The sequence below is a fragment of the Eretmochelys imbricata genome, chromosome 25 (assembly GCF_965152235.1).
Source record: "Eretmochelys imbricata isolate rEreImb1 chromosome 25, rEreImb1.hap1, whole genome shotgun sequence".
Lineage (NCBI taxonomy): Eukaryota > Metazoa > Chordata > Testudines > Cheloniidae > Eretmochelys > Eretmochelys imbricata.
The window spans coordinates 12,219,351-12,322,541 of NC_135596.1; the positions used below are offsets into that span (position 1 = coordinate 12,219,351).

The window sequence follows — 103,191 nt, forward strand, 5'->3', positions numbered from 1 at the left end:
ACCTGAGGGCTGGAGGGGAAGTGGGCTCTTGTTTTCACAGGAACTTCTCTTTTTCAAGAAAAGGGCAGACAGACTTTTCAAGCGTTTATTTTCCTTAAGTGTGTAAATGTGCTGGCAAACTACGTGTAGCCCTTGTGTGCCTGGCAATTTGTCAACGTGGCGTCCGGGGCCACCCAAGTCTGGGAACCCCTGCGTCATAGCGTACTGACACCCCTATGAGTGGGAGTATTGGGATCTGCGGGAGGGACCCTTCTTCAGGACCTGTTGACAGTGGATCTCAAACCAAGTCTAAGGAACTGTGTGTAAACTCTGTGCCAGGTAAACTAATTCCATCCGCCAGCAGGACGGGGGTATGGAGGGGTAGAGCCCTACGCGGACACAAAATTTATATCTGCCTCTGATCCGCAAACATGGTTTGCGGATATAAAGCGGATAGCCGCAGATTTGCAGGGCTCCACGGACATGTTCTAGCCTAGATCTGCCCCCTGTCTGGGCCGCATCCATGCTGGCCCCCTCACCTTGTTAGAAACTGGTTTTTGCTGGTCCAGTCTAAACAGGTGGCCTACCTGCTAATGAGAGGTAAATGGCTCAACCCCCCTCCCCCTTTTTTTTTTTTTTTTTTTAACGCCACTGGACAAGCCATTTTCAACCCCAGACAAGCTGGGGGCTGGCTGATATTCAGCATGTGAGGGTCTGAGACGCTTCGCAAAGGTGGGTCAGTATCGCTGTGCGATACGTTTGACGTTACAGGGAAACAGAGGCACAGAAGTACCATGCAGCAAACTAGTGGCTGAGGTGGGGCCAGAACCGTGCTTACCTGGGTCCCAGGCCAGGGCCTGACTTGCTGCACCCCAGGAAGGACTCGGTCCCGCTCCCAGTGTGGATTCTATGGGCTCGTCCGTGCTGTAACCACTGTACTGGGAGGCTGAGTTACACAGTTGTCCCCCAGCTCTGAGCTGCGGTGTGGTACAGACTGGACCTAACTGTGTCCTTGATTTCCCCCCCTTCCCCCCCTGCAGCTTTGGACTAGGGTGACCAGATGTCCCGATTTTATAGGGACAGTCCCGATATTCAGGGTTTTGTCTTTATATAGGCGCCTATTACCTCCCCACCCCGTCCCGACTTTTCACGCTTGCTATCTGGTCACCCGACTTCGGACCGAGCAGGTCGGGGCACATGAGTACGCCGTAGGGGAGGATGGGGAGAGGTACTCCTAGTGCAGGCCGTGGGGGCCTTCCTCCATGCAATTGCCACTAGCCAGTTTCCCTGACTCTGTCTCCAAGGTCAGGGCAGTCTCAGCTCTGCGTCCTCGGGGCAGGGCTTGGGTGGAGGAGGAGGGTCTGTGTATGGTTCTTTCAGTAGCCCCTCTCCTCCCACGGCCTTGGAGGAACAGCAGAGGCCTGGGGTGAGGGATCACCTGGTAGGTGTTGGATGTGGGGGGAGGGGAGCCCGTTAGCTGTGGATCAGTGACACCAGGGCTGCTTGGAGGCGGATGTCTAATGACCAGGCGGCCCTGCTCGGGAGCTCTCAGATTGCAAAGCAGCCGCAACAGGCTTCTAGAACAAGCTGAAGGACGGTCCCTCCCCACGCCCAACTTCATTCCCCATGTCTTCCTCTCCCCTGTCATCTTCTTCCCCTACACTCCTCCCTCTTCTTCCTCCCTCCTGGCCAGGCAGGGCCCAGCCTCCCTCCCCTCTTGCATTAATTCTGGATTAATGAGGCTCCTGGTTAACTCTCTCCTCCCTGCAGTCACCCACAAGAAGACAACCCCAACCCAGTCCGCACTTAACCCTGCTTTCTCTTTTTTCCCTCCCCCCCGTCCCCAGGTTTGCGCAGACACCTGGATGAAGCAGAATTGGCCAAGGACTAGTGGGACCCAGCCCTACCACTGCGGCAGAGCCAGAGGAAGGAAGGAAGTTGCAGTCCAGCCTGGGGAGTGCCCGTCGAGCTAAGGGGCGTGCAATGTACAGGACTGCGCTGGCTGCCTGCTGAGCCAGAGGGGCATTGGCCCTGAGGTGTCTTGTTTGCAGAGACTAACAGCCCGGGTGCTTGCAACCAGCTGGTTGCTCCGAGGGTCCTGTCCCCAGGGAAACGTACTGGTGTCATCGGGGTGTCGGCCCCTCGATGCAAAGCAGCCCCTAGTGTACCGCCTTGGTGCCCATTTCCCCCAGGGCGTTGCAACCTCCCTCCTCCCAGGGTACCAGTCCAGGGCTTTATTCCCTCTTAGGAACTTGCCGGCCAGCTCCCGTGGGGCACTGCACCCCACAGGGCGTTGTCCTGCAGATACCCCTCCCCTCCAGGACATTGCATCCTCCGCTCCAGGGCATTGCACCCCGGGTGCATTGCCCGCCAACCCCCCCAGGGAGCTGCCCTCGGCCGGCAGAGCCATGAAGCTGCAGGCGGTGATGGAGAACCTGCAGCGGCAGCAGCGGGCGCGGCTGCAGCAGGAGCTCGAGGCGCGGCAGCAGGAGCAGCAGCGCTCCACGCCTCCCCCGCCAGCCCTGCCCCCTCCGCCGCCCTCCGGACAGAACGCTGCCCTCCCCGCTGGGGCCTCGCTGTCGGCCCGTGGCCGCAGCCAGGACCCCGTCCCATCTGAGGAGGGGGTGGAGCTTGAGAGCGCCCGCATCCAGCGCGCCCAGATGGCTGCCCTGGCCGCTATGCGGGCAGCAGCTGCTGGACTCAGCCACTCACCCAGTCCAGGAATGTCAGATGAGAGCCAAGCCTCAGAGGAGGAAGAAGAGGAAGAGCAGGGAGAAGAGGAGGAGGATGGCGGGTACCAGCAGGAGATGGGCTCGGAGGAAGAGGAGGAGCTGTGAGTATGGATGTATAAATTTGCATAAATTAACACCTCCCGTGGCATAGGCAGTGCATGCTGACTTGAATTAATGCAGCAGCGTGTAAATTAATGCACTTCTATCCCCACCGTGTGTTGTGAGCAAGGTTTGAACTTGGGACCTTCACTGCTGAAAGTACAGGCCTTTTCTCCTTGAGCTACGCGAGTACATCCCTTAGTGTTCAACAGGAATGGGCTTTTATCTTCTGGCCCAGCCACTGAACGGGGATACTAGAACGCTTGGACGGTATGTTACCTTGACGCGCGCACGTGTGTGTGTATAACATCCTAATTAGATAACGTAGCTTTGGTTTTATACAAATTAACATAGGATCGTTCTTAGGTTGCACGGAGACTTATCCTGATTTAAGAAAAGTGCCATAAACGGATTTTGAATGTTTGAAAACCATCACACTTATATGTAACTGAATTTTAGCATACCAGTCTCATGTTAACTAAAATCACATGGTGCGCTGAGGGATTCACACTGATGTCTCCCTTCTGCAGTATAAATACGGGTGCCACTTTTCTCAAGCGGGTGTCGGATGGTTTAGCCTCCACCACTGGTCGGATTCTTGGCGGCATGATGCCCTATGGCGACAGGCCGAAGCGTTGCCAAACGCCCCTTTGGGTGTGTGTTGTGTTGGAAGTCATTGTGGGGGCTGAGAGCCGTCTCTTCCAGGGCCTGCCCGCGTACAGTCCGAATGTTGCAATGGCATCGCTTTTCGCTGAGTCTACGATAGCACTTCAATTCTGTGCAAGAGGCAGGGTTGACCTTTGGCAGCTGGTGGGAAGAGCCTTGTTTGGGGGCAGCCCTGGAACTGCTTTTTGGGGGAGAGAATCCCATGGACTCAGCCTGGGGGAAGGGGGTGGGAGAGTTTTCTGTTTACATCTCTATACCATGCCCATTGTGGTCCTTCCGGAGCATGCTGGGACACAAATGCCGTACTCAGGTATAACTTTCATTTAGAATTGTAGGAATTGCAGGGTAATTTGGTCCTCATCTTCTCTGTCAGTCGGTGCAGTGTCCTTAAAGCAGCCCTGTCTAGTCTTAAATTACCCAGGCAATCGGTTGTTCTGTTGCCTCTGGCCGGTGCCAGGCCACCTGTCCACTGCCACCCCATATAGGACAGCCGCGGGAGCTGTCTGTCAACAGTTGTCTGCATTTTTCACTGGGATAGCAATAGGGCCCTTTCCCCCTTCAGTTAAAGGGTTGCTGTCAAATTGAATCCATATTTCTGATGGACAAAATTCCCTGTGTCACTAATAAGTTAGATCATTTAAAATTGAAAATTAAATATTTCAAAATAATGGTGTTTTTTTTTTTTTATGTCACTTCTGCTGGGTTCCCCCCGCCACACTTGGTTTGGGCCATTTAAACAGAAGTTGGGTGTGTCTTCTGCCTATCTCTCTGCCTAACTTGTGGAGTTGGGAGTAGAGAGGGAATCGCCGTACTGTAATAAACTGGTTAAGTGTGTGTCCACCACTGCTCTCCACAGGATGGAATTGGAACTTTTCAGATGTGTGTCACATGCCCTATAGTACAAACAGGTTATGAAGATTCTTGTTTAGCTCAAGTATAGTGTGTGTGGTGGCGGGGAGGGAGGGACAGGACTGTGACTTTTTGGGGGAGAGGGATAGAAGTTTGGTCTCTGCTGTTGCTGTGAAGTTACAAGTGCCATAAAGTACGGTAATGATGACGCATCTGGGACAATTATACTATTGGCTGGGGAGGGAGAAAGGGACTGGAAACCTGATGTGAAAATCTGCCTTTTTTTTTTTTTTTTTTTTTTTAAAAGCTGAACTGGTGACACACCTTCGTCTGTGCGAGCCTGTTTGCTTAAGGCAAGTTCACACCCATAGCACGACTAGCTACCTTTCAAATTAAATGGATGCACTGGATTTTGTTCCCCCTTTTGTCTTTTCCTCTCTATTTGCAAGTGGCAGGAGCCAAGTAGCAGTGCTGGGGGCTCTCCAGGGGCCCGGCTCAGTGCATGGGCCCCCCTTTCTCTTTAATATCTGTCTAATCTGAGAGAAAAATACACAGTTGCATTCTGGCAGCATGTTCACCCGGAGCAAACATTTGGCAGGGTGTGTCTGTCTCTCCAAGCAGAGAGGTGGGGCCCGTCCACACCTCCTTGGGGAAGGTGTCAGGGCTGTGTGCGCCCAAAAACTCTGACTCTGATGGAGTGAGGAGCAACCGTATCTAATTGCTCTTTGCCTAGCAGATACCCATTGTGCATGATGAGAAATCAGCCATAGGGCACCTGTAAACTACCAGTTCAGGGTGTGTCCTGTTCTAGTGGCGGGACCATATAAGAAGACAAGTGCCTACTACTGCTGCCAGCTAATTGTTACTCTTCTAGATCAGTTGGTGGAGGCTCCTGCCTTTAGAGCTGAATATGTCAGTTTTATGCCTCGTTGGCAATCTGTGCCCAGCTCTGTTGCAAGCCCCTCTTTAATGGGGGATAACTGTTGATGTAAAACAGATGGCACTTTTTTGGATGCAACCAGGTCTGGCACCAGCCTTCCAGTGGGGCATGTGGCATAGAAAGTAACAATTGGACCATTTTGATCAGAGCAGACTTGCAAACCTCTCAGGAAACTCACCTGTGTAGACCCAGAACAGTGACACTCCTTACTAAAGGTCAGTGTATAAATGATTGATTAACTGTTTATTAAAACAACCTAATAGGTGGCTTATAACCATAGCTGACAGCCACTTATAAACACCTGGTACTGATGTGCTCACGTAAACCACTGGCGAGTGTGCTGGAGATTCTCGGTGCCCGATCTGCAGCAGATGAGCCTGTTACCCGGCCAGCTAGGGGAATCTTCGCTCTTCAGCACGTGCTATAGCAGCTCACGCTTTTGGCTCTGGAGGTCCCAGCCAGTCTGCGGAATGGCGGTGTTCACACTTACAGCCCCCGATGGCCCTTGCAAGCGATCTGCTTGCAGGCCTGTATCATGTGCTCTGTTGTGGTTCCTTTATAAACCATCTCTACATGGAATCCGTTAATGTAAAGTGTGCCCCGTGGTGTCAACTTGCCAGCCACTCCCCTTGAGAATCCCAAGTGAGATTTCAACACTGCCCACCAAAAGAAACACTTCTCTGCACAGAGGAACAGGACAGTGCAGGGCTACGTTAGTGCCAGGCAAAGCTTCCCACTCGCGCTTGGGAGAATGGAGATTAAGCAGGACCTAGAGCTAATAAACCCTTTGTCCTCACCACTGTCCCATATACATTTTTGGTTGAAGGGGGAGCTTAAGGATTCTCCTTCCCACAGAATGACACTCTGATCTCCTTTTCAGGCAGCCGTGCAGGCCCAGTGATGGCTCTTGCTCCCTCGCTTCTCAGGGGCCAGCACCATCTCTTGTTCTGAGTCCCCACTCTCACCTGGCACCGGGAGAGCTGAGATCCCTGTTCCCCACCCACCCCCCTGCATGCACACGCTCACTCGTCTCCATCCCAGTCTGCACTCAGATGTGATGAGAAACCCGGTTACAGTGGGGTGGGGAGGGTGGGAGCTGAAATGCTGGCAAGGAAGAGAGCTGGGTTACACAGAGGGCTTCTCCCCTTTGCCCCTTGAAGGAGCAGGAAGGAAACTTCCCTAACCAAGACTAAACGCAGTTTAGGGCCTTCTTCAGGAGGTGCTAATCCTGTCCGCCCCTAAAGCTGGGTCTGCACTAAAAAAAATTAGGTCACCCCTTCTACCTCCCTCAGAGTTGTGAAAAATCCACACTCCTGAGCCATGTAGTCAAGCTGACAGAAGTTCCTGCATAGACAGCGCTAGGCTGACGGAAAAATTCTTCTGTCGATTTAGCTGCCGCCTCTCAGGGAAGTGGATTAACTACAGCAACGGGAGAACCCCTCTGGCGCTGGCCTCTGCAATGAAGGGCTATGGCTGTGCCTCCCCATCCCTGTCTGTTTCACGCATTCCCGAGGTGTCTCCACCCCGACGTTGTCAATAACCAGCCTAACTGGTTGGTTTGTTTTCCTATTCCAGGAGAGGAGAGCTTCCTCGCCAGTGCTAAGATGGGCTCGGATCCAGGGCTGTCGCCGCTAAGGGGAAAAATTTCGAATCGGTTCTAAAACTGGTTCAGCTAAGCTGGCCGGAGTCCTAGTGGAGACTTGTTTTTGTTTCTAAGATGGTCTGACCTGTTTGTGGGGGAGAGCCAGGGTGCCTTAGATCACCTCAGACTGGGTCAGTGCTACAGCTCTGACTGGCTTATCTGAGCCACTTTTGAAACCGGTTAGAAAATTTCTCCAGTAGAAACGGGTCCCTCAGAGATGTGGCAGCAAATCTAAATCCCTGGTGTCTTGGGCGCAGCTCCCAGTTGAAGGGTGTGCTGCTCCTTCCAGGGAGGATGGGTCACCATGATGGAAGAGAGAGTGGACTTTGACTCAGTCTGGATGGGTACATTCGGGGGACGTGGGATGATCTGATGTAGCAGAGGAATCTATGCAGTTACTGTGAATTCACACCACTGTAAACGGGAGCAGAAGCTGGCTTAAGGAGACTGTCTTCCGAGTGTGTATGTAGAATATTGTGACTCTTCTTTTTTTTTTTTTTATTATGAGAAGGAAAAGGGTTTGAAGCTGCACCGTGCTTTGTGCTAAGGCTGCCCATCACGCCTTGGCCAGGAAGTGAACTGGGCTGGGGTGGAGAGAGGACAGAACTGCCCCAGTTATTCAGGGAAACTGGAAAATGTGAAAATGTTCGGTGCTTCTATTGCCTAGTGTGTGGAACAGATTATTTATTTCTGCTAGCGTGCAAACTCTTACTAATTGTTTGCAATGCAAACCGCCTGGAGTTTGGTACGAATTGTTTGCAGTGCACACAGCACAGGGGCCCCAGCTGTGATCTGGGCACAAACACCTAGTGAGACACAGCCCTTGCCCCAAAAAGCTTACAAGGGAGAATGAATGGTTCAAAAGGCAACCTGGGCAGCTCTGGAGGACTTGCAAACGTGCATGATTGCGCTGTGGAGTTTGGAACAGTGAGCTGGCTTGCTGGATCAGTGAGATTTAGATTAGACTGCTAAGGGCTGTGTAATGAGACTCCTTGGTTTTATCCTGCCCTGATGTTCCTCTCAATATATAGCCTGTCTCAGGCTTTCCTGACTGTTGCTCCAGGGTAGTAAGCTAGTAGGAGATAAAATAAGACTCTCCTGCAGATGGGCTTTCTTGTTTACGGCCAAGAACACCCAAGTCTTCTGTAGCCAAAAGTGGGCACTGGGTAGTTGTTAAATTGGGAGGCAACGGTTCCTACTGGTTAGAGCACTGGACTGGGACTCGGGAGGACTGGGTTCTATTCTTGCCACTGGCCTGCTGTATGCTCCTAGGGCAAGTCTCTTCCTATCTGTAAAATGGAGCACAGTACTGAGTGGCTTTTTGGAGTGCTCTGAGCTTTGCTGATGAAAAGTGTTTATATGAGACCAAGGGATCAACCCTTGGCTTCTCCTACTAGCCTGTGCAAAGGCACCATTGACCATGTAGCACTGGAAGGGGGTGGGGAGCTGCCTTGTCCAGTGACCTCTTAACCCCGCAGTATGTTGCTGGCCAGATGTAAGATGCTAATGCTCCAGATGGTGCAAAGGAAAGGTGGTGCCCTGACATGGGAATGGGTAATGCCCATGTTCCTGTGCACTCAAACAACATGTGACCTATGGTAGTCGTGTTGCTTAATGCTCAGATTTAGGCACCCAACTTCCACTGAAATCAGTGGAAATTAGGAGCCTAAATCCCTTTGGGGATCTGGGCCTCAGATGCTGTGGTAATGGCATGGTATAATAAGCTATGTAGAACAGAGCCAGTCTGGATCAGACCAAGAGTCCAGTCTTTACCCACAGCCAGGAGAGCCCTGCAATAGGTGGTTATGGGATAACCTGCCCCAGGACAAGTTTCCTGCTGAAGCCTTGGGGTAGGAGGATTTATATGCCATCCTAAACTTTCTCATATCTTGTGGGAAGGAGTTCCACAGGTGTGAAAAAAGCATTTCCTTTACCGGTTCTGGATTTGCTCCTTTTTTGGTTTCATCGAGTGTCCCTCTAATAATCCAGATTGCATTGAATCTGGTGCCTTCTCCACTGCGGGGAGGGCAGTTCTTGGCGTGGAGGTGGGGCACAGGTAGCGTCTCTGTTTGTGTGTTGATTTTTAGTGAGCTCTCTCCAAATGCTACATCATGAACCTTCTCTTCTCTCCCCAACCTCACCCTTTTTTTTTTATTTATAACTCCCAGGAAGCGCAAATGGGATGAAGATGACTTTGAAGAGGACATGGGGGAGGAGGAGGAGGAGGAGGAAGAGGAAGAAGAGGAGGAGGAAGATTATGAAGAGGATGAAGAAATGGGAGAGGATGAAGGGCTGGGCTCAGCAGAAGTGGTGAGATCTGGTCCGGGATCTCTGCTTCTTCGCAAGCCGCAGGCCCCCCAGCAGTACCGAGGCGAGCCCCAGAGGCTGCCGGGGGGCCAGGAGCGGCTGTCGTCTGGATTGAGCCATCAGGGGCACTTGCAGCTACAGCAGCAGGCTCCAGACCACGGAGACTGGACTTACGAGGAGCAGTTCAAGCAAGTAGGTACCCGTAAAGGCATATGTCCCTTTAAATGACTTGCTGGCATTGAGTTTATAAGCCGGTTACTTTTAATACTGCATCTCCAGTATTTAATCCCTTGGGGACCTTGAGCCGGGTCAAGGAGTTCTTCCCCATTGATGCAGGGGGAAATCGCCTCCTCCTCGTTGCCAGAATTAAGATGTCCTTTAAGATGTCAAGAGGTGTGTTGCATTCCTGGCTAAGCTGGGAATGCTGGTGTATTGAGAGCTGCTCGTGCCAAGAGACTGAGACATCCTTGGACATGTTTGGAATGGCTGGAGTAGCTTGGAAGGGATTTTGAAGGGTGGCAGGCGGGTCTGACGCTGTGTGTGAATGAAGTCTCTAGGGTAGAGACTGGAGAGCCCAAACCTCTGTTAATTTGTGCTTCAGGGACTTAGATGGATTTTGTAGTTTGGAAATTTTGCTGCTCCTTGCGGGGAAGCACTCTTTTGACTGGTTCCTTGTTTTGTCCTTTTAGTTCACATGCTGCCAACCTCAGGTTAAGATCTTGGCCCTGAGCCACCGGGAACAGTTTGGTACCACTTCAGAGGAAGGTGGCCAAGTCAGAGAACCAGGGAACTCTGATACCTTGGTCAGTCATTCACACCGGTGCTAATGCAGGTGTTTTGCGCTGGTGTGAATGACGGCACTGTGTGCCATCTAAATGGAATATTTGGATGCATGTGTCTTCAAACCACACGTTTTTACTTGTGTCAATAATGCTTCTGCTTTTTTCCGTCTTCAATCACCTGATTTTTAAACTCCGCTCTTCATGCGTCTGCCTGCCTGGCTGTGGGGTGTGCATCTCAAGGGGAGCATTCGGGTCGGGTTCTCACACACTAGCACCACTCCGCAGCGTTTGGTTTGCAAAGGCAATAGGGAATCCGCCTAGGCGTCTACACGGCACTCCAAGCTCGCCGTTGGGATTCCCTTGTGTTGGCCTTAGCTTTTTCGAAAAGCTAGCCCGTGTGGTGTGCCCCATCCCCGGAACCATTGGTTTCTGAGGCAGATCTGACCTCCTGGCGTCCTTCTGCAGAGATCTGTGAAGGCAGGGGCACTGGGTATTTGAATGGTGGTCATTTCAGCCCTGATTAAGTATGTGATTTAAACATGGGCCTGACTCTAAGGGCAGGCCCATCCAAGTCACATGTACCTGATTGGTGATCATAAACTAGCTTTCTCCTGGGTTTCACTCTTTAACTGTGCCCCCCCCCGCCCCCATCTTTCCTTCCCTTCTGGGTCCCCTGCTCCTTGTTTGCCAAGCCTCGCTCTGGGGAAGCAAAGATTCTCTCTCCTCTCATTCATTTCCCCCCCCCCCCCCCTTGGTGATTGGCTAGAGCTGGGTATTGAATCCGTAAGCCTTTGGCTAATAGAAGGAAATGTGCTTAAAGCAGGGCTCCCCAGACACACAGAGGCTCCTTTGATGTATGTGTTTAAGTACCATCTGAGTTTAGGGCTGGGGGGAGGGGATGCTACGCAGACAGTAGCAGCAGATGGAATCCAGATGGAGTGGGGAAAAAGGGGGGAGCAAAAGGAGGTTTATGTGCTGCTTTTGGGGTGACTTTTTTTTTTATTGGCTGTGCCCTTTTATTTTGGGGTCCCTGGCCAACCAAGGGAAGAGAAACCGCTCCAGGGGAACAGCTGGCAAGGGTGCCCAGCATTTGAGATTGCTCCAGGGTGCTGCGTGTGAGCACGCCTGGGTCAGTCAGAGCAATACTTGCAGAGAAAGTGTTTGCTAGAAGGATCAGGAGCCCTGGTGTGTCTATTTCCGTAACGGTACAATGCCTCTTTCCGACTCAGAAAAATAACAGGGCTGCTGATTGAAACAGTGTGTCTGTTCAGTTTTGTCTATTATATAGCATTTTCATCCTCCCATCGCTTAACATTTTGGTGGAACTAGCCCTTTTTTCCAGGATCTGATCAATTTTAAATAGTTGGAGCCTAAAAAGAAACTCCTTGAGACTGGCTTAAATGGAGTCTTCCTCTCTTTCCACTTCCTCTGACCTAGATGGTCTCGTACTATGTTTGTGTCACAGTAGCACCTAGAGGCCCCCGCTGAGGTTTGGGTCCCCCCATGCTTGGCACTGTACATGCACGCAAGACATTTTTTGGCCCCAATGAGTCTGCAGATTAAGAAGAGAAGATGGTCAGAGTGGGGAGGGGAAACTCCTGAGGCACAGAGAGAGGGAAGTGACTTGTCTTAAGGGTCACACAACAGGTCAGGGACAGTGCTGGGATTTAAAAACCCTCTCTATTCTCGGAGTCTGTCTAGTGCTCTATCTGCTCGTGCGCGCTGCCTCCTTGAAGTATTACTATGAGCATGGTTACAGTCGGTCTACACACTCACTTTCCAAAACTCTGCTGACCCTTTCATATCTCTAACGTACATGTGGTTTTGTTTTTTTTTAAATATATTAATTCTTCTTGTGTTGTCTTCTTGAGCTCTTATTTACACCTTCCTCTGGCTGATATGTATCTTCTTAATGTGGCTTCTTTTGTACTTCCTGTAAATAGAGAGTGGGGGGACGGAATCTTTTTATCTGTGGAAAAAGCTTTTAAATACAGCAGCTGTGATCTTCCTGTTTTGTCACACGGTTACTGCCAAAACCCTGCTCTTGGGACAGCAAGATCACAAAGTCTGGTGTGCCTCTCACAGCTTTTGGAAGCTAATGTTAGACTGAAAGTGACCAACATGGCAGCTTGTTACCTGGGGTATTTGTTTGATGGTTAACAGGTTGATTTGTTAACAGGTTGAAAGTTTGCGGTTCTTAATTTAACACTATGCTGGGCCAGAAAATCTGTGACTGTTTAGGTTGACGGAGCTTGCCAACGCTTGTGGCTTTTTTAACCCAAGTCTTGTGATATTTGGCGTTTCTCTTCGAGATGCAGCTCCTGGAGTCATGTGATTAGAGTGAGACTGTTTTTGTTTTACAGTAAAGTATGTTTCTAGCCTTTGTGGTTGCAGACGAAAGTCTGGAAAACGTGACTCTGAAAGACTCACAAATAGAAGACAAATTGCCCCCCCCCTTTTTTTTTTTTTTTTAAATCTTCCCTCAGGCTGTGTTGATGCTTTTTGTTTGTTTGTTTTTTTTGTTTTCTTTTGGGGAAGCGGGAACCTTGGGGGTCTACTCAGTTGCGGGCAATGCCACCATTGTTGTAGCAATGTCCAGTTCTACCAGTGGTGGCAGGTGTGGGAACACAAGTGTAGACAGGCTGCTGGCCGCTTTAGCACTGTGTTGTGTAACCCCGCTTAGAGGAAGCCAAGGTAGCACCAAGACTTTAAAATGCCAGGGAGCATTCCAAATTAAATCTGCTCCCCTGGGTACAGCTCCAGTGGTGGACCATACGGGGCATGAGTTGGTGCAGATGCCACCTCACTGTGCATGAGAACAGGGCTGCCGGCCATGCAAGGGCACTGGTCTGGCCAGCGGTGGCAAAACCAGATCCAGGGAGCAGAGGTTAAGATTTTTTTCAAGAGCCCTCAAGGGACTTAAGTGCTTAATTCCCTTGGGCTCATTTGACCATCCCAGCCAGAAGCTCTCTGCTGCTGCCCTGTTTTCCTGTCTGGGCTGGGCATGGCGAGCTCTGTCCTTCAAAGCAGTGTACAATTCCAAGAGCTCCCCGGCATCCCTGTTCTGAAGCTTTTGGCCCTGGCATGCCTGCTCTGTGGGCGGAGGAGAGTGCTACAGACCCGCCTGGTTTGGGGAAAGCCCTTTTCCCCCACAGCTGAGCATGTCAGAAAGCAAATGTGTCGGCCTCTGGACCTCCGCCAGAGGTTTCTCAGCGAAGCCTTTGGCCGGGAGCTCCGTTTGGCCTCCCTCCAGCGCCAGCTTTTGACTGGGCTCCAGCCCCAGCTGATGGGGAGCAGCCCTGCTCGCTGGGAAGGAGCAGAAGGAATGTAAACAGTGATTGTTAGCAGGATGTGCGGTACAGTTTCTGCTGCACTGCTGGGGGTGCCGTCCCCGGAGGAGTTACTGACAGCGAGTACTTTATGACTTCCTTCGCCCCTGCTCTCCAGTTCTCCACGCCAGCTTGAGTTTGTTTATTTTTCCCCCTTGAGAGTTAAGATACAGAGTTTTTTAAAAAATGTAACGTAAATCCTTTTTTGAAGATTCCTTCATGGCCGGGAGACCTACCAGCATCACAGAGGCTAATTAATCACTGCAGCACCTAGGAGCCCTTGGTGTGGACCAGGTCCCCACTGCGCTAGGTGCTGTACAGACAAAGAACAAAAAGCTGGTCCCTGCCCCGTAGAGAACAAAGCCTCAAACTCCTGATTGGTTGCTGTCCCTCCCCCAAGAGGATCGGCGGCTCACGGTCTGAAACCAGCTTTTCATAGGCACCGCTCCCGAGCTGTAGCATTTCCTAAAACCGGGTCAGCCGTGACTTCCACTGAGTCATTGCCAGAGCTGGGGACGCAGCCCCAGCCTCCTGACTTGAGGTCGCTGCGAGAGCATCCCTCCCTGTTACACTCCTGGAGCCCTGCATGCTTCTGTGCGCAGACCAAATACCAGGAATAATCTGGACCATTTATCACGCAAGACTTATTTCAGCTCACTGCCAGTAACTCTAGCCAAGGACAAAAGCAAAGTCTTATCTTTCCCCTTGTGCAGTTCCTTGATTCTCTAAGTGCCTGTCTGATTTCCGCCCCCTGCCCCATCCCCCCCCACACCTTGTTTTCCTATGTGCGGTTGGGGGGAGGCAGAGGATAGTACACCTTGGCTGGTGTCCTGGATAGCACTTAAGCATTGGCTTAAGAGGGCATTTGGCAGCATCTCATGGCGCAGTCTGCCCGGTAACCCAGAGTGGGGAGCATTTGAGTTACGCAGGCTATTCCTCCTGCTTTGTAGGGATCTGGCTTGGATGCTGTTGACTCTCGAGGGATGCATATGGGTGGGGTGGGCAGGGTTTCCTCCTGACATAGTAACCAAGAGAACTGGCGCGTGGGTTGCACGGGGTCACGGTCAAATGAGTGGGGAGGGCGAGCCGTGGTCGCTGGAAGCCCAGGACAGTTCATGGTATAACATCAGACGTCTGGTGCTGCTGTGTTCATACACAGCACAAGGCTTGCCTGAGCTCCAGCGGGACCTGCTGCGTCTTCTCCATCCCTTGGACAGAGCGCAGCAAGGCTGCCTTTGAAATAAGTCCGAATGGGGTTGGGGGTATAAAAATGGGAGCTGATTTCCATAGAGTAGCTAATTTCCTCCTATAAAGTCCCCTTTGAAGTGTTTGACCATTGCAAGCTTCCCCCCTGCTTCCAGCTCAGAGCATGAGGATTCTGATCGCTATGCGAAGGCGCCCGTGAAGCTTGCAACTACAGTGCGGTTAAGACACTAGACTGGAGCTTGAGAAACCTGGGTTCAATTCCTAGCTCTGCCAGCGTTGCCTGGAGCAAATCTCTTCTTTTTTCTGGGTCTCTGTTCTCTAGCTGTGAAGGGGAGATAATATCCTTCCCCTTTGCCTGGCCCATTTCGAGTGGGAGTTCTTCGGGCAGGGGCTGCCAGGTGCTGTCTCGGGACAAATAATAAATGTGACTCCCACTGTACTTTGGGGTAAAGCTCTATGCAAGGTGTAGAGCATTACAGAATCCGACCCAAAGCAACAGGCACTTCTGCCCTAATTCTGCAGATGCTTCTCTTTTTAAGCAACTCTTGGGTGTGGAATGTAACTTTCCTCTTCCCTGTTTTTTCTGATGGTTTGTACAGTCTAGTTATAGGTAGAGCCCCATGAAATCACTTGTGTATTTCCTAATTTTCTGTGGATTTTGTTGTTTGGCTCCATGTGGGGAGGGGGGGAAGTAGTGTTCTGCCCCTGCAGAGGTGGGAGGGTTTGGCGGATGAGGGGGTCGAGTCCATCCCTGGGGGGTATTGTGAGTGTGGGGCACGTTCACTCTGCCCCACAGAGGCAGCTGCTGTCCTGGCTCCCAGCTATAGGCTTTGGGACCTGGTGCCCAGGGTCGCCGCACCATTTAGGTTTGGCCCAGCTGCCCCTCCGTCATGATATCCAAGGGACAGCCAGACCAGATGTGAGCGGGCAGTGCTGCGACCTCATGTGCCAGGTTGCAACGCCACTTGCTCAGATCTGGCTTGGCTGTCGCCGTCGTGATGGAGGTGTGGCTGGTCTGAATGCAAATGGCGCTGCCCCCAGTGTGCCAGGTCACAATGCCTGGAGCGGGCAGCAGAGCCCAGCCCCGTGGGACAGGCCCTGCAGTTGGGGGGCAAGATTATTTTGTTTCAGACATTTTTGTCTTTCATTTTATTCAGTGTTCTTGCGCATTTGCAAAAAATGCCAGGGTTCTAGTTAGTCTTGTAAAACTCCAATAGACGGCTTCTCATCCTGACGGCCAGACATAAACGCTATCGGGAGGGGTGACAGACGAGCCTGGGTGTGGGTTGTCTGCTTGTCGTCTTTATATTCTGGTTTCCATGCATTGTCTCATCTTTTGGAAAATCCAGCAGGAGACAGGTGCTGGTTTGGGGCTCCTTTGCATTTGCAAATGAGCTACTCTCAGGTTGCTGGTGGGAGTAACTCTGCTTGCTGTTACACCAGCCAGCCCGGGCACACAATCACATTTAGCATTACGTTAACCTTGACTAAGCAATTGCCTCCCCCAACCTCTTTCCTTAAGAAAGTGTGGGGGGAGGGGGGGAGGAAAGGGTGCTGTACCCCCCAGGAGAGAAACCTGAGACACTGCTTCCCCCCCCCCGCCCCCACCCCCCTCCAAAAGTCACTGCACCAAATGTGAGCAGCAATGGAGATCCATATGTAAGGTCAGAGTCTGACAAGTATTTCTGTGGAAGATTTTTTCAAAGGCACAAAAGAATAGTTACACGCCCAACTCCCATTGACTGTCCATGGGAGTTGAGCACTCAACTTCCTTCTTGTGCCTTTGAAAAATCTCTCCCTCTGTCTACCTGAAGCCTTGTTTCATGCATTGTTACTTTTTTTTCCTCCCCCCGCCCCCAACGTCATTTGTACGAACGGCTCCACTCCAAGGGCCAGACTTTCAGAGGCGCTCTCTGCAAGGTGGCTGACGGGGACTTCTGAACATGTGGCCCCACTTGTGGGTGCTGAACTCTTCTGAAAATCTGCTCCATCAGGGCTGGCCTACAGGTGGAGGCTGCCCTGGGGGCTAAGGCATTTGGCCTGTGACTTGGGAGACCTGGGTGACCTTGAGCAAGTCATTGCATCTCTCTGGGTCTTAGATCCCTGTCTGTAGAAGGAGGATAACTTAGCCCTCCTTTGCGTCTCTGTGCCCAAGAGGGAGCTGAGCGCTTGCCAGCCAGCCCCACAGGAAAGGGAATGCATTTCTGTTCGTGAAGGGAACTCGTACAATTTAACATCTGATATTGCAGGAGTGCCTGGGGCCTCAGCCAGGTTGCGCCTCAGTGTGCTGGGCGCTGTACAAGCGTGACCCGAGCCCCTGGCTTCCTTGGTGAAACTTCCCTCCCACCTGTGAAGATGCTGTAGCTGGTTAGTCTGTCTGTAACCTCAGGGGTTTTACAGGTGCAGGGCGAGGCAGACAAAGCTGCCTGTAAACTAGTCTGTTCCCGGCATGCTGTGGATGCGTGCCCCGTCTGACAAGCGCCAAGGACTCAGGCGGTGCTTAGGGAGACCAATAATTTATCTGAGTTTCCAATAGCTGCTCAGAGGCTACAGTGCTGCATGTGGCTTAAATATGTGGAGTGGCCGAGGTCTAGTGAAACATGAGTCTGAATGATCTTCCTAAGCCTCCTCGCTTCAGGAGCGCCCCCCCCCCCCCCGGCCGAATTTAATCCTTCCACCCCCGTAAGGTCTCGCTACTGATGCCCAGCGCCGGCCCACAACATTTTGGCACCTGAGGTGGGGAGCTCAAATGATGCCCCCTGGCTTGGGCCAAAACTTTGAAAGGTCTTAATTCTACCTTCTTCCTGTTCTAATCCTCTCATGGTACAGCTCTGCTACCTACCCCAATAAAGGAGAGCTAACAACTTAGAGTGCCTTGTTCAAAAATTTTAAGTAACACTTAACTTTCAAACGCCTGAACAGCAAAGGTAACTTTTCTTGTCTGCATAGTAGACACTGGCATTTTTATCTGTTTGAATAGTCAAAATGGGGCTTTCCCTGCCTCCTTGGTTGCAAAGATTGAACTGCTTCCTGAAGGTCCACAGTCTGGACCAGCTCATGCTCTGCTGAGATGGTTGCAAGGCCGACCAGCCTCTCCTGTGTCCTTGTGGAGCGTAGATGTATTTTTATTAACTTCAGCTTGGAGAAGCTGCGTTCTCCACTGGCAACTGTTACAGGAAGTATTAGAAGTACAGGCAGAGCAACAAAAGCATTTGGAAAGAGGGTGGCCATCTTATTTGTGCACTTATATTCCAGAACAGCCTTTGGAATTGATCCTGCTGAAATGTATCTTGAAAGGGCTTTCAGTTCATCACCTAAATCACTTGCATCAGTATCGTGCATGTCATCATGTGTCAGCACGGTCTCTAGTGCCCTGCATTGCTGGTGCAGGTCTTCTTCAGGTTTAGTGAGGAGTTTTGGAATATCCTACAACAACCCGAATATACTGCTGTGTTCCTTGAGCTGCATGAAACATTCTTCAGCTGACTGTATTGCACAATCTAGCACCTGGTTAAAGAATTGAACTTCGAATTGTTGTTTGGGGTCTCTTATGGGATTATCCCGTGCCTCGTAATCAAAATGTCGTCGTCTTCTTCGGTGACTCTTGTAGTCTTGAATGGGTGGGAAAATAGCTTCAGTGTGAAGTTCCTCTGCCAACTTCTGTGCACTCTTCAGAATGTTTTGAATCCCTCATCTGACCGGTAAGACTGTAGGTATGACTTTGCTTTGTCCAGTTGTTCCATTGCTCCAGATATATCAAGGTCAACACTTTGGAGTCTCTTGCTTACAACATTTATTTCAAACAGTATGTCGTGCCACAACACTAAGCCACACAGAAATGTGAAGTTATGTATGTTTCTGGTGATTCCATTTCCCTCTGCCACTGTTCTCACACGAACAGTTCCTGTCAAAGCATTATCCTCCATAATGGCAACTAAGGCATCATCTATCTTCCCAAGTTGGTGTTTGATAGGCTTTATCGCCTCCACTTGACTTTCCCATCGTGTGGCATTTGGTGGTTTCGGTGTCAGAGAGGATGTTCCCAGATGTTGCTTCAAAATTTGCCATCGATGAGTTGATGCAGAGAAAAATACATAGATGCTTTGAATTACATTAAAAAATTCAGCAGCCTCACGAGAAGCTGATGCAGCATCACTGACCACCAAGTTCAGTGAATGAGAATTCCATGGGACAAGAAAAAGCTCGAGGGTTTAACTCTTGGATCCGTGTCTGCTCTCCTCTGTTCTTTCCCCTCATGTTGGCTCCATTATCGTAGCCCTGACCTCTCCTGTCAGCTATCGCAATTCCTGTCTCTTCCAGCTTTTTAAGACGCACGTTTGATGATACTACAGGAGCTGGTGTGACAATGTCAATAAATTCTAGAAAATGCTCTCGGACCGTCACCATTGCAGGGACATTTTCACGAGGTTCTGTTGTTGTTACAAAACGCATCATTAAAGTCATTTGTTCCGTATGGCTGATGTCAGGTGGGCAGTCCAGAATAACAGAGTAATGTCTTGCTGACTTCAGATCTGCCCCAATCTTCTGTTTGACTTTTGTTCCCAGAACTGTACAATCTCATTTTGAATTGTTTTTCCAAGGTCGTGGTGTGTGCATGCTTCTTGGGTGGTGACTCTTCTTAGATGTTCCTGGATACGGCATCAAACTCCGCCATCAGCTCCACACTTTTAAGGAGGTTTCCATGGTTTGGCGCACACAGCTGATCTGAAGTGCCACGCAGGGCTAAGTTTTGGGGAGCAAGCGTTCTCACCATGGCAATGAGCCTTTTCAGAACACTTTGCCAGGAAAGAGACTCTGATGCAATCTTCTCTTGATGCTGATCATCTCTGGTGGCCTTTAACCTTAGTCTCATCTCAAGCTCTTTCCACCTATGGAATGCTCTCTGGTGATTTGCTGCCTTCTCATGGCATGCCAGATTTTTCCAGTCCTTTGTTCCTGTAGAACCCAGTGTGGCTGGAACATTAGACTGGAAGAGTTTGCAACAAAACCAGTATGCAGCATTCTGGGTTTTTGAGTACATAAGCCATGGCCTCTCCACTTTGTCACCATTGGGGATTTCATGCCAGTAATGTGTTGGATGGAAACTTCTATTTTCATTGTCTTTGGGGAATGTGAAGTTTTTCACTTGCTATGGCCCATGCAGTACAAGGAAGTCCCTCAGGCTACTGCTCAAGTGGGTCCACAGTCCTGGATCATCTAGACTTAAGGAACTAAACTCAGCAGCAGCTGTTTCCGTGTACCTCCACCGCACTCTTCTCTGATCCACGCTTTTCTTCAGGACTGTGCATGGTTACATCCATTTGAGATGGAGATATGGATGCTGCAGTAGCTGCCCGGTCACCTGCGCTCTGACTAACTGGAAGATCAGGCATCTCCGCACCACTCACTCCTCACTGGGGCCGGAAGGCTCACCGTGAACATTTGCGTCTCTGTATCTCAGGAGAGCTCCTTCCTGCTTAGATGGAAAAGCTTCCTTTTTGCTTTTTTGCTTTTTCTGAAAGCTGCCCCAGAGGGACGTTTTCTTCTTTCACTCATGGCTGCTGTTCTGTGCCAGCTAGAGTGGCTCTCAACACTCTATTGAAGGGGACAAAGAAGCAGGCTGGTAGCAGCGCCTGAGTGAGGGAAGATATCAGCGTCTTAAGGGCCTAACTGGCTCCTACCACTTAAGTTGACTGCCTGTTCTCCTCAAGTGGGTCCAGGGAAGCAGCAGGAAACAGGAAGCTCCCTGAGAAGCTGGGGTTAATCAGTCCAGGCTCCTAGGGGCGCTTGTAAGCGGCTCCTCCTCCTCTCTCTCCCTGCAGCTTCTGCTGCTTTCTGTGATTCCCTCTCACCTTTTCTCCTGCCTGCCTGTTCTGTCTCTTGTGCCCTCCTTCCTCCAGCACAGCACTCCCCCATCTCTGTGCATCTTGAGCAGAGAGAATCCAGATGCACCAGCAGCAGACACCATTTTCTACACTCTGGGTCCCAGTGGCGCCCCCCCCCCCCCAAAGTCTGGCACCTGAGGCGGCCACCTCAGTTCGCCTCAGGGTAAGGCCAGCCCTGCTGACGCCTTCTGCCTTGCAAAGGGATCGAAGACTTGCTAGTGGGCTAGTGAAGTATTCCCTGACCCTGTGACTTTCCTCGCTGGAACTGCGGGCCTTGGTGGCTGGGCTGGTTAGCAGAAGACTCAGGATGAGACGGATAATCCGTTGGGCTCGGATCATTCTCTGGTGGTATTGAAAACTGAACACGCCACCCCTTACCCGAGGCCGACACGAGGTTTTTATTGACCTCGGGAGTACTGCAGGCCCCATGGGAAAGGGGATCCGGGGTTCCTTAAATGTGTTGGTGGGGGGAGAAGGAGGTGGAAAAGGCTCCCCACCCCCAGGAACCTGGTCCCAGATCTGAGGGTGTGAGCAAGAATCATTGAGTTAGGAAGCCAGTCCATGGCAACTTCTCCACTTGTGAGAGCCAGCGAGCTACTGAACCAGCTGAGGTCAGATCCGAGGTCGACCTCCTGGCCGCTGACATGCCAGCCAGCCTCCTCGGGGAGGAGAACAAAGGAGGCATGCACAAAGGGACAGGCGCGAGGCCATTGTCCTGGCTTGTCAGGAAAAGGTGTAGGGGCAAGTCACAAAAAAGAAGGGTGGGGCTGGGGGGAGGAGGAGTGGATAGAGAACAAGCTGCAGCAGACCTGCAGGGTTCCCAGAACGTTCAAAGGGCTGCTTTCCTCCCCGTTCTGCGCAGCGTGGGGCCGGGGCTCTGGTGGTGACCTCTAATGAAGAGGAAACGGTAGCTCTAGAAATGGAGGAATTGTAGCCCTGCAACAGCCTTCTCCTCGCGTAGAACCGGGGGGTGGAACCGCGGTGCATCAGTGCTGCCCGCAGGTGTCCCTATGGAGGAGGGTGGACCCTGTGAGGCCGTGGGCCTGTTCCAGGCTCCCAGCGCACTAGGGCTTAGAAGGCACGGGTAACATTTTCCAGAAGTGCCCAAGGCCTGTTTTCAGGAGTAAAGGAGGAGCCCGAGGCCTGGTCTGCACCCAGAACTCAGGTCGACCTAGGTATGTTGCTCAGGGATGTAAAAACTTCACCCCCCTGAGAGACGTTGTTAAGACAACCGAAGCCTCAGAGTAGCCAGCGCTTGGTTGACAGAGGGATTTTTTCCGTCGACCTGGCTACTGTCCCTCAGAGAGGTGGACTGCAGGGGGAAACCCCTTCCATCCCTGTAGTATTTGTTCCCGCTATGGCATCTCTAATGTCGGCCACACCCTGCGTCTTGTTGAAAGTCAATGGGGACTCTGATGTCGACCTTGCTTTTGAAAATGGGACTTCGGTGCTTTTGGAAAATGTTACCCCGCCTGTCTCTCCACGCCCAGGCACAGAGGCAGGAGGTGTAGGTTCAATTCCCTACTCTGCTGCAGCCTCCCTCTGGGTGACCTTGGGCTAACCGCTTACTGGCTCAGTGCCTCAGTTTCCCCGTCTATACAATGGGGATAATAGGGTCGACCTGCCCTACAGGGTATGTTTTGAAGATGAATTCACTAATGCTCAAACGCTAGTAGCCAGCGCCTTGTGGAATCCTAGTGTAGCAAAGACAAGGTGCAGTTCTAGCTCGATGCAGCTGACTGTGTTGAATCCCAGCTTTCTATAGCTCCCCTTAAGTGGGTGAATAAAGCATCTTGCATACAGATGCTTGCCGGTGTTGGCTATCTGGGTGTAAAAGCACCACCTTTCCCCTAGTGTAGGCGGGACACAGCAGTGAAGTGGCTTGCCCCAAAGTCACATAGTGGTAGACCTGGGAATAGACCCCAAGTGCCCCTGACTCCCAGGGCATATCTACACTACAGCGCTATAGTCTCCCAGGCCAACACCTTATCCACTGGACCATGTTACCTCTCTTCTCACAGCCTCCCCCCTTCCCCCGGCTTAATGATTGATTTGGCAGTGGGCGTTCTCAGCCAAAAGAAACAAAGATGCGTTTTTCTTTTCTCCTTGGATAGATAAGTCCCCACAAAGCTTCTTATAGGTTCAGAGATTTCAAAACGGGGAGGGGGAAGCTCCAGGGGTGACTTTCCACCAAGTTGTCAAACTAGTTCTCGTGCTGAGCTGCGGGAAGCTGGTGTTGCTCTGCAAACAGGCTGAAGGGCACCCCGATAACTGCCTTGTTGCCCTTGCTGCGCTGGTTAATTACTAAGGATATTGCAAATGCCAACACCCACTCACCTCCCCCCAAACGATGTCAAAATATTAAAGCGAACACTCCCTTCGTTCGACTCCTGCTGGCATCGCAGTCAGTCGCACACTCACAACTGCCAGCTCCTTTTTGGTTAGCTTAATTTTTTTTTTTTTTTTTTAACCCTTTGTGGAAAGCTCTGTGTTTACCTGTTGCCTCTGGCACACACGCTAACGGAACAAGCTGAGGTCCCGTTGACACCATAAAGTTGTATCGCTTTAACTATACTTGGGTAATTAAAGCCATACAATGCCCCTACTGTGGAGGCAGTTACAGCGGGGTAAAGATGCTGTTCCTAGATTGGAAGGTGAATGAGCTATATTAATATAAACCACCTTCATATCGCTGTAACTGTTTGCACGCTAAGGCTTGTTCTGGTATAACTACCCCCCCTTCCTCCTGAGATAGTCATACTGGTATGACTTTCAAGTGTAGACTAGGGTAAGACAACATGCATTGGGTCTTATTTTCCTCTTTCATCGTAATGCTAGTGACCCCAGTGTGTAAGTGGTGTAAGTAAAAGACCTCAAATGGAGTTACTTTTGATTTACACCACGGGGACATATCTGCTTCTCAGATCTAGTAAAACATTTTCTGTTTTACCCTAGTTGCTATCTTGTGTTAACGATCAGCTGGTTGCAACCACTTTTAAGGTTAATTTTGGGAGTGTATTAAACTCTGCTCCACTCTTTAAAATCTTCCTAGCTAACGGACACTGTTCAAAGGGCAATGAATAGCTGCCTGGCTGTGTTCTTGCATGCAATGTTCTGGGCCTGAGTGAATTTTTATAGCCGAGTGACGAAATCCTAAGAATTAGGCAGGGTTTGTAGTGAAAACCCTGAAACGACCTTGACTCTCTTGCTGCACAAGTATATAGCTCCTGAAATAATGTAAGGATCAAAAGCTGGCTAAGTCTACATGTGGGGCAGGCAGGATCATCCAGGAGAGGGGACAACTGCTCCCAAAAAAGGACCTGATCCTGCACACAGACCGGTCAGTAACTTTACTCCCCTGGCTGGCTTTATTGAAGTCAGTGGGTCTAATTTGGTGCATAAAGACGTGAACAAAAGTCTTGGCTGGATTTAGGGGCCCTGCTGTGCTGGGGACTGGACACATTGGAAGAGTCCCTGCCTCTAAGAGCTTGCAGTCCCTCTGGACAAAATAGCCCCAGGGTGAAAGGGGAAACTGAGTCACAAAGCAGGGCTGTGACTTGCCCAAAGTCACAGGCAAAGCTCAGAGTAGAACCTAAATCTCCTGACTCCCAGTCCAGTGCTCTGTCTGCTGGACAACACTGGCTCTCCTAGTGATCGTGAAATGTAGAAATCATGTTGCTGCCTGAAACCCTGCTTAGCCTCCCGGTATTACATGTCACACCGAAGGTGACACTAACCAAGGAGATTGGTTAGAGGAAGGAGGTCTTTCATTTTTACTTCGTACATTTCACAGCACTCTGCATAGAGCTTGGCAAAAATGAGCCGGGAGGCAGAAATAGGAAGACTTCAGCCTCTGTCTATCTAATCTGGTCTTTATTTTAATTTCAAACCCTTCCAGCCAGCTCTAGTGCATGTTGTCAGTTTCACTCTTTTCTTTCCATCTCCTGCTCAGTTCAGCCAAACACTTGTGGGGGCTTCTATCCCACTGGAAGTCAATGCACATCCTCGGAGCTGAAACCCTGTGCAAAATCAGGCCACGGTCAGTTCCCTCTGCTCCTGCGTGAGAGAGAAACATTTAGGAAAATATGGTTATTGAATTCCCAGGCTAATTGTTGTGGTTCGGGGGGGGGGGGGATATTTAAAAGACAATGGGCGTTTGGCTATCTACTTCCTTTCGAGCTCCTTGGATCCACCCATCTGAAGCTGCTTTTAACTCCTGTTTTTGGAACTGACTAAAGTATTGAGGTGCCCGTCTCCTGCTAAAATCAAGGGGAGTTAGACGCCAAAGTATATTTGAGGATCTGGGCCTAAATGTCTATTGACACCGACCCCCTTAGGATGGCTGAAAACCTGCCCCACAGAAATGCTTACCTGTGAATAGTAGTTTTTCCTACCTGCACTGACCCTCCCCTCCCCCCTCTCAAGAATAAACCCCTTGGGCATCCTGATATGATATCAGCGGAGCCTTTCCTCTGTAAATGCTGACTCGGGGGGAGGGGGAGTCCGAAGGTTGAACGCAGCCCTTTTGGTTTTATGTTTGTTCACCTCCCGCCCCAACAGCGAAACGTTCTGTCCTCTTCGGGCAGGTTTCATTCCCCTTCCGAGTCTGCGCCACGTGACGCTGGGGAGAGATCTCTGATCGGAGGTGACTCCTTAAGCGGGGGGGCGGGGGGGGGAGGGAGTCGCAAGGAGACGCAGTGCTAGACAGATTCACCCCAAGAAACAAGGTGTACGGTTTCAACAGGCAGGGGACTTAACCATCAAAGCAACCGAGCTAGGGCCGGGGTGGATTCTCCAGCAGTTGAAGTATTGAAATCACTCCTGGATATCTCTTTTAAAGATACGCCGCGGCCCAACCAGGGGTTTATGGGCCAGCTGCAGAAGTTACTGGTTGAGGTTCTATGGCTTTGGCGGTGTGGGGGTCACAGTAGACCATTCTAAAGGGTCCCTTAGGGCTGTAAAATCTATGACATCTGTGACACTGGCAGCCCCCGTCTCTGCAGTACACTTGCAGCAAAATAAAAGCTGACACCTGACTGTTTATATATATATATTTTTTTTAAGGGTTAGTCCCTCTCCAGCACTTTACAGCTGAGGAGCTGGATGTGCTCTGCAAACCCTAATTATTTAAGCTTCACAAACTTGAGTGGTAAAGAGAAAGGCAAATAACTCTCAGCCCGGCGTTACAGAGGATGAAACTGAGGCATGGAGAGGGGAAGTGACTTGCCCAAGCTCACCCAGGGAGTCCCTGTGGGAGAGTCAGGACTAGAACTCGGGTCTCTGCTGTAACCACCTGACCATGGCTGCTGGCTGGAGGTGGGTGGTTAGGACTGATTCACTGCAAATTGCTGTGTAATGCAACGTCAGCTGCTGGCCCCAAAAGGTTCTTCTTAAATAAGCCTGCTCTGTATTTAGTCAGCATCTTAACTGTCTAAGGCAACACCTGCTTTTGAGCACCCCCGCCCCCCGCCCCCACAACTTGCTGAGTACTCTACATGTAAAAAAAATTCCATCTGGTGCCTTTGTGCTACTGGTACATTGTGGAGAATCCCACCTCTGACCTTTCTGTTCTGGATTAATTTTCTTACCGCAGTTTACTAATATCAGGAGTATTGAACTTAAGTGAGTTTGCAACATTCAGCCTCAGAGTTTCCTGTTGCTGCCCTTTTTGGAGTTTCCTGTGTACTAATGCGAAAGCCAGCTGCTTTCTGGTTTGCTCACACTGTCCCGGAATTCAGCAGGCCGGAGCACGGATTTGATTAATCATTAAATTGGGAGGTGCATGCCACAGCCTCCGATCATATGGAATTCCCCACCCCCTCACTTGCCCTCTAAGAAATGGAATAGAAGTGCCCTGGGCTACTGGGTGCATTCCGTGGGGTACATTCGCCTGTCCAAGGTTCTGTTGAGTGTGCATGCAGATACCAGGTAGCCTAGTGGTTGGAGCATGGTTCTGAGCTTTGGAACATTGGGGGCTTGGTTCTGTTGTCACACAGCTACCCTTCCCTATGCATTACGTTTCCCCATCTGTACATCAGCCAGGGTAAAGCGTAGCGACTGGGGGTGTGAGGTCTTAATATTCATGGAGTGCTTTGAGATCCCCCTCTCGAAAGGTGCTCAATGTTTAATAATAGACTTGTGGGACTCCAGGAGTCTGGAAGGGGAGAAAGGAGACCGTAGGTTGCTAGACTTTCTGACCCTGCTCCGAGGAGCCAGGAGGTTACAAATCTCATGCTGGAAATGTGGCCTCTCGCTCTGACCTTGCTCTTGTTTAGGGCGTGCCCTGCAGAATTCATGCTACGTTTGCATACCCCAGGTTCATTCGAAATACCCGCCTGGCCATCCCTGATTTGAAAAGAGCAGCTAAGGGTTTAGTGCCCAGCTAGGGACATCTTAAAGCAGCCTGATTGCCAGAGGGTGGGATGCTGGTGCTTTTTGAAAATCAGGCCACTTTAAGATGTCCCAAGTTGGGCATTCAGAAATTACTAGTCTGTTGTGAAATCTCGACTTTACTTTTTCCACTCCAGAACTTTTCCCCTCCTAAAAATATTGTTTTTTTTAAAGCAGCCTAAGGTTATAGAAGGGAGGGGAACTTCGCAACTTCTCATATGACCTGTATGCTGGGGGGTGGGAATAGGGGTGGAAACCAATTTCTCTACCAACCCTCCCCCTATCTCCAACTTATAGACTAGTCTAGACTCTGCATTTAGCATGGGCTGCTATTAACTCTTAGGAAAAACAAGCCATGCCCTCTCTAGGAGACACTGCTTTTGATTTTCTTCTAAATGATGGGGTAATCCACTAAATGATGGGGCAATAGACAGTCCGGGAAAGTGCGGGCTTTGCAAACACAGGGAACTTTTAGATCTGGAAAAGGACTTTGTTTTCCCTTCATCTTGTGTCAGTGGGGTGGCCTTTTGGGAACAGGTAGCGAGTGGTTTTTAGGATTGTTTAAAACAAACACACACACACAGAGGCACACACAGAAACCCAGCCTGCAATCAAAAATGACACTTCCCCCCTCCGCTCGCTAGCTTTCTGGTTCTTCAGACCTTGTGCCCAGATCCAGGAGTCCGTTGCCCTTAGGGGCAGGTGCTGTGAATAGTTTCATGCTGTTCACATGACTCGGCTAGCAATTAAAGCTGAAAAGGGGGAAATGCATGAGGGTCTGGGGAGGTGGAGGAAGTGGCGGATTTCTCGTTCAAAGGCGCCCTTTGAATAGAGCCAGTTTTCTCTTTTGATTGCTCCTCAGGATATGGCTTTGGGTTGGATGTTACTTTTGTCAGGGAGAGAGACTTCATTAATGGTTTATGCTGTGGAAAAATCACTGTGGGGGGGGGGAGGGGGGTGATGGTGGAGGAGATATGGGGAGCTTTTTTTTTTTTAAATGTAAGTAAAAACTGTCTTTTGGCTGTTAGTATGGCTCTGCAGAGCGTGGCAGATTTTTGTCGCTGGTCTTATTTTAAAAGAATAATTGAAGCAAAAAAAGATCATGAATGGCTTAAATCAAGGTCTTTGAAGTCAAGAGCCTGTCTGTCTGTCTCCGGGGTTGTGATGCATCTCCCCAGACTTCCTGTGTGAGCATGGGCAAGTTACTCCATGCCTCTGGGCCAGGTCCTCAAAGATATTACAGAGCCCACTCCCATTTAAAGCAACCAATGCCTACAATGTTTTGAGGATCTGAACTGGGGCTAAGAGTACTTCTCAACCCCTCTGGGGGCTGAAGAGGGTAAATACATTAAAGATTTTGAGACACTTAAATATTACAGAAGTGGGGACCGTTCTTCTCATCCCAAAGCATCTTTGCCGATACAGGGAGCAGGACAACGTTGCCATTCGATCCTGTCCGTGGCTTATTCCTCCATTAAACCCAGCCTGGTCATGTCCCTACATGCGCTGTCCCGCCATCTAGGTCGGCCTGTAGGTGGACTGACCTTGGTTGCATTTGCATAATGTTCTTTGGTATCCTCTCCTCTGTTTGCCTTCTACAGTGTTCCCACCATTGTAATCTCTTCGATTACAGCTAATCCCATATCCTGATTTCACATCCTACTCTCCTTCTCACTTCTTCATTTGTCTTAAAACCATTCCACTCCCATCTCTACCGCCTCCTGGTGGAAGCAGCTGCATGAAATGAAACAGCCATCTGCTGTAGAGTATTACCGGTTTGCTAAATTTTCACTTTAGTCCTAAACAGAACGATTTAATCATCCCATAATTCCATCAACTGCTGTGTAGCTAGACGCATCTTCTTTTAACCCCATCCTGGCTGGAACCATCAGGACTGATCAAGCTTTCTAGGTACATGAGATTTTACTTATTCCACAACTTCTCCGCTACTGCGTGTCAGCACTTTATCTGTTGTCCCTCTGCCACTTTGCCGTCTTGCCATTTATTGTCCGTCCCAATGGACTACACCAATTTTTCCAAGGTAGAGAACAGTACTGGTTGTGTCTGCCGGTTGTACAATGTCATCTGCATAAGCTAAAGAACTTAACTGTAGCTCACCCAATGTTGCGCCCTCCGACTCATCTGCCAGTTTAAACGTCCAGTTTAAGAGCATGGTGTAAAGTGATGGGGATTCCATTTCCCTCCTTGTCTTACACCAAACTTTGACTGGAACCAGGTGCATAATTTCCCAGTAGGAACCGTAGAAGTCCCTATCTTAAAACAAACAAACACAAAAACCTAAGACATGTTCCCTGTCACTTAAAATATGTCCACATTGAATTGCAAACCTGGGTCTGTCTGACCCCTGTTTGTGAATTTGGTGTTTCCAAGCCCATGCTTGAGCATCTGTGGTAAAACCTGGTTTACAGTTGCTGGACCTAGGCTTCACAACCATGCTAATGCATCCATACTGGACTACACAGACCTTCTGACTCGTGTCTGCGGCTTGAGCTGCGTCCACGCTACAAAATGACAGGGCTTGGAGCTGAGTCACAGTGGGACCCGGGTTCAGACCCATCCCCTTGGGTGGATGCTAGGACCTGGGTCCTGAGTGCTTGCTGTCCCGAGTCGGACAGATTTGTTTGTGGACAGTAGGAGAGTGGTGGACTCGAATCTGAGCCTGGGTTTACAATGTAGTGTAGACATAACCTCACAGATCCCAGATCTCCTGATATCCAGTTCTGTAATCCACTAGAATCCTTCCTGTTTTCCTATCTGTGTCTCTCCCATTTAAGCAGCAAGACTCCCCTAATTCTGGGTGACTTTCTGCAGAACAATTTTATTTCTCATGGCAGAGACAAATTAGGTGAGGTAAGCACGTCTATTGGATTGTCTTCCGTTGGCGGAAGATACAAGCTTTTGAGCTTCAAAGAACTCTCCTTCACGTCTTATTGCATTTCACATTTCATTTCTCTGCTTGGGTCATCCGTTCCAGCCGCTGATCGTAACACCTTGTTATTCTAGAATGCAGCCTTTCTTTGTCCAGGCCCGTGCGTCTTACCGTCTCTTGTTTGTGTGGCTCTTATTTGATGGCTTATCTATCATGCTCAGACTTCAATAACTACTTCCTAATGTTCTGCAGAGCTCTCCCGCCCGTGGGTGGAGGGGGAAAGGAGCATTTCTTTGTCTAATCAGGGCTGGAAGTGCAGGCTCTTGGGGCCAATGTGCCTCCCCTGGACGGAGAGCACTGGTAATGTTTTCTGGCAGTACTTAATGCAGTGAAGTCAGGGCATGCCCATCTTACGGAGAGAGCTGGTCCCAAAATGAAGATTTTTTTTTCCTGTGGAAGATATCTGTTTTCTGCCAGAAAATAGAAAAGTGTGGGCTGAGAACCAAACTTAAAACCTTAAAATGGTTTTCGGTTGTTGGGTTTTTTGTTTGTTTTTGTTTGTTTGTTTGGGAGGTTTTGGGCCAAAATTTTTCAGCCATTCTGTCTCTGATTGGGAAAATATCGAAGTTCTCTGCCGGATACAGACACCTTTTGGCAAAAAAATTAATTTTCATTAAAGACTCAACTGATTTTCCGACACCAATCTAAGTTGGAAATTTCCCCCCAGCCCTCACTGGGGATTTCTGAGGTGGGCTTAGCGCTACCGGGGGGTTAGAAGCAGCAGGGCTCTCTTTACACCTGTGCATGTCTTCAAGGCTGTAGCTCTTTCGATGCAAACCCACTACAGTAGACAAGCCTCTAATGTAGCAATTTATTACATCGGGGTTCGAGAGGTTGTGTAGGTGGGGAGTGGGTGCAGGCGTGTTGGTACGTCAGGCAGTCTCGGTCCCAGGGGGGAATGGATAGTGTGTCTCTCATAATGACTGCAGATGGGTCAGCTTCCTTTCTTTAAAATATTGATTAGTGCTTTACTCCATTAGCTGGCTGAGCAGAGCAACAAGGTTGGCTGTTGAGCAGAATGAGAGGAAAGGGAAGTCCCAGCTAAGGTCTGGGAACTGAAGCGACTGGGGGATGTAAGAAAAACCTAGAGCAGATAGTGGGTTTTTCGCCTCCCTTTTCTCTTTCCTTTTCCCGAAGTACAAGAACTTTTGCTGGCTTGGCTGAAATATGACAGGCAGCTCATAGCGGGGGTGGGAAGGTGTTCTTCCCCCTCCCACCCCGCCATGTGCGTTTTTGCTCTTGCAGCTGTCGTGCAGGGATCAAGCTGATAAAACCCCTGCAAACGGCATCATCTTTGGGGGCCCTTTTTTGGAGCCAGATCTTTCTGCTGCTGGCCGGAGAGCGATTGCCGTCTCTTACCAGACCCCGCAGGCAGATAAGAGGGCGAGGAGGGAAACGATACTGGCAATTCGAAAGGTTGCAGGAAAAGTCTGGGAGGGGCGGGGGGGGGAGCTTGCTTAGCTTGCACTTCCATAGCACTTGGCAGTGGGTTAGGCATGTTAGAATACATTTTAATGAGATCAAGGAGTCCAGTGATCGGTCTGATTCTCAGGCAAGGGAGATATGGGTCTAAGTCCCTGCTCTACCCCAGTCTTCCTGTGTGATATTGGGCAGTCACTTAAGCGTTGCTGGGCCTCAGTTTCCCATCTGTAAAATGGGGTTGCAACCAGGGGGTTGGGAGAGTAAATTCAGTACAGCCTGTGAGATGGTTGAGGGCCAGGGGATAAGTAGGCTCGATAACTAGACAAGTTATGTATGGTCAGCCCCAAACATTCCAAAACCGGGAGTTAGGACCCCAGAATCAGGAGATTGGGGTTTAACCCCACCATTTTAGAATGGGGGGAGGGTTTCTTTGGAACTTGCTTTCTGGGATTTGAGCCTCTAGGCGGCACCTTATCAAGCTCATCTCTAAGACCAGGAGAGCTAGAAATGTGCCTTTTTGTGTAAACGACCTGACTTTCGCCCACACTCACAGGACTCTTGGGAGCTGGGGTGGAAACAAACCGCCAAGTAGGACGAGACTTGCAATAAAATCACGCGCATTGGCAGCTCTTACTAGTGTTCCCTTGATCCCCCTCAAACCCAGCAACGCTCCTGTAGGCATCCCAGATGCCCCAAGCCTAATGCGAACTAAATTCTCCCAGCAGCGGGACAGGCCTCTGTCATCCTCGGATCAACGGGGTGTGTTAAGAGCCACCCTAGGACTGCAGGCAACTGTTATTCTAAAGCCCTTGGGATTGCCCGTAGCAGAGCAGTTTGATCTGCCCCATCTCCCCATGGTATGCTGAAGTTTGTGGGGCCTGAGTTTATCTGTAGAGCTGCTGTTGCCCCTCCCTCCCTGTTCTTTTATTACCACCTCTGATCAGCATGTGCTGCCCCTCCCAACACTGATCCCCTCAGAGAAATCTTTCTTGAGCCCTCTGGCCTCTCTACCTCCTTCCTTCTAATGCCTGGTTCATTAAAGTACCTTTCTTGCAGGGACTCCAGTCTTGTGATCGGCTATTAGCCATAATAAGCGAGTGGTTCTGGGGCTGTAATCCATCAGAGGTCTGCAAGGCAAGGGCCAGCGGCTCCCCTTTAACTCTAGGAGTTTATCCTTGCAGAGTCTTCGGTGCAGGGAGCCTGGTGTTGTTTTAGCCTTGCTCAGTTTTCCTTGGTTAATAATGGCCGGTTATGTTTATTCCAAAGAGAACTTCAAGGCTGAAACGTGCTACAGTCAACAGAGAAAGGAGGGTCCCCGGTGGTTACGCCACAGAACAGAGACGCAGGTTCAATTCCCGGCTTCACTACAGATTCCTTGTGTGGCCATGGCCAAGTCTCTGTGCCTCAGTTACCTTCCTCTAGAGGTCCCAGTGGAGATCTGCTAGGTGTTGTTCAGACACCCAGCGAGAGACAGTCCTTGCCCCAAAGCCCTTAACATCTTACAAAGAGACAAGAGAGAAGATTATTACCACCCGTTTTGCAAGGCCACCCTGGGAGTTTGTGGCAGAGCTGGGAACTGATCCCTTGAGTCTCCATGTGGTTCCCTAACGCGATCTCCCTTCCTCTCAATGATGTCATATTCAAAGACGAGCCCTTAGCGAGTAAACTATGTTTCCTAACTGCCCCACAACTCTGCCTGGGATCTGAGAGCCAAGCTGGGTTATTTCTGGTTCACGCCCCATTTTCCACCCCCAAGCCCTCCCCACCCAATCACAAACATTCTCCCGCCCCCCTCCCTCCCCCAGCACCCATGCAGGAAGCACATGCCCAACTTGAAATGCACGTGTCATCCCCTTGCCTGCAGTGCTTGAGTCACATGCTGAATTGTGGCCTGGGAAGCCTGAAGCCTCGACTCTTTTGCATGGTGCGTGGGCTGTAACGGAATCGGGCTGGTTGCGGATCCCACACAGCTGCACTCATGGGAATAGAGGCTGCTTGAAAATCAACAACAACAGCCAGCCCACGTCTTTGTCGGTAGGCTGGGGAGAGCGGATCCCCAGGGGAAGCAGCGCTGTTGAGTAAGGAGGCACTGTTGCCACCTCATCACTTTTCTGACCAGAGCTGCGCTTGCCGTGCCGATGGCTGTCGGGCGGCGCCGGAGATGGTGCAATTTCCTTGCTGCTGGGTCGTGTGGAGAGTGGGAAGCAGATAGGGGAAGGGGGTGGTTTTGTTGTTATGGCAGTAACCCCTCATGCACATGCTCCTGAGAACGCACCTGCTGCCTGCCCCACGCCCACAGTCCTCCTGCAGCCAGCCATCAGCTGTCCATGAGTCCTGTGAATGCAGTGATCTAAAGAGAAATGAAGGGGGAGTGGCGTGTGCTAGGGCCCCCAAAGAATCAGTGCTTGGGCAAGCCACTTTCCCTCTCGGTGCCTCCCTTTCCTTATCTGTAAAATGGGCTGATGATCCTGACCACCTTTGTAAACTGCTTTAAAAGCTATTGGTGAAAGCGGCTATGTAAGAGCTAGGGATTATTATTTATAAAGCACCCATCAAGGAGAGAGGTGGCCATGTGAGTAAGGTGCTGGACTAGGGCTGAGAAGATCAGGGTTCAATTCCTGGCTCTGTCTGTGACCCTTTAAATAAGTCACTGAATCGCTCTTTGCCCTGTCTTACAAAGTGGACCTGATAATCTTTCCCTTCTCTCACCTTTTGTCAGGTCTATTCAGACTGTCTGAGGCAGGGACTCCCCTAGTATGGCGGGGGTTCTGGTCCTGGGTGTGGCTTTTAGTTGCTACTGTGGTGTAGGTTGGGACATCCAGAGCGTGAGCCTGGACCTGCATAATGTCCTTTCGAGGCCTTTTCTGAACTGTGGCTGCTGTTTTAGGAGAGGATCCTCCTCCCTAGCACAGTGGAGCGGGCTGGATCAGAACTGGGAGTAGGTCCTGCGGTTCTCTGATGCAGAGAAGTGTACAGATGAAAGACAAGAACTTCCTGAGTCATTTTGTGGCTCAGTTTCCTTTTCTGACCACAGGCAAGTGACGTTACCTTCTGCCTCAGTTTCCCCATCTGTCAAACAGGGATGACGATTCCTTTCGTCCCAGGGCGTTCCAAGGATCAATACAGTGTTTGTAAAGAGCGATAGAAGTGCTGTGCCTTGTTAAGGCTGCCTTGGTTTCAGGATGGAAGTGGGGGGCGAGGCAGGGGCGGGAGGGGGTAGCTCAGGGAAGAATGACTGCAGGGGTGTGTCATCTGGAGATCTGAAACAAGCGCTTGGCCCCTCATTCCGGTAACTCGCTGCCTGCGTCTTGGCAAAGATCCGCCTGCTGCTGGAGTTGGTGAATGAGCTGGAGAAATGCCACTCGGCAGCTGGCAGACCTGCTCCCCCCACCCCCGAATCTCCTGCCTCTTCGCTCTCCATTACTAGAAAGCGGCTGGGTTTCACCGGGCGTCGGAAAAGATTTGTGGTGATTGTTCACAGCAGTGACGGCCCACAGCTGGACGCTTGTCAAAACCATCTGTGGCTGCTGGACCCCGTCCAGATATTGAACTCTCCGTGGCTGGGAGGGCACTGGGAGCTCTCGGGGACAGACTGTAATGAAACAGGATTTCTTGGCAGTGGTGCTTTAAATGGGGTGCATCGAAGGTGCCGGGCGGCCCATCCAAAAGGACGTGTCTAAGGTCTGATCTAGGTGTGGTGCCCTGCATTTCAGGAACAGGGCTTGCCTGCCAGGTTTGCAAGTGCACAAATCCCTGGCGGTGTCAGTCTGAGAGTGAGCCCTGGTGGAAACCCCGGGGTGACTCATCCGCTTTGGCTTAGAGTGATGGCTTTTCAAAGATGATCATTTACATATGGTGGAATTTGGAACTGTGATCACCAGCAAAGGCTCAGGCTGCCTCTTGGCTTCTGCACCTCTGTGCGTCGGTCAGAACAGGTGCTTCCAGGAACCCCCATTGGCCTGCCCCCCCCCATTACGTTTCCATAGGAAATGGATGCTCACCCGTGGCTAGAGGAGCTTTCAGTGGTGTTTAATTACCTGTGGAACCACCACAAAGCTAGAGCTAGTGCTAGACAGGGGATCTGGATGTTGTTGTTACAGGCAGCGATCAACAGCTGTAGCCATAACTGGGGAAGAGCAACCCAGGAAATTAGGGGACTCTGTACCCTGAGTAGGGGCTGAGGTAGGGCATTCGGAGGCAGGACTCCTGGAGTCTATTGCTGACTCCCTGGGTGACCTTTGGACAAATAGTGTAACCGCTCTGTGCCTCAGTTTCCCCACCTGTAAGTGAGGGATACTTACCTCCCAGGGCTGTCGTTGAGGGAGGACAGCTTCGGTCAATAACTAGCCGCAGCCACGGCTAACATTGGCAAAAATGAGCCACACCCACACCAGGGACCTGTCGAGACAGGACGTCAGAGCAAACAGCATAAGCAGCATAATCAGACGCCAGGGTGGAGCTCTGGTAGCCAGTCTTTCTCAATAAGTACTGACTCTACTGAATTAATATTTATATAAGGGAGGGGAGGGAGCTCATGTCGAGGCCACGTCTGCACACAGTGCGAATGTCTGGAGAGAACTATTCTGCTTATGCACTTGGAAACCAAATTGCTTTGCAGCTAGCAGTGGGTTGGGGTTTATTTTAAACAAATTATTGAAGGTTGTCACAGCGCCTCATCTGTTCAGAGCGCTGTGGGGACGCTAATCTTCACCTCACTCCCTTGAGGTGAGTGTTAACCCTTATTTGACAGACAGAGAAAACGAGGCAAAAAGGTGGAGTGACCTGCCCAAGGCCAAACAGTAAATCCAGTGGCAGAGCTGGGATTAGAACCGCAGGGCCTGTTGTTTCATAGCTCAGACTGCACTGCCTTTCAGAGCTGTGTTTCTTCTGGCGATCTGTGAGAGGCTGTGACCCAGACACTCAGCCTGTCAAACCTAGTCTCCAGGTCACAGCCTATAATTAGAAATAAATCGTTACTTGTAAGGCTGACCGCCAGAAAACCTCCCATCTGGCAGGTTTGTCTGAAATATACATTCAAAACGCAATCGCAGCAACGTTCACTTCCTCCTAGCCCAAAATGGTAGCCCTGGAGCTGCTGGAGGCTGCAGCCCTGAGCTTTAAATTCGGGCTCCCTGCTAACTACTGTGTTGACATTATCTGACAGACCTTAAGCCACTTGGAGCGTGTTCAGATGTTAAATCCGCTTCCCCCTCCCCGGCCTCCCACCTTCCTGTTTGAAAGGATGTGGCAGGAGAAATGGACTGTGTCCTAAGCAGCTGGTTGGATGAAGAGAAGCAATTAAAAGCTCACAGCTGGGATTTTCAAGGAAGAGGTGCCCAAATCCTGTAGCATTTCAATGACAATGCAGCAGAGAGTATCCCGGGCCCTCCGCCAGCAACACCTGGACTAGTGGCCCCTGCTGTTCTGCCCCCCCCCCCCCATGCTTTGCTCCAGGCACCTGACTGCCTCAGGCTCCAAGCCTCCTCCTTGGAAGTGCAGTAAGTTAGTTACACTGAGGCCATATCAAAAGTCCATTAAAGTGAGGGGGAATCCCCACGGACTTTGATGGGCTTTGGCTCCGGCCCTGGCTTTTGAAGATTAGAAACAGCAGTTAAAGGAAGCGTGATTTTAAAATAAAGTTAGATAGATAGTAATGCTGACATAAGCTCTCTGATTGCTCTTGCAGGTGCAATTCCAGGTGGGGTTGGGGGGGTGAGCTAGAAAGGCCTCTCATGGTTTCAGATCCTCTGGGCCAGATCCCCAGGCAGCTAAAAACCTGTGGACTTTCCTGCTGATTTCTGTCTTCCTGGCCAGGCCCCTTGAAACAATGCAAGGGAAAGGAGCAGCAGGCTGGCTCAGTGGTTCATGCTCTAGCCACAAACTTGGCAGAGCTGGGTTTGATTCCCTGCTCTGCACAGACTCCTAGCGTGACCTTGGGCAAGGTGCTTAGCCTCTTGGTGCCTCAGTTTCCCACCTGTAAAATAGGGGTAACAGACTAGTTTATAAACACACCTAGACAGCAGGCGTTTCAAGAGTGGTGGGGCGGGGGATGCCTCGCAGGGACCTGGTTTGCAGCAAGCACCAATTCCTCCTGAAAATCTGGCACTCTGGAAGGGATCTCCCAGGGAGTGGAGCAGGGACTCGAACGCAGGTCTCCTGGGTTCTAGGCTGGCGCACTAACCACTGAACCATCCTTTCCTTCAATTCAATTTTTTAATTTACATTTTATAATTGTGCCTGGTGATCATTTCCTTTGGAAACCCCCCCACCCAGCTGCTTTAGAGAACCTTGGCCACGGACAATAACTTCTTGTGAATGGGGCAATATGATAAGTGGGGAAGGGAGAGGGGGGGTCACCTTCTCGGATGCCTCTGGCTTTCATCCCGGCCTGGAAGAGGGAAAGAGAAAAGCTGGGGGAATCAAAAAGGGAAGGAAAATACCTTCCTAGCTTTCTTTTTCTCCCAGTGATTCAATCTGATAGACAAAACCAGGCCGAATTCATCTAGGGGGCCTGATGCAGCCTGCGGCTGAATGCTTTCAAACGCCATTCACCCCAGAGGGAGCCTTGGCAGGATTGGACCCTGACGGAATTTGCCCCACTAATGCTGGCGGGACTGGAGGGTGCTTAGGAGGTCACAGGATCAGCCCCTTACGTCTATCCTGCCATCCCGTGTCATCCCTCCTCCCCCCATACATTTTTTTAATTCTTCCCCTCTCCTATAGTGCGAGGGAGGACAGCTAACAAACAGAGGACAATTGGGGGTCACGGAGGTTAAACGGTAAGTAATTCACCCATTGAATGGCCTTCTGTGCTTCAGTGACACCCTTGTTGTTAGCCACTGACGCTGTTCTGCATCATTCCTGTGGCCCAGAGAAGGCTGGATGGCTGCAGCAGCCCTCCGGAGAGAGACGTGCATCCAGGTGAACGTGCAGCCCGGGGTGGCGCCGGGACAGCTGGGAACGCTGCCCGCAATGTTCATTGCATCTTGGTTTGGAAGGGGAGCTGCTCCGCTCTCCCTGCAAGTGCTGTACCCACCAGAAATCTGCTCCTCTGAGCACAGAGACTGGGCCCTAAACATTTATTTCTTGCTGTCTGTTTACCCTTAACCCCTAAGTGAGATTCTACGTTCCCAGTAGCCAGTTCCAGAAATACTCTTGCAACTTTGTAGATTGCTGATTGGTTTGGACGGCAGCTGGCTTTCTAAAGGGCTGAAAGTGCTTTGTTCCAGCTGCCCGCAAGGATCCAAACCGGACGCGCGTTCCCACCTGTGTGTCTTGCGATGGCCTCAGTTGGTTCTGCAAGAATGTGGATGTGATGGGACAGAGACTGTGCCCCTCCGAGGAGCAAGGGCTAACAGTTACAGCACTTGGCTGGGAGCCAAGGCTCCTGGGTTCTTTCCCCAGCACTTGCATGGTCTTGCTGTGTAACCGCATCCAAGTAATTGTCCCTCTGTGACTCAGTTTCCCCAAGTGAAGATTATTATTGGTTTTATGGCAGCACCAACCAAAATCAGGGTCCCATGGAGCGACGTGCTGTACATGCACGTGATCACTGACCAGAAGGCGGCCTTTTTCGCTAGAGATTCTGCAGCCCGTGTTTCAAAAGCACTCGGGGATCCTTGGGCAGAAGAGCAAAGTCTTATTTGTGTCTGCACCCGGCGAAGGAGTTCCGAGCGGCTTCCTCTGGGATTAAATGTTGCCTGTGGTTTACTGGGCTTCTTGATTCACTCTGACCCTTGCCCTGCTGCCACTCAGGGGTTGGTCGGGATGCGACTTGTCTCTGGAATGCTGTGTCAAGGGGAATTAAGCCACATTCCAAAGACCGGGGCATAGGCTTGGACGGATCTGGTTGGGCGGTCCAGGCTCTTGATGGACAACTCTGCCTCTCTCTCGAGGGTGAGAAGCCTTAGGCTTCTCCTCCGCTTCATGTTCTCCCTGGGCTTGGGGAAGAAGGTGAAGCCGTGGAGAGCAGCGCTCTGCTGTGGCTGCACGGTTAAGAGCCTACTCCCTTCCTGATAAAGCTGGGTTGTCAAGGTGGCCTTTTGACTCCTCTGCAGTGATTTTTAACTTTCCCCCTTTGCAAAAGGGTGACTCTCCAGCTCCCTGCTGGACTGACATTGGGGGGTGTGAGTCTTCACTGCCCAGCGGCACCCTGTGCACCAGTGCAAGGTGCTGCCATCCTGACTTGGTTCCTCTCTTTACTCTGAAGGAAGACCGCAGCTGGGAACGGCGCTCCATGAATGTAGTATTCACGATCCCATTTAAAGTTCTGTTTTGCTGCAATGGAATCAAACCCAGTCTCACCCTTGGCTCACCTTACCTTAGAGACTAACAAATTTATTTGAGCATAAGCTTTCGTGAGCTACAGCTCACTTCATCGGGTGCATTCAGTGGAAAATACAGTGGGGAGATTTATGTACATAGAGAACATGAAACAATGGCAGGTTTCAGAATAGCAGCTGTGTTAGTCTGTATTCGCAAAAAGAAAAGGAGTACTTGTGGCACCTTAGAGACTAACCAATTTATTCAAGCATGAGCTTTCGTGAGCTACAGCTCACTTCATCCGATGCCCCCGATGAAGTGAGCTGTAGCTCACGTAAGCTTATGCTCAAATAAATTGGTTAGTCTCTAAGGTGCCACAGGTACTCCTTTTCTTTTTATGAAACAATGGGTGTTACCATACACACTGTAAGGAGAGTGATCACTTAAGGTGAGCTATTACCAGCAGGAGAGTGGGGAGGAGGGGGGGAAACCTTTTGTAGTGATAATCAAGGTGGGCCATTTCCAGCAGTCTACAAGAACATCTGAGGAACGGTGGAGGCGGGGAATAGTTTTACTTTGTGTAATGACCCATCCACTCCCAGTCTCTATTCAAGCCTAAGTTAATTGTATCCAGTTTGCAAATTAATTCCAATTCAGCACTCCCCCCGCCCCGTGCTCCCCTGCTGGTAATAGCTCACCTTAAGTGATCACTCTCGTTACAGTGTATAGGGTAACACCCATTGTTTCATGTTCTCTGTGTATATAAATCTCCCCACTGTATTTTCCACTGAATGCATCCGATGAAGTGAGCTGTAGCTCACGAAAGCTTATGCTTAAATAAATTGGTTAGTCTCTTACGATGCCACAAGTACTCCTTTTGTTTTTGTGAATACAGACTAACACAGCTGCTACTCTGAAACCACTCACAGTGAAACACCTCCCTGCTCTGAAGAGTTTACATGCTAAATAGCCAAGATGAATGAATTATTATCCCCATTTTATAGATGGAGGAGAGTGGAAACTGAGGTAGAGTTTGATCAAGTGACTTTCCTAGGATCACATAGTGAGTCTGTAGCACAGCTGGGAATTGAACCCAGAGCTCTGAGTCCCAGGTTCTGTAACCTCAAATCTTTCCTATCCTTTTTAGCAAGAGGTGACATAAAATAATATCAAATAATGAATGGGGTGGAAAAAGTAGATCAGGGACTTTTGTTCTCACAGTCTTATAACACAAGAACAAAGAGGGCATTCAATGAAACTGAAAGGTGATAATTTCAAAACTGATCAAAGGAAATACTTTTTCACACTGCATAATTAGACCGCGGAACTCACTGCCACATGAAGTCATTGAGGCCAAGGATTTAATGAGATTCAAAAAGATTGGATATCTCTACAGAGGGTAAGAATATCAGCGTGATTGTAATAGATTATAGCAACATTAGAAGGGCTATTTAAATCTTGGGTTTGGGTCGATCTCTAGCTACTAGAGACCTAATGTGGAGAGCAGCTTATCATTGTTCTGCCTCCTACAGGATTCCTTGCACCTTCTTCCAAAGTATCTGGTTTTGGCCATTGTCAGAGCTTACTGACTAGCTGGCCCTGGGGTGTGAGCCAGTCTGGCAATATCTGTGTTCCTCCCAGGGCAGTCACTGGAGGGTGGCCCATCGTGCAGTCAGTTCAAACTGAACCCTCGCAGGGTGAGCGTGCGGCGCCAGCAGATGGGAAACCTGCAGCGGGGCGCTCCCCAGCAGGCGGGGCCGGTGATGGGAATGGTTAGCACAGCAGCCCGAGTGGGAAGCCCTACGTCTTCATCCTGCAGAGACGCTCTGACTAGTGAGCTGTCCGGTGTCTCCGTGTATGCTTTGGAAACCAATTCCCTCTGGATAGTTCTGCACCTCGCTCATGGGAGCCCAGAGGCCTTCCAACAATTACTTCCCAGGCCTTCTCTTCCCTTTTTTTTTTTTTTTTTTTAAATTTTCTCAACAATGAATGCCGCCTTCCTCTTCTCTCTCATTGCATCACACCGCTTCCTGGGGTCTCGTTTCTAGCCTGCTTCCTCTCGGCTGGGCCTGCCTGCTCTTTTTTTTAAAAATTCTATTCCTGGCCATTTCATCCTGATGCTTGCCAGCCTCCTTCGCCCCAGCGGCCCGGCTCAGGAGTCCGCTGACCAGCCCAGCAGGGTTCTGTCTTACACGCCCGTCTAACAATGGAGCAACAAAAGAAGACATGTCCTCTTTACACACTGGTGAGACTCCCTGTAGTGGTCTCGGAACTCTCCCAGGCAAATCTCACTGCTTGCTAGCAAGCTCCATAAGGAGACTCCAACAGGGCCCGGGACTGGCGCTTGGCTTGATTTAGTCTGTGACCCTGTTGGGGTTTTTTTAGCACGCCTTGCTTTCACAGGAGAGTTTATACACGTGGCCGACTGAGGTGTGGGAAACGGGGAGGCGATTCCATGGACCAACGCCCAGTTAACGGGTCTCTTGCCGCAGATTGTGGGAGGACTTTTCCTCTTTTGATGACCAGGGAGGGAAAAGTCTTGGCAAATCTCCTTTGTTCACCCCATCCACAGGGCTAGATGAGTGACAAAGGCAGATAGTAAGAGGATAAACTACTGACCAGTGCAGTCTCTGTCCCAGTCTCTGGAGTTGGGTGAAGCACAATAGAAACTTGACATTTCTGCACAGCTGTTAGATCAATGGGCTAATTTTTGCAGTGAGGCCCGTCAGATTCAACATGAAGGTTGCTTTGTCCCGTTTCAGAATGCAATAAGGACTAGATGTGGAGCTTTGCAACTGTGACCCCATCTCCCGTAGGTTGCTTATCTTATCCAACCTATGGCATTTATCAGGGCCGCATTGCTGGCCTACCTAGGCTCCTGTAAAGCCCGTACGTAACCTACAAGAGAATGAAGTTAGAGCTAGTTGATAAATGAAATGCTGTTTTCACCCAGAAAGTTTGGAAGTTGTCTTCCTTTCTGTGTGTTCACTATGCTTGGTTGGTTGTTACTTTTGTGCGGAAAGCTTTGGGTTTTGTTTTGGCTGGTGGAGTGGGTGAGGGAGAAGGCAGGTTTTTTGACCATGGGCTGTTTTTAGTTTTGAAAAATGCCAGCTGGCTCCAATGTATACCTGGGGCGTGTGCATTCGCATTGGAGACCCGATCCCTATGTGCGCTCCTCGTTAACGACCTTCTGAGCATGTGCCTTGAACAGCAGCTCTTCTCCGCACCCCAGGGTGGCCCTGGGTGAAGAGGGAGCCCCCTCCCCTGTGGAAAAGCCTCTTGTAATTTTTAGAAACATCCATGTTCACAGCTGACCCCTCTGGCCATTTTTAAAGCACACGACGCCACGCCCATCTTTGAAAAGACCCTGATTTTTGTACTGCCGAAGTTTGACCCTTTTAGGCCCCCATCCTCCAAAGATCAAAGCATGAGCTGAACTGTCGTGATTTCAGTGGGACTCCCAAGTTGTCAGTGCTCAGGATTTCTATTGCATGATTTTTGTGTGTGTTTTAAAGTCACAGCTCCTGGCGTCGTGTGATTTACATGGGAATCTCTGCTTGCTTGCTTAAAAACAAAAGTTCTGGCCCTTGTGACTGTGGAGAAAGACTTTGAAAACTAGAATTGTGGCTTTTAAATCTCGTGACTTTTGGGGTCCGACTGACAATTTTGGAATACTTGTGGCTGGCAAAACTGGGGGACTACGCGCCGATTATAAAGTCAAGCCTGCGCGTAAGTCTTTGCAGGATCAAGCCCTGCAGAGTCCCTTTGCAAGGGGAGGCCCTATATAAAGACTTGGCTCCTGCATGTGAATCAGCAGCCAAGGGTTTGATGAAAAGATTTGTCTGGGTCCTGAAGTTGCAGGGTGTCTGCCTCAGGAGCCTTATTAAAAGGCAGCCTTGTGTGGTCGGTTTTAATTCCAGTTTTTGCTTATTATTGGTGGAGCAGTTTCATTTGAAACTAGGCTTCATCTGCAAATAAAACCAGAGGTGGAGGCAGCTCCCTGTGATCCTTTCTCTCTACCCCAAACCTTCGGCGTTAATTTTTTTTTAATATGCATTTTATTTTATTCTTTTTTTGCGGACCATCCTAACAAATTCCACAGCGAGTCTTGGCCAGGAGGCTGGGGAGGGGGTGGGGAAGCCGGGAATGCAGTGGGAGCTCTGGTGTGTGTCCACATGGAGGGGCACTTTCTCCGGCATTCCTGACATTGTTCAGACGGGTTGCAGAATTCTGGCAAGCCCATTTAAAGTCAACCGGCTGGGATTTTGGCGTAATCTGACTAGAAACATTAATCTACTTGTCGGCTAATGGCATAAGAATGCGCACTAAATCCCTGGGCTGGAAATCTACCGGGGGACAGGCTGTTTTCCTAGAGGGCTAGTATCATTCTGCTCACCTCCTGCGATTAGTTCCTCCTTTTCTTTTCTTTTTTTTTTAACATTTTCCCTCTGTTAGCGTGCTCTTCCATGCATGCAGCCTGAGATGCAGAACCCCGTGCTGCTTTTAGTGAGCATCAAGCAAGGGTGGAGGTATATGGAGACCTTTTGTGGGGAGGACGGAAGAGTTGTTTAGAGTAAAGGCTGATCCCATGACTCTTGCAGACAGCGTGAGGTTGTTGCTCTGCAGGGCAGGTAGGAGCAGAAATTGTGTGTGTGAGTGAGTAAAATTCAGTGGAAGGATTCCTCTCCTCCCCCACCGGGTTGTCAGCAGGGTTAGAACCTGGGACTTTCAGTACTGTTACACCAAGGTAGCAGTAGTAGGCTGTTATCCTCTAGTGGCTGTGACTCGTTTTGCCAGTGTTACATAAGCACTAGGTGCATGCTCTGCGCTGAGCAGGACTCTCAAGCCCCAGTGCACTGGCTGCCCTAGGGTATAGCTTGAAGAAGGGGGCGGAGCGCGGACAGAAAACAGACGTGTTTTGGGAGCAAGCACTATCCTCCCCATGCCACAGAGTGGTTTAGCTGCAGGCTTCCCTCTGCCCTGTTAGGCCTCAGTCCTCCTTTGTAGCAAGAGCATCTTCTCATTAATGCAGCATCAGACGCGCCTGCCCTCTACTGCTTTACCCTTTGGAGCTTATCCATGCGGCCCTCAGCACCTGTGCTGGGCAGGTTCAAACCCAGTGGCTTTGGGATAGGGGTTATCATCTGTGTCAGGCTCAGAATACGCGGTTCCTGTGACATGCCATGTGCAACCCTGGACTGTTTTTCTCCAGGAAACCACATCTGATTATGCAGCAATGAGCTGGCCTAACATTAAAACATCCCTTGATTATATTTGTTTGCTGTTTGCATAGACCGGACTTCTGCAGGGGATAGACTTCTGCATAGGCAAGCCTGCGTGTCGGGACACCGATTGCCTCACGGTGCAGTTTTCCCCTCCTCACCAGTAACACGGAAGGAGAAGCTGAGATGCGTGGGTTGTCCCAGATGTGTTTTTTTTTGTCACAGAGACAGTATGCGCAGAGAATATTTGCTGGCCCTGTGCGTAGGGGCAAACACCTTTTGCAAGGTGAGGCTGCGAAAGAGAAACGCTGGGAAACGGAACAGATCTGGAAAGTGGTGGGTAACAGAGCAGCTTGCAGAGAAGCCCGTGCTCTAATAACAGGCAGGGTGGCCGTTGAAAGCAAAGCTTTCAAAAGGACGCTGATGGTAGCAAGTGCCTCGAGGCCTCCATTGTGCCTGGCGTGATACAAACACAGTCCCTGCTGCAAAGGGCCACTGGGACAGGAAGTGATTTGCTCTTGGTCAGGCAGCAGGTCAGTGTCAGTACCAGGCATGGAGTTAGGAGATCAGGGTGCTAGGCCCCGCTGCCTGCCCTGTTCGGGGAATTGTGTGTCACCTGGGGAGGAGTGCTTGCTTTAGCCTTAGGCCGAGCTGCGTTCTCTGTGAGCTAGCAGACCAGATGGCCTCGGATCTCTACAGGGCATGGGCCACGTCACTGAGTGTGGGGCGAGTCCTCAAAGGTGCTTCAGACGAACCACATGCCATGAAACACGGACACCGTATCTTAATGGCGAGCGTCTTGCCTAAGATTCACCCCCTCTTTCTGTTCATGAGACCGTAACATCTCCCTGGCAGCCGTGGACACGAGAGAGATTCACTGTTGGAAAGGAGTTGATGGTGAGGGATGGCATTCATCCCCCTGCCCTTAGTGAGAGCTTAACTGGCACCAGACTCAGGCCTTGTCTACAGCTAAAACTCAGGTCGTCCTAATTACGGTGCTCAGGTGTTTGACCAATTCACACCCCTGAGAGGTGCAGTTAAGCTGACCTAAGTCTCAGTATAGACCCTGGTAGGTTGGCAGAAGAATTCTTCCATCACTGAGGCTCCCGCCTCTCGAGGGGGTGGGTTAACTACAGTGACAGACAAACCCCTTTGGTAGGTGTAGCACAGGGGTGGGCAAACTTTTTGGGCCGAGGGCCAAATCTGGGTGGGAAATTGTATGCAGGGCTGGGGCAGGGGGTTGGGGTGCAGGAGGGAGTGCGAGGTGTGGGAGGGGGTGCGGTGTGGAGGAATGGGCTCAGGGCAAGGGATTGGGGCAGAGGAGGGGTGCGGTCTGCGGGAGGGAGCTCAGGGCACGGGGTTGGGGTGCGGTGGGGGCTCAGGGCAGGGGTTTGGGGTGCAGAAGGGGTGTGAGGTGCAGGCAGGGGGCTTAGGGCAGGGAGTTGGGGGGGCAGGGGCAGGAGGGGTTCGGGGTGCAGGCTCCGGCCCAGCGCCACTTACTTAAAGTGGCTCCAGGGTGGCAGCGGTGTGCACCAGGGCCGGGGCAGGCTCCCTGCCTGCCCTGGCCCCACACCACGCCGCTCCGGGAAGCGGCCGGCACCACGTCCCTGCACAGCCCCTGGGGCGGGGGCGCACAGGGCTCTGCGCGTTGCCCTTGCCATGCCTCCAGGTATCTTCTCCCGAAGCTCCCATTGGCCGCGGTTCCCCGTTCCCAGCCAAAGGGAGCCGTGGAGGCGGGGGTGTCTGGAGGCAAGGGCAACGCACGGAGCCCTCTGTGCCCCACCCCCACCCTCCCCGCCCCCAAGGACGTGGTGCCGGCCGCTTCTGACAGCGGCATGGGGCCTGCGGCACCATGGGGGGGGCAATCCCACGGGCTGGATCCAAAGCCCTGAGGGGCCGGATCCGGCCCGCGGGCCGTAGTTTGCCCACCCCTGCTGTAGCACGGCAGCCTGTCGGTAGTGCAGATAAGCCCGGAGACTCGGGAGACCTGGGTTCTAGTCCCCAGCTCTGCTCTGACCAACTGTGTGAACGTAGGCAAGCCACTTCCTTTCTTTTCCTCCTCTTGTCTCTCCTGTCTGCTGAGACTGCAAGCTCCTTGAGGCTGGGACTGTACAGCGCCTAGCACTGTGGGGCCCCCATCTCTGTTGGGACCACTAGGTCATTCAAATATTAACAATATTTCTAAATCCTCATAGCATTGTTAATTATAAAGCCTAAATGCAACAGCCTGTCAGTATAACCCTTGGCAGTGCTGTATTGCTGGGTAGCTTAGTGTCTAATCGAACCTTTATTATACTTGCACAGTTCCTTGCAATCTTTAATTGAATTTCCCTAATGGGTAGTTCGTTTTTTAATGGTATAAACATGTATAAAAGCTGTTTGCCCTAGAGAGCAACTTATGAAAATTGGCATGAACCAAAGTTCTACACCCATGCACCTGCTAATTTCAGTCCTGTGGCGTAAGCGGTAACTATATTCAAACTAAACACTTGTCGACTGGTTTGTCAGTTTCACATATTGCTTAAACAAAAATGAATTTCAGTTCCTCAATTTAAAAAAAAAAAAAAAAAAAAAGATCTGAGATCTCAGCTTTTTACGATCAGTACTTTTAAGTTTCATTGTTCATAAAGGGACAAAAAAAGATGCATTGGGATTTCACACTTATTTTTATCTGCGCTGTGTCATCTCTCATGTAATTTAGCAGAAAAATGGTATAGAGAAATAGATAGGAAATAAGGCATTCTAGGCAGAACAAGGCAAAGAAATCCCGTGGCGGGTTTTTGGAATTCACTCATGTTAACGTCTGGGCATTTCCATCTCTCTGTCTTTAATATGCAGCTCCGTCTCAGTAATGATGGATGCATTGGTGATGTGATGCAAAGAATTTTTTTAAGGCATTTTGGTGGGGGAAAAAAAGCAAAAACCTGTCAACAAGTGGGCGGCCAAACTTTTGTGTCTCCCCCTCCCCCACATCCCAGGGTGCACCTTCACATGAAAGCTCTAGGCTCCTGCATAGTCTTTACCTCAACCTGCTAACTCATGTGAAAGCTACAAACTGCCTTGTCTCCATTAGGACTTTACCTTGTGTTTGCTAACGTGAGTTAAGAATGCACTTTCGTTCCTACTGAAGACAAGGTCTTAGTCCCTGACCACTGGACCGAGAAGTAAACTTAGTTGCAAGCGAGGCTGAACCCAAGACTTGCTTAAAGGTCCCGCTCACCCTGTGATGCCCAGCATAGGGCAAAAGGCAGCTCCTGACGCCTGACATTTACAGAGCCGTTTTGTCCTCTCCCTCAATCAAGTGGATTCTGTGGATTCCCACCCCCTTTCCTCTTGGGGAAAAAGAGGCTAATGCTCATCTCATGAAGCTGGTCTCTCTGCGCCTGTCCTTGTCTGGCCATCCCAACAAAGCACTTGTAAAAGCAGGCAGCTTCTAGGAGTTGCTCCATCCAGAGGCAGCCAATGCAGATTCCATGGGAGATGCAAAGACACAGCATCTCCCTGGAGCAAAAGAGGTCAGGGGAGACACTGGGGTTCTTCTAGCAGTTTAAGGTAGACACAGAGGACACACTCGCTCATCAGAGTATCTGTCAAGGTCTCGGACCCCATTCTCCTGCTTTACATCCAAGAGCACCGTCTATTCTGGAGGAACAGTGGGTTGATCTCAGTGCTAAGTATCCAGTCAACATCGGTCAAATTCTGCAGAGTTTTCAAAATCTAGCCTGCCAGGCTGGACATAACCGGTTCCCACATATCCCATGCTGCACTGGCTTGCCCTAAAGGCTTCTGTTACTCTTCAGCAGGTGCATGACTGAAAGACCCTGTTGAAAGATAGACTCAAGTTTGAGTGTTACACGCCATCCTCCCACAGCTTTAAATGCAGCTATTTATTCCTCGTATGGGGCCTGAGTTGAGCGGCTTAGGAAGCAGCAAGACTGTCCTGAAAGGTTCGTGCAGATCGGGTGCAGCAGGTTCGTGTTGAACGTCATGCTTCCGGAGTTCTGTCTCTAGTTTCAGAGTTATGGTGTTTAGCCTGGTTTGTGTGGATTAAACTTTCTGGGCAGGAGATTTTGGCTTCTAAGCCTAAACTTATTGCCCTTCCATTTAAGGGGCAGAGGTTATACACATGGATTGGCTGCAGCTTTGACCCCCAGTGAATTAAAAAAGAGAGCTCTCCACCTCTTTCCTTTCACTCAAGAACAGAGCTGTATTTAGCTCGTCCCTTCAGAAAGCTCCCTTAGAAGTCCACTGTTCCGGTCCCTCTTGCCAGGAGGCAACATAGTAGCAGATGTGCTGGTGTGGTGCCCTTCTGGGGTCCAAGAAGAGGTCTCTTCCACTATAGAGCCGTATTTGAGAGAACGGTAGGAAGTGTAAGCTCAGGGAGTGAACCCCTAACGTTCTGCTTGTATGGAATTTAGTCTGTTTCCCCAGAATAGTCCTTTTTATGTATTCAAGGCGGGGGGTGGGGTGGGGTGGGGGGGAAATAAGTCTAGCAGCTCATCTCATGTTCTGGAATCCTAGACAGCCTACAGGTTCAAAAGTAACCCGTGATTTTTAGGATAATTCAGGCACTTCCAATGGGGCGTCCACAGAATCACTTTTGAAAATGTAGGCCCCGAATATTTTAGGGTTTGTTTATTTTTTTAAATTGGGGAATGGGGCTGCTGGCTCAGTGGCCTTTGGCATGGTGACATGTCTTGGCTCATTTGCTAGCCAGCTCGGGAGCACGTCGGCGCGTTTTCCCTCCGCTTTTAAGCTTACAACTAGTTGAGGGGATCAAAGCCACGTCGAACGGGTCACGCGCACTGGTACTGAGCAGGCTGCATAGCTGCTACCTTGGTATTATCTATTGGGTCTGAATAGAGCTTAGACGGGAACATTATTGTTCACCTGCAGTGAGTTTTCTATCTGCCTCTTCAATTCAGAAATACCGTCCTCCTTGGGAACCCAAACTGGTTCAGATTGAGGGCCAGTTTCTCCAAAGACCTGCCTGCTTCCATGTGGCGTTCAACCTCCTGGCAGCTCCTGCTGTTCTCAACGGGGCTGGGGTGGGTGATTCTCCATTGCTCTCAGAGCCTTTTTGAAAATCTGCTCCGTGGTTGTGCGAATGCTGACGTCAGCAGTTTTGAGTAGGCTTTTAGCAATGATGTATTGCAAGACTTTGTTGTTTTGATTCCGGTAACGAGAGGGGAGAGAAGCGTCAAAGGGCGCCGTACTCCTCTTGATTCCAAGGGGAATTAGGCACTTAACCTGCTTAGGTGCCTGGCGGGGTTTACCAAAGCACCCATTCGCATCTTTAGGCACCTAAATACCTTTGAAAATCTGGCCTAAAGTGTCTGTCCCCTGGGGTCTGGACTGACACCTAACTTCTCGCACAGGCCACAGCTGACTCCAGTGTGTTGGCCTAGAGGGGGAAAGCCTCATAGCCAATTACCTTCTCACAATAGTCTTGTGCCCCCTGCCCCGCCCCTTCTCAAAGGCCCCGCCCCCCACTTGCTCCATCCCCCATCCCTCTGTCACTCACTCTCCCCCACCCTCACTCATTTTCATGGGCTGGAGCGGGGCGTTGGGGTTCGGGAGGGGTGAAGGCTGTGGGTGCGGGCTGTGGGGTGGGGCCAGAAGTAAGAGGTTTGGGGTGCAGAAGGGGGCTCTGTGCTGGGGGGTGGAGCTGAGGGGTTTGGAATGAGGAGGGGGCTCTGGGCTGAGGCAGGGAGTTGGGGTGCGGGAGTGGGTAAGGGGTGCCGGCTCTGGGGAAGCGCTTACCTTGGGGGGCTCCACGGAAGCGGTGACAAGTCCCTCGGCTCGTAGGTGGAAGCATCGCCAGGTGGCTCTGCACACTGCCTTTGCCCGCAGGCGCCACCCCCACACCTCCCATTGGCTGCGGTTCCCAGCCAATGGGAGCTGCGGAGCCAGTGCTCGGGGTAGGGGCAGCGTGCGGAGCCCCCATGGCTGCGCCTCCACGTAGGAGCTGAGGGACTTGTCGCTGCTTCCAGGGAGCTGTGTGGAGCCAAGTAGGGAGCCTGCCAGCCCTGCGCCAACCGGATTTTTAATGGATGCCAGGGTCCAGTCGAAAACCGGACATCTGATAAACCTGCTCGTAAACCTTTTGCTTCAGCTATTTGGTATTCACTCTGGCTGTGCCATTGGATGACCAGACCACCTGGTGTTAGCTCTGCTCCTGGACTGGATGTGTCCGAAAAAGTTTCAAACAGGAGACTGTCTCTGTGGCTGAATAATCCTCTCTGCTAAAATCAGAAATAAATAAATAAATAAATAAATAGAAATATCGCAAGTTCCTGGATTTGCAGATGTTTTCATGAATTCACAGCACGTATCTGAATGTTCATGAATAAGGGGGAGTGAGAGGGTCACATTTTATAGAATGGGTACATTTTATAATTGGTAAATAAACCAGGAACAGATGTTTTAACAAATGGTTAATCAATTGTTAGGGTCCCCCAGGTCAATAGATTGCTTATAACCATCTATACCACCTGCTTATAGCATCTGTTCTCTCTCTGTAGGCTCTCCTACTTTGCTCATCAATGCAGTATCAGTAGTCCTTGTATTAACCCTTTCTAAGCCATACTTAAGGTGTGGTCTGCATAACCCATCAAGTCAGTTCCTTTTTTCACACAAATATTTGCCATTCTACACTGATGGAGACCTGTGACCCAGAGAGACTAAGGGAGTTGCCCAAGGTCACGCAGGGAGTTAGTAGCAGGTCTCCCAAGTGCCACGCTGGTACCGTGCTATCCCACCCCTTCCCTCCGGGCTGGACACGGTGCATTTTCTGCCTGTGCTACCTGCCTCATGGCAACACTGAGTGGAGGGAAAAACAATGCAACCATTCATTGATCTGCCCGCCCCGCCCCTCCCAACACACACACACTCACACTCTGAGCGGTTTGATCATGTGTTATCTGACAGGCCAGCTATCTGACCCCAGCCACTGTATCGGCCACAAACTGGCAGGAAGAGGCACAAGGAGCCAGACCCTCCAGAGAGCATATTGGAGGGAGTCAGTCTGCGAAAGAGACCTGGAGGCAGAGGAAGGTAGCCAGTGGCCCGGGGAACCAGCACGGAGTCTGAGGAAGCAGCCCTTAGCTTCTCAATACGGGGTCCTTGGACCAGAGCCCAGAGTAGAGGACAGGCCTGGGGTCCCCAGCTGACCCCCAAGAAAAGGGATGTAAACTCTCCCCCCGCCTCCATGCAAGGAGGGACAAGGACTGTTGAGTCCAGCGTGGGGCTGAAGGCCGGGGGCAAGGTCACTAGACTACTGCTCCATTGGACTCTCCATTACCACGGAAGGGGTAGGGATTGTAAGTGGCCTGGCTGGAGGGCTGAGTGGTGGGAAAGGGGAAAGCACCGCGGGCTCGGAGGGACCGTCGAGCAGGGCGCCGGAGCGGAAGAGGCTGCTGCACCATGCCTGGCCACGAGGGAGTGCACTGGCCGGTGAGTGACCCCTCTGCCATTGGGCATGTGAAACTGATGGGCACTAGCTGCCTAACCCAGCATAGAGGGAAAGGGGGGTGTTGTGGCTAATGCCCAGGACACGGAGTCAGGATGCCTGGGTTCTTTCTATGACTATCGCTGACTCCCGGTTCTTGGGAGCCCAGCCTTAGATCCTTGGGGCTTGACGTTTCAGAGGAGCTGAGCACCTGCAGCTCCCATCGCCTTCAGATGGAGGGGTGGGTGCTCGGGTCTTGTGAAAATCAGGCCCCAGGTGTCTAAATGTGGGCACCCGAAACTGAGACACAAATTTAGAGGCCGCTGTTGAATGTTTGGGCCTTACCCTCTGCGTCTCCGTTTTCCATCCATAAAGTGCAGATAGATGTTATCTTGAAGTGTGGTGAAGCTTAATTCAGTAATGTCCAAAAAGATGCTATAGAAATTCAAACTGTTTATTTTCATTGGTTTCACCAGGTAGCCACGCTATTTGGATAGCCGATGGTATGTACTGTAACTATTTACATATATGTGGACTGAAATTGAGGTCTGTAGCTGAGAACTATTGTTCTGTGAACTGGATGACAACTATGATTATTTCATATCTAACTCTTATGAGAGACCAGCACTGGGGTACAATATCCAGATTACAGGGAGGGGCCTTTGTTGCACGTGTGAGTTTACTTTTCCATCCCAAGAGATATAAAATTTCCCCATAAACTGAAAAAAAACTTCTGTTTGATTGTTATGGCGAAGAGAGAAATTGCCCAGCCTGATTGGCTAATATTGAACTAGTGGCTTTAGATAAGATACCTGAAGGTGCATTTTCAGCCAGTCAGACTGCACATGCAAATGGACACCTCCTGATTGGCTGCAGTTAGCTGTTTTCTTATGCACCTTCCAGGTGGTAAGTAGCTAGTAATTCTTTTTCCGGCTGACCTTTCTGATTGTTTGCCAGGCTTTTGAAGTCCACGGCTGTGATGAAGCGCAATTCTGATTAAGACAATCAGAATTGGTCAGATTTTAGCTTCAGATCTCTGGGAGCAGCCCCCTATGGGTTGTTTTACCTGACCTCACTGCCCAAGTGTGTGCATTTTCTGTTCCCCCAAAGAAAACACAAGGAACTTTTTGCTTAATGCATTTTTCTCCTTGCAAAAGAGGACTGTGACATATTACAGCCCCCCCCCTCCCCCCCCGATTATGCTACATTTCCTTCCCTTGTTCATTTGTATTTAAACAGCAGGCTCAGCCTAAAAGGATCCTGCCTCTTAATTCCCATTCTCAAAACCTCTCCTTTGTGTGAAGCAAGGGAGAGCACGTGTTCATGCAGGCGATACAGGTACTTGGTGGGAAGCTGGTTAGTGGTTTTCCAGACGTTGTCCACAACCCCATGACAATTTCATGCTTGACTTTTGCAATCAGAGGTAGAGTGGGGTCTGTGGTCAGTCAGTTTCTTCTTAGATGGAGGTCTGAGACTTTCTACGTGCGCCATAGGGAGCAGGGGGTAGGTTCTGGTCTGATGCAGGCACGCAGCCCCTGTGGGGTGGCATTGGGGACACCTGCCGTTGGACTGCAGCATTCAGCATGGTGTTAATCACGAGACAGACGGGCCTCGGAGACCCAGGGGAGCAAAGCTGCTACAAAGGAAGGCCGTGAAGTCTGACGGACAAGGCACTGGGCGTCAGGAGACATGGGCTCTGGCATCAGTTCTGCCACTGGCCTTGGCACTGACCCCCCCCCCCCTTCACCCGCCTTGTTTCCTTTGAGGAACATCTCTTGTGAAGTGTCTTGCACAGCAGGGGGCCCTGATCTCCAGTCGGGGGTGCTACTGCCATAGAAATAACCGGGGGGGGCAGACCATTCCCCAGTTAGGTGATGAAATCTGATGGCAGGTGAATCCTGTTATAAGGAAAGAGGTTTATAGGGTCACCCTTCCCGTGCATGTAACCTTACGCAATTCCGGTTCCCATCTCCTTTGGAAGCGGGATTCCAAGGCCCGCCATGCTGCTCCGAATGGATCCACTGTTGGCGCTCTGAGCCTGCTGTCCTCATGCAGTCAGCATCTGGCCGGTCTATTTTCCACTCCCCGGTGATGTTTTATGGGAGAGAAGGGACTGAATTAACTTGCCGTGGTGCGGAAGCGGCCACATGCTCACAACGGGGGCAGAGGGGGTGGGGGTGAGGGTGAGGGTGAATTCCCCGAGGAGCTTTCTTCACAAGAAAGCGATATGGTGTTAGTAACAATTCCAGTAGCGGGGCAATGGAGGGGAACTTGAAAATCAGCGTAGAGGGGGGAAGACGAGCCTTTAGGAACTGAAGCATTGAAATCAGACCCGCTGGGCTGCTGTGATAATGGCATGAGTCGAAGCAGAAGTGACTGAGTGGGTGTGAAGGGGGGAGTTACTGTGCTGGGTTATCGGTCTCAAACAGCACCGGGAAGCCCCTCCACACAATCCCGTGCCTCCTAAAAACTTCAGGCCTGGTTCTCATGTACATTCAGGCCCCTGTACACTGCTCTGCAATGTGAAGTGGGTGTAACTCTGAGGCCTGGTCTGTACCGTGGGATTGGACCAGAATAACTATGTCAAGGAGGGGATAGATGTTTCTAATTTTGTCTTTTAATCAATATAGTTATCCTGGAACAAGCTCCCAGTGTGGACACGCTTCAGCTGGCATCAAAGTACCTTATATACTAGCATAGCTTATTCCCCTTCCTGTGTAGGAGGAGCTATATTGGGAAACGCACCTTTGTAACTGCTCCCAGTGTCACTAAGTTGTACCACTTTAACTGTGGTTGTATTGCTAACATAGCATCTGAGCACCCCACCCTCTTTTGTGTCTTTATCCTCATAAAGCAGCTCTCTGAGGCAGGGCAGTGCTGTTCTTCCCATTGTACAGATGCGGAACTGAGGCAGAGAGAGGCTAAGTGACTTGCCCAAGGTCATGGAGGAAGTCTGTGGCAGAGCTGGGATTTGAACCCAGCATTCCCAAATTCAAGGCTGGTGCCACCTCCCCGGATCATCCTTGCTCTTGGTTACTGGCTTGTAAGCCTTTGTGTCTGTGCGGTACATGGGCAAGGGAACGAATCAGGGTGTATCTGGGGAGGACTGCGCTGCAGGATGGTGCTGAGTTCAGGGAGCTGGTGCCAGCTGGAAATGCACAAACTGGGAGGGCACAGCACCAAGCCTGTGAATCTGAGCCTCTCCTAATCTGCCTAATTGATAGAAGCCCTTTCCTAATTTATTCCCCCACCTGCGAGCCCTGAGATCCCCTGGCCCCACAATGATCCCTTTTCATGCCTCTATAGCTGTATCCGGTCCCCTAGTGTGCGACAGCTGGGGAAGGCCAGGGGTGAGGAGGGCTGTTAAAGAAATACCTCCCACCCCTTAATTCAGCTCATCGACAGCTCTGCTGTTCCCAGGAGGGGTTTCTGGTGCCCCCCTGGAGCTGCTGCAGCTGTTTGGCAATGCCTTGGTCAAGAACTGAATTCAGCTGAGGGACGGGACAGGACAGTCCCCTCCACTGCCTCTCTCTGGCTCAGGGCTCGATCCCCAGGCTGCTGAGCACCATCCCCTCCCCAACCCCTTCCCCAGGGAGTGGAGGGCGCTCAGCGCTAGACAGGACCGGTGTGTCGGGAAGGGGCAGGGGATCTGGGAATCGGCAGTGGCTGCTGGGAAATATCCCCAAGTTTCCTGGACTCTTCATTGGCTGGGGCCTAAGTTTCCCCGGCTGGGTCAGGAGTTTCCTCTGCTGCTGGGCCCCCGGAGCCATGTCTATTGCATTCCTGCTGCCACCAATAACCACACCCCATCCACTGTCCCCATCACATGCCAAATTCGGAGCCTCCTTTCCCCAGCCAGAGAAACCCAAGCTCTGTTCTCCAAATCCGTCCCCCTAATACAGGAATCCTGGGTTCCCTCCCAACATATAATCTCTGGACCCCAGTCTCCTTTGCAGCTTCTTGGGGGTTGCTGCCCTCCCCTGCCTCCCAGCTCCTTGCTGCCCTTCCCTCCCCAGCCCTGTGCCAGCGTGGCTTGCGGGGGGCGGGGGGAAGGGAGGGGCGGCGACTTGAAAGCAGTCTGGGCTCGCAACTGGTGTTGGTGATAAAGGCAGCTTCTGACCTTTGCCTGCATCCATTGCACAGAGGCTGGCTGAGCCTTTAACGGACTTCACAGGGAGCTGCAGGTTTTATGGCTTTCTTTTAATACCCTGGTTATCAGTGTGGTCCCACTGATCTCTTCGACAGGTCACCCTGCTCCGGCGCAGAGAGACATGCCAGGCTTCAGAAACTGTGATGTTTGCCCTCTGCACTGTTCCCTTACTTATAAAGCCCACTTAGTGAGCAGCCTTCCCTGCGAGCCAGGGGCAAATGACTCTGGGGGAGGTGGGAGTTTGTCGTTCAAAGGAGCAGCGCCCTGGCTTCAAGTCCCTGCTCTGCCACAGACTTCCCGGAGGACCTTGGGCAAGTCACTTAGCCTTCCTGTGCCTTGGTTTGCCCATCTATGCAATGGCAATAATAGCCCCACCTCCTAGCTGGGTGGTTAAAGTCTGAGAGGTGCTCAGGTACACAGGCATGGGGGGGGGGCAGATCATAGAATATCAGAGTTGGAAGGGACCTCAGGAGGTCATCTAGTCCAACCCCCTGCTCAAAGCTCTTGAACTCTTATTATTTATATTATAGTCATAAGAACGGCCACACAGAGTCGGACCAATGGTCCATCTAGCCCAGTATCCTGTCTTCCGACAGTGGCCAATGCCAGGTGCTTCAGAGCGAATGAACAGAACAGGGCAATTATTGAGCAATCCTCCTCCTGTCGTCCAGTCCCAGCTTCCGGCAGTCAGAGGTTTAGGGACACCCAGAGCATGGGGCAGCATCCCTGCCATCTTGGCTAATAGCCTCTGCTGGACCTATCCTCAGTGAACTTACCAGATTATTTTTTGAAGCCAGTTCTACTTCTGGCCTTCACAACATCCCCTGGCAATGAGTTCCACAGGTTGACTGTGCATTGTGTGAAGAGGTACTTCCTTATGTTTGTTTTAAACCTGCTGCCTAGTCATTTCATGAGATGACCCCTGGTTCTTGTGTTATGTGAAAGGGTAAATAACACTTCCTTATTCTCTTTCTCCAAACCCTTCATGATTTTACAGAAGCTCTGTCATATCCCCCCTCAGTCATCCCCTTGCTAAGCAGAACAGTCCCTGTTCCAGATCCCTAATCCAGATCCTTGGGAGATCCCACTATTTACGTCTTTCTATTGTGAAAACTGGACATTTATTCCTACCCTTCGTTTCCTATTGTTTCGTTACTGATCCATGAGAGGACCTTTTTATCTCAGGACAGCCTACTTTGCTTAAGAATGTGAGTCCTTGTCAAAGGCTTTCTGAAAGTCCAAGTACACAATATCCACTGCATCGTGCTTGTCCATGTGCTTGTTGACACCCTCGAGAAATACTACTTAAAAACAACGTTGCTGTTAGTTTTTGTGTCTTTTGCTAGTTACTCTTCAAATTCTTTTTTTGGCCTGGCTAATGACACTTGACCTGCCAGAGTTTATGCTGCTTTCTGTTTTCCGTAGTCGGATTAACCTTTCAATTTTTAAAGGATGCCTTTTTGCCTGTAACCGCCTTTTTTACTGTGCCCTTTAGCCATGGTGGCATTTTTTTGGTCCTCTTACTGATTTTGTTTATTTGGGGCACACATTTTGTTTGAGCCTTTATTATGGTGTTTCTAACTAGATTCCATGCAGCTTGCAGGCATTTCACCCTTGTGACTGTTCCTTTTAATTTGCATTTAGCTAGTTTCCTCATTTTTTGTGTAGTTCCCCTTTGGAAGTTAAATGCTACTGTGGTGGGGTTTTTTGGTATTTCCTCCCCTACAAGGATGTTACCTTTAATTCCATTGTGGTCGCTGTTTGTGAGCGGTTGAGCTGTATTCCCCTCATGGACCAGCTCCTGTGAAAAGAAAAGGAGCACTTGTAGCACCTTAGAGACTAACCAATTTATTTTGAGCATAAGCTTTCGTGAGCTACAGCTCACTTCATCGGATGCATACTGTGGAAAGTACAGAAGACGTTTTTATATGCACAAACCATGAAAAAGTGCTCCACATAAGACTAAATTAAGAATTGCCTTCCCCTTTGTGGGTTCCACGACTAGCTGCTCCAAGAAGCAGTTATCTTAATTTAACGTCTGCATCCCATCTTGAGGTGACATGTGCTCAGTCGATATGGGGGTAGTTGAAATCCCTCGTTATGAGTGGGTTTTATTTTTTTGTAGCCTCTCTAACCTCCCTGAGCATTTCACAATCACCATCCTAGAGTCCCCATTGTGATGGACACACACATAGTAAGAGAGAGTCCTTGCCCCAAAGCTCGTCCAGTCTAAACAGACAGAGTGGGAGGGGAAACTGAGGAACAGAGCGGGGAAGGGACTTGGCCAAGCACACACAGCAGGTCAGGGGCTGAGTCAAGAAAAGAAGCTAGGTCTTGTGTTTCCCAGGCTTGTGCCCTGTGTACTGGGTTGGCCATCTCTTGATTATTGAGATGATAACAGGGGCCATAGTGGTACCTAAGATAGACAGAAAACCCTGTGCCCAACCCCTCTTGTCAGTCAGGGCAGGGGAAGAGGCAGTTCCTTTGCAGACCTACTTTCACAGACCCTGGGTTAAGACCCTTTGACCTGACAACCCACATGGCTTCTTAAGCAGCTCCAGATGCCTCTCCAAAGAGGAATCATCCCAGGCAGCCAAGCTGGAGCTTGGGGCCCGGCATATCGGTTACACGGTTAATGTGCTAATCCGCCAAGGCGCAGTCCGCAGCCCCGAAGTACGTGCCCTGCTGAGATACCTGCTGATATTTATAGGCCTGCAGCAGGCCCCGAGGCCTCGGCTCTGCTGGCAGTTGTTCAAAATGATCATTGAGAAAAGTGAGAGGCGCCTGGCACAGCGTGGGATTCGGTAAAGCCCGGGCTGCTTCGGGACTGCGTCGCCCGGCACTGTGCACCCAGCCTGTGGGTGACCGGGGCATATATGTCAGCACTGCAGGGGGCCGGGGCGCTGCAGCCCCTGGATCTGCATCCTGGACGGGGTTGCGGGGGGGAGATGCCTCTTGGGGGAGAGGAAACAACACAGGGATTCTGGGTTCTTCACCTTCCCCCTCAAAAGTTTGTTGGATCCTGATCTCCTGTGTTGGTTCCTGGTGGGGCTGCTGCTCTTCCCAGCTCCTCCCTTCCATGCCAGCTCTGGACCTGATCCTGCCAGCCCCTGGTCTGATCCTGCAAGGAGTTAATGTCCCCTGGCTGGCGCTGAGTGCCTTCCATGAGGAAGCGGAGCACCTCCCTGGGGACACTCCGGACCTTGGCAGATCAGGTCCTGTGTTTCTGCAGTTGTGTACAAAGCTGCATGCCCATGAACGTACCCCACTGTGCTACCCTGACCGAATCTGCTGTCCTCGTGCCCTGCCAGATGTGCAGCCCACACCCCAGACCTTCTGCCGTGCAACCAGCTTAGAGTCATTAAACGTGACTAAGGGTGTTGCGTCCGCCGCATCTCTAGATTCTCCGTATGATTTACCGCGCGTCTGTAGCGTCGAGGGCCATGTGGCACCTGACACGGAGCGCAGACACAGTCCCCACCCTGAAGAGCTAAAGTGACAGAGTGGTGGAGGTGAAAAGAGAGAGAGACTGAGAAAGGGATTAACAGAATAAGGCTATTAACGGTGTAGCATACTTGTTCCTAGCTAGCAGCAGTAGTAAGCTGTTACCTAAGCTGGTCACAGGTTTTTCCATTGGAACTCTTCTGGGATTTCAACTATAAATAAACTTTTTATCTGCTTTCCACACACACACATTAAAAATGAACACCCCAAAGCCAAAATATTTCCATTTTTTTTCTATTTCAGTGAAAAGTCAGAACCGTCAACGAAAACAGCGGGAGAATTAGGTTCGGTTGAAATTTTCCACAGCAGCCAAGCCGTACTTTCGAAACAGTTCTGCTGTTATTCTCTGGGGGTTTCGTTTCTGTTCTGTGTCGGTTCTTAAATCATGCTCATAGCCGCCGAATCTGAGCACCTTCCCGTCATGCATTATGCGGCGTGACTCACATCTGTCACAAGTCGCTCGTTTTCTCCTCTACTCCCTTGGGAGAGAAGCGCGTGCAGTGGAGAATCTTGTTTTGGTAGGGTTGGCTTTTTTTTTTTTTTTTTTTTTGCTATGGTTTAGGTGTCAGGAGCGCTGCCCGCTTGCAGCCTGGTTGCTGGGCAACTCAGCAAGCTCACCTGGACCTAGTGAGCGCCCTCCAAATGGTTGTGTTTCCTGACGGGGCTAGGGAGCCAGCGGTTTGCTTCGGGAGGCTGCTCAAGGCGTAATGATCCTGCAGCTGCTCTCGCTTCCACTTCCTGCTCCAGTCCTTGCTCCCAACCCAGTTCCTGCTGCACCCCCAACCTCTCGGCTCCCAGCTCTGACTCTTGGCTCCATCCCGAACTGTGATTTCAGCTCACCCTTCAGCTTAGGCTTGACTTCTGACTCCAGTTCAGTGCGATTCCTGGATCTATGCTTGTCATCACTCCCACAATCACCAGGCGAGATCCCGTTCCACCCACTAGCTAGGCTACCCATGCTCCGGGAGGCCAAAGAAATTCACCTTGCACTTGGACCAGAAGGTGGGTGGTTCTTGGCTCCTTGGGGAGTTCACTCCGTTGTCTCCCGCACAGGCAAACTCTGCCCGTGTAGAGCGTTTCCATATTGCCATTGGGGCACATGCAGAGCAGTCGTTAGAGGAGGACCTGACACGCTGGTGGGTGATGCACTGGCAGTAGGCTGATGCAGTGGTTGCTTCTCTCTCTAACTTGTGAAGCAGCCTTCGCTGTATTTCACATGCACTTGCCCTTTAATCAGTCCATTCCTCCGACGGACGTGTGGCGATAATGATTATTAATCGGATCCGCGTCGCCCATGCAAAAACTCGAACCAGCATCGGGATCCAGCTTCCAAAACGCGGTTAAGAATTTCATGTGGCCTTCAATTCTTTTCCTCCCCAGGCCGGCAAGGCCTGCTCTCATAAATCACATCTGGAATGTGCTCTGCTGTCAAACGATGGGTGTGGTCCCAGGAGAAAAGCTGGTGCGAGTATAAATTGAAGACTACATAGAGGCTGCATTAGAAGCCTCGCATAGATCTTCCTGTCACAGCTTATAAAAACATCCCCCCGTTGTATATTGCTAAGACTCCTTGCAGCATGTAATACCCTGTACCTTGCTTCATTAATCTTGTCCGGTTTACAATAGCATTAGCGCCTTGTATTGTGTAAGGCTTGGATGTGGGGGTGGGAAGAGGGCGTCTTGCATCAAAGGATCCCTTTACAGAATGGAGGGGAAGGGGCTTCTGTCCCTAGGGTCTCATCAAGAGCGAAATTCACTGTCGTGGGAGGTGTTGGCTGTAAGATGCTTTGTAAATAAGATCAGTAGCTTCTCCAGACTGGATCCAAGTTATAAAAAGCGGGGGCTTGCGGATACTAAGAGCCCCGGTGAGCCCATTGGGATGCTCTTTGACAAAATACGGGGCACCATAATGGAGTGCTTCAGGCAAAGCAACATTCCTGTATCCTGAAGGGGCTGATGAAAACTTGTGCCAGCCAAGACAGTCCAAGTTAACCTACAGGTTACCAGCAGGATTCAAACCTGGAACCTGCAGCAGTAAAAGAGAGCCGGTCTCCTGCTTGAGCTAAAGGAGTAACTCCAATAACTGGTAGTGGCAGGAGATCACTATCCACTAGCAGAGGATGCAAGACACATTCAGTTAGCGTAAGTTACAATCCCTACTGGTATTTGTATTGTGGGTAATGCCTGGGAGCACAGTCATGAACCAGGACCCCACGGTGCTAGGTGCTATATGCAAACAGAACAAAGTGATGAGCCCTGCCCTTTATACACTAACAGAAACATGAAGTGAGATAATGGCCTTTATTGGACTAATTTCTGTTCAATAAAAGGGATTCCCTCACCCAGCTTGTCTCTCTAATATCCTGGGACCAACAGGGCAACATTTACATTGCATTATGCACTAATAGGAACACGTGTCCTAGGGGGTATCTTTATTGCCCTGTCTAGGTAGTTGAAGCTCTTTGGGGCGGACCCAGAGCCCAGATCTTCAATGGGAATTAGGTCCCTAAATCTCTTCGAGACTCTCTGGGCCCAGGTCATTGTGTCTTGCATGCTGCACTCAGAAGGCCAGCAACGCTTTACGAATAACAGAAAAGGATCTGGGTTCTTGCTCGGGAGATCTGGGGCTGTGGTTTTACGGTGACGTTTTCAGTCTCTGAAGGGTTCAGAGTGGGTCGGACGGAGGTGGTGGCTCAGTTTACTTTAATGTAGCAGACTTTTGGGGTCGTGTTAGAAACGGACAGAGGGGCAAAGGTCCCACCAGCTGCTTTAAGTGACTGACACTTGCTGCGCGGGGAGAGGGGGAGGCGAATATTAATAGTTGAGGCATCACTCCGACACCCACGTGTTCAGCAGCTAATGAGCTTTACATGCACCGAAGATTTGCTGCGTTCCCTCTGCCGGCTCACAGGCTTCCCTTCCTGCAAACAACTGCTCAGAAACTCTTGCATAAACCCTGAAGGAAACAGCTTTGAAAGGGGATGGATCTCTGTGCTGTGTCAATGCATCCCTTGATGGCTTTACAGCACAGTCTGCTGCGCTGTATTGTTGAAGAAAAGGAGATTCCAGTGCCCAGCTTAACAAAGGATCATCCATAATAACTAGCCTGGCTGAGTCCCTGAATGCACCCTTCTCCGTGGGACCTCATCAGGGGAGCTTTGCCATGCAAATATCTGGAGGCTTGCTGCTGTTCTAATTGCTGCTGCTGTTAGATGTAGGGTAGTAGCGCCCAGCTGCCCCAGTCGGGGATCAGGGCTCCATTGTGCAGGGAGCTGTACGTGCATCTAACATAAGATGCTTCCTGTCCCAAAGAGCTTACAGTTTGGATATGTTGATTTCTGTCCCCTGTCTTGGTAATTGGGATTGTCACATAATCATCTGGCGCATTTGCCATTAAAGAGACAAGGTGGGTGAGGGCATCTCTTTTATAGGACCAACGCCTGTTGGGGAGAGAGACAAGCTTTCGAGCTCCACAGAGCTCTTCTGCGGGTGTCAGCTCACAAACCACAGAAGTCGGTCCAATAAAAGAGATTCTCTCGCCCTCTCTAATACCCTGTGACCAACAGTGCTGCATACGGTTAAAGGTGTGTGTCTGCCCAGGGCTTGCTTTGCTGACTGCACAATCTGGAACCGTTTCCAGTTAACCTACCGTCTTTCAGTCTCTTTAAAGCCGCAACGCAGCTGCAGGTCATGACATGCTTGCTGCCTATTCTTGGAGAGGAAGCGTTACTGCTCTTCACCTAAGCCGTGCAAAGTGTGTGCGAGGAGAGCATGTTAATTACAGAGAGCAGGGGTCATGCCACGGTGCTTCAGCTGTTAATGTAGATCAGCTCTGCCAGCAAGCAGCAAAATGTTAATGGCTGCCAGGGCTACTGCACCCGGTGATGTCCCACAAAGCCGGGCAGCAGAATGGCTTTTGCCTCCTTCCAAAGAAGGACTTGATTGCATATGGGACTGAGTGTTGTGGCCCCGATCCTGCTCCCATTCTTGCAGCTAAGCCCGTTCTTACGGTTGGGGATTTCAAATCCCTATGGTAGTCAGGCGCCCGACTCCTGAATTTGATTCCCTTGTCGTTTGGGCACCTAACTCCATGATGCTCCAGCCGAAGAGCCTGGCAGAACTGAAGCCCAAATGACTGCTGCCGTCCCAAGCAGACCCCAAGGCATATCAGTGCACCACACATTCAGCCTGGCTTAGACGTCAAGCTCTGTAGGCCAGGGGCTGTGCTGCCCCTCGTACATCATCAGCCCCTAACACACAGCTGGGGATAACCACCCCCACCCCCTGCCTTGTATGAGGTTTCTGTGAGTCTCTTGGAGCGGTAACCTGCCGTTACCAGAATGGACCAATCTGATGACGTTATCCCGGGAGCTCTCTATGGTCCCCATTACGATAGCATTGTCACCCCTCCCAATCTGTACAGGCTTTATTCTCCCAGCCCTCCGGTGAAGTGGGGCATTATGGGAACCGTTAGTCCCATTTTATAGATTGTGATCTGAGGCACGGAGAGGCTAAGTGACTTGACCGAGGTCACATAGCAAGTTTGGTGGGTCTCGCCCACATGTTCAGGGTCTAATTGATCACTATATTTGAGGTCGGGAAGGAATTTTCCCCCAGGTCAAATTGGCTGAGACCCTGGGAGGGTGGGTGGGGGGGTTCGCCTTCTTCAGCAGCACGCAGCACGGGTCACTTGCAGGTTTAAACTCCTGTAAATGGTGGATTCTGTAACTTCAAGTCTTTAAACCATGATTTGAGGACATCAGTCACTCAGCCAGAGGTTAGGGGTCTATTTCAGGAGTGGGTGGGTGAGGTTCTGTGACCTGCGATATGGAGGAGGTCAGACCAGATGATCACAATGGTCCCTTCCAACCTTACAGTCTGTGAGTCTTCCAAGCCATAACAACCAGCTTAACCACTGGGCCACATGGTGGAGATGCAGGTAAAGAAGCATGTGTTCACCTGCAGTTATCTCCTCTTCCTCCTTCTAATCACCGCTCCAAACCACAGCCATGCGAATGGTTCAAAACTAGCAAGTATTGCACGCTTCAGTGTGGCCGTGCCTCGAAAGGGAGCAGCATTTATAACCCTAGTCGCTTAGCTGGAAAACCTAGAAGCTAAAGGAAACCGGGTGGGTGAGACGGCGACCTGGCTGCGTTTCAGGACTCCGCTGTGTGCAGCCTCCCCCGTTTCACCACCTCCTCTGCTCACCAGCTGACCCAGCAGTGGCGCTGATGTGTCTCTCATAATAGATGATCTGCCGTGTTTCCTACCTACTAGGCCAAGTGCCATCCAGTGTGTTTAACTTCCTCCGACACAGGGCGGGCTGGGCAGTGCAGAGCCAGGCTCTCTGGGCCCCTCCCTACGGGGGACGCTCTGACGTGTGGGTGTTTGTCATGTTCTCCCACCCTGGGTGCCTTGCGAGTGATCTCTTCTCTTCCTTCTCTGTGCACAGTTGTACGAGCTGGATGGCGATCCCAAGAGGAAAGAATTCCTGGACGACCTCTTCAGCTTTATGCAGAAACGAGGTGAGCCCTGCTGTATTGTCCTGGCAAGCTTGCACTAATGCGCGTGTGTGGTCCCTCGCCACCTCAGGTAAGATTCAGAGCTCGATGAGCCCCAAGTTTTATTTTCTTGCTTAATATTCTTGCCTCAAGGAGAAAGCTGTCACCGGCCTAATCTTTAAAGTGAACCACTCCGCGCATGGGGATCAATCCTGCTGCATTGAAATGGGTGGCACCTCTGTCCCCACTGACTGACTTTCAGTGGAGCAGGATTCGGCCCCTTGCTCGAGTGGCTTTGCTTTCTTGACTTTTCATCCTTTGGGTCTCGTTTTATCAAAGCCCTGCTTACGACTGTGCATTGCAGTTTGATAGTCCGCCATCACTGCTTCTGGGCAAGCGCCTCTACCTTCTTAAATGGGGTTTGTTTCCTTATTTCCCACCCCGTGGTAACAGAGACCCTTGCCTGCCATGCATGGATGCAGCATCCTTCATCTGGTCACTGAGCAGCAATTTGCTTCCATTGTCTCTTCTGCCCATCTATCCCGCTGTGCATCTCTTAATATTTTTGAGTGGATGTGATGCTGCATCAGAAACTTTGCTACCAGGGTTGATGAGTGCCTGCTAGAATCCCTTTTCCTCCCTTGCAACTTTGCTCCATGGGTAGAATGCACAATTTCCAGCTGCTCCTTCAGAGCATTGATGTGCTTTTCAAACTTGCCCTTGGCTTGCAAGCAGGGAGCTGGTGCCTTCACACTGAGCAATAGCAATGAACTGAGTCAACACAGCAAAGCGACTTGGTGGCAAACGCTGTGGAGTGGATGAAAAATCCGGGCCAATTATTCTCAAAAGTGACTAGAGATTTTTTCGTGCCTCCTTTTTCAGAAGTGCTAAACTGGCCACTCTCTGAAAATCCAGTCCATTGAAGGTGTCTCAAGTCAGGCACCCCAAACTGCTCGTCACTTTTACAATATCTGGCCTGTGACATTAAAGGGCACTGTCAAGTTAAGAATATATATATATATATATATTTAATTCCTTTCTTTGATACAAAAACACCTTGGATGATTAAATCTGACAGAGTTTGAGCCATTCTAGCTCATTTTCGCCGTTTATGCTGGTTGGTTTGTTCACTTCCTGCATTTCTTCACGTGGACAGTGGAAATAGACATGCCAGTTTCACTTTGCTTATCAGGTTTGAGTGGCTTTCTTCTCCTGGCTCCTTTTGCGGGAGCCTGGCCCTGCAGCGGTTGGCTTGTTAACCCTGCTTCCGCTGGCCTTTCATTTTGGGGGAAAAAAAAAAAATCGTGGGAACCTTTCTGCAGACCGTAAAACTTCACAGCACCACAACCCCAGCAGTTTTAGTTTTTGCCAAACCCTAAATGTGGTCCAAATTTGGCTCTGCTTCAGCAGAGTAGATCTCTGCACAGGGGCGAAAGACATGCCCATGCAGTGAGGCTACTGCAAGGCATCTGCGTCACTGAAGACTCACTTAAGCTGTAAGGACAAGATCCTCAGCCCGTATAAATTAGCTGCGTTCTGCTGACCTGACCAGTATATACTAGCTGACCAGTATATACTAGATCGGGCCCCCATAGAAACCAGTGGGGTTGCTTCTATCCTACACCAAAACAAGCAGTGACCATACATGAGCATAAGCCCCCTTGAGCCCCATCTACGCTGCAGAACAAGCCTTGGGGGGCGAAACTGGCCCTAGAGTAACTTCCCCACACATCCAAGCCAGAACACAGAGCAGAGCTTTAGGGTGCAGCCTTGTGGGAAGAAAATCTAGTTTTCCTCAGGACCTCAAGCCAATATTTCTGGGTTTGGGGTTGTGAGGGCCTTCCAAGACGTTTGTGTCAACATAGAACTGCTGCTGGTGCAGGAGAGAGGATCAGCAAGGATCATATGGGGAAGGGGAGGGGGATCAAGGGAAGGCTTCACAGTGAAAAACAGTGCACCGGCCCATCCTGTGTGGGATGGGAAAGCCGAGCAGGATGTCTTGTGGCACATAAGGAGAGGCCTGTGTGTACCAGCTCCGAGACACATCATGAGAACGTCCCCGTCGGTGCGTGTGACTCAGTGCTGAGGGGCTGGTGACTTGCACTGAAGTAACGCACGTTAGTATGCGCCGCTGGCCTCTACTGGATGGAATCTGAACTGTTAGTGTGTGTGTCTTAGGCCCCAAGCTGCTCGCAGGTTACAGAGAGTCTCCTTTAGCTCAGCCTGTGCCGCTGGAGCAGGAGGATCTGAATTCTACCCTGGGTGTCACTGTGACGTGCTGTCTGGTTGTAGCATGCAGTGTAAGGATAGCCAGGAACTCACAAGTGCCCCTGGGTTTGGGATAATATCTTGCGGGGATAAGCTAGGGCAAGTGGGGGTGGGAAACAATAGACCAGCTCATGGGACTCGTAGGTGCTCGGGTAATGCGGAGGTGAGGGAATGTTGATCCCAGCTGGTTTCAAACCTTCCCCCTTGAGAGGGATGGTTGCAGGACCGAGGCACGTTGGGTGCGAGAAGCCGAGGGATGGTTGCAGGACCGAGGCACGTTGGGTGCGAGAACCCGGTCCCCATCTCACAAGCAGCAATGGGTCAGGGAGGAGATTTCCAGCCAGCCGATTCAGAGATGCAAAAACGAGTCTGCAGCTGTGTTTACAGTGGCCGAGGGGGTGGCTGTTTGCCTCGGTGGAGGGCTCAGGTTCCCAAGGAAAGCAGATGGTGCTGCTGCTTGCGTGGGGCCTTTTGTCAAGCAGGCAGCCTCTAGGAAACGGGGAGGGGGAAAGAATCGGCCAGGCGCTTTCCCGAGTTTACTCATTCCATCCTCTGGGTCCTCTCCCAGCCCCTGGCGCTTACACAAACAATGCGGTCGGCAAGGTGTGGGCTCTCCTCGACTGAGGGAGGGAAGGGAGGAGCCCCGGCGAACGCGGGGCTGAAATCAACATGCTTCCAAGGCAGGAAAGGTCCCCTCCGGAGCCAAGTGGCTGGAATTCGTGGAGGATGTTGTTACTGTGCGCAGGAACCTTGGAAAGCTGTTCTCGGAAGCTAATTTCCCACAGAGAACGAGGATGCAGCCTTGAGCATCCGAGTCCGAGGGAAAGTTTTTTGGGAGCATAGGTGGCCTCTAAACAACAGGGCTTGTCCGTCTGACCAAGCGTCAGTTAGGAGGACAGGGTCTGATTTCATCCTATAGTAATTAATACTTGATGTAACGCTCTTCATCGGTGACTGTCAAAGCTCCTGAAAGAGCACGTTTCCCAGAGGGACCGGGGGGGAAACGGAGGCACAGAGTGGCTGTGACTTTCCAGAGAGTCACCCACAGGCCTCAGCCAAGCCAGGAACAGAACTCAACAGTCCTGGCTCCCAGCCCCGTGCCCTCACCACTCAACCGCGCTGCCTGCCAAAACCGCCGTGAGGAGGGTGCTGAAAGCAGACGGTGCAGATGTGTTGGCAGAATATAGTGGAGAACAATGCGAGGTGATGAACAGCCGGTGGGCAGGCTGAATTTATGTGGCAGGGGTTATCCTGGAGGGCAGATGGCTGGTCTGAGCATGAGCACTGAGCCTGCAGAGTAAATTCACGCCTCTTGGAATTGCCTAGCAAGGCTGCAGCTGTGAATGACAAGATAGAGACTCAACGCGAGACCTTTGTGTTTGACCCGCTTGGGTCTGCCCACACTGGGCCTTGCCCTGCTCAGAAATTACACCCAGGTCCCCGGGAAATATGTTTAGCTTTGTGGAGGTGTCGGCAGTCTCAACACAGCATTGCTTGTGCACGGTCAGCAAATAACAATTGTGCTTCATGCAACGCGTAGGACAAGCATGGCTGGGGCTGATCAATGGCAGACAGCCGCCATAAGCTGCTCCCAGCAAACAGGTGTTGTCCGTCAACTCCAGTGGCAGAGGCCTCTTCCGGGTTATCCGCCCGGGGATCAAAGCGAGGGCAGGGGGGCTCAGGACTGCGGTGAGAAGATGAGGGAGACATTTCAGGCCGAGCCCCTTTTCCTTGTCGGTCTGTGACTGCTTAGGTGAACTCTTTCTGCTCTGGTGCAGTCCCTGTGGCAGGCATGAGCAGCGAATGGACAGGGCCGGATTCAAGTGTAGGGACCACAGGCCCTTGCCTAGGGCCCGGGCTCCCGGAAGCACGTGATGAGGTCCAAAATCTCAGCCTTCAAGGCACCCACCAGATCATCTAGTCTGACCTCTTGTGTAGCACCGGCCGCCAGCACCTGCCCACAGACCCAGCAATGGGAATTAGGGCAAAATATTACAGCCCCCAGGAGACTAGACTGTGAGGTGCTACAGGCAGAGGATAGGATGTTCATGGTGCCCGAGGCCCCTGTAATGGCAGGGAAGCAGTTAAGTGAGATGTACCCCGATAATTCCAGCAAGTGACCCACACCCCCCACGCTGCAGAGGAAGGTGGAAAATCCTCAAAATCGTTGCCAGTTTGACCTGGGGAAAATTCCTTCCCAGCCCCACGTATGGGGATCAGTTCGACCCTGAGCCACGTGAGCGCCAGCCAGCCAGCCTTAACATTGCTAGCAATCTTAAGAGTTGAAAACAGCACCTGAGTGTATCTGACCCAGGGATGTCTGCCTGAGTCTGCAGACAGCCTGAACCAAGAGGTGGGAACTGTCCCATTCAGCCTTGCGCTGAGACCTGCTGCCTCGCCCAAGTAGGGGCAGGGCTATGGCAGGTGTGAGGGTGGGGCCATGGGAGCTAGGGACTTGGGCTGCAGGCTGGCTGCTGTTCATGAGGGTTCAGAATAGCCTGGGGTCCTCTGAGACCCTCCCCAGTCATCAGGTTTCAGAGCCTGAGCTCCAGCCGCACCCTGAACATCTACGCTGCAGTTTTTAGCCCCGCGTGTCCAAGTCAGTTCACCCAGGCTCTGAGACTCGCTGCCACGGGTCTGTTTTGGCCGGGTAAACACACCCCGGAAGCCCTCGGCTCCTGGTTAGGGCCAGAATAAGTGACCAGATTTTTAAACGAACATGGCATGTTCTTTTGAAAATCTGACCCGTAAGGTTAAACACTGAGCTAAGTCTCAGGAGATCCAGACTTCATTTCCAGCTCTGCCAGAGTCTCCCTGTGTGACCTTGAGCAAGTCACATAATCTTCCTTCCCCGTCTGCAAAATGAGGAGGATGAGCCTGTTCGATCTTGTCTGTCTAGACTGCAAGCTCTTTGGGGCAGGGACTGCTCCGTGCTCTGCTCTTGGTCAGTGATGGGGCCCCAATCTCTTACGTCCTCACGGTGCTACCGCCGTATAAATAATCTCTGTTGCTGACAACGGCTACAACTGAACAAGGGCTCAACCGTGATCGGCACCATTTCAGTAGCTGTGGTTTAACAACACCCCCCTCTCCCCCCGCCCCCCGGCCTGTTTCCCTTCTTCCGGGTAGCGGACATAAATTAGCAGCATCACCACAGGGTGGGGATTTTGTTTCCTGGTTTTAAAAAGGCAATAAATCAATAACGGAAGAGGCGGGAGAGGAGACATCCTCATTGGCTTCCCCCAACTTCAGACTTTGCCACCTCCCTCCCTCCCCCACCCTTTGCACCCTTCCCCTCTACAATAAACCAGAGGTCAAGACCCCCACTCCCCCACCCCGGCTTGTCTGATTGAATCATTGGCATGATTCTTCAGGCAGCTATTGATGAATGGATGTATTATAGCCCAGCCCCCTCCCTGAATATATGTGGTCCCTCTGTCTCTTTGTATAAACATCCTGTGTCCGTGCTCCCCCCTCCAGTCCCCCCCTTCCAGTCTCGGCCCCAGCTCTGCGCTAAGATGGGAGGTTCAGAATGATACTGGCTGGAACTAGGTGTTTGCTAAGTGTAGCATTAAAGCTGGTCACGTGACTTATTGCCCACGATTGTTCTATGGGTGGGGAAATTTATCCACAAACCGAGAGAGAGAGAGAGTGTGTGTGTGTTGTTTGGCTGTCATTGTGGTGGTGGTTTTTTTTCTTTGATAAATATCTGTTCACAAATGCTCAGTGGATTGTTTTTTTCCAGCTTCCGATGGGGGCCTGCCCCTGTGTTCGTAGCATGCCCCTTCAGAATTGGCTAGTTCAATCCAGGGACCACCTGAAGTTCGATTCTTAGACCGGGCTCTTCACCCTAATGTCCGAGCGCCTTCCAGTCGTGCATGAAACTGACACCCCTCCCATAGTGGCTGTGACGCGTGGGCAGTGAAGTTGGTCGTTTTGGGGGTTTTTTTTAATACACGCGTTGCTCTGTGTCGATGGTCGCGACGGCTGGTCACAGATAACACGCCTGGCACTTGGAGTGGAAGGTGGGGAGGTTTGGGATGGGCCGTTGTTCCTGGGGCAGCTTGTGCCACAGTCCGGGACCAGCCACCGCAGACGTTCCGTCTCTAGCACAGCTGGCTCGGCTGCCGGCCCGACTGGATGACGTAAGACCAGCGTCTAGTGCCAGGATGCCCTTTGGCGCACGAAGGCCCAGCCCTGCTTGCGCTGGGCTGGATTCCACCCATCATGCCAAGCTGTGAGGAGCTGGACTTAGTGCATGGAGAGACAGAGGGCTGGGCTGGGGCGGGATCCTTCCCCTGGTGCCCATGCACCATAAGGCAGCAGCCGCGCTCCCACCCAGCTGCTGCTGCAGCCTCGGGATAACAGTGTCACCTCCTTGGGATCGGGAATCGCTGGTTGGCCCAGGTTAGCCACATCCCAAGGACATAATCCAAATCCCAGTAATGTCGCGGGCAGCTTTTCCCCCCTGACTTCGGTTGGGCTTTGGATCAGGTCCCCATTCTCCTTCCCTCCCTTGCGATGAGCCGGGATACAGCCAGGCGCCAGGGAGCTAGGTTCAGTGGCATGCAGAGGTTGGGGATCCCTTGCATGGGGTCCTAGAGTCATCCCCCCCAGGCCTTTTGCTGAGGGCAGGGACCTCTGGCTGCACAGGGGCTGGGGCAGCTTCAACCCATAATGTTGGAACCACGTGGTCCATCCATCGCGGACTGTAAGCTTGATGGGCAGAGACTTGCATGCAATGTTGGCACTCAGCCCCCCCCTCCCCCTTTGCGTAGCCCTATGGGGCGAGGGGGGGAAGTCGGTCTCAGAGGCCCATCCAGCCCTAGGGCCCCAGCTGCCGTTGATACACTAATGATGTGGGGTCTGCAGAGACCCCACTGTAAGCACTGGCTTGCAACCATGTGAGTCTGATCCAGATTGAGCTCACTGCACCTCCATGGTGTCAGAAGGAGGCATTGGGCTGAGGTGGGCTGCAGAGTGGGGACTGCACTCTCTAGGGGAAGCCCCTGTACTGCTTACCTGATTTCTCATATCATATGACTGAGACCGCCTTGCCCATCTCGTTACATGCGCAAACACACATCCTGCTGCGTGGTGACCGCTCAGGGTCCCGCTGGCCTGGATCTCCCAGGGCAGGTGTGGGGGGAAACCTAGCGCCGACCTGCCTTTTCTAAGCCCTCGGAAGGCAAACCCCACGGGCCTGATCTGAAGTCCACTGGATTCACTGGAAAGGTTCCCATTGGCTTTGGATCAGACACTCTTTGCTCTGCATCGTAGGAAACCGGGGAGCCAAGGGGGTTTACAGAAAACTTTTACTTTTTTAGGGGGGGCAGAGGTTGGTTTTTTCCGCTCAATGGAAACGTTTCAGTTTTCCACTAAAAAATGCAAACTTCAAACCCTTCCTTCCCCCCTTTTCTTCCCCCCTCCTGCTTTCCAGTGACAAATGGGAGAGGAGAAAGCCTGGGGAAGGGACACATTGACAAAACGACACAGGTTTGGCTTTAAAAGCTAAAAACAAATTGTGGAAACCTGGAACATTCCAAACTGAATGAAAATTTTGGTGAAAAATCTTGTTCACATTTTCTGGAGGGAGGGGGCTCCCCTGAGACTTTTTAGGGCTGTTTTTCATTGAACATTGTTTTTGAAAGGAAAATGACCAAATGTAAAAACGACCTTCTTAGACAGTCAGCTCTATGGCAGGGCCCTCCCTTCTATGTTGTGAGGCTCACCAGACACATTATTATTAGTATAACCGTAGTACCCAGAAGCTGCAGTCCTAGTCCAGAGCTGCATTGCGCTAGGCGCTGTACAAACACACCACAAAGCGCCAGCCCCTCTCAAAAGAATTTACAATCTACTTAGAAGAAAGAAATGGATGAAGCTGGGGTGGGGAGAGCACAAGAGAACAGTGAGATATCCTAATCTATTCCCTATAATGGTCTGCATCCAGTTTTTTAATAGACACATCCTTAAAGTATCCTTGGACTGACCCTGATCCCAGGATCTTTATCAGGAATGAAACTGACTCTCCTGCAGTTTTCGGCCTCTCAGGGCACTGGGGGCTGGGAAGGTGGGGGACCCTCTGTAGCCCTGTTCAGGAGAGTGAGACTCTCGGGGAAAGTTTGGGGCTCAAGCCTGGTTAGCCCCAAGTCTCCACCTTGGAGTGTGACCGCAGATTTGAAGGTATTGGCCCATTGGCCACCTCCAGCCCGGCTCAGAGCGGGGTGTCAGCTGTGATCCCTTGAGGGTTTTTAAATCCAGCTCAGCAGAGTAGACGTGACCTTCCTGTCTGTTGCACAACAGTTTGGTGTCTCGTGCTCTGGGATGGTGGCGTCTGTCTCTTCCGCTCTCTGAGTAATGCCCTCGTCCTCTTAAAAGCCCCATTGCTGGGCTTTGGTTGCTAGCGCCACCTGGTGGACACGACCGAGCCGGTGTCCTTAAGCTCCTCTCCCTGCACTGGATGTGCAGAGGAGCTGCTGACGTCTTAGGGCGAGGATCTGGGGAGAGTGACGTGCATCTGACGCTAATGCAAAGACAGAGCAGTGGAAAACGGCCAGAGTATCCTGGGCGGGGAGGGTTGGGTTTCTCTCTCCATCACATCCTTTTCCTAGCCGCTGCCTAATTGCTTCTGTGGTACCTCCCTGCCCCCTACCACTTTCTAAGAGCTGTCCCTGACCAGGGCAGGGTGGCAGATAAGTCCAAGAAAATTAGCCCTTCAAATAGGCAGTGGGGTCTCTGTATCGGCCCAGTCCAATATGCCAGGCTCCTTCAAATGTGTGCATGACCGGCTGCAGCCTAGCAGAGCAGGGGCAGGGCTGTGAATAAAAAAATGTTTAAATAGCACCATGCAAATATGCAAACCCTCCCCCACCCACAATTGGATATCAGCCAGGCATGCTGGAAAGGGAGCTGGTTTTGTTCCTGTGCTAAGCACAGATGAAACGGTCAGTGGAATTTAGGGGACCTTTCCATGCTGCTATGAAAAGGATTTTCTTCAAAAATGTGTCCCAGGCACACTTGGGATAAAGATCATCTTGTCTGAAGGACAAGGTATTTCCTTCCTCACGGTAATCACACATTATAGTCGATCCCGGAGGCCCCAGCTGAGATCATGGCCCGATTGTTCTAGCTGCTATACATACATGTTGTTAGGAACAGTCCCTGGCCTGAAAAGCTAGAAAGGCAAAGGGGGGGGGGGGAAACTGAGGCACAAAGCAGGGATGTGACTTGTCCAAGAGCTAGGGATGCAATGCAGGGTTTGTGAGTCCCAGTTGTACCTCGCTCCTACGTTTCATTGCCCCTGGCCCAGCTCTCTCCAGCATACTGACCTTCCCCACTCCACAGGGACCCCCGTCAACCGAATTCCCATCATGGCCAAGCAAGTGCTGGACCTTTACATGCTCTACATGCTGGTGACCGAGAAGGGGGGCCTGGTGGAAGTGATCAACAAGAAGCTGTGGCGGGAGATCACCAAAGGGCTCAACCTGCCCACCTCTATCACCAGTGCTGCCTTCACGCTACGCACTCAGTAAGTGTCGTGGGATCCGGGGGAGTGGGAGGGTGGGAGACCGCCCTGCCCTTCCAGCCAGCTGGCCTAGTGTTCGATCCCAGATTCCCACAACGATGGGAGATCCCAGCCACGGTTCCTTAGTACAGCAAGGGCTGGAGGTGGCTGTGGGGGGAACAGTTACTGTGTGTTTAAGGGGTGGCACTCAGCCACAGCCCATCGTGGGGCTGATCGTGTGGGATGCTGGGCTCCCTCCCCGTTTCTGGGATTGCTCTGCTTCCTGTGAGATCCGTTCTCTCTTCCCCTCCCCGGATGGAGAAAGGGATGTCTGTAGCCAGAGGCTGATCTAGACAAGCCCCTCTTAAGGAGTCCTGGTTTGGCTGATGCAGGAGAGAGCATCAGTGTTTCCGAACCTCCTGTTTCCAGTGCCCAGCTGGGGAGGGGTTGGGGCTACAGAAATCCCTTTTTCTTGAAGGCAAGATCCTCGGGGCATGGCGGCGGCACGGCTCTGGGGAAAAGGCGCCTCTGGATCGATACCGACAGGCGCCCGTGTTAGCTGCTGGCCTGTGGGAGCTGCCTCCTCGGTGGGCGGGCTGGGAGGGTGCCTGGTGCCGCGGGCTGAGCAGGTGTTTCCTCTGGCAGATACATGAAGTACCTGTACCCCTACGAGTGTGAGAAGCGGGGGCTCAGCAACCCCAACGAGCTGCAAGCCGCCATCGACAGCAACCGGCGAGAAGGCCGCCGGCAGGGCTTCGGGGGCTCCCTCTTCACCTACTCCCCCAGCGGCACCCCCAGCCTGCTCTCCTCCCCCAAGCTGCAAGTGCCTGGCTTGGGGCTGGTGGCGGCCACCAACGGCGGCCCCATCGGCCCTGGGCAAAAGATAAAGAAAGGTAATGGCTTGGCTGGCGCCCTGCTTGGCATGAACGGGCTGGGCCATGGGCAGCGGGCTGAAGCCGGGTGCAGGGGAGGGAGGGAGTAAAGGCCTCAGGGTCTGGCTCCGTTAGCTAGAGCTTTTCACCCCATGGTTTCAGAGCCCTCCGGAGAGGGGAGTTAATAACATTCCTATGGCACTCATGGGCAAATGATGGCAGAGCAAGGGATTAGAACCCATAAGTCCTGATTGCCAGTCCCCCAACCCCTGCGCTCTAACTACTAGACCCTGCTGTCCTCCAAGAGCTGGGAATAGAACCCAGGAGTCCTGATTGCCAGTCTCCTGCCCCAACTACTAGACCCTGCTCTCCTCCAAGAGCTGGGAATAGAACCCAGGAGTCCTGGCTCCCAGACCTGTGCTCAGTCCACGATACTACACTGGCTCCTTTACATGGTATCACTTTAATGTCAGAATCTCAGAGCAATTTATAACCATTAACGGAGCCATAGGGATTGCTCTGCTCACCGACCATAAAATAGGCCAGGATTATCCCTAGTCTACCACTGGGGAAACTGAGGCAGAGTGTGGGGAAGTAACTCGATCCAGGTCGTACAGGAAGGCAGCTGGGACATAGGTGCCTTGATTCCCAGCCCCCTGGGCTAACCACTAGTCCTCAATGCCATGCCCATGTGAATCAATGCAGAACACTTGTGAAAGGAGAGTACCATACAAAGGAGCCATCCCGTACTGCAGCAGGGAGCTGGCTGGGAAGTCTGGGTGCACGTAAAGCTTGTTTCTGATGCACGTGAAGAGGCTGGCCTGGACCAGCCCTCGCGAGCTCACGGGACTCCCGTGCCCTCTCCCTGTTGCAGAAGAGGACTCGCCGATCCCCATCCCCATGCCCAGCCGACTCCCTGTGTCCCTGGCTGGCCACCCGGTGGTCGCAGCCCAGGCAGCGGCCGTGCAGGCGGCCGCGGCCCAGGCAGCGGTGGCTGCTCAGGCCGCAGCCCTGGAGCAGCTGAGAGAGAAGCTGGAGTCCGGGGAGCCACCGGAGAAGAAGATGGCTCTGGTGACAGATGAGCAGCAGAGGCTGATGCAACGGGCCATCCAGCAGAACCTCCTGGCCATGACAGCGCAGTTACCCATGAGCATCCGCATTAACAGCCAAGGGACCCGCTCGCCAGGTGGGTCGCGCTGGGGCTGGAGGGAGAGAAAAGGGAGGCAGTCATGCTGCAGATCTTCCCCAGAGGTTAGGCTGGGGGCGCCGAGCCTGCTGGAGTAAGGCCACCCCCGTGCACGGGTCGTCGGCAGTGGGGATTGAACCTGGGACCTGATTCTTAAATGCTGTCCCTCCACTGCATGAGCTACAAGAGCTGTACCCAGCTCCCTGTCCCATGCTTGGGCCGCTCAGCCAGGCCTTTCCCCATCTCCCAGTAGGGGAAGGGCTCTTTTGCTAGCCAGAGTTTAAAAACAAGTGCCTCTTTTGTGTCGTGTCTGACCAGGTTCCTCTCTCCTCTCAGTCCTCTTCCCGCTCCCTGTACCAAAAGCATTTCCCGGCACTGTGCTGGGCCCACTTTTAGCAAATCTGAAGACCAAAACCAAAGCTTTGATTCCCCAGGGCTGGAGGCCTCTGCTTCTGCTCCTGCTGATGATACCAGACCCCTAGACCAGCCTTGTCCGTAGGGCTCGCTTTTCGTTCTGCGCGTCCGTTTTCCCACCCGCTGGTTTCCGTGTGTCCCTGCTGCCTGTCCGATAGGAACACAGTAACATTTAAAGGCAGACCTGGACACTAAATCCGCCATCTGTAAATGGAGAGGGATTTTTTTACCATCCCTGTTAATAACCGAGAGGAAAGGATTTGGGGATGGCGTCAGCAGGGTTCTGTGAGCCTGGCGGGTCAGGACGGTCTTTGTTTTGACTGAGCAGTTTGTTTATCATCTGATTTATCCTGCTGCAGAAAACCGTCAGGACCCCGGCATGAGCCTGTCCAACAACGGCACGAACAGCATCAGCATGTCAGTGGAGATCAACGGCATCGTCTATACGGGTAAGAGGAACGCGGCCAGGTCTCCGTCTCTGCCTCTCGCTTACCCACTCCCCAGCCCCCTGCTGGCCCAAAGAGTCTGACACAGCAACACACGGGGCTGCTGGATCTCCCTGGTGATCGTGTTAACGTGTCACCCCAGTAGCACCGAAGGGGCCCATCGTGCTGGGTGCTGTACAAACCCAGAGCAGGCTGTCTGATCAGAGCCCAGGCTCTGGTCTCACGGTTCCTATTCTGCAGTCCTTTCCCAGCCTTTCCGGGGGTGGACTGGATTGATCCGTGCCGGATGCTCCTCTCCCTTTGCAGGCTTTCGGTCCTGGCGTTCGGGAGGTAGTGACTTGCCTCTCCGTGTCTCGCTGCCCGTAGACAATGTGCTTCCAAACTCTTTCCTCTAGGGACAAAGACGCTTGCAAGTTATTTTCACGAATCGGCACCACTGTGGTAGTATCTAGACACCTAGCGAGAGCTGGTCCCTGCCCTGAAGAGCTTACAGTCTAGGTAGACATGGTTGCGAGGGGAAACAGAGGCCCTGTAACTAGCTAGGAATAGAGCTGTGGGCTCATAGGCCAGGGCCCTCAGCACTAGATCACTCCTCTCTAATGAAACTTAGCTGCTTCTTGCAGCGTTTCTTGCCCCTTCCTCTGAAGCCGCTGGCCGTTGACCGAGACGGATGCTGGGCTGGATGGATCACTGCTTTGATCCGGGCTGACGGTTCCTATGTATCAGGGCGCCATTGTCCCAGCAGGGGCGGGGAGAAAGGAAGGAGCGTTCTCCCCACTTCACAGCTCGGTTCCCGCTGGAGTTAGGAGCAGCCCCCCACGAGCCTCTCCCTCTTGTCTCTCCCCCAGGTGTGCTGTTCGCACAGACCCCTGGCCCCTCGTCCTCCTCGCTCCCTTCCTCCGCCTACAGCAAAGGAAACAGCAGCAGCCGGAGCAGCAGCAGCGGCGTGGGGGGCAGCAGCAGCGTCTCCCAGGCTGCCCCGGCTGGTTTGTCGGCCCCTCCAACCTCTACCTCCAATAACTCGTCTTCGCCTTAACTCCCCCCCCCCACCCCCCACCCCAAACGGCAGCGCCTCATCTCACCAAAAGACAAAAAAAAAAACCCCAAACCCACCCACACGTGGAGCTTCTGTCACAGCTGGCGCCAAAACCCGAGCTTGCATCTGGCTTCCCCGGGGGGTGGGGGGAGGAAGCCCCATTTCCCCCTCCTCCCGAGAGGACTGGAGAAAGTTTTGCAAGGAGAAAAGCTTTAATCCAGGGGGTTTCATTAAAAGCAGCCTGGACTCTGAGCCAGTCATTACCCGGTAGCTTTGGAGGTGATGCACCGTTCCCCACCCCCAGAACTCTTTTTACCTCACGGACACCCCACTTTGCACTGTGCGTTTGTTTTCTAATGTTGTTGTGTGAAGTTGTGTTCTTTTGGATACCTCCAGGCAGACACACAGTCGCACCGACGCCCACGGGCTTGTGTTTTTAATGAAACCTCCCCTCCTTTCCTTTCCTTTCCTTTCCTTTCCTTTCAACCGAAAACAAAATTTGCAAAAGCGGGAGGAATTTTTAGTCCTTTAAATCTTTTTTCATTATTATTTTAAGAACTACACTCAAGCTATATGGCATTTTATGAGGTGGTTAGTTGGATCTTTTTTTTTTTTTGTAAATAGCTTCTATTTTATTCTCTAAAAAAAAAAAATCAAACCTTAACTCACAAAAATGAGATATATATTAGTGTTCGTTCAGGGAAACAGGACTTGGAAAACTTTGTAACCTCTTTTTCTTGTGGTCGTCTGATGTTGATCTTTGGTCGAGTTCGATCCGCGCTACTTTCTTTCGAACGCTGGGGACACCCAAGGTTCAGGAGAGAGCCAGGGTGACCCCAGCGAATGAGCTCAGGTGTTTGTATGCAGGGGGAAATGGGGGGCGGGGCAGGGGGGGGCCAAGCAAGCTCCATTTGGAGATTCTTAGGGTTGAAGTGTGTAGTTGATCTGCAGTTATTAGGAGACGGTTTTGTAGAGCTGCCTCACTGGGAAAAGTCTGCGTTTCTAGGATCCGTTTCCTTCAGCGATAGAGGTAAAGGGGTTCGATGCCACCCCTTCAGACTCTCCGCTCCACTCCACAACTAGCTGTTGGACCCTGGTCCTCTGGAGGCTTGATCTGATCCGGACAAGCACTTACGCGCCTGCTGGGACTTCAGGCGTTAGCCTCAGAGAAGCCGAAGGGATTACTCACCTGCTCCCAGTTAAGCAGGTGCATAACAGCCGTGCTTTGGATCAGGGCCAGAGCGTGCAGCCAAGGGCATAAGGCGGAGCTGTCCACCCAGCCAGCCTGCTTGGTTCGGGTCCTGCTTCAGCAAAGCCCGTCCCGCTGGCCTTAAGGGGACTGCAGCAAACGCTTTACAGTTTCGGGTTGAGTGCCGTGTGGAGGGGGCTGAGCGCAGCGGGGGGACGGCAGTCCCTGTGGAGGTGTCTTTGCTTTACACTCGTAGCCCGCGGCAATGACACACTTGCCCTGGCTGGCAGGAATTCTTCGGGCATAACCCGAGGGGCAGCAAAGGGTACGATTCAGGCTGGTAGGCTTTGGAGGCAAAAAACAGAGAGATTTTGCATCGCCAGACTACCCGAGTTCTTCTTCCCATCCCCAGTCCAGAGCACCCTCCGCCTTCCCAGATAGTCAGAGCATAGAGGAGAGTCCTAAGCCAGAGGCCCCGGGCAAAGGAATCACTGGGACTTCCATTAGAGCAGCCTCCTCAGCTTCGTGATCATCCATCTGGCTGCGTCGTGTGCACGCCCCGATATGGATGAGAGCCAACACTTCCTTTCCCATTGGCTTGTAGAAGTGGGAAGTGGATCCATGGCGGCACATGGGCGCTGGTTGGACCTCGGGGAGTTGCAGTGTGTGGTGCCGGGAATCGGTTTGTTCAGAATCGGGCTCTGAGAAACAGCTTTTGAGCCAAGACACAGTGCGGGGAGAAAGCTCATCCCAAGTGCCTGCTGAACTCTGGGCGGGGGCCAGGCAGCCGCTTGTCTGCGGGGAGGGAGTGTGCCAGAAAATTAGAGGCACTGATCTCCCATGCTTTCTCCTGGGCAAGACCTGCCAGACTCCTAACAGGGCAGCGCAAGGGGCTGGAATCACTGAGATGGGTTTGTTGGCCACGTGGACCTGTTCCATTGCCATTCCAAGGGTGCGAAGGATCCCGTGTGCTGGAGAGGGCGAGGGGAGCTGCGGTCGGTGTTGTGAACGGGGGCTTCCTCCTGATCTCGAAGCTCATCCGTCTGGGTGGGTGCACACCTGTGTCCGTAGGTGTCCATACCACCTGCATGTACACCGTCAGTGGGAGAGAGGGCAGGACTCTGGCCTTCTCTGTAGCTTTTGGGAAAGCTGTGGGCATATGGGAAAAGCTAAAGCCTGGCTGTAGTTTATTCAAATCACAGAGGTGCCTGGACCGAAAGCCTGGATCCAACGCCCTGAACAATGTGGAGGTTCAGATCCAAACTCCAAAGCTGGCCTGTCGCTAGGACCTGAATCTGGGTTCCCCAGCAATCAAGCCCAGCTGCAGTTGGGTCTTTTCCTCCCTTTCCCTTTGCCTCTTTTATTCCCTCTGATCTGGACCTACGTGTGAGGGAATTAGATTCCCAACTCCCATTGACTTGCACCTAATTCCATTTGGCTTCTTTGAAAATCCCAGGCTTAAACCGAATCTGTGGTTCAACCAGTGCTGCATCACAGAGAGGGGGAGAGAGAGGGTCCTGCTTGCGGCTGCCTGCAGTTACCTGCAACTTGGCGTCATCACCAGGGACCGGCTGGCCTGTTACGCTCAGTCTGTTTTGTATTTTTCACGTGTGTTTCTTTAATTTCTTGGTGGAGGAAATTAACATCAATGACTCCTCTGCTTCCCCCCCCACCTCATATCCCCTCCCAGGGAACCCTGTTCCCAGGGGCTTACAGTACAAGTCTCTCCCTGTAATTAGGTCCAGGGAGCATAATTTAATGAGCTCTGTGTTGTGTGCTGTGCTCCTGACGTGAGTGCGGGGGTGGGGTTATTCCAGAGGAGAAACTCCATTTTAGAGACAATCTAGGGCTTGCTGCAGAATTCATCTGTCCAGCAAGGGGCTGATGAGCCTAAAACAGCCCCAGCTGGGACATCTCCTGCAAGGTGCTGAGTGCCGTTAACTCCCACCGAAGCAGCTGCATGCTGAGCATGCTCTGCACTTCTCAGGATCGGGCCTTAAGCATGTGTCCTGCTGTAGCCATGTGTTTCCTCTGCCCTGTCCTGTGATGGATCATAAAGGCACCAGAGCACCCTTACCTGCATAATAGTCACTGCCCATAAAGGGCCTGATTCTGATTCTCGGCTGCTGTCACATACACCAGCGCAGAGGGTGGGCGTGAAGTGAAAGTGCTTTTGCACCGGTGTGAACATCTGCGCAAAGGGCGAAGCAATGGAATGGAGACCCAAAGCCTCCCAGCTTGGCCTCTCTTGCAACCAGCGGGGGTGGGGTGCTCTGGATTTTTTAAACATCGTCTTTCCCTGCTGATTTTTGTGCTTTTCCATTTGATAAACCGGCTCCCAACCTCCCCAGCCTGTTTTTCGAGTCACAAGCCGCTCTGACTGCCTCCAGCTCCCTGACCCCGCATATTGCCAGCAGCCACCAGCCTGATGGTTTCCCGCAGAGCAGGGAGCTAGCACAGGGAAGCTGATCTAAAGGCAAGACTACAGTGTAGAATCCGGGTTGTACACATGCCCCCCTCTCGCCCTCCCTGCTTCTTTCGCCAGAGTCTAGATACTTGTCACACCTCGTCCTCTGCTCAGGGCTGAAACAGCAAACTGATTCTTCATAGGTTTCTTTTTCTTCCTTTCTTTCTTTTTTTTTTTTGGACAGGTGAAGAAAATAACCAGAAAAATTAGGTGTACTAGATAAAAGCCAATGAGATTCCTGCTTCCCATCTCTCCCATCTTCCCATCTCTCTGGGTCGGCTGTAGCACACCGGGGGGGGGGGGGGCGAACGGACTGTTTCCTGATGTCTCCTACGGTGTCGCTGGTGAAAGGCAGATGTAAGGACTAGTATTTTCAGAAGGGCTCTTTTGCGGCACTGAAATAAGTGGGCAGATTGACAAAGGAATCCAGCACGTTGGGTCGTGAGCGTTTTGTGAAAACTAAAGTTGATTAACTTGAAAATGAAACATCGGCGGTGTCCCAATGGAAGCTGAGCTCTCGTGCTGTTCTAGCCCCGGTGGCGGGCGTTGAGCATTTGAAAATATGGCCCCACGCTCCAAGATTTTTACATCTCAGGCCTTTGGTTCTCCCTGTGCTGCTAGGCGGACGAGGGTGGGAGCCCTGCCATGAAGCATATTGTTGCAGTGATGTTTTTAGAATATGCACTGGGATTATTTTTGGGGGTTTTTTTTAATCTCCCATCGTGAATATTAAAGAGACACCATGGGCTCTCCGCATTTCTGTCTGAACAAGTTCCCCTGACATTGCTGCGGCTAATCTGATTCTCCCTGAAGGAGATTAGAGACCGGACAAAATCCCCCTAGGTTATTTTTAGTTTGTTTTCCTTTGGGCATCTGACAGCACTTGGTGTGTGGTCAGTTTCACTGTTTTCCCCCCTCTCCGGGGCCTGAGTCAAAGCCCACTTCAGTTTCCACTGACTTTGGTCAAGCCCCTAGCTATTCAGTTTCCCTTCCTCAGGGTGGATCTTAGGGTGATGGTGAAAGCAGGGAAATTGGCAGAGGGACTGCAGAGCAGGTGCAGAACCCTCCAGTTCATTGAAATGGACAAGATCTCAAGCTGATTGTGTCGCTTCGTAAAGGGTCCCTTAAAGCTCCCCTGAGTGGCTGCCTGAAACCGATGGTCACTGAACCCAGCTATTTGTGCCAGCAGACCCACCTCTCGTCTAGCCGGGATCTAGCCAGGAACTCCCTCTCCTGGAATCAGCAGGATGGTTGTTGTGACACCTAAGTTTTGTCATATATGGTGATTCTTCCTCTCGGGGTGGGGCTGGGAATGTTAAAGCCGTAACACGTTCCCTAGGCCAGATCAGTTTGTACCAATATCATTATGGCGGTTAGGAGTGTGACTTTTTACTGCTATAGTTCTACTGGTACAGTTCCTAGTGGGCTACAGTAAAGCCATATAAAGGTGACTTATCCCAGAAGTTGTTTCCCTTCTACAGCAAGAGCACCTTTATACCTGTGTAACTGCATCCACACTAGCAGGGTTATGCTGCTTTAACTATACCCTGTCTACCTGGGGAGGGAGGACCCCTGAAGCTGCTTAAACGTGGTGCAGAAAGAGGCTGCACTTAATCCTGTTATATGTTAAAAGCTGTCTCCCTAGCTTTCTGGTCCAAGCGTTAATCAACTTTGTCATGCAGAGAGAGAGAGGGCACCATCTGAAGTGGAGTGGAGATTTGTCCTCTTTCCCAGCCTTACTCTTGAGAGTGGGTTCCTCTCTTTTCCCTGCGGAACTGTGACCACGGCTGTGGATGTATCAGCTTTGCAGGGTACATACCCGTGATGCACAGGGTCATGTTGAGCCCTGGTATAAGTGGATGCAGCCTCTGTTGATTTCGGTGGACTTGGCATTTGCTTATGCCACGGCTGTCGTTGGTCTCCAGTGCATGCTGCAGAAGAAAAACAGCTGCTCCGGCGTGGTGGGAAAGCATCTTTGTGAGTTGCGAGCTCTGTTCCGCTAAGTGGAGTGCTGACCCAGCTGAGCCAGCCAGAGGGGAATGCTGGCGGTTCCCCGTTCCCAACTAAACAGGCCTGGATCTGCTCCATTACACCCCTGCTTGCCCAGCCATGGGGCCTCATTGCTCAGCTGTCGACCTGTTTTTCAATCCTGGGCACAGATGGTGCATCCTCACTGCCTGTTGGTCGCACCCATGCCAGGAACCCCACAGTAAACAGCAGGGCCTGGCTTGGTACTCCTTTATTTCCCTGGCTGCTGAAATCCTGGGAGGAGGTTGTACCTTTCTGGGAGGAGCCCGGGCTTCTCAGGTGGCTGAAGGGATCTTGGCCTCCCAGAGAATCTGGCTAGAAACGCACTCCCTTGTTTAGACTTTCTGCACAACTGCCCCTTTGACCTTAGAGGCCAGGGAACAGGTATCCCCATCAAGCCGCTCCCCTCTGTTCCGTCCAGCCTGGCCGTTGCTTCTTTTCTTTTGAACTGGCAGCTGCTTTGTATTTTAAAAACCTCTCACCGATATCTGCGTTCATGATGCTGCGGTAGCTCCTTCTGGAGCACCCGGGATCAAACCCTTTGAAGCCAACTCTCCCATTGACTCGGAGCGAGCCAGATTGATGTGCCTTTGCTCAGCCTGCTGCTAAGTTGCTTGTAGATGCACTCAGTGATAATTAGCATCTCACTCCCTGCCCCTGTCTCCCCCCATGGCACTGCTGCCAGATTCCTGGCATGACAGTTCCTCCTTAGGCAGCACAGCAAGGAGTCAGACCTCAGGTGGCTTCTATGCCAAGAGCCAGGTGGGCACAATCTCCTCTTTTAATGCCCTGTGGGACAGCTCCTGCAGAGAATGCAAGCTAGCATCCATCTCTCTGTGCCGCTGCTCAAGCAGGGAGAATATGGAAGCAAGGGGATTTGGTGAGCGAGAACCAGCTGTAGCCGCAGGCCGCTGGCGATACAAGCTCCTGCCCTGGAGAAAGTGGGATGTTTTTATACGGGGGGGGGGCTCGCTCGACTTCCTCAGCCAGCCTCCAGAATCCCGAGTATGCACCAGGGACACTGCCCAGTTTTGTGACGCAGCAGGGGAGGGCGAAAGTGCAGGGTGCCTGTAAAGCACAAAGGACCCTCAACTTCCAGGGAGGCTGGAGCTTCTGACACACCTTGTGGGATGGAGAGCATCAAGCTTAAAGGGCCTGCTCCAAAATCCATTGAAGTCAATGGCACAGCTCCCAGTGACTTCAGGGGGCTTTGGATGGAGCCTGGTGTCACTTGTGAATATATATATACACTTTAACAGACGTTTCTGAGTGCTCCCCATCTCCCCTTTTGTCCTGTGCAGACGCACAGGAAGTTACGGTCCTTTGCCTCATTGCCATTTTCCTTCCCTGCCTGCTAGCCCCACACGCCGTCTGTTTCCTTTTGCTGTGTCCTTGCTTTGGAAGCCGCCCTGGGCTGCTCCCCCCGAGCTCCATTTTCATGCCTGGGCAGCTTTGAAAGGTGAACTGCAAAGCTAAAGTGAAAAGCGGAGCTCAGCCCAGAGATAGGAGCTGGCTGCTCCCTGCTACCTGGCACTGTAACATGGGGCTTCATCCCTCCTGCAAAAACCTTCCAGCACTTCCTGGCTCTCGCCTCGGTCTTCCCCAAATCGCCAGAGCCCTTTGATGGGCTTGGCTGAATCAGGGGCTATGTGTGTTTGCTGGCGTCCGACGCCTCCAGCAAACCAAGAGCCGCCCCTGCAGCCTGGAACACAGGACCGATTTCTAGACTCCGTTCAGTTCCCGTTTCAGCTGGGCAGTTCGCTCTTTACGCTCCTGCTGTGGAATTGACCCTGCATGCTGGTACCAGCAACCCTGCTCACCCATAGCCTTCGTTCTGTATGCAACTCAGGCGAGATCAAAGATCCCGAATCCCTCTCTCGATAGCTAGATAAAACAAAGGGTTTTCCCCTCTCCCACCTCCTCAGTGCCAAAATCTGTAGCTAGAGAAGTCTCATGGGCACAGACCATACATCTGACTTTGTCGCCGAGGGATCTGTGGCTGTTCTCAACCCGCGTTGGGTATAGGACCAGTGAGGTGGCGTCTCTGTTCTCTAAACGCCCTAGCCAGTCAGGCCATTGATACTTGGCTCTGAGCCTGGCCTGGAAACGTATCCTCTCTCAGAACGAATGCTTTGCTCGCCTTGTATAAGGAGCCTTAGGAAGTGGGGTGGGTTGGGGGTGGGAGAAATTCTATATCAAATTCTATATCTCGTGTGTGTTTTGAATGTGCGTATAAAGCAAAACCAACCAACCTACCTTCAGGGTAAAACGTGTTTCTTATGCAATCTGGGCTCTCGGAGCAAGAGCAGGATTGTAACTCAGGGGAAAAAGACCTGCTGTCTGGAACTGATTGTACTGGGTATGGGAGGGAGGGAGAAGGGGCAGGGCAGGATTTGCTTGCTGTGTCATTTATTTTAAGTTCCAGTTGTTTGGGGGTTTTGGTGGGGGGGGGGGTGAGGTGTGATTTCTTAGCCCTGATTTTTCATCCAGGAGAAACTTGCCTTAAAGTTGCCCGGCACGGCGGGTGGGTGACCTGGGTTTCTCCCCAGTGCTGGCCCGCTTCGCTAGCATAGCTTCCAGCTTGTGTCTGCCCTGTTCTCGCTGCGGGAGCCCGTGTGGCTGCTTGCACCGTGGCTGCAAGGAAACCTGGACCCGAGCATGACTGAGATACTTGACTTCAGAAGGGGCTGCGTGCATCTTTGTGGGCCTGCTGCCTCGGGGCTGCATGGGTGTGTGCCCAAGGAGGACCCTCAAGTTCCACACCGGGGACAGCTAGCGTGTGGAAAGGGCTTGCCTCCCACAGTACCTCGCCGGTGGGAATGCAACTCTCTGGGCTGCCACGGCTTCTACCAGCAGCTAACCCAGCAGCCCCTGAGCAGGCCACACAGCCGGGGGGGTGGATGCAGGGGCTGGAGGTGCAGACAAGCCACAGGGCACCTCCGCATGCCAAACACTGGACAGCCCAAGAGCCATTCCCCACCCCCATCCCCTTAACTCTGGCCCCCAAATCCCCACTAGCCCAGAGTTCTGCTGAGCCCACCTGCTCAGTTCTGAAGGTCTGGCTAGGAGGATGCCATGGAGCGCTTGCCGCTAGGACTAGAACGTGCTGTTTTAGGGCCTGCCTGACTACCTTCAAAGAGAAATCCTGTGGGATGGCCCCCCAGAGAACTCTTTGTCACTGGTTTTTGTGCTGGGGCGGGGGGGTGTTTAGATTTTTAGTAGGTTTTGCATTTGTACAGTCCCTGTTTTATTCCTCTCCTCACCACCACCCCCCCACCAATTTTTTGGTTGGGTTTTTTGATTTTTGGGGGGGAAGCATATTACATTCGGCTTTTTTTCCTTTTTGCATATTGATTGAAAAAACCCAGTTTCTCTGGGGTTTGAAAGGCAAAAGGAATGAACACCGCTGCAGATGCAGTTATACAGCATGCATAGCTTAACTCAGGTAAAAAAAAAAAAAAAAAAACCACAAAAAAAAGAATAAAAACCACATTCTACCTCTGATAACGGCGGGCCTCAGGCTGCCTGTCCTGGGAATCCCGCGGTGAAATATTTCAGTTTTGCAGACATTCAGGTATTAAAACTTTGTGATTATTAAATAAAATAAAATAAAAACACTGAAAGTTTACATTTTATAATAACATTATTATACAGATTGTATTTAAACTTCAGAATATTTAAGACAATTGTAACCCTGTAAAGTTGATGAAATATTAAAAACAAAAACAAAAATCTGACTTTTAAAATCCTCATCTGATTTCTTTCTTGTGTTGCCCGGTCTTTATCCACAGGGTCCCTCTGCATTCGGAGAAATCTCTTGTAAAAAGAAGCAGGGTTGCCACTGGGTTATTAGGTGTATTACGGTAGCGCCTAGGAGCCCATCCCCTTTGTGCTGGGCCCTGTATATTATTAGGTATATTATGGTGGCACCTAGTAGCTCTCATCATGAACTAGGATGCCAGGTACAATGCGCTAGATACGGTACAAAGACAGAACAAAGCGCCGGTCCCTGCCTCCAAGAACTTCCAATCTCAGCATAAGGGCAGAGACAACAGGTTGCTACAGACAGTGAGTACAAGGAAACCGTGCTGGGCAGCAGTGCCTAGCAGATGGATCCCTTTCCAACAGATACGCTAGAGCAAAACACGAAGCCGTGGGTTTGATTCAGAAATAACTGGGTATGGCTCTGCCGGAGGGCTGCCTAGCTGATCATAGGATGGGTCTTTCGGGTCGTAATGTCTATGAACTCTTGCAATGTTTGGGGACGGGGAGGGTCTCTTAAACCCTCAGCTTGTCTGTGAGAATTTCCACTTCCAATTACAAACCCACCCCCCCCGCAGGGCCTCGCCCTACTGGCTGTGGAGAAGAGCGTGGAAGGGAGGCTCAGAAAGCCTGCCAAACCGTGTTGTTTTTTCCGCTATTTCATGGTTTGCAGGTGGGGCTGGCGTGATTTTGGAACGCCTGTGGTTGACAACACTGACAAGGAGACAGGGGGTCTGCAGACTGCGCTGGAGATCTGCAGGCAACTGTCCTGGGACAATTCCCTAGGCTCCCCATTGGGTGGTCACTGGGGCCCTGATCCGGGGAAGCACTAATGCACGTATGTGCTTAACGCCCGATGGGACTTGTAACGTGCTGCAAGTTACATCAGCTTCTCCCCTCCCCCTGGCCCCTGCCTCCCTCTGCTTGGAAAAGGACCCCCAACTCCTCCAGCTGGTCTTTGCACCCATCAACCTACTGCCTTCATGTTCAAATCCCTCCAGCCTCCTCCCCATCCCACCCTCCCTGGCTGACTCCTACGAAGCTGTGCTGGGAAGGAGCCCTCTGAAAGCGTGGATCCCTGCAGCTGGGGGGGTTGAGGGGGGCTGGCATGGGCGGGATTCCCCTTTGGACTCTGCAGGCCAGTCCACTGCCAGGGAAGCAAGAGCTAGTCCTGTCCCTCCTTGGCCATAGCTCCATAAAGCTTTAGGTCGCTTTGCTGGGAGCATCCATTAATATCCTGCAATTCCCATCCACCTTGCACAGGAGGAGGCTGGGTTGGGCTGAACCAAACTGGGCCTATCTGCTGGGCTCTGTCACTCAAGCCACTCTCCTTCCCCCTTTATTTGGGCACGGTAACTTCATCCCTTCCCTGGGGCTGAGCCCCTGGCTTTTATAGCAGGCACAGAGTGGGGTATGGGGGTGAGGAGCACCCAGGGAGGGTGGGATAAAACTGCACTTAGCTGTGGCTCTCAAAGGGCTTTGCAAACAATTGGATTAGGGCTTCATTTTACACAGGTAGGGAAGGGACAGAGGCCCACAGCAGGTCAGCAGTGGAATTTAACCCAGGAGTCCTGGCTCCCAGTTCCCTTCTCTAGCCCCTGGACTGCAGTGTCAGAGCTGGGAATAGAACCCAGGAGTCCTGGCTCACCGTTTATTGCTCTAATTGCTGATCGGGCTGCCTCCCTCACAGAGGAAAGCTACACAGAAGGTTTCCCTGAAAGTTCCTTCCATGCCACCTCTTCACCCTTCCTTTCCCAGGCTCCAGCCCTGATCTCAGTGGGGACCCAATCCAGCTGGGGTCCCTACTAATCTCTCCAATTTGGTGCTTGTCCTTTTTTCTCTTCAAGGCCTCAGCTGGTGCTGTTGGGTGATTTCCTTAAGGACGGGCCCAGTCAAACCCAATAGGGAGGAATCCAAGAGGGTTCTATAGAAATTGCCCAGAACCCCTAGAGAATTGAAATAGCGAGTGAAATCCTGACTGTAAGGGTTGGAACTGTGGGCTAGCAGGGAGCTGATTCTCGTTCAAAAGGCCTGAGGGTGTGTGTGAGAGGGGTCAGCTCCCAAAGGGGACTGTAGGGCAGGACGATCCAGCTGGCAGAGAGTCTTGATCTGGGCGACCTGAGGCCACTCCAGCCCATCTGTGCTCAGTGTAGAGTCCTATCAGCAGGCACTGCAGCTATCCAGAAGCAGGGGAGGATTCCAGCCACCAAGGAGTCCAAATGCTGCACTCAGCCCCTTGCTGCCATCCCCAGAGCTATAGGGACAGGGTGGGGCTGAGGGCTGGAGCTCACCTTGTAACACCCCCTGGTGGGCTAATCAGGGGCAGCAGCCACCAAGCTCCAGAGGCGACTCGGTTTATTCCTGTGGCAAGAATTTAACCTACCCCCTACGCCACTGCCTTCGTTGTGTAGCCTTGGGCAAGTCACTTCACCTCCTGCACTTCCCTTTTCCCATCTAACGGAGATAGTGATACTGACCCATCTTTGTACAAGGCTTTCAGCTCTACCGCTCAATAGCTCCCATTCCTAGGGAGCCCTCCTCTTCCTGAAGGATCCCTTAGCACACAATACAGCCACACAGCACCACTGAAATGCAGCCCCTCCCCCCCAATGAAACATGCTCCCTGACAGCAAAGGGAGGGGAAGCTTGAGCCAAAGACACCAGGACAAACCTTCACAAAGCCCTGTCGGTTCTGCAACGTCCATGCAGGGCAGACAGGGCCTCGCATTTAGAGTCTCACATGAAAGCCTTGCACGCTCTAAAGGTCCCAGAGTTGTGTGTGACACTGATGAGCCCTCGGCAGGTTCCATTTGCCTTAGGACCCCCGCCAAAATTTCCACCTCCTGCCACTACCGCTGTGCATTGTGCTGTGCATTGGCTCTTACCCTGCACCCCACGCATGGCTGTGTTTCTGTAGGTGCTGGATATATATGGCAGCAAACCCTCCACTGTGAGACTCATGCTGCCTGCAGGGGACTTGCAAGATCATGGTTTGTAAAGTATTTAAAAGAGGATTATTATTACATTGGGGAGGCCTTTGTCTTAATCGGCAAGAGAAACCTGATACACGTGAGTGTTGAAACCATTAAGGGAAGTTCACACTCTTTCCTGTCCCATAATTTCCACAACCGGCCTCTCTTCATTCCAGGTAAAGGTCACTTGCATCTTCATATGATTTAGCTTCAGGGTCTGGCTGAGCGAGCAACCTTTGACCTGTGAAACAAGGCAGTGGGCAGTAGTCAATAAATCCTGATGCCTGCAGGGAAAAAAAGGGGGAGGAAGATTGATTGGCTGGGGAGGAGGTGGATGGAACATTAGCCCCGACGCAGGCAAACTAGCGTAGGAATTCACAAGATAAATTCAGGGATCCCAGGCTCTCCCTTGGAACAGCAGTGAGTTAGTTACACTAGGGATCTGCAGGAATCCACCTTAGTGCGGTCCCGGCCCAGCCTTCTCCTGAAATGCACCCACCCCTTTTATCCAGCCGTGGAAGTTAAGTTTATCAACCCTGACTTGCTACAGTCGTGGAAGAGCTTGGCCCAGGGACGCCCACCAAACAAGTCAAATTGTGCAAATGCAGAGCACCCCCTGCAGCATCAACCACTCCACTCCCTGAAGAATGGCATCACTAGGCCTGGGCCGTGTTCCCAGCTGAGTCACCCCCCAGCTTCCTGCAGCGCTGGGGTGCTGTGCTCTGCAGTGACAGGGAGAGGAGAGCCCCCACCCCATGCCGCACGGCACCCCCTCCTGAGCCTGCAGCACCCCCCAGCGCATTGAAATCAGACTAACTTCAAGAGAACGCCCCCTACTGGGGGAACCCATCGCAGCTGCTGGGTCTCCCATCCACCGCTGGGACCGGCTGCATCCTGCTTAGCTTCTAGCCGCACGTGGGCGGACGCAGCTCCTGCGAAGGGAGGCGCCGGAGCCACCCTTCCTTTTGGCCGGACGGCGCCTCGTTGTCAAGCGGCGGCCGCTCTTAGGCCGGCGGCGCCCTCGTCGGCCTGGGCGGACCGGAGAAGATGGCGGCGCCCATGGAGGTGGCGCTGGTGACGGACGCCGCCGGGCCGCTGAGCAATTGCTCGGTGTGGGAGCTGCACTCGGGCTCCGCGCTCCCCGGCTACCGGGGCGGCAACAGCGGGGCGCGGGGCCTGGCGCTGCTGGGCGGGGAGCACCTGCTGGGGGCGCAGCTGGGCAAGGGCTACATCAACGTGTGGGAGCTGCAGAGAAAGGTACCGGGACCCCCCCCCCCTCGGGACACCCCCCCCGGGACCGATCAGCCCCCTCGTCTCGGGCCTCACCCCCCCCCCCCCGGCGCCCGCCTCAGCGCCCCCCCCCCTCCGGGACCCGATCCCCTCAGAGCCCTTTCCTGCCACCCCTCCCCCCACCCAGCCCTTCCCCACAGGCAGGGGCCCACCTCAGAGTCCCCCTCTGGTGCCGCCCCGCAGCCCATCTCCAAGCTCGGCCGCCCCCCCCCCGCCCCCCTAGCAAGTGAAGCTCCTAAGAAACCCCCGCAAGAGGCCGTGGAAGCCTTCATGGGGCAGGAGCAGCCCCAGAGACACCCCATTTCCAGACGCCTTATCCAGCAAGTGGCAGCTCCCCACAGAGAGCTCTGCTTGAGCACGGGCAACCCCTGCCCCCGCCCCCCCCCTTCCTCTGGACTGGGACTTCTTCAAAAGATCCTGAAGAACCTTCTGGGTCAGGAAGCCCCCATTTGGACCCCCCCATCCAGTGCGTTGGGATGAGTGGTCATGAAAGACAGTAAGGACATCCCTTCTCCCTGTTTCTGGTTGGCCCCCTGATACCAGGGACTCACCCCAGGAAAGAGCCCAAGAGCCCCACCTCCCACACAGTGTGCTGAAGGTCTGCAGAAAGCCGCCAGGCAGCCTGAGAAAAACAGCAGTCTCTCCACCCTGTCCCCCTCAGAAGTTTTAGAGAAGGATGCCTGGGGTTCTTCTGGGCTCCCCGAAGCTGGGATCTGCTCCACATCCCCAGGAGAGCTGTGGAAAAATGTATCGGGGACTGCCACCATGGGGCATCCCAGGGACCCCTGATAATTCCCAGCATAGCTGGAGAGTTCTCCGGTGTGTGGGAGTTGCAGTGAAACATACCAGAGAGATTTCTCCTGAGCCTGAGGACTCCTGTCCCGCAACTTCCACTCTCTGCCTCTTGCACTCCAGCCAAAAATGTGGGCTCCACTTGCTCAAACCTAGCTGCCCCCCACTTCACCAGCCCGCACAGAAAAGCCCCAGCTGGCTGCAGGTTGTGTTTATGTTCATCAGCCTTCAGGACGAGACAGCCAAATGTCACAGGCCTAACCCTCTGCCCCAAATCTGGAGTCTCCTGTCCTTTGTCACTCCCATTCAGCTGAGCTGTAGAGCACGATATCAACCAGCCCAAATATCTTCATGCACAGCCACTTCCTCGCTCCCATCCCAGGGTTTATTGCGCTTCCATCGGCTCCCTTACTCCACAGAGCTAGAGAAGAGCATCCACCAGGAGGCAGCATTAGACCCATTCATCAATCGGTGGGCTCGGATTATTTTGGTTCTTTAATTTTTCTATGATCTCCTTACCCTCTGGGCTGCTTTCTGCTGAGCCTCCAGGATTCCCCATCAATGGAGCAGAATTGTATTCAAATCCCTTTCCTTTCAACACCCCTTCCGCCTCCAGTGGCAGAAACCTTGTGGGGTAGGATAGAAGGGAAACCAAAACCTGTTTAACTTTCTTTTTAGCTGAATCTCTCACCCCTTTGGTAGTTGAAACCAAACCAGCAAAATCCCTAGCAATCTTGTTGCTAGCACAATTTTAACCACAGTGTGGAGAGTGCCTTTGTCTGTCCTTCACCTTCCTCCTGCTTCATTGTGCTGCTCCATCTTCCTACTCTGCTCGTTTCTCACCTCTGTCCTTTCTCTGTTTCATCTGCAAACTCTGGTGGTACAGGCGGAGAAACCAACCATGTATTAAGGACACTTGTTAAACGTTGAGAGGCTCAGTGAGAATCAGATATTGTTAGCAATGGTTTCCCTGTTATGGCATATGTTGGGGTAGCCTCTGAGACCTTATCCAAGACTTAAAAAAAGAAAAAAAAAAAAACCAAGTAAATTAAGAATTCAGCTTGACTTTGAACTTTTTACTGCTTTTTGTTGACATACAATTAAATTACCCAGAGCTGATTAAACTTACACATAGGGTAGATGCAAGGTATACCACACATCTAAAATATAAAAGTATTAATTAGCTTATGTACACATTTGAAAGCAGACTGCCACATCCACCTTATATTTTACATTGTACTACACCTTTTATGACTGGTGCATTAATTTTTGGGACCCAATCTCTACACAGATTATGAGTTGGCCACACTGCACATATGCCATTGGACATCACTTGCTTTCCTGCAATCTCTTTTGTTCTAGCTACATATTTTACATATTTACAAAGCAACAGTGAATTCATGTTTTGTCCATTGTTTCATCTCTTTGATCAGAATACACCAACAGCCTGGACTGGAGTTAAATCTGGGGCTTAATTCCTCTTCCCAGTTCCTATCCCACGCCCAGTGAATCTCTACCCACACACTAAGTGCTGATGCCCCCTTGCATTCTTTGTACTCCTAGGATCAACTCCAGCAGAAGATCATCTGCCCTGGGCTGGTAACTTGCCTGACAGCTTCCCCTAATGGTCTCTACATCCTAGCAGGCATTGCTGAGAGCATCTATCTGTGGGAGGTAAGAAATCTTAGGGCTGCATGGAAGCAGCCGCATAGGCTGTTGAGTTAGAAATGAGACCACATATTGGTAAAGAACCCCCAGTAAACAGCTGACATCATTGCAGTGAAGTAAGCTCGTTCAATAGGATATTGGAAAAATAAAATATTTGTTATGAGCATGATTGTGCAGTTTACGTCTTTCATTTCCCATAGGGGCAAGGACTGTCGGTTGAGTACAAACCTCAGCATGTTGGCACTTAATAAAGAGACGACTTCTCGTTGGTACTTTGGTTATATAGATGATAGCTTGTGTTATAGGCAAAATGAGCACAGCCTGAGCTCTTGAATGCCTTTCATCCAAAACACTTTATTAATGAGACTCCACAGTGCTCCTGGGATCTGGGGGGGGCTATTACACCCATTTGTGAGCTAAGACATTGAGTTGGGGGCTTGCCCAGGGTAATACCATGAATCAATGATAGGGTCTTCAGTACATGCCAGGAGGCCTAGCTCCTGCACTAACCACTAGGTCATGCTCCGCCTCCAAAGGCCAAGGTGTGCATTAGCTCAGGAAACGGTGAACTGAAATATCTGGTGCCAAGGGTCTGATTCTTCAGACAGGCCCTAGGCCTTCATTCTATGCCTTCTGATTCATTCATGCCTTTTCCCTGGCAAGTCACTGCAGGTGCAAAAACCAAGAGTGCCGTGTGTTATGGGCACAGAACTGTCTGCTAAGCTGGGAGCCAGCTTGAAAGTTTCACTAAATATTTTTGGGACTTAAATTCTTTTTTTTTTTTTAACCCAGTTAATCTCCAAGGAGGCACAAGGACCCAGCAGTCCTTGAGGGGGAGAAACTGAGGCACGTGTTTGTCAATTGGCACTAAGTTCCAGGGACAGCAACCAATCCAAATGCAGAGATTTGCGTACGGTCCAGTTACTGAAAAGTCCCATCCCATTAGGCATCAGTAATTACACGTTATCTGTGCTCTGACTGGCTGAGGACTTTCTAGGCCAGTTACCAATATTTTAGGAATTCCTACTCCTTCGCTCTTGTGGGCTTTGGAAACCGCCTTTGTGTACTTACAAGAAAGTGCCACAAGGGGGCAGAGGCTGCCTTTCTAGCAGGGCATTTGCTTTATTGCATAAGGCTGTGAGAAGCTGTCAGGTACACTTTGGGGCTTCGTAGCCAGTTATGTGGGCAGATGCTTCCCCATGTTATATGTAAGGGGAGAAAGTGGCCCCGACAGGCAGCCCGATGAGAGGGTGCTGGGTCTCATCTCTGGTGAGTACTCTCCCCCCCCGCCCCTTAATATTTGTATGGGAAGTTAGGGATGGTGACAGGTGCGGGCTGGCTCTGATCATCCCAGGATCAGAGGTGAGAGGGGAGCTTATTTTCCTGTGGCCCATTCCATCCTTGGGCTCTGAGCTGAAGCTACCCAAAGTGGTTGGTAGGAGGTGTTGTGTAGGGGTACAGCTTAAAGGGAAATCTACAATCATTTTGATCATCCCGACAATCTGAGTGTTGACCGGATAAGCTGGGCCAAGAGTCAGGACTCCTGGGTTTTATTCCCAGCTCTGCCCGCTGACTTGCTGGATGACCTTGGCATAGCCTGTCTCTTTGTGCCTCCGTTTCCCCGTTGTCAAAATGAGGATCATGCTGCTGGCCTGCCGGTGTTAGGAGCTTTGAGATCTTTGAATTCAAAGTTCTTTCGGTCCTTAAGTGTTGATGATTGCAGCGTTTTTTAGTAGTAGTTATGCCAGGCCCAAAACTGCTAAACTCTTATTCGCCCTAGAAAGCGACCCGACTTGGTCCAAGCCCCAGAGCTAAACTGCACAGCGTCTACCTTGTAGAGCTCTCAATCCCAGGGGATGTTTCTGAGCCTCGTTGTCTGAGCAGCTGTATATTTATTTATCAGATTTTTTGCTTTTAAAATGTGCTTGTGGTACAATAAAAATAATTCAGTCAAAGTGCTGAGTCGGGAATGCTGGGCGCACAGGAGCTCTATGGAAGATGTGACCTGCTCTCTGCCTGGCTGTATTGACTAAATACTGCCCTTTCCAACCAGTGCTCTCAAAATGCTTTGCACCCACTAACTCCACCTGACAAACCGCTCCCCACCCCCGATAGATAGGAAAGTGTCTTTCCTTCATCATGTAGATGGAGAAACTGAAGTACGGGGAGGGGATTTTTCTGAGGCCGCACAGAACCAGAGCTGGGAATGGAACCCAGGAGTCTCATGCCTTAACGGCAAGTCCATCTATTCTCCACTTCATCATGGCTTGGCTTCTTTTTATGCAGAAATCTGAAAGCAAGTTAGAAACTGGATCTATCTTTTCTGTGTGGCTCCCTCCCTGTCAGGCCCCCAGATAGTGTCACCTTTCAGCAAGAAAAGCACAGGGTGTGAGGGCATACCTTGAGCAACCTTTTCTCCCAGAGCATCCCAAAGAACTTTATGCTGATGAGCACGGAGCTTGGCTGAAATGCAGCCACCTCTCAGGTGGAGCCAAGTCCAGCACAACAGACAGCAGCGTAGGGGAGAGACACCAGGGGACAAACTGCCATGAAAAGTATGCGCTCTAATGTGCAGGCAAAACAAATGGATCTTGGTTTGTAAGGGAGCGTCAGAGACACCAGAACGCAGTGGGCTACATGGTGCTCGGTTCACCTGCCTTGAAGGGTTGAGCAGGGCATGGACCCTCCAGTCCCAGGGAGAATAGCGTTTCAAATCTGATGCTGGGCTGTCTAAGCCACCCAGAGAGAGAGGCGAGCCCTAACCACTGAGCTAGCCTAATCTAGGTCTTGGGAGATCCAGCTTCAGTTCCATCACAGGCTTCCTGCATGACCTTGGGCAAGTCACTTCTCTTTTCTGTGTCTGTTTCCCATCTGTAAAACAGGGGTAACGGCAGCACTGCCCTGCTGCAGAATCAGTACATTAAGGATTGTGAGCCAGGTAAGTACCTAGAAAGATCGATCCTTCCCAGCCCTTCAACTTGAGCCCTCTGTCACCCAGAGCAGAACCTGTTCCTCACTATGTGGATGCACAGCTCTGCTTGGCTTTCCCCCTCGTGCCAGCCCGCGAAAGCGGAATAATTCCACCCTGAAGAGGAACAAAACTGCTGATGCCCGATTTCTTTGAAGTCCTGTTTCCGCCAAGCCCCAGTCAGGGCTCTGCCCTTGATGGCCTTTCACCTGGACTTAATGAGAGCGAGGGAGTGAAGCGAGTATTTCATCCCAGCAGCTGCCCTCTTTATGTCCCCAGAAATCTGTTTGTCTGGCATCCCTGTGTGGGCTCGCAGCTCCTCCAGCCGTATGGGTAATTAGCTGTGCCTGGATGAGTTCAGAGAGAATCTGAGCAGGGGGAATTCCTTCCTGACATCCACTGCCCCTCAAAGGAGAGGGAACCAGGGTTGGGGTGCAACTTATTCTTTGGGGAGCCTAACCCAGAGGACAGTAATGGTAACTCTGAGATGCACCCTTGCCCCATCGCCTACTATTTTATGTGCAATAAAAATGTCTAATAATCTTGATCAGAAAACACCTCTTTCAGCTGCATTGATATTTAGATCTCAGGAAAATGAACTTGTGTATTTTTAGAGGCGTGGCCATTCTTGGTGGGAACATCCCAGGGCCCTAAATCTCCAACTTTATTGGCAATAAACGAGGGAGAAAAGCTAGTGGTGGCGGGGGAATCATATGTTAGTTTCTGTTTCTTTGTCATTTGATCTGCAGCGAAAGAGGTAACAATGTTGATATATTAACTGACCTCAGTAGGTTCCAGAGTCTAATCCAGCTGAGCTTAACGGGGGACAGTTCTCACCTCTCTAAACTCTTGTTTCAAGCTGTCTGCAGACGTCGCTGCATCGATTACACTCGGGCACGTTTCAGAGGGTCTCTTTGCAACCCTGGGGGCGAATGGCCCTTTTAAAATGACAGGTTAGTTTGGGGAGTGCAGGAGGGCAGCCTCCAGAAGTGAAATACCAGCTCATCGAGCTGCCATGGTCCAGTTCAACTCCAGATGAACTAAGCAAGGTCAGCTGTGCGTGCACACACGCTGTTTCTCTTTCGTTTACCTGTTGCATCCTGCCTGTGTGCTCCCTGGGGCAGGGACTGTCCTCTTTGCTGCTTGGCTGTACAGCACCTAGCTCGCTGGGGTCTTGACTGGGGTTCTTAGATGCTGCTCCGAGGCCAGTAAGGACTGAGAGCAGGAAGCCGGGCTCCCAGGGCTGGGAAGTCTAGGGGCTTTCACATGTTCATTTTCTCTTGCTTTCCAGGTCTCCAGCGGGAACCTCCTCGCCATCCTGAACCGACACTACCAAGACCTCACGTGCCTCTGCTTTACCGACGACAGCAGTCACTTCCTCTCGGGGGGCAAGGACTGCCTGGTCCTGGTGTGGAACCTTTACAGGTAGCATCACATTGCAGGGCGGGGGCTGGGTCTCCATCCACTGCTGCTGGGGAGCAGTGGAAATGTGGGCATCTTCCACCCTAGTGTTCTCCCACCCGGGGACGCCGTCTAGCCCAGTGCAGGAGCCGTGGCTGTGGGGAGCTCCCACGCAATGTGGGGAAGGAATTGCAAATCACTGCTGCAGCACCCTCTGGCTGCAGAGTAGGAGCTGGGCCAGATGCTGTTCGCTCTCTCCCTGGTGAGGGGTTGCACTCGATTGTTCCACCAGGGATGTTCTTCTTTCCAGCTCAGGGAGCAGAGTGAGGGGTCCTGGGTTCAGTTCTGAGCTCTGGAAGAGGAGTGTGGTCTAGCAATTACAGTAGGGGGCTAGGGTGACAGGGTTGTAGACGTGTGTTCCCAGCTCTGCCACTGACCTGCCAGGAACCTTCGGTAAGTCCCTTCACCTGTCTGGTGTCATGGTTGTCCCCATCTGCTAAATAGAGCCATGTGCCAGGGCTGCCCAAGGGAGGGCTGATAAGTGAATGTTCATAAAGTGTTTGCCCTTCTCTAGTGCCTTCATCAGAGATCTCAAAGGATTCTTATGGCTAATGGAGAAAATGCTTCATACAGCAGGGAGCGATCCTACCCTGGCTGGAAAGGGGGTGAAGTCCACCAGAGCATATAGGAGACCTCTCCCTGCTCTGTGTCAGGGACACCTGCTTTGGTGCTGACTGGCACGTCCCCCCCTACTGTGGGCTGGGTCCCACCTGCCCGTCACAGGGGCGCAGGGGTGTGACATGCGGTCTGAGCTGCGTGGCGTGTATCTCGCTACCGCACTCCGGAGCTGCCTAGCGCTTGGCGGCTGTGAGTCTCCCTGGGCGGGGATGTTGGTAATTAACATGGAACCCTGTCCACAAGTCTGACCCTGCGTGGCTGCTGGGCACGCAGCAGCTGTGCGTGAATTGTCTTTACCTTAGTGCAGACGCCGAGGAGGGGAGGGCTGGGATTGGGCGGGGGAGCAGCAGTTGCTGGTCGCAGGATGGCTTCTGCTGCGCCGAGATCCAGGAAACAAGACTGGGCTGCCGTCCCTGAGCGTCCTAACCCGACCCCATCCGGGGACACGTGGCAAACAGCATGGATCCTGCTGTGGCTGCTTTCGGGAGGCAGATGAGTCTATAACACCCCAGACATCGGAGTACGTCCAGTGGGGAGGGGAAGGGGGCGACAGTGGAGTGATGCCAGAGTGCACCAGCCCTGCTCTTGTCTCGGGGTGGGGACTTCTGCCCGTTGATGGCTCCACGAAGTGGCGCAAGCGGGAGGAGGCCGCGGGTGAGACGTTTCAGAGCTGGGGACAGTCGCAAGCTCTGATCTTGGTCTACTTGCTGAGGTTAAATAGCATCTCCGCGATGCCACGCTCGCTCTTCCGGAGACTCGTTCCCTTCCCCGGCTCCCACGAGCATCCCTGTAGGGCCTCTTGGTGGAGGGGGAACTGGCCCGGGCTCCCCTTGGAAACCGTCATTGGCTTAATGAGCTGGAGGGGGCGCTGTTACTCCTCCCCATCGCCCGTGAACCATCGCCCCAGGCCCCTCTCCAGCGTGTTGGCAGCCGGGCCTTCGCTCTCCCCATAGCTGCATTGCTGCTCCCTGGAGCTTGCATCCCCACCGCAGCCCTTGCTCCGGTGCTGAACTGTCCCTGCTGCATTAACCCCCCCCCCGCCCTTGCTCTGTTCTTCCCCATGGCAGCACGCTGCAGGTGGAGAACTCCCAGATCCCTGAGCCCCGCCACGTGTGGTCTCGACACAGCCTGCCCATAACAGACCTGTCCTGTGGCTTCGGGGGCCCCTTGGCTCGAGCGGCCACCGCCTCCCTCGACCAGACGGCGAAGGTAAGGGCTGGAGCTGGCAGCTCCGGCGTCCTGGGCCGTGGTTTCCGTGCGGCTGGCCAAACGAACGGGTGCCCTGGAGGGCATGTGCGGCTCCCAAAGGGTTAAGCTCAAGCCTCTCTCCGGGGCTGTGGCTGAGCCTCCGGGTACCGTTTGCAGTCAGTTCAGGTCCTTGGCACGCTCTCCGGTGACTCAGACCTGCCCGTCCTAATGGGGTTTCTCCTCCGAACATTAGCAGCTATTCTGTCGCCTCAAACTGATGTCGTCATGTGCTTGGCAGCTTCCCTGCTCTCCGGGGAGGGACCTGGTTAGAGCCCTCTGCATTGTACCCAGCTGGCAATCGCTCCATCTGGCAGGAGCACCGAGCCATGCAGGCTGCAGTACGGGGGCCAGCCCCTCTGAGCCTGGTCAGCTCCAGCATGGGACATTAAAATATCCCAGTGGGTCCCTAGGAGGGGAAGCTGCCATGGGATATAATCCCCGTTTTACAGGCAGGGAGGTTAAGGGGCTTGTCCAGCCATGCAGTGAGGCTACGATGCAGCTGGGGTGCCCAGCCTTGTGGTCTGACCGCTAGGCAAAGCTCCCCCTCTTGGAAGGTGATCTCTGGGGAGAATGAAAAGCATCTGGGAAAGCTCTAGAGCATAGATAAAAGAGGGATCCTGGACCGATCAGGCCGCTTAATTGGAAGTGGATGAAGGGAGGGGGACGGGGAAGGCAGGGGGCTGGGTAACCACCCTGTGTTGAGCAGCATTGGGTCCCATCTGTATCCTTGGGGTGGTGTTGTCTAGAGAGGAGAATAGGGCTGGTCAGGACTCCTTACTTTGCCTTGCTTTGTGACCTTGGGCTGGTGGGCCTGTGCCTCAGTTTCCCCATCTGTAGCATGGGGGCGATGCTGCTCTGACTTTCAGGTGGGTTAGTGAATACTGGTGAAGTGCTGAGACACACCCTGCTGGAAGGTGCTAAGGAAGGACACCATGTTCTAATAATGTTGTTCCTAAGCAATTAACCCTTTTGTCTGCCTGTCCTGTCTCTCTCTCCCTGCACCCTCTCTCCCCCTTACCCCCTCCCCCCCCAGCTCTGGGAAATCTCCTCCGGAGAGCTCCTGCTCTCTGTCCTCTTCGATGTGGGCATCATGGCAGTGACCCTTGACCTCTCAGAGTATCACATGTTCTGTGGCGGCATGGACGGCTCCATCTTTCAGGTCGACCTCTGTGCCTGGGTGAGTGACCTGGGAGGGGCCAACTGGGCACTGGCTACCCTGGGCGGGTGTCCTGCCGGGTGGGTGTCCCAGGGCGTGTGTCTGTCTGCCCGCCCTCCGCTGGGCCCCCTCCCTGCTCCAGAGGAGAGCACATCCCTTCGCCTCCACTTCCCAGACTCAGACTCCGCCGGCCCTGCAAGGGGGAGAACTCTGATTCAAGGGACAATGGATTATGGAGCTAAGGCTGCTCCGTCTCCCCTGCTCGGCCACCTGTCCGCACTGGTCCCATGCGGTAACCCCGGGGGATGCTGCACTGTGTCGTGGTGTTCGCCGTCCCGACACAGGATTGCAGCAACCCAAGGCCTGAAATGAGCTCGGGGCCGCTTTGGGGTCAGATCTGGGAGGGGCTCACATCCAGCTCTGTCTGTCGTGCTCTCCTCTTGCGCAGAGCTTCAGAGAGGCACTTACAGTTCCGCGGGGGAAAAGAGGCCAGGCTGATTCTCCTCTTAATTCTCTCTCCTTCCTTGGCTCTTGCAGCCTGTTCAGAGAGACCGAGCCTTCCAGTCGGAGCGGGAG

General features: G+C 51.9%; 2 protein-coding genes across 2 annotated transcripts in view; both read left to right on the plus strand.

Moving 5' to 3' along the window:
• The first annotated feature begins 2,387 nt into the window (after positions 1–2,387).
• Positions 2,388–78,996, plus strand: ARID3A (AT-rich interaction domain 3A). Its single transcript, XM_077842063.1, has 8 exons — positions 2,388–2,812; positions 9,076–9,406; positions 65,219–65,291; positions 74,883–75,066; positions 75,688–75,935; positions 76,789–77,100; positions 77,874–77,963; positions 78,809–78,996. The coding sequence occupies exons 1-8, from the start codon at positions 2,388–2,390 to the stop codon at positions 78,994–78,996; spliced, it is 1,851 nt and encodes a 616-aa protein (XP_077698189.1).
• Positions 78,997–92,424: 13,428 nt separating this feature from the next.
• The window catches only part of WDR18 (WD repeat domain 18), a 22,146-nt gene continuing 11,379 nt past the window's right edge, over positions 92,425–103,191 (plus strand). Inside the window, exons 1-6 of the mRNA XM_077842208.1 lie at positions 92,425–92,671; positions 95,060–95,170; positions 99,424–99,557; positions 101,279–101,420; positions 102,493–102,636; positions 103,153–103,191. The exon at positions 103,153–103,191 is cut by the window's right edge and continues 26 nt beyond it. Of these exons, the coding sequence (XP_077698334.1) occupies positions 92,462–92,671; positions 95,060–95,170; positions 99,424–99,557; positions 101,279–101,420; positions 102,493–102,636; positions 103,153–103,191 (780 nt within the window). The 5' untranslated portion in view covers positions 92,425–92,461. The remainder of the gene's footprint in view (positions 92,672–95,059; positions 95,171–99,423; positions 99,558–101,278; positions 101,421–102,492; positions 102,637–103,152) is intronic.

Coding starts and splice junctions, on each gene's coding strand:
- ARID3A (XM_077842063.1), top strand. CDS start 2,388: ATGAAGCTGCAGGCGGTGATGGAGAACCTGCAGCGGCAGCAGCGGGCG. Junction 75,067..75,687: donor GCCTTCACGCTACGCACTCA/GTAAGTGTCGTG, acceptor TTCCTCTGGCAG/ATACATGAAGTACCTGTACC. Junction 77,101..77,873: donor CCAAGGGACCCGCTCGCCAG/GTGGGTCGCGCT, acceptor ATCCTGCTGCAG/AAAACCGTCAGGACCCCGGC.